General features: G+C 41.3%; 2 protein-coding genes across 3 annotated transcripts; both read left to right on the forward strand.

Annotated features, from left to right (window-relative positions):
- Window positions 1–1,588: 1,588 nt before the first annotated feature.
- LOC138809807 (leucine-rich repeat and guanylate kinase domain-containing protein-like) lies at window positions 1,589–91,354 on the forward strand. 2 transcript variants are annotated; one of them, XM_069996792.1, is made up of 20 exons: window positions 1,589–1,834; window positions 8,023–8,130; window positions 10,940–11,021; window positions 13,966–14,066; window positions 17,312–17,393; window positions 24,913–25,037; window positions 30,598–30,741; window positions 38,327–38,407; window positions 40,094–40,180; window positions 42,010–42,116; window positions 45,506–45,625; window positions 54,259–54,355; window positions 58,834–58,947; window positions 61,178–61,379; window positions 63,207–63,302; window positions 79,395–79,534; window positions 83,554–83,642; window positions 84,527–84,652; window positions 89,236–89,387; window positions 90,844–91,354. In XM_069996792.1, the coding sequence occupies exons 1-20, from the start codon at window positions 1,676–1,678 to the stop codon at window positions 90,972–90,974; spliced, it is 2,343 nt and encodes a 780-aa protein (XP_069852893.1). In that variant the 5' UTR covers window positions 1,589–1,675; the 3' UTR covers window positions 90,975–91,354. The 2 variants fall into 2 exon arrangements, with proteins under 2 accessions (XP_069852893.1, XP_069852894.1); XM_069996793.1 differs by lacking the exon at window positions 10,940–11,021 and having other exon boundaries at window positions 1,609–1,694.
- Window positions 67,645–69,886, forward strand: LOC138809997 (basic proline-rich protein-like). The gene is made up of 2 exons (XM_069997215.1): window positions 67,645–67,719; window positions 67,812–69,886. The coding sequence occupies exons 1-2, from the start codon at window positions 67,645–67,647 to the stop codon at window positions 69,261–69,263; spliced, it is 1,527 nt and encodes a 508-aa protein (XP_069853316.1). The 3' UTR covers window positions 69,264–69,886.
- Window positions 91,355–117,087: the final 25,733 nt, after the last annotated feature.

The following is a 117,087-nucleotide window of genomic DNA, read 5'->3' on the forward strand; positions in this document are numbered from 1 at the left end:
TAAGCAAAAAGAGATACTTTCATTTCGGTCTTTACATTTATGACTAGCAAGATAATGAAGGGAGGTAATTCTGAAAGCTTTATGTCTGTTTTACCGGTCCCTCAAGCACTGAGAAAGATAATAGTCAATGGATGGTGTCCATAAGGATTTTTTCTCCTTCTCCCCTGACAGCCATTGACAGGATCATTTTGTATTTGCAATTGCTGTCACTGAAGCGCGGAGAAAAGGCCCATGTAAGGCCAGAAGGATGAGGGGACTTTCCTGCAAGGATTTCTATTGTCATCACAATGGCAATAATAGTCACTGTAATTTCCATCCTGCTTTTCTATGGAGTGTCTACCTTGTGGAGCTTAAGGCTATGGGATTTGGGTCACATAAAATCAGACTAGCAGAAAATCATGCTTTGTAATCTTGCAAGAGTATTTTATAAAAAAACGGTAGAGAGAACCTTTGTAACAAGATGAGCATAATTAACACTGCAGGTCACTTGATGACTACAATTATTTATGGGATGCTAATAGATTTTTCAGAAGCTGTCAGATGCAATATCAATTTGACAGTCTTTCCCCCCCTCCCTCCTGTCTCTGGATTGTTAAACCACTGCTAGTTTTCTTTTGTTGTTGTTGTTGTTGTTTTCCCTACAGACCTGGTTTATTATTTCAGGGAAGTGGTTGCAAATTGCAAGTAAGATCTCAGACGTCTTCTGGTAGTTTTTCTTTATTATCGACAATTTAACCATAAAGACAAGAGCCATGTCTTCTAATTTCATTTACGTATATTCTCATCTCCTGGCACCCTGACCTGCACAGAGTTAAATTTCAGTGTTAACTGGCGTTCTGACACTAGAGACATCAAACCTTCCCCAAGTATGACTTTGTGGGAAGAGTCCTTTGTGAATATGAAAAATTTCTAAGAGTGGCTGAAGGTGGGGAGACAGAAGGTGAAGACAAGGAAAAGGGGCTGGAGAAGACGTGACCGGAAGACAAGAAAGACAAGCGAGAGAGAGAGAGAGAGAGAGAGAGAGAGAGAGAGAGAGAGAGAGAGAGAGAGAGAGAGAGAGAGAGGAAGGGAGGGAGAGAGAGAGAGAGAGGGAGAGAGAGAGAGGGAGGGAGGGAGGGAGGAAGGAAAAGAGAAGGAAGGAAGGAAAAGAGAAGGAAGGGAAAGAAAGAAGGCAGGCAGGGAGGGAGGGCGGGAGGAAAGAAGGAAGGAAGGAAGAAGGAAGGAAGGAAGGAAAAAGAAGGGAAAGAAAGAAGGCAGGAAGGAAGGCAGGAAAGAAGGAAGGGAGGGAGGGAGGGAAGAAAGAAGAAAGAGAAAGAAGGGAAAGTAAGAAGGAAGGCAGGAGGAAGGAAGGAAGGAAGGAAGGAAGGAAGGAAGGAAGGAAGGAAGGAAGGAAGGAAGGAAGGAAGGAAGGAAGGAAGGGAGAGCAATCCAGAGATTGAATGGGCGAGAAAAACAGAGTGAGCACGCGCACAGGGCAGAACTACAACTCCCAGAGTTCCTTGCGGCCCCACCTCCCCAGACGCCAGTTTCCTAAGCAACCCCATTAAACAAGATGGCAGCCCCCGAGAAAGGTCCCCAGAGATGGGGAGAGCCCCCCCTGGGGCAGAACAACCCACGAAGTGGGGCCCAGCCTCCGCACCCAGAAAAAGAGCGTCCGTCTCCGTCTGCTTTCCCCATGGGACGGAAGCCACCAGGTAACTTCACCAAAACCTCCTCCCACTTGCTCCACCAGCTGGTTCAGCGCTACCAGGATTCCGAAGCCGAAGAAGAGGACCTGGGCGAGGGCGACTGGGAGTCCGACGAGTCCTCCGAGTCCGAAATGCCGATTTTGGAGGTGTGCTCCCCCCCAGCCCCGGCCCCCCGGCCCCCCGACCCCTCGACACCCCAGCCCCGGCCCAGCCCCCCGGTCCCGGCCCCCCGCCCCCCGGTCCCGACCCCCCGGCTCCCCGGTCCCCCGGCCCCCGGCCCCCCCCCCCCGGTCCCCCCGACCCCGGCTCCGGCCCCAGCCCCCCGGCCCCCGGCCCCAGCCCACTCTTCTTCCCGATGGCTCCCAGGACCCTCTGACCCCTGATTTCCAGAGTCTGCTTCTTCCACCCCCTGCCTAGAACCCCTCCAGACGCCTCCCTCCCTCCTGTTCATTAACATGGTACACTTCCCAGGGGTGAGGTCGGGGAAAGCGTCTGTCCTGTGCATGGGAGTGAAGCCCGCGCGTTTCCAGAGTTACCTCTCCGCAAAATCGTGGCCTGGTTAATAAGCAGGGGCTGCCCTTGACACCTCCGGCACCTGTTTCTTACTTTCTTTAAAGAGGGAAACAAAATGTACTCCTTTGCATAGTCTAAGTGCTCCCTCAAAGACGGAATAACTCAAAGATTTCATGTATTGCTTAAGTCAGGGGTGTATGTACCAGTAAAACACATGCACCTCAGAAGGAAGAATGGAATGTCCAAAGACAGAGGCCGTGAAAGTATTTCAGAATGTGAGGAGTGACTCCAGCACACCCACCTGGAATAGGTGGGTGGTGGCTTCACTTTTCACATGAATAAATTCCCACTCTCCTATAATCGCTCCCCTAAGCACCACCAGTTTCACTTCCTTTCTTCCACTAAGCATCTTCCTGCTCCTTTCTTCAGTCCACCTTTCCTCTTCGCATCATACCACCTTCCTTTGGCTACTAAGAAATCAGTTGCCTTCTTTCAAGAGCTTACAGTGATTTGTTTTCATACAATACTTTATTAGGGCTTGTGGTTGTTGTTTTGGCTACTAGGAATCAGTGTTTTTCATAATGTCAGTAGTTTCTTTTATGGGAGGTTTTTCTTTCACTTTTCCTAGTTTTTGGAAGTGTAAAATTGCTTCAATTTTTTTTCCAAAGTAGATATAATAAAGGGAAACAATATTTCCTATATGTCACCATTCTGTGTGTTCTAACTTTCTTGTTTTATTTGGGTCTTTTCCTTGTCATTGTTTTTCGTTGAAACCAAACCTGTTATATTCTCCCTCTCCCTCTCCCCTCCGTGTGTGTGTGTGTGTGTGTGTGTGTGTGTGTGTGTGAGATGTTAGTATTGGGGCTTGAACTCAGGGTCTGAGCACTGAATTCAAGGCTAGTGTTTTACCACTTGAGCCACACCTCCACTTCCAGCTTTTTAGTGGTTAATTGGAGCTAAGAATTTCATGAACTTTTCTGTTTGGACTGATTTCAAACCTAGATCCTCAGATCTCATACTCCAGAGTAGATAGGATTGACGACCGGTGTGAGCCACTGGCACTCAGCTCTTGTTATGTTCTGTAATCCTGTTCCCTTCACAAGCACCTATTTGGCTTGTCTTATTTTTACCTTATTCTCCCCTCTAACTGGCAATGTCTTTTGTTACTCTTGAATGTCATCATTCTACATTATAACTGTTTACCTTCTTCCCTTACTTGGATTCCTCTTCTTTCATCCAGTCCTTTTGCTCACTTTGAACATTGAGCCCATTTTTTCTACCCTCATCCACCCACCCCTCCCATTTTGTCTTTCTTCTTCTACTTCCTTCTATGTGGATTGCTTAAAGCTTTATTCATCCTTTGTTGGTGTACTTTGCTCCCTTTCACAGTAACTATTGCAAAAACCGTAGCAGTGTTTTAGCAACTTTGAAATGTTTGTATGGTTTCCACCCGCTTCCACCCCAGAGGGATTCACAATGAACCACCAGTATACTTTATTATTCTAATTAACACTTGCTCCTTGCTATGGGGTTCATTAGTAGCATTGTTAATCTGTCTTCAGAATGCCATTAACAGAGTATAGAAGAGGTTGACTTGAATGAGTTATTATTCCTTTCTGGCTTGTAGGATGATTGTTAGAAAAAGTCCATCATTTCTTCTCCTTACACTCCCAATATTAATATCGATTTCATGTTCTTATGGTCTATTCTGGCTTTTCATAGCATTAAGTCTCAGTATGCTGAATAAACTCACAAGTTTAAAAAAGAAACATTGGGACATTCGTGTTCATTGGTTTGTATTACATATTCTTACCTTAGTTAAGGGTTGAAATGCTGTGATGATCATGAGTACCCACAATGCAATTAGTCCCGAACTTCAGAAGCCCTAATGAATTTAAGGGAGGCAATGCAGAACAGCCATTCAGAGCACGGCCTTTGGAATGAAAAAGATTTGTAGTTGAGGCTTGGTTTAGCCTTCTGTCAGTTGTAAGATCTTAGATGGTTTACTTAGCCTGTCTGTGTCTCATTCATAATGTGGAGATTATAATAATGTCCTAGGACATTTTTGAGGATTAAACGATATTTTATTTGTACAATGCATAGTGTAGTACATTGACATATTTTTCTAAACAAACAGTAACATATACATTTATCTTTTAACTACAGCTGTTTAGCGCATTTATTTTTTTTTCCAGTACTGGAGTTTGAGCCTTTCTGCTTTAGTTATTTTTTCATGTTTTTGATTGTGATTTTTATCAGCCAGCCTGTACCACCACTCTCCTATTTATGCCTTTTGATAGTTAGGGTCACAGGCACATACCACCATGCCTAGCTTATGGGTTGAGGTGGAGTCTTACTAACTTTTTGCATAGCCTGAACAGTGATTCCCCTGTTCTCTGACTCGTGTGTTGCCAGAATGACAGGTGTGAGCATCACACCCAGGTACCATTGAACAATTTTAATTAGGTATCATTGAAAAAACATTTACAGAATGAGTGCTGGACCTGGAGCAATCTTGCTTACATCTGGGCCCCAAGTTGATGCACAAACCCCACTAACCTAAAGTGGGTCACAATGCCTACTCATGGAATAGTTATGAACATTAAGTTTAATGAGAGGTTATACTGGTTTTATGCTTAATAGAGTTAGAGTGTCTGGTAAAGAGGAGACACTCAAGAATTTATAGATGTAATAAATAATAGCGATGCTGAGTAAGAACTTGATTGAGGATATGCATGGTCCGTGCTTTCAAAGGAGATCGGATCGGAACGGATCACAGCAACCAGCACCTGTGGTGGGCTATACAGAGAGATGCTATACTGAGAGATGTATGGGCGATGGCTCAGTTGGAAGTAGCTCTTGTCTAGGTGGGGCAGGCTGATGGTAACTTTTGCCATTCAGGAGTTACAGGTGAGACCACTCAAAGTAGCAGAGGCAGGGGCCAGATGATAGAAAGTTCTGGGCTGTAGTGGACATGAGCTTGAGACTACTCTTGAGCTGTGGAGAACTACCCTGATGGCTGGCAGGTACAGGGGAGGATAGATTAGAGAATAGTCATGACTATGAAAAGTTTCTAGAAACTTCTAGGAGGAGGGAGGAACAAGAAGAATCTGGATTGACAATGACAGTGGGAATGGGAGCCAAATAGAAAGCAATCATTTGATATTTAGATGGGTAGTTGCTAATTGAATATTAGAGATCTTGGGTTTGGATATGAGGATCATTGTCCACAGCAGGAACCAAGGACAGATGTTGCCATGCATGAAGGAATGTGGACATAGGAACGGGATGATGGGAAATCAGAGTGGAAACTGGAGCCTATGAAATCAGCCAGGAAAAACGAGAACCAGAGAGGCCAAGAGCCGGCTGACAAGCCGATGAAGATGAACCAAGGAAGGAAACTGGAAAGGACTGGCTAGAGATGCAGGAGAGGGAAACAGAGCCTATATGATGAGGGAGGCCAAGGCAAGAAAGAGTCCCAAGAACACCGCAAAAGCTAGGCTGCCAGGAGGTTCAATAGGGAGAAAAATTTCACATTCACTTTGCCTACTTGAGCAAGCCATGATATTGCCATACATATGGGCAGGGACCTCGGGGGGCAGAGGGGTCCCTGCCCCCCTGCGGAAGGGGGATGCCATGCAGAATCTTGCCTTGGGAGCTTGGAAAATGCCCACAGCTCCCTGTCAATGGCTATGGTGAAAACAACACTAGGCATCCCCTTTGAATGGAGTGTCTTCTCATTTCTGGGAAATAACATACAGTAGGATGGAGTTGGGTGAACTCCACCTCTATTCCCGCCGAGCCCTTGCATGAGACACTGAAATTTATTTAGGAAACAGGCTGATGGTATGAATGCGTGAGATATTTAGCCGTGGCATTTCCACCATCATTTGAACATAACGTCTGTCTTTTATCAGTAGCACTTGCTATGTTTTGGACACAGGCCTAGGTAAGAGCTCTGTAGACGTTATTTCTTACTCTCCCCCAAAACACTAAAAACAGGCGTAGGGGAGGAAAGATTCTAACTTTGTAACATTCACAGTTGGGGCTATGAAATAAACTGACAGCAGATTAACATGGAATTAGGCATACATATTTATTAAATATGACATACACAGGGACATCACAAGAAACAATAAAATATCGTTAGTAGGGGAAAGGGAGAAAGAATGCAGGCCACTTAAAGGAGAGTAAGTGCTTTTTAGAAGATGGGAGTTATCATAGTTGGTGACAAAGTTTGAGTGTGGCATCAACTTTTCTTCTCCTCTCCTGTGATAAGGGTTAATCTCTTCTGGTGGATGGAACTGCCCAGGGAGAGGATTTATGACAATTGCGTTCCTTTGGGAGGATCTGTCTTTCCGCAGATAAAAGAGCTCAGAGAAAGCCTCTCCTTGCATTTGCTGTTTTTTCAAGTGCCTTCAGCTCCAAACAATCAATATACCAAAGCAGCATATGTGTGAGTGGCATGTCCAGAACTCCTTCAAAAAAAAAAAATAACAGTTCCTATTTATAGATAAGGATATGAGACTCAGAGAAAACTATGCTTCCCCAAACTCACACATCTAAAAGGGGAGAGTTCAAAGTAGGCCTGTGTAAACCAAAGTCCACATGTTACCTACACACATGCAGTGTTTCAGGCTAGGGGAAATCTGGGGGAAAAGAAATCCTTAAACAGCACAAGCCTATATACTATAACTCAGACGCATTAATTATTGGCTTCTGGATTAGTAAAAAATGCCTGGAGAGAGGGCATCTTGCCATCATTGTCTGCCCATCAGAATTAGGCATGAGGGATGACTGATGTCATTACTAGATCCTCTGTCATCTCCTGATGTCAGTGTAATGTGCTGGACATAGGGAGTTGAGGGCAGCACAAACATGACACTGGCTCACCTTTACCTCTTCTCTCTGTCATTACTGGGGAAAGTGTGTTGGGTTACTATTGGTCCATGCAACACCCATAGTTCAAGAGCAGCCTCCTTGTGGAAATGATTATCATCCTTTCCATCTTGTAAGTTATAAGAGTTTTGTTTTCTGTTTGTTTGTTTGTTTTTGGTCTGGTTGGGGCCTGAACTCTGGGCCTGGGCGCTGTCCCTCAGCTCTTCAGCTCAAGGCTAGCACTCTACCACTGGAGCCACAGCGCCACTTCCAGCTTTTTTCTTTATGCTTATGTGGTGCTGAGGAATCAAACCCAGGGCCTCATGCATGCAAGGCAAGCACTCTACCACTGAGCCACCTTCCCAGCCCTTGTAAGCTATAAGAATCAAGCAAAATTAACCAATAGGAAACACACTGAAGACCTGTTTAGTTCCAGCAAGAATACCACTAATGGCTTTCTTTCGATGTAAACCTCCTGTGGGGTTAAGCAGTTGAGTGTGACGTGGCTCTAGGCTCAGGCAAACCTGACTTTTCATTCCAGCTCTGTCACATACAGATACACATGCAGCTTCAGGCAAGGTAGGCTCTAAACCTTAGTTTCTTCCACTGTATAGTGGAGACAGTAAGACTTACTTCCGAGCTGTCAGAGGGATTACACCAAGTTGACCCACCAAGAGCTCACACAAACCTAATGGCAGCAGTTGGTAAACGACTGGTGTTCCCATGGCGCCAGGTTCACTCAGCTTTGAATGCCTGGCATAGGTGGCTGCCTGAAGTATCAGTGACTTAAGAAAAACGAATCTGGCAGACATTTATTTAATTGCCTGTAGTGTTTGTGTGTCCTTATGCACTGCATTTTCTTTGGGGACTGGGTATGGCAGGGTGGATTGTTTCTTCTCTGATGGGAGTCCTTTCTTTACCGGTCTGGGTGTGTTTCTTGCAGGAGGAATTTGATGGGGTTCTGAGAGAAGAGACTGTGGCCGAGGCGCTCCACAATTTGGGGCGCTCGGGACCTGGGACAGGGCAGGTCTACCTCGATCTGAGTTTATCGGTGAGTATGACAAGCTCTCATTGGCTCCTACATCCTGACACTGGCCATACCGTGTAGTTTTTGTTTTTTCTTATCAAGGTGACATACAGAGGGGTTTCAGTTACGTAAGTAAGGTAACGAGTACATTTCTTGTCAAACTTATTACCCCTTCCCTCAATTTTCTCCTCCTTTCTCTTCCCTCCAACCCCCCTCCCAAGTGGTACAGATCATTTCCAACATATTGTCATGTGAGTGTCGCTGTTGCATTGGTTTCCCCCTTGTCCTTTGTCTCACCATTCTGTTGTTCCCCTTCCCTTCCCTAATTCCAATAAACATATATACAATACCAGGGTACCAAAATCAAATACAGAGGATATACCATAGGGGCAAGAACATACAAAAGACGAAGCAAAAAAAATCATATAGCACATTAACAACAACAACAACAAAGAAAAACCTCTTGTGTCCATGTCTTGGCATTCATCTCCCTTAGTGTCATCTTATTTGGTCATATATACATAGCTATGGAGCTCTTCTGCTCATCTTCTAAGCTTATCAAACAGGATTCATTTCAGGGATGGCTTTTCTTTGGTAGTCATTGTTCTTCTGGGGACAGTAAGTCTCAGGCCTTGCCTTGTGAAGGGGGTGGTGGAAGAGATGCATTATGGAAATATTAGACTTCAAAGAGCACTGGCCAACAGAGTCCTCGGCACCCAAATTCCTTGTTTTCAGTCCTTGCTTTGCACGTTCTTTTATCTTAATAGTCTACTCGATGGCAATCAATGCTTTCTTTCCAGAAGGTTGAATTTGATTCTGTAAAACCAATCAAAACCCCTTTAAGAATTTTCTCTCTGATCAGTGAAAGAAATACTGAAATTTATGTCTGAATCCAAAGGAATTAAGTATTTTGATATTGACTTTCCCCTTGAAGTATGTCAAGAAGTAAGTAGCTTTGAGCTATACTTTATTTTCCAAAAAATACCTGTCACTGAAGAAAAAAAAAACACAAAACTATTGTTATCCATCAGCTTTCAAGATTTCAGTCCTAGTCAGAAAGACAAAATCTTGGTCCCAGTTTTCTCCCAAGAGGCTGTAAGTATGCACTCTTCCCTTCTTTTGCTTCCTATATGGTCTCAGACAAGTAATTTAACTCTTTTTTTCCACTTCCTTATTATAAAGCACTAACATATCCCTTCAAGATTCACAGAGTAAATATAGCTACATGGGTGAGAAGAAAAACACACAGAAATTGTACTTACAGGTCCATGAACTAGCTCCTTCATGACGTGGCTTATTGGTTGCTAGAATATTCTGTCTTGGATTCGAATTGCTAAACTGCTTCAGGAATGCTGTGCTGTTGTTCACCTGTGTCTCTTGGCATATCCTTCCAGGTCAGCATGGTAGGGCTCTATGCTTTCCTTCTTGTTATTTTACTACTGAGATGGGAGATGTCTCACCCCGTCAGAGCACAGGGGACCTTACGCACGTATTGTGAGGTATATAATTCCTGCAGCTAGTGCAGGCCACACAAGTCCATTTCAGTCCATATTCCACTTACGTATGGAGTGCTATGCCTTAAGTTCATCTATTTAAAAAAAGCAATTCTTTAAATCTTATTTCAGCCAGGGGGAGTACAGCTGAACCTGTTTTGCCACTGACCTCCTTTCATGGGAGATATTCCACGTTGAATTGTTTGGTCTTAAAAACCCGTATTACCAAATACACTTTCTGCTTAGTAGTGCTTTTTTTCCCCCTCCTCATATTTTACTGATGTTACACATTATATTTTGTTCTATTATTTGCATACATATCTTCTCTTTGCCAAGATCACAAATTTGTTTATTTAGTTATTTGTTTATATTTCCTTAAGTAATTGAACAAAGTGATTGGGTTTCAACTGAGCATGTCAGATTGTGAGTATATTGCATTCTGATCAACGTTACCCTTTTATTATTCTCCCCCATCTCTCCCAGTTACAGCTCTAGCCCATCACTATCTTCATTACGCCAAGCATAACATTATACCTAGTAGGAAACAGGTATCAGTACTTATTTATGACCGTTAGCAGTCTTCATTTAGCAATCATCATTACACTGTATGAGAACTTGGCTCTTTCCTAACATGACATAAACCACAAGATCCAATTCTTTTATCACCCCACTTGAACTTCCCTCAAAGCAGAATTTCCTGGAATGAATTTTGGACAAGGATCCACGTGACTTGAATACTTTCTGTCTCTCACTTACTCGGTGACTTCTGGCTGCTGTACTTCATGTTCCTCATCTCTAAACTGGGAACAATCTGCTGTACAGATGTCTTAGTTTTGTTTGATCTGTTCAGATGATTGTAAAAGAGCTTTGAAAATGAGCTCTGGGAAGGTGTAGGAAGTATTGTTATTAATGATCTCCTGATTGAGTGTGAACTCTCTTTAAAACTTCATTTAAATTCTAGGCATTTGCTTTCTTACTTCTACTAGATAAAAGCTTTGTCTTTATTGCTATTATGTATTTTTTAAACAAAAAAATTCTGCTCTAAAGGTCTTCACGAACACTGCTTTAATTTGTCTTTTCATGTTGTATTCATTCTTGCTAACAACACTAATTTTCTTCAGAGAAATGCTTTTTTTTTTTTTTTTAATGGAGCCCACAGTCTGTTCTTGAAATCCCATTAGTAGTACATTTTAGATTCTGTTCTCTTCTATACTTTTGAAAGAAATCCTGGATTTCTTTCTGTCCACTGTTTATTTCTCCTCCCAGATGTTTACAAGAGGCTTGGTAGTAACTTGGTAAAGTCATGTTAAAGTCTTTTTTAAAATCTTTTATTTTCATAGGATTATGGTCTTGTTGACATTAGAATTCTGAGTAGATATGTTCACCTACAGAAGTTGGATCTTTCAGTGAATAAAATTGAAGGTATGTAAAATTAAATTCTATAGCATGTTATATACTAACCTTGATATAAGTGGTGTGTAGCTCAGTTTGCATATGAATCCTTTGTTTCCCATTCTCCCTCTCATTAAAAGAAGGAAAGAAAGAAGGAAGGAAGGGCCACTAGTGACTGTTAGTGAAGATCAAGGTCCAGGTCTGCAGTATTCTGATATGATTGAGATGTACTTCGTAAGGATGGAATGTTTGCTTTCTTTTTCTCTTTTATGAGAGTGTTCGTTATCTCTTAAGTATTTCCTGAATGTTTGATGATTCCTATTCTTTTCTTCTATTACTTAGTGTAGATGAATTAGTCTCTCTTTTTCTCACCGATGGATTCTTTTCTTTGTTTTACTTTTGCATTTTACATTTCAACCCAGACTAGTTCTATTATTATTTGAGCACCAAGAATGTCTCTCTGTCTCTGTCTCTGTCTCTCTCTGTCCTCTTCCCCGTCTCTGTGTTTAGTTGATTCTTTCAGTGTTACAATTTGTAGTTCTCTCTATATGTTTGTTAATGGCATCTTTTTCACATTTAATGAAATTAGTCCTATGATGGTCACATTTTCTTCACTTGATCTTTGTGTATGATTTTCTGATCTTATTTGATATTAGTAGCATGTATTTTTCTTGAGACTCTTGTATAAGTAAGCAAATCATAATTTCTGGCTTACTTTCTCTGCTGATGACCTTTCTGGTTGCTTTATTTATCTGCCTTTTAAAACTGACAAATGTTGCTGATATGGTCTCTTCGTTTCCCTTTTTATTTCCTCGTCATATGGCACTAATAATTAAAACATACTCCTTTTAATAGTTAAGATTTTATCCCTTTTTAATCCTTAAGATGTTACTGTTGTTGACTTTAAAATTCTTTTTTAGACACACACACACACACACACACACACACACACACACACACACACACACACACACACACACACACACACACACACACACACACACACACACACACACACACACACACACACACACACACACACACACACACCCAAAACAAAACAGCCTGCCTATAATTCTAGCTGTGTGGGAGGTTGAGATCTGAGGACCTTGGTTCAAAGCCAGCCCAAGCAGGAAAGTCCTTGAGACTCTTCTATCCAATTGATCACTAAAAAGCCCTAAGTAGAGCTGTGTAGAACACAAAAGCTCAGGGACAGTGCCCAGGTGCTGAGTTCAAGCGCCAGCGCTGGTGTGCACGGGCACACGTGCACACACACGCACACACATGCTGTTTTAAAAAATTACAAACAAGATCATAAATTGAGAGGAGATTGGGGTGAGTATTGAAATTCAATAGTCATCAGCCTTCTGTCAATCTGGTTCCATCTATCTCTCCCTGTCCACCAGCCCCAGGGTTATTTTAAAGCAAGTCCTCTATTATGGTAACGGTATCATCAGAAAGACTTTTTCCCCCTTTAGTTACGATCAGGGATGCTCTGCACCTCCTGCCCTGGCCCCGAATTCCCGGTGTTGATTTCCTTTGCTGCGTTGGGAGCTGCAGCCTAGGGGCAGGTCGGGTGCCGGGCAAGGCCTCACTCAGGTCCTTATCCCTGCTGCCTGAGCAGCGAGGCCGCAGCCGTGGCTAACGCTCTCCTGTCCACGTCCATTCATTCCTTCAGGGGTTTTCCGGCTGCGTTATGTCCCACACCGAGCATCTTTCTTTTTGTGATGCCAGCCGTACTGATGTTCAGATGTAGAACGTGTTTCAGCTGGACCCCATCCTCAGAGTTTCTGATCCCGAGTGGGGTTTGAGTATCTGCCCTTGGGTTACGTTGCTCTGTTTGCGTTTATGCTGCTGGTCCAGGACCTCACTTTGAGAAGCGCTGATGCAGACGCGAGGTGCTCCTGCCATCTGGTGGACAAAGTGGTCACTGCACGCAGTAGAGACCTCTCAGCAACCCAGGCCCGGGATTATTTCTGTCTCCATGATCCTGAAACACAGGCTGTCTTCCAAGCGTAAAATACACTCACCAGCTCTTTACTAGGACTAACACAATTGCTGCTTCTGCTTTCAGACAGATATCTATGGTAGTCACGATTACTACCAGCCTACAAATAGTTGTTGGGCTCCAAAAAGGATTTAGGGGCTCAGTGCAGGTTCATAGTTGAGACCATTCCTGCTAGACATGTTAGCTAAGTTCAAAAGAGATAAATACAAACAGAAAAGCCTTCAGTTTCTTCTTTGGCTTCCTCTCACAAGCTGTCTTCCTCAATTCAGTGATTATTAAGTTTGATCAAAATGTTAATGTCCCAATGTATGTAATTCCATTTGGAATCCCCCTGAGTGCATAGTCTTTTTAATGTGATATTCAAGTTTCAGGATATTTTCTTGGAATAAAATGCAAAACTCAGATGTTATTTTGAACCAATCCAGAGTGAAAGTACAGTAATAGCAACAATCTAAATCACTTCAAATAATTAATGAGATTTAGGATTAAGTCCAACTAAAACAAAATTGAATTTATAACAAAAGAGAGTTGACTAATTATGTCATTTTCAGTCTTCCAAAAAGACTTAATTCTGTTATTTAGGGGCTAATTATCGAGAGGATTATCTAAGGCTTTAGTTTTACATCTTTTCCTCTGAGGCTGGCAATTTTTGGAGCTGTTAGGTGCTCACAGATCATTGGAGAATAAGCAGGGGACACACTAAAGGCTTAGGCCATTGGTTACTTGGCTATCCTGGAAATAGGTAGGTAACATTAAGTTGTTACCTTTAAGAGAGTTTCCCACACAGTTTTTGGTGTGTTTTCTACCTTCTTGATTTTATTAATGTGACTCATCTGTAATATATAAGATGTGTTCAGGTCTGGCATATTAAAATATTGTAAAATAATATACCCTGCTTTTGAAAAAGTAATTATCTCTCGTTACTTAGTTGGCTTAACTATTCTGTATCTATTTTCTTTCTTCCAGATTTGTCTTGTGTGAGTTGCATGCCTTATCTTCTAGAACTTAATGCTTCTCAAAATAGGCTGACTACATTCTTCCATTTCAAGCCACCCAAAAATCTCAAGGTATACTTATCACTATTTTGATTTTCAAAATATAGTAAATAAGCAAAATAGTGCTAAAGTAGAGACATTAGAGAGAATAAAATGTAGGAGTATATAGTATACATGTCTGGATTGAAATTTTTAAAAGGAGTACTTACGCATCATTTGCTTTGGAGACGGGTGGTCATCTGTCAACAGCTATTATCTTTTTAGGAAGCTTTGCTGAAACTTAGTGTTCAAAGAATGACTTTTCTCTCTTCTTGCCCATCTTTAACTAGTCATTATTGTGTTTCTTTTGTGGTAACAGGGCAATTTTATCTGAAAAGCCTATAAAACTTGTTTACGGTCTCCGCTTTTGCCATCTTTATCTCACCTCTACTCTTTAAGAAAAAATAATGGGTTCAGATCCCCACTCTTGATTCTGTTTTTCTGAAGCAGGAACGAGCTCCGTGTGACTAGTTCACCATGCTGGAGTGACGTTCCTTCATTACACCGGAACCCAGGTCGCCTGTAGCTCTTAGGAAAATGAGATGGTCGCCTGGCAGTGTGGGAGGGGCCTGGGCTGTGATTCTAGTCCAGCCAGATGTCCTGGCTGCTGGCCCGTGGGCCAGACTTATGTGGACAGGTTGTGGTGCACTGGCTGCCAACTTGACTACACGTTGAAATCAACTGGGGGAATTTTAAGAACTACTGACGTTTGGAATCCATTGCCCATGACCCTGCCAGTAGCTGAGGGTAAAGCCTGACCTTTTGTCCTGTTAGTACCCCCGCCCCAACTGACTGTACCATACTGACAATTTTAGAGCCATTCAAATATTTAACAATTATTTTAAGGACTAGAGGAATAGCTTAGCAGTAGAGCACCTGCCCAGCATGTACTAGGCCCTTGTTCAAACCCCAGTAAACACACACACACACACACACACACACACACACACACACACACACACACACACACACATACACACAAACACACACACAGACACTCACACACACACAATCACACACAAAAGATATTTTAAGGACTGACCAATTATTACCCATTATTGTCTAATCCTTTTCTTAATAAACCAAGTTAGGTGAGATCTAAAATATTCTACTGAGGCTTACCCAAAGATGAAAAAGCATTTGAAACCAAGAATTCGATGTTCTCCATTGAAGCAACTTAATTTCTTCTTCTATTATTCCCTATCATTCCATCTTATCAGTCATGTGGTTTTTCCTCTGGGAGTTTCAGTTCCCCCCTGGGTGCCATGTGAGGTGCCATCGTCCTCAGTGTGAGCTGTGCTCTCTCAGGCTCCTCAAGAATGGTACTTGCAGCACTGATGAGATTCTCCTCTGCTGCCCTGGTCACCTGACTCTGAGCCAGGGAAACCAAGTCCCAGACCACCCAGGGGAGGCGTTAGGACCCCATGAGGATTCCGTGCTGTGTTGATTGAGGCCTCCCAGTGCTTTCAACCCACCATCTTATGTAATCTTCCCAGCAAGGCTGTGACCAGCTGGTACTGCCCCATTTCACAGATGGGAAACACTGAGGCCCACAAGGTAAAACATCTTCATCTTTGCAAGGAAGTAGAGATGGAACCAGTGGTTGAGACCCCCCTCCCACCCCCAAATCCCCATGTGTCCCCTGAAAATCAGGCTTGAGTTAGAACTATTTCCTACCCTCTTGAAAAGGTAGACTTGCTTCTTGCTTGGGGTCTGTGGTGCTCATGCCACTAACCAGAGGGAGCAGGCAGGGGTGGGGCCTGACCCTCCGTGTCTTTCTTCAAATCCTTCTGATATTCAAAGGAGAATAATGAGTTTGATTTGATGGGTTCTGAGTTCCAAGGGAGTCAGAACAATAACCCTTGTGAATTTCTCCACAAACCCTAACCTCATGAGCACCTAGGGGGTACAGCACTGGGCTTTAGCCCTGACAGAGGTGTAGGTAATGGACAGCCGTGCTATGGTACACGAATGAAACGTGTGAGGAAGAAATGTCAATTACAGGTAGGCCCACAGAATGGTAAGTTCATTCTAGTTTGTTATTAGATAGAAGGAAAGAAATGAATGTTAAATTCCATGTATACCATGCCAAGCTTACTAAGTTTTCTATGCTTCCTGTTGGTGCATGAACAAATTTCTTTCCGTTTTGTTTTCCTTAATGCATTTTGTTTGTACATTTCTATTTCTTCCTGTGAGTTTAGCCTCTGGGTTTTGCTGACTAGGTAACCCCACTGTGACATTTGTAATGGGCCTGACCAGGTTACTACTCTTGCCTTTGAATGGTTTCTAACTTGGTATTTCGTGTAGAAAAGTGTTCTCTTAGTAAATTGTTGGGACTAGAATCACCATTTGAAAGGCTATGAGAAGATAATACTAGTAAGACAAGTGCTTGCTATATTATTGTTCAGTGTATTTCCAGAATATGATTACTGTACTCTTGGGACGAGTCCTGGGGCTTGACCTCAGAGCCTCGATACTATTCTTGAGCATTTCTTCTCAAAGCTAGTGCTCTACCACTTGAGCCACAGCTTCACTTCTGGCTGTTTTTGGTGCTTAATTAGAGATAAGAGTCTCACAGTCTTTCCTGCCTGGGTTGGCTGTGAACTGAGATCCTCAGATCCCAACCTCCTGAGTAGCTAGAATTATAGACATGAACAACAGCACCAGCTCTTTTTTTAAAAAATAACTTTGTTTGTTTTTGTCTAGTAGATGAATTAAAGTTATTTCTTCTTTTTTAATCTTTTTTTTTTTAAACTAAAACCATCAGAGGTTGCTGTAAAGGTCTCTTCCTTAAAGTCAATTTTGAGAAATGATATCGAGTTGAACAGATGTGGCCTAAGGGACAAATAAATACTCTCCTGTTAGCTAGGGGTCCCAAGGGATCCTAGTGACATAGGAACAGAAAAGGTCAAGAAATGAAGAAATGAAGTGAGGTGGAAATGCAGCTGAGATGGACGGATCTGGAAGGCCAGGAAAATGTTACCGCTGTGCGGGAGGCGCGGCTGTGGGAGGGGAAGCCGGTGGCTGGGAAGGCAGCCCTGTGAGCGCAGGGAAGCCTGGCCTTAGTGCCCCTCAGCCTGGGCAGGCACGAGGGTATCTTATCTAGAAAATGGTTAGAGACAGAGGACTAGTTTGGCCTTACTATACATTCTATCAGTATACTAAGTAATGAATTCAAAGTCTGTGTTCACAAATCTTTCCTCTAGGTTCGAGTAATCGCTGGGGGTGAATCTGAATGAAAAACAACAACTAATCTCTTCTTCTCTTTTTCTCGCCAGAAGGTGGATTTTTCCTTCAACCATATTTCTCAAATGTCTGATCTGTCGGCATACCATGGTCTCACTAAACTCATTTTGGACAGTATCCTTTATATGACTAAAGGGGGAAATTGGGTTAATAACACCAGCAGAAAATATGTGTCAGATTACATGGAAATAGTACCTGAGAAGCAGTTCATTAGGAATATATCATTTCTAGTAAATCATCTAAATAATTAAGAATTGATAGTCACAAACAGGCGTGGTGGCATATCCCTGTAATCCCAGCCAGCCTTCAGGACACCGAGGCAGGAAGATCTCTACTTTGAGGCCTGTCAGGGCTACGTAGTGAAACCCTATCTCAAAAAAAAGTATAGGGGAAAAAAAAAGAAGGGAGGACGTATCTTATTCATTAAAGAATAAAACTATAGTCAAAGTTTGCCAACTAGAACCTTAGTCCTGAAAGCTGCCCCAGCCAGCCCTTCTTTAATAAATGTCAGCGGCTTCATAATTCTAGAGCCAGCGCAGTTGTTCTGATTTCATGAACATATTCCTTCAAATCTACCTCAACTTGTTCCCCTTTAATATGAATTCAGTCTTTGAAAATCCAGAGTTATCCTGAGGAAAATTAGGAGTAGTTTTTCACAAAAGAATGTATACGGGGGCTGGGAAGGTGGCTCAGTGGTAGAGCGCTTGCTTTGCATGCCTGAGGCCCTGGGTTTGACTCCTCAGCACCACATAAACAAAAAGCCGGAAGTGGCGCTGTGGCTCAAGTGGTAGAGCGCTAGCCCTGAGCTAAAGAGCTGAGGGACAGCGCCCAGGCCCAGAGTTCAGGCCCCACAACCGGACCCCCCCCCCCCAAAAAAAAGAATGTATACCATTTCCTTTAAATAAAGCACCATTTTCCTAGTTTGGTTAGTTTAGTTATTTGTGCTAGGTAGGGATCAAATTCAGTGAGGCAAATACTAGCCACTGAGCCTCTTAAGTTTATGGTTTGACTAAAGACAGACACACATTTTGATTGGTAGCCAACTTCAGGTACACATAATTCATGCTCCCACTAGTCAGCATCTTCTTGTAGGGCTGAAGGAGTTAACTGAGATCTGAGAGTTTAATGAGCTTTAGTCTCTTCACTCCAGGGACTGAGATCCCCTGGGTGATCAGAGAGCAGTGCCGCCGCTTTCTCACTAAGTATCTTTCTGCCCTCTTGACAATTTGCTGGGGCAGACTGGAATGTGACTTGGTTTCCCCTGTGTGCCTCATTCCAGAGTTTTTGCCATAGCTTGTGTAAGAAGGCTGGGATGGTAGAAGGTGCTTTTTTCTTGGAGACCTATTTCTGAAAAGAAACTCTTTATGAACATATATAAATTGCTAGGAGAAGATAGCAACACTCCCTTTAGGACCTGCACATGAAAATAAGCAGGGAGAAGACAGACAGTGCTCTTCAAATGAGCGTATTCTCCTCATCACAGCTCAGGAGAGAAATCAGACAATGATCTATAAATGGCAACTCCTTTGTACAGCTACTTAAAGATAATATGATTTTATTTTAAAGCAAACGATCTAAAGGAAGGGTTTGGATGACAGAGTAGAAATATGAGCATGGACAGCATGTTTCTGTGTGCCTTCGAGATATGTTTGACTGAATTTGCAGAGAGACAGCCCTGAAGCCATCAGGCTCAGAAATCCACCCATCTCCCATCACATAGAAAAGGGCTAGCTAGGCAACAGTGGCTCACGCCTGTAATCCTATCTACTCAGGAGGCTGAGATCTGAGGATTGCGGTTCAAAGCCAGCCCGGGGAGGAAAGTCTGTGAGACTCTTATCTCCATTAAACCACTAGAAAGCTGGAAGTGGCACTGTGGCTCAAGTGGTAAAGTCCTAGCCTTGAGCTGAAGAGCTGAGGGACAGCACCCGGGCCCAGAGTTCAAGCCCCACAGCCGACAAAAAAAAAAAAAAAAGGAAAAAGAAAAGAAAAGAAAAGGGCTTTGGAATCCCCTGGAACTTCTTAGAAATGCAGATTCCCAGGCTGCAGCCCAGACTACTTCAACTACAACCCTGCTCAGAAGCACTGGTCTAGAAATCAACTGTCCCCAAACTCCTGGCTGCTAGAAGGGACACAGCATCCAGACACCCTTCCTGACATTCAGGGTCCTCATAGATGGCCTCATGGAGTTTGATATGGAGAGTTCTGCCCAGTCTCCTCCTCCCCCACCCCCCCACACCAGCCCCTTACATGTTCTACATGCAGCCTGGGATTGCCAAAGAAAACAACTCTCCAGTAGACAGCCTAACACATTTCTATCATGAGTTTTAATTCCAAGATAAATTTAGCTTTCCATGTTGTAGCTTTGTAAAAATGTCAGATATCATGAAGAAAGGAATTAGGTTTTTTTTTTTTCCTTAAAGTTGACATTTGGTGTAGCAATTGAGTCTTATCAGTGAGGTATAAAGAGCTGCAATTATTGCATCAGAACTAATTGAGATGCAGAATGTAGGTATATAATTAGAGTGTAACATAGCACTATAACTCACCTGTGTCTGAGAAAAACGGGCTAATACAAGTAGCCAAAACAAATTACCCTTCATAGACTATTGATGAAATAAGCTTAGCTAGATCACAGTTTGAGAAGGTAGTTTCTAAATAATACTAAACATGCCTCTTTCTCTTTTTGTCCTGGTCAAGGATGTCATATTAACCATGGCGCAAATATTGAAGTTTTATATGTTTCTCTGGACAGCTAAAAGCAAAAAGAATACATAGAGGCTTATACATTAATCCTTTTGGAGAAAAACAAAAGAAGTCATCAATTGTATTTTTTATTGTTGGTGGTGGTGGTTGTGGGGCTTAAACTCTGGGCCTGGGCGCTGTTCCTGAGCTCTTCAGCTCAAAGTGAGTGCTCTACCACTTGAGCCACAGCTGGTTTTTCTGGTAGTTAATTGGAGATAAGAGTCTCACAGACTTTCCTGCCATGGCTGGCTTTGAACCATGATCCTCAGATCTCAGCTCCTGAGTAGCTAAGATTACAGGTCTAAGCCACTGGCACCCAGCTTGTATTATTTTAAAAAGACAAATGTCTAGAGATTAAAAATATAGGATCATATTTTAAATGAGTTTTGTGCTAGTGGATTTGAAAACAGAGGAAATGGACAAATTCCTAGAAAATTATCACACACCAAAACATTGATTTGGAAATAAAAACTCCAAGTTGTCCTTAATTATGAAAATAATTTGTTACAAATTACAGTGAAATGAAATTAAAATGAATAACCTGAAGATAAAATCACCATAAGGCCCAAACTTTCAAGGTGATGAATAGATACTTTTGAACATTAAAGGTAGAAATAATAATCACAATTCATTCTAATCAAGTTAAATTGATATCCACAGTAGGTGAGGAAATAGAAAAGAGGAGAGGACAGGTTTGTTCACTCCTGATATAGATGTAAAAACCCTAATACTAGCCACAGACTCTGACAATGGTGATAGGCAGATGAATATTATAGATATTATGATAGATGAATCTTATTACCAGATTGGGTTTGTTCAGGAATGTAAGGGTAATTTCATATTAGAAAATCTATGAATGTCATTAACTACATTAATACAGTCAGGAAAATAAACCTCGTGATCCTTAGATAGCAACATAGCAACATAGGTAATTTAATAGAATTTAGCAGCATCCAGCATGTATGCACAAAAACAGTGATCTAATATTTCTTTATCTAATATTCTTTGGGAATATTTATAAAAATGTTCAAAACAAGCTCTATCTGGATTATGGGCCTGTTGTAAGAATTCGTGAAGATGGAGATCAAGGCCAGGTGCAGCCATTGAACTTGTACTCCCCATGGTTTTGGAATTCTTTTCTCCACACTACATCAAGAGAAGTTAGAGGTAGAAAGTTAGGAAGGAGAAAGTACAAGTCGCTCTTTCCAAATGACATGTTTAGCAACAGAGAACATGAAAAGGAATCTACAATAAATGACTAGAAATAAATAGTTTTCAGAGTTCAGCAGGGTGCCTGGATAGGATTTCAATAAATAGAAATCAATTGTATTTCTCTCTAGCTGAAACAAGCAATCAGAGAATGCAATTTTAAAACAGAGGCACCGTTTACAAGAGCAACAAACCTGAGTTTGTTAAGATGAATGAGACCAGTGGGAGGAACATAACAAAACTGTGTTAAAGAGTAGTGAAAACTTCACTAAAGAGAAACATATCAGATATCCTCGGATAAGAAGGTGGGCATAGATGTGAATAACGGTTACAAACAATAAACCAGAAAGGGCAATAAACGAATGAAAGGAAGTCAGTCAAGTAACTGATGTTTTAATTTATCTCATTGGCCTCTTTTCCCTTCCTTATGTGAATCGCTGATAATTCATTGAGAATCACTCTAAATTGCAAAGTTGTAGATGTGGATCAGGCTAAGCATTTCAAGTAAATGCAATTTATTCCTTACCTATAAAGCATCAGCCAATTTTTAATTAGAATATATCTTAGTATTATAGAATCATAGCATTAAAAAATGAGATTCAGGCCAGGGGCCAGGGGCTCACACCTGTAATTCTAGCTACTCAGGAGGCTGAGATCTGAGGATCGAGGTTTGAAGCCAGCTTAGGAAAGTCCATGAGACTCTTTATCTCCAATTAATTCTAAAAATCCGGAATTAGAGTTATGGCTCAAGTGATAGAGCACTAACTTGGAGCACAAAAAGCTTAGGGATGGCACCCAGGCCCTGAGTTCAAGCCCCAGGACTAGCGTGCGCGCACGCGCGCGCGCACACACACACAGATTCATAGAATTTCACATGTAAGTCACAGCAGTTTTGAGATCCAACCCCTATTTTAAATATTGTATGGAAAGCGGAGTCTGAGACCCATGGTGGGTCAGCATCTTCCCTGAGATCATCTGATAAATAACTGACCTGAGATTGTTCTTCTGACTTCTGCTGTTTTTGCCCATGTCACAATTTATCAAGTACTTACTACTCTGATCAGAGAGCTGTTGAAACGGCATGCGTGCTTTACTTCTTGAGGGGTTCGCTTTCCTGGCGAAGGCTGTTTTTTCAGCAGGAGATGATGTAGTTCTTTCAGCACTGGTTTTGATTAAAGCCATCGTTGTGGCTCTTGCCACTAAGAGAACCAGGATGAATCTCCTATTTATTTCCTAGTAACTGTTTTCGATATACCAGAACCATATTTTATGATTGTAGACAAATGAAAAAGAGCAAATACAGGACTACTGAATAATTCATGACAAGCACTCATGAACTACGGTCGGTGTTGCCAAAATGTAAAAATATATTTTTCCCCTAATCGTAAAGTTATGCTAAAGTGCTACAAGGTTCCTTTACTCGGTTTACACAAGGCTGAGAAATTCCACTGCTGAAGATTTATCCACAGAATGGTGCAACTTGAGAGTTACAATGCAATATGATGATTCTGAGTTGCATGTGTCCCTCTCCTGATAGTCATCTTTTAAAATTATAATATCCCTAAGAGGATTAACCCAGGCAGCTAATTCATTGAAATACTTTTAGTGATTTATCAGATTATATTTCTTCTTATCAGTAACTCCTAAGACCTAAGAAGGAATATGAAAGAATAATGTTAGGATAAAGGACAAATAACATTTTGTGGAGGCTCTTACAAATAGGAAAACAGGAGATTGGAGTGATAATGGCATTTCTGAAAACAAACTCAACTCAGCTCTGTATATGATCATCATTATTGCTGGAGGTGACCCAGAATGGGCCCCTCAGATGCCATTATCTATGGATGCTCAAGTCTCTTCTGTGGAATGCGGCAGCAATTCCATATGACCTATGCATATCTGCTCACGAACTTCAGCTCTGGATTACTCATGCATACCTAATGCAATGGAGATGATGCTATGCAAATAGCTGTTAGGCTGTATCGCATAGATAATGGCGACAAGAAAAGAGTCTGTAGAAGTTCAGAAAAATATTCACTTTTTAAAATTGAACCCACGTAGATTGAAGGGCAAGTGGAACTCCTTACTCAAGAGCCTACCTAAGGTAGCCTCTCATGTGTGGGAAAATTACCATAGACCCAGTAGGAAAGGTTTCAGTTCCTTAGACGGCTCATTAGTGCCAGGATTCCTGTCTTCTAGTCTTCTGACCCTCAGCTCTCCACCAGCACCTTTGTACTCTGCCAGGATTCAGAGCATCTTCATCTTGGTTGGAATAGAGCCCAGGACATGGGTATCCCTGAAGTAGGGCTTCTGCACTCTTGTGGGGAGATGGTAGCTCAAGCCTGTAATCCTAGCTACTCAAGAGACTGAAAACTAATCATCGAGGTTCCAAGCCAGACTAGGCAGGAATGTCCATGAGACGTTCATCTCCAGTTAACCACCTGAGAGCCAGAAGTGAAAGTGTGGCTCAAGTGATAGAGTGCCAGCCTTGAGCAGAAAAGCCAAGGCAGAGCACGGGCCCTGATTCAAGCCCCTGTGCTACCACCAAACCCTACCTCTCTGTGACACATGAGGCAGATGGCAAGTGGTTTTTCACAGCTCAGTCTGTTGTTGAAGATGACTTGCTCCAAAGGGCTGTCTTTCATCTCATGATCTCCTTTCCTCAGCCTCCCAGTGCTAGGATTACAGGTGTGCATCACCTTGCCAAGCCTTTTCACTGTCCAAGTTTTTATTTCATCCATTCCTGTGTGAGATAGTGTAATATCTTGTTTGCTGTATTTCACATTCATATTTCACTACACTCCATCTGTACCTAGATCTGATCTTTAGTTTAGTTCCAGAATAATTATTTAAGCAGCCTCAAGGAGATAGAAGAAATGATAGTGTTTGTGGGCATAAATGCCCGTTTGTAGGGCTGTTCTGGCAGCAAGCTTTATGGGAGTAGGCTGGAGATACATATTGACTTTCCAGTTAAGTCCTAGAGGAGAGCAGAGCTTTGTTTCTCTCTAGCCATAGATTGAATCTGAAGTCAGTGAGAGAAACCTAAAATTCTCTAGTACATTTAGCACTCTATATTATCTAGTTTCCTTTCTCTGGAATAGTCTTCTTCTGGTTCAACACCAGTCTAGAATCTTCCATTTCCAGGCTACTGGCCAAGATAGGCAGAGGACATGATTGGCAGAGGACAGTGATCCTGTTACCTGTGGCCTCCCAGGTCGTTGGAACGCCACCACACCTGGCTTTTTTGGGGCGGATGGGTCTTTGTTTGCCTGGGCTGGCCTTGAACTAACTACAGGTATGAGCCATCATGCCTGGCCTCAGCCTCATTTATTGTAAAGACAAGAAGCCAATATACATAGATATCTAACTGAGAGAAAATGTAGAGGCAGCTTCAGATTCTGTAAATGAGCCATATATGTATGCAAATGCTACTGGGCACACTCAGAATTCATGCCTTTAGAATTTAATTTCTTGTAGAATATAGTATAATCAATATATATGTATACGTGTGTGTGTGTGTGTGTGTGTGTGTGTGTGTGTGTGTGTGTGTGTTATTCATGCCATATAGTGAGCACGATTCTTCTTTATCAAAACTAGTGTCTAGCTTTTCTAGTGATGATTTAGCACTGTTTTTTTAATGCTTTCAAATAACATTTTCCTTAAACATAGCCATGGTATATAGACAATGAAATAGAAGAAATCACTGGACTTGAGATGTGTAATAATCTGACTCACCTTAGTTTGGCCAACAACAAGATCTCAGTAATTAATGGCTTAAACACATTGCCAATTAAAATACTTTGTCTGGTGAGTCCAACAATAACATGTTTTTCTTTGTAGAAGTAGTGATGGCTACTTGGGATTTAGTTTGGTTGTTTGTGGGGCTTGAACTCTGGGCCTGGGCGTGAGCCACCAGTGCCTGGCTTGAGATTTATTTATTTATTTATTTATATTGTGAAAATACTGTACAGAGGGGTTACAATTACATGGGCAAGATAATGAATACATTTCTTGGCTTGAGATTTTTTTTTTTGTTTGTCAGTGTGGGGCTTGAACTGAGGGTCTGAGCCTCTTGGTGTTCAAGGTTAGCGCTCTACCACTTGAGCCACAGTGTCAGTTCTTGTTTTCTGGCTAATTGGAGGTAAAAGTGTTACAAATTTTCCTGCCTGGGCTGGCTTCGAACTGGGATCTTCAGATCTCAGCCTCCTGAGTAGCTAGGATTACAGGTGTGAGCCAGTGGTGCCCAGCTGTATTTGGGATTTTTCAAGTGTGTAGAGAGCAAAATCCTTCATGAAATGTATTCATTTTGTTCCTTTTTAGGTCTGTTTTGCATGAACGTGAATGTACATGATCATCATTCCATGATTTTGTGATTGGGTATCTAAGTTCAATTTATTAGAAGATTGACTTTTTACACAACAAAAGATAGGCATTCTTTTTAAACAAGGATTTAAATATATTTGACAGTATTTTTATTGGTTAAAAACCATTTGAACATATTTAAGCAGAATATTTATTGCTGTTCTTATTTTATTTCTTATTGTTCATTTTCTTTCAAATTATCTTCATGATGTTTCTAGGCACTGAAATTGGCCAGTCCTCCATTCATGCCAGTCTCACCTCCCCGGAAGTCTGAAAGTGTGCTGATAATAAATGAGTAATTAGCCGGGTGCTGGTGGCTCAGGCCTGTAATCCTAGCTACTGAGAAGGCTGAGATCTGAGGATCACGGTTCAAAGCCAGCCCGGGCAGGAAAGTCTGTGAGACTCCTATCTCCATTTAACCACTAGAAAACCACTAGAATTGGTGCTGTGGCTCAAGCGGTAGAGCTCTCACCTTGAGCTGAAGAGTGCAGGGATAGGGCCCAAGCCCAGAGTTCAAGCACCACGACTGACAAATACATACATACATGCATGCATGCATGCATGCATACATACGTACATACATACATACATACATACATACATACATAATTATAACCAGAAAGTTTAAACTTGATTGCTTTTCTACTGTGGAGACCTTTCTTTGTAAGCCCTGTGGCATGGCATTTACCCAACAAACAGCATCAGCAAGATGATATAATCAACATTAAATGTTAACTGTGGGTAGCACTCATATGGAGGGTTACCAATACTGTTTCTGGGCCATCAAGGATCCTTTCTTCTTTCTGTCTACCCTTAGATGGCTTTGCTGTTCTCTCTTAAGTCCATAAGAAGGTGGGTGGGAGGATCTCCAGGCACAGGGATGCTGCTTCTTCATTTAATGTGAACAGCCCACATTGGACCGTTAGCTGCAATGCCATCTTGTACTCTGAAGATTTCTGGTATATATGGCATACTAGTCTTGTCTTACTGAGCCATAGCTTACTGATGGTTGGCTATGAGGTGATTTTTCTTGCCCTGAACTTTGAGCTCCAACTGCTTTTTCCAGGCCCTTCTATCCTATTGGTGGAGTAGGTAAGGGTGCAGTACTGGTATTCAAATACCAAGCCTGGAACCAAGGATGGAAAGGTTTAATCATTTACTTCATGTTTCCTGGTATCAAAGCAGAAATGAAAGTGGGTTTGAGAAACTGGATTGAAACATTTTAAATGAGAAGAGGAAGTCACGTTTTAAAGTTAGGATAATCTGAAAGATTGTGGACAGCACTGTACACGTTTGTGCACTTTGTAGTTGGTTAGAAACTCATCCTGTTCTCCGCGTGGGTTGTCTGTGTTGACATTCCACTAGTTTTAAGTGAAGCAGGGTAAGTGGAAGGAGATATGGAGGTAAGCTGAAGGGAATGGAGACAGCGCGTCAAGAAGACTAACACATGGCACTTCCATCCTAAAAGTTTGCTTTATTAACTACTTAAGTGGTCCATGTTGACAGTTGTGTCTCAAGTATCTTTTAGAAAGAACAAAAGGTACTTAACATTTTTCACACATAGGTAGATTATCATCCAAGATAAACAGAAAATACAGAATGTACTATTATTCATTTTCCTTATGTTTTTCTGAGAACAGGAAAGGTCTTTCTCCAAATTTCAATAAAATTAATGACATAAAATGCTACACATTTGTTTCAATGATTTCTAATGCTTTTATTTCTAAGTAATGTGTCCAGTTGCTTAGTTACTCTGAAAGAATTCATTCTGCAGTTTTAGAGTCAGAAGAACAAACCAATCACTAGTTCTTGACCTTCAACTTAAATGAGAAATGTAAAGACTGAAAAGGAGGAATGTGGTTCACCCCCACTCTTAACAAGTAATGTATAGCGTGTTCCAAACTTCGAAGCTCCATTTTATCAGTTAGAGACTCTTGGATTTTCCCTCACAAATTGGTAGCTTAACAATATTTCTCATTTCATCTATTTAAGAAAATAGTTTCTCTCTAAAAGCTTTCTGCCTGCTAATTGTTGTAGAACAGGCAGGAAGAATTAATTGTGCAGAAATTGGATGTCCAGGCCTAGGCCAGACGCTTCAGCTTGAACAAAGCCTTAGACAAAGGCCTTAACTATTTAGAAATTCTGTGATTCTGATGTTTTATCAGTTCTGGTTTCTTTTATGACCATGGACTACCTAATGAAGCATTTCTATGCCTCATTCTGCTCAGGATCTACAATTTGAAAGCCTTCAGAGACTGAAAAAAAATTATAGTCTAACATTTCATAGTCCTTTGGGGAAAAAAGTATATTGCATGTAAATTTAATATATGGGCATTTAAAATGGGACATTTTTTTGGAAATATAATTTCAATGTATTAAATTGATAATGGATATAATGTTTAGTTTAGTGTAACTTCTTATCTTTCCCTTTGCTTAGGGCTTTCCTGCTCATGAGTAGTACTCTACAGTTGGGCCATGCCTCCAGTAGACTTTTCTGTCCAAGTTGGTTTTGAACTGCAATCCTCCCAGTTTTAGCTCTCTGAGTACCTATTGTTGCAGATGTGAACCTCTGGTGCCCACTATCTTTTTCTTTTCTGTTACACTTTTTTGGCAACTTTTTTTAAACTCTAAAAAAGAAGGACATTTGGACCCATTTTGGCAGTTGGAGTTATGAGTATTTTTTTTTTCATTTTCACTCTTTTTGTATTAAGTAGATTTATTTACTTGAACATGCTTCAGACAAAACACTAGTAATATGATCAATTTAATCAAAGCTGAGGATTTTTAAAGTATTTTATTGTAAGACTACATAGCTATTCCTTTTTAAATATTTTTCATTATCTTTAAGTATGTACAAAGACATTTCAATTCAACATTTTAATTTATTGGTACAATGCATCTTTTTAGTATAATTTTTAAAAATAATCTTTAGATTTACAAAGGAGTTTCAGTTTAACATACCAGTTTATGAATATAATATACCTCGATCAATGTCATCTCTTCCATATATTTTTATTATTATTATTTTTCAAACATAAAATAAAAATTATTGTTGGATGCTGGTGGCTTGTGCCTATAATCCTAGCTATTCAGGAGGTTGAGATCTGAGGATCACAGTTCAAAGACAGCCCAGGCAGGAATGTCTAAGACTCATCTCCAATTAAGCATCAAAAAAAAAAAGGAAAGAAAGAAAGAAAAGAAGGAAGGAAGAAATAAAGAAAAGTAGGAAGGAAGGGCCAGAGCTGGATATAAATGCTCAGGATCAGTGCCCAACTCAAGTTCCAGGACCAACACAATGAATAAATAAATAAAAATAAAGATAGTAAAATAAGCTCTCATGTGCTATAGTCCATCTCTGTAGATTATTAACCATCAATTTACATGTGTTAAAGTGCTATAGAATTATACTTAGTGAGCAAAAAATATGGCTCATTAGTGCCGTGGAATTTTATGAAAACTCAATGAAATGAGCTCTTGCTTTTAATATACCAGAAAATGTTCAAACGTGAAATATTGTAGGTGGAAGTAAATACTTTGATGTACATTTTCATTCCTTATGACATATATTAAAAGCTTTGAAAGAGGATAGATGACATTAGCCACAACCTCACAATGGCTCCTTATCATAATTTTCAACTCAAACTAAAAGTTTAATTTTTGCAGTGGCATTTTCCTATCCCTCAAGACTGAGGAAGCCCAGGAATGAAGAGTGTATTGGAGAACAAAAAGAAATGAAAATCATTATTTCTACTCTTGTTATGATGGGGATATGGAAGTTGAAAGGGGGGACAACCTTTGAACATAGGAAGTTTCTGCTCATTGTCTAAGAAAAGCATTTATGTGAATTATTGAAGAACTTAATTTGGTTATCTATCATTGGATAATAAGTTGGATAATAAGCCCCTACTGTAATTAGCTAACATTTCTGCAAGTTGAGCTGGCTTTGGGTGGGTGCTTTTTCACTAAGGCTTATTGCAGTTAGCAGGATCTGAGTAGGTGCATTACCCTGCTAGGATGACTTTTCCATTTAGTCACAAGAGCTTTTTAAATGTGATTTTCTCTTATTCTGGTGACCTCTACATGAGTTCTCTGCAGTAAGTTAGCTGGACTTCTTAACTTGACATCACAGGGTTCCTAAGCCCCCAACAGAAGCTTCATGGCCTTTCTAAGACTACTTGGAATTGGCATACTTCCGCCATGTTGTTTTTGTTAGGGGAACTTATACATCAGCTTAACCTTAAGAGAAATCGGCTGCACAAGAGCTTCAACTGCAATCATGATTCATTCATTGGAAGCCACCAAGGCCACAGACCACTGTAGGCCTTGTAATATGATATGATTATGGTTAAAATAAAGAAAATAAGTGTATAGGCGAATTAGTGTTCAAGTGGTTTGTTGTAACGTGATAGGAGAATTATATCAAATTCATGGTTATAGAGATGAAATGGAGGTAGGCTACCAAATGGTAGCCTAGGTTTTGGGTATAAGATGTTCAAGTTTATATTACCTAGTTAATATCACCAAGTTTCATCTTGAAAATAAAAAATATTAAACATTAAAACGCTAAATGAACCAGGTGCCAAGACTCATACCTGTAATCCTAGCTACTCAGGAGGCTGAGATCTGAGGATCACAGTTCAGAGCTAGCCTGGCAGGAAAGTCCATGAGACTCATCTCCAATTAACTACCAGAAAACCAGAAATTGTGCTGTGGCTCAAGTGGTAGAGTACTCACCTTGAGCTGAACAGCTCAAGGACAGCACCCATGTCCAGAGTTCAAGTCCCACAACTGACCAAAAAATATACTAAATGAAGATATTATATTCTGATCTTCCAATGGAAAGCCTAGGATTTCTTTTTGGTGTATGCTTTTAGATAAGTGAGTGATGGAAATGGGTAGGGGGATGTATGGCTTGTTGATTTGGGGCTGTATCCAAGATGAAGGCTTTCCATGACAACTTTTCCTACGAATGCTTCCAATCAAAGGTGTGTTTTAACCCTTTTAGAGCAATAATCAGATTGAGAAGATCACCGGTTTGGAGAATCTGAAAACCCTGCAGAACCTGGATCTGTCTCACAATCAGATAAGCAGCCTCCAGGGCTTAGAGAACCATGACCTTCTGGAAGTGATAGACCTGGAAGATAACAAGGTAACGGTTTTTGGTTTCCATGTTTGCATTAGAGGACATATTAACATTGGCACCAGTATTCCATTATTGGTTCTCAAGGGCTGTCTCATGAAATGTTAGTCTTTTTCATAAAATTGCCATTCAACACTGATTATTATTATTTTATAAAATATGCTACACATACCTTCCATATCTCATTTAATGCTCATTGTGACATTATTATTGCTGTTTTTTAAAATTATTTTTAAGTTATATTGAAGTAGTTGTACAAAGGGACTTCAATGCAACATATCCATTTATGTGTACAGTGTCACCCCTCCCTCCCATCATTCTATTATTGGCATTTACACAGAAAGAAAATGAGGCCTAGAGAAGCGAAGTAACTTTCCTGTAGCTACACAACTTTGTTACTTAGCAAAAACCAGAGCCAGGATTGAAATAGAGAATGATTTGCCTCCAGAGTCACATGAAACTACAGGAAAATAAAGTTCCACTGGCCCAGCCTTCAGAAATGGGTGTAGTAATGCTTGAGGATAGGACTTTCTTATAGAACTAGAACAAGGTATAAAATGAGAGCTATAAGCATTATTTACAATTCTCTGGTAGCTGCAATAAAAGGAGAAAGGAAACAGGTGAAATTACCTTTGGTCATATACTTAACACAATATATCCAAAATACATATTCAGCACAAAATCTACATAGAAATTATTGAGGTATTTTACCTTATATATTTCAGACTGAGTTTTTGACAGGGAGTATGCATTTTACACTTAGCGAACGTCTCGCTCCATTCATCTTAGCTCTGCTTCACGTGTGACGTAGGCCCATGTGGCTACTAACTGCCATTTTGGTGAGTGCAGACTAGAAACATCTCATGATTCTCTACCATGTCAAAAGGCTTTTCAGATAACATTTGAAAACAATGAAGAAAAGATATCTTCAAGTGACAACAGGAATAGGTAGTTTTTAGATGTTACAGAGACTCTGCTCCTTTTTTAAAAAATGGCGGTATGTCCCAAAGGTAATTCCTTTGGCAACTGTTGGGTCTGTGACAATAACATAAATCCCGGGCTCCCCCTGGGCAGGTTGAGGAGCAACCAGCAGTACTTGGAAATGCTCTTTGAGCCATCTCGAGTCCCTCAGGGATTTCTCTAGGACGACTGAGAATTCTGTGTATCGGGGATGGAAAATTTGTCATGCAAAAAAAAAAAATCCCCAGCATTGTTTCTACTTCTTACCTGACTAATTTGTGATACTACTTCTTATATGAATTCTTATATGACTTTTACTTCTCATATGACCAATTTGTATTACTGGTAGCACTTTCATTAATATTCTTTATCTGGATTTTGCTGTTCATGTGTTGTAACTATATGTGATCATTTGAATGTCTGTCATTGGCAAATGTTTAGCGCAGCTGCTAATTTGATGGTGATGGTGGAGGTCTCAATCGCCTTCTACTTCTCTGAGGCCCTGCTAATATTTTCAATCATGCCTAGCACTTAAAAATCAGTCAGAACTATTCTCTGTTATAACCTCCACCCTTTCTTCTAGCAGCTGGATATTGGTCTAGGGGTGACTTAGAGATGCAGGGTCTTGGTTCTTGTCCCAATACTGTCTCTAAGATCCTTATTGGCTCACACTTCATTTATGATCATGAACAAAAGATACTTTGAGCCAGGTGCTGGTGGCTCATGCCTGTAATCATAGCTACTCAGGAGGCTGAGATCTGAGGATCACAGTTCAAAGCCAGCCCAGGCAGGAAAGTCTGTGAGACTCTTACCTCCAATTAACCACCAGAAAACTAGAAGTGGCACTGTGGCTCAAGTGATAGAGCTCTGGCCTTGAGCTGAAGAGCAGAGCTCAGGGACAGTGCCCAGGCCCAGAATTCAAGCTCCATGACTGACCAAAAAAAAGAAAAAAAAAGATATTTTGAGGTAACAACACAATCCGAATCTAGAGGCCACTGGTGGAAGTTTATGGAGAGTGATGGAGTGTGATCAAGGTTCATCACATGCACATACAGACATCTCAAAATGAAACTAAAAAGAATATGGGGAAGAATAAAGTCAGCTTGATCTCTTCCTAGATTTACATTTGTTAGGCCTGAAAATAGAGGGATTGAAATAGATGATTGAGGTCCCTGAGGTTGACAGGGTCTGACAGCATTGGGACAAGGCACTCAGGGCTCGGGTGTAGGAGGTGCCATGAGGGTCAGATGGGCTACTGCTGGTCAGTCTCTGTTCCACCTGGACAAGGTACTGCTGCTGTGGGATTCAGATAGAATGGAGGCCTCTTTACCTCCAGAAGGGCTGGCCATGGTTGGATGGGTGCTATGTGGTTTCAGCATGCTATAATCTTGGATAATAAGCACTAATGACGAATCAGGCAGGATGGAGGGATAAAGAATACAATAGGTGGACTGAGCTAGGGCAGCTCTCCAGAATGGAAAGACAACATCGCTTCTCTTGGAAGCTAATCTTGTTACTGTGGCTTGAATTATGCCACCCAAAGATAGAAATGTCCAAGTACTCTCCTGGAACCTTTGAATATCCTCTTGTTTGGAGAAGGAGGAGTTTTTATAGACAAGTCAAGGATCTCAAGATGAGATCAACTTGGAATTAAGGAGGCCGTAAATCCAGTGTTCTTATAAGAGATAGAAAGGGAACAAAACAGACAGATACAGATGACAAGATGTGGAGACGTCTTCATTCATTTGAAGATAAACACAGACACTGGGGCTGTGTTGCTAGAAGGCAAGAAATGCCCAGTGCTTCCGGCTGCTGGAAGAGGCATGGAAGGATTCGCTTCTAGTCTTCAGAGAGAACGTGGGTGTTAGGAGTCCTTGATCTCAGGTTTAGTTTGTAGCACTGTAAAAGTAAGTTTCTAGTTTGTTGTAGTTTGTTATGGTAGCACTCAGAATCCCATACACTAGGTGATACAATGTGTCTGGAGAATGGAAAATGGCCTTTTATCATTTCTGCTTTCTTTATGTTTTATTTAGGAAAACTTCTCTAGCTTAAGACTAAATATTTTGTATATATTCTTACCCTTCCAAGTTTTGACTTTTTTTCCTATTTAGTCTTTTTCCAATTAAGATTTTTTTTTTGGCAAATAAGCCTCTAATTCCCATATGGGAAAAATTTGTCCCAACATATAAAACAATCTGGCTTAATAGTTTTAAGATATTCTATTAACTGGCTGTGAGGACTTATTGAGTAATTTATATATTGAAATTTGTTGCATTTATGACTTCCTGTTAATAATAATGTTGCAATGTATCTTTTTGTGCAAAAATGTTCACATGCATTTTTAACTATTTTATTAGAGTAGGTTATTGGATATATTGAGCATATCGGTATGGGCATTTTAAAGACTGTTGATGCATTTCTTGAAGGTTCATACTGATTATTAACTCCCCCTGCAGTTCATGAATTTAGAATACCTTATTGTTAGCACAACCCACTATACCTTTGTCAACCAATATTATTTTAAAATCGTATCAGTCTAGTAGAGAAATGGGACTTTGTATTCTATTTTATACAAATCTTATATTATCAGTGAAGTCAGACATTTTTTCCTGACTATTTGGTTTCATTTTATAAAATTACCTGTTCATGCCCTCAACTGTCATTTATTTTGTCGTGGTTCTTTTGCTTTTCATTGTGTTTAAAGTACTTTTGATACACATGTTAAGATAATTTAAATAACTCATAAAATAGCTCATACCTTTATTACTATTGTTATTATTGTTGTTGTTGTTGTTTGGTGGTGGTACTAGAGTTTGAACTCAGGGCCTCATGCTCTTGCTCAGTTTTTTTCCCACACATCATTGATGCTTTACTGCTTGAGCCATGTCTACACTTCCAACTTTTTTCTGGTTAATTAGACACAATAGTCTCTTGGATTTGTCTGCCTGGGTTAGCTCTGAACCTCAACTCTCAGATCTCAGTTCTCAGCCTCTTGAGTAGATGAGATTACTAGCATGAGTCACTAGTGCTCAGCTTATTTTAAGACTTTTTTATAAGCTGGGTGCTGGTGGCTCATGCCTGTAATCCTAGCTACTCAGGAGGCTGAGATCTGAGGATCACAGTTCAAATCCAGCCTGGGCAAGGAAAGTCCACGAGACTCTTATCTCCAATAAACCACTAGAAAACCGAAAGTGGCACTGTGGCTCAAGCAGTAGAGCACTCGCCTTGAGCTGAAGAGCTGAGGGACAGAGCCCAAGCCCAGAGTTCAATCCTCATGACCGACCAAAAAAAAAAAAAACCAAACTATTTTATAAAGCAATTTCCATTCTGAGTCTGATAGATGTTCACCTAAACTCTTCTTCTCTTAACCCATAATATATTTTGTGTAATAGTTGAAATAATGATTTAAATTGACTTTTACCCTAGTATCTAATAGTAATACGATGATACACAGCTACTATCTATTGAGTACTCATTATATCTCCAGCATTCTGTTAAATAATTCCCATTCATTGACTCATTTAAGCCAGTAGTCCTATTGAATGTTTTTCTTGCTGATTTGTGGCTTACTTTTTAAAAACACAATGTTTTATTGGTCCATCTGTTGATTCTTATTCCAGTAATGCATTGATCATTGTCATCATTATCATATCATCTAGTTGATAGAGCCTCACAGCTTGAGAATGTGGACAGATTTTAATATAATAAGTAGCAGTGGAAAACCATTCTAATAGTTGTACCCAATAGTTTCCATAGAAATATATGTATATATACACATATTTTTTATAGGCATATTAAATTGTTTTTAAAGTGAAGGTCCGAACGAGTCCCTTTATATCTGAATAATGACGATTGGAGAGCGTGTTCAGGAAGGAAATGGCAGAAGAGAAGCTAGCAAACTTCCGAGGTTGGAGAGCGGTGACCAGCGTTATTAGTTAGGAGTTGCCAGCAGGCCATTTGTGACTGCAGATGGCTGAAGTTCCTATAGGAATGTAATCTTTTGGGCAATATTTCACTTTCAGACACCTGGGGAGCCATTGTTCCTATGCAGTCTGTAAAAGTCTGTTGCACAGTCTGGAGTTTCTGGCCTGCAGAACAGAAGTCTGCTGAGGAATGAGGATGTGCGGGGGAGGGGGATACTTGAAGGACCGCCAGTATCTGTTACACTTTGCTAATTCAACAGAGAGAGCTGCCCTCTTGTCAACCTCATCCTACCTTTGGGAGGAAGAAGAGAGCTGGCTTTGTGATTGACTCTCAAGAACCCATTCATTTGAGTGGACATTTTAGTGGGCATGTAATTTTGTATAGCACATGATCACATTATAGTCATGGTATTTGTAACGTAGGAGATATTTGCATGTTAATCACCACAATCATCACTATCTTCCAAAATGAGTGCATGCTGTTATTACTTAGACAGGACCATGTTTGGGCTGATTTACCCAAATAATGATGGAGTTCTTTGTAAATTGGAAACTTTATTTTTTGCTTTTCTTAATAATGTGAGACTGGATTATTTATTTATTTATTTTTACCAGTCCTGGGACTTGAACTCAGGGCCTGGGCACTGTCCCTGAGCCTCTTTGTGCTCAAGGCTAACTCTCTACCACTTGAACCACAGTGCCACTTCTGGCTTTTTCTGAGTAGTTTATTGAAGATAAGAGACTCACGGATTTTCCTGCTCAGGCTGGCTTCAAACTGCAATCCTCAGGTCTCAGCCTTCTGAGTAGCTAAGATTACAAGGCATAAGCTACCAGCACCTGGCAAGAGACTGAATATTCTTAAATGTAAGTTTTGCCTGTCTGATGATTTGTTTAGTGTACCCCTCTTGATGTGGGATAATTAGCTCATATCTTATGCACATGCAACTCCTCTGATTGCCCTTTAGAAAGGATGTACCAATTTCCACTCTTGACAGTAATGTCTGTAGGTACATGTGACCAGACATGGTTGGTGAGACCTAATGAATGAGTTGTAAACTTCCCCTGGCTGGCTGCTAGATGGAAAAATCAATCCATTTATCAAAAGTTCTCATGGAAAAAACAGGAACCAAGTTCATTTTTCTCATTCCTGAATAACACGATTTAAAACAATTGATCTCTTCCTTGTAGATGAACCAGTGGCAGCCTAATTGACCATTTAGTCATCTTGTGGGAAAAGATGTATATAGTACTGTGACACTTTAGCCAGGTTAATGTGTGCCCATTGAGGGTTGCAACTCTCCGTGTTACATCTTTGAAAATGGAATCTTTGTACATGGTGCTCACATTTATCCCCCGACTTAGCTTTGGGACTAATTTGCAGTGTAGCTGTATTTTGTGGCTGGGTATTTCAGGAGTTACTGGTGATCCAGCTGTTGGAATGTATTTATTTACAAGCCTTGCAGTAATTATATGGGGGGAAAGTAGAAATGAAAAAGTTACCTTTTTAAAGTTACCTTATTGTGAACATCCAGTAGCTATGCCTGAAATAAAATTGTATTTTTGTCAGCTGTAGAAAATTTATTTTCTTTACTTACTTTATTATTATTTTGTTGTTGTTGTTGGTCGTGAGGCCTGAACTCTGGGCCTGGGTGCTGTCCCTCAGCTCTTCTGCTCAAAGATAGCACTCTACCACTTGAGCCACAGTACCACTTCTGGCTTTTTCTACTTATGTGGTGCTGAGGAATTGAACCCAGGGCTTCACGCATGCAAGGCAAACACTCTACCACTGAGCCACCTTCCCAACCCCAAGCTGTAGAAAATTTAAAACTATTGTTCCTTAGTTTGTTGAGGAGTGTAGCAGCCCTGTTGCAATCCAAGCCTTATCCTTAGCTAAATTAAGACAGCCTTGCCGCTCCCTTATTTTAAAAATCACAGCATAGAGCCTGTACAAAAAATGTTTGCACAACATAATTGTACAGTTTAGCAAAAACCAAATAATCAAATCTAACTTGGGCACCCATCAAGCAGAATTACAAGTTTTGATTTTCACCTTTCCTTAAAACAGTTCTCCCTTAGTGAAGGTAGGGGTGAGGTTGGAAGGGATGGGGGAGAATGATGATAGGGTGATGTTGATCAAGTTTTTTCCATAGTATTCATATACTACATTGTTGAATGGCAACTCCTTTGTACAACTACTTAAAGATAAGAATGATTAGAATAAAGATAATTGGTTTGGAAAAAATTCTCCCTTGTGGAAAAAGTAATAAAGCGCCATATGTCCTGCAGAAGGTGTTATATAGCCAGTCATCTATGAGCAGGGGAGAGTGGCTAGACTGGATAGGGAAATTGCAGGGCTGGGGGGAGGAGGAGGGGTGGGGACAGCCGTGGTTTTACTGTTTCTCTGATTTTATGTGCTATTTTATTTCTTCTTAAACATGGATGACAGGAGAAAGCTTACTATTCTCTAGCCCAAGAGGAGAAAAGAAAACATGACTGTATATGTTCACGTTTATTGAACGGAAATATAGTGAGTCCTGTGTTCTGCATAGCATTGTGGATGCCTCAATAAAGAGCTGGATATTCAGCCGAGCAGATTTTAAAGAAGTTGAATTGAAAGGCTCCAACAATACTGACTCCTATTATATATTGTGTTTCCTTTGTCTTTGTGTGTTGCTTTTGGGTCATTTTTATTTTTATTTTTGAATAAACAGGTTGCTCAACTGAGTGAAATAGAATACATTGAAAATCTTCCTATCCTTCGAGTTCTCAATCTTCTTAGAAATCCAATTCAGGTGAGAGGTTGTTTACATTACAGGAGGGGTTTCTCTTTACACTCTCTGTCTCTCTGTCTCTCTGTCTCTCTGTCTCTCTGTCTCTCTGTCTCTCTGTCTCTCTGTCTCTCTGTCTCTCTCTCTCTCTCTCTCTCTCTGAATGATTACAAGGAATAAGTAAAGCAGCAAGTTAACTTGTTGGTGTTGGTGTTTTCTAAATAAGATCTTTCGTGATTAATAAGCTGTTGCTCCACTGTCAGTACAGGTAAAGCCTGGAATCAAGTGTCATTTGCTTGCTCTGCGAGGTCATTCGTGATGCATCCTGGGCAGCAAGAAAGATGACAGGAGAGAACGTAGGAGATTGCAGAGGGGCCTTCCTCCATGGAGAATCCAAGGCTCCAAAAGTGTAGATAAAATATGCCTCCTATTTTAGAACAAGAGAGAATAGTTAAGCTTAGATCCTTAATTTGCCTGGATATAGCCATGAAACTAGCAGGGGAATAAAATAATTACTGAACAAAATAATGTATTTCCTAGGGTTTCTTAAGCTCTGGGGTTTAAAGATCAGGGAGAGTTTTTCAGGTTTCTCTCTCTCTCCCTCCCCCCATTGATAAATTCATTGTCTTGACTCTTTCCCTTCCCTCTTTGTCCATCTGTCCATTATGTTTCTTTCAAGGAAGTATATATCTCTGGGTGCCATTTCTGTGTATTTTAATGAATATGAATAGGTCTAGACAAGTGAATAAAGAAAATGAGAAAGTTTAAAAAAGAAAAACAGGTGTGGGAACAGTGACAGATAACTCAGAATCCTCTGTGAGAAAGTGGGGCTTCAAGTGGCCATTACATCCTAGTTTCCCTGGAAAGTGTGTATACATGCACACCGACAATGATCACAGACCTTTTCATGCATGCTGCTACATGTAAAAGGACATGGGAGAAACTTAAGTTTTTTAAATTGGCATAAGTGGACAAGGTAAGTGGTATAAGAGTTAATCAGTGGTATAAGATTATAAGATTTGTGGGGTACAGTGTGATAATTTTGTACATGGATACAAATCAGGGTAGTTAGCATGTCTAGCTCCCTGTATATATTGGGAATCTAAGTAAAAGATAATTCTGTGTGTTCATTTCATATACATCTTCATCCCTGAAAGGCGTCATCTACTAATACTTTGCCTTTCAGAAAGATGTAGTTTCTTGTGTGAAAAACTCAATTACAGAGAAAATCCATGTGCAGCAGATGGCAGGGAGTAATAATACATTTGTGAATGTTATTTTATTACTGTACAGCAAATTCCTAATGAATAACATAAATCAACACAAAGGAACACAAATAATAAGAACATAATAAGAACTGGTGAAAAAAATACATTTCCAGTAATGAAACTCTTTGGAGTTAGAAGATAGGGTCTCAAGAATCTTTGATGAGATATTTCACTCCTCTGAGGCTTGTTTTCTCTCTTTAGAAATTCAGATCATCCTACCAGCTCTGCTTTATCTCACAGGGAGATTAATAAGATCTCCGCATTTCAAGAGCTTTAGAAATTGTAAGGCACTGCCTGCCCCCGAGGGGCTAATACAGAAGGGCTGGCAGGTGGGAGCGTGGGAATGACAGTGGTTCACCACGGCCTGTTACAGTCAAATGTTGGCCCTTGCTGATTTGGGGAAATGATGGAAGTTAAGTATTCCTCCTATTCTTTTAAATAGGAAAAAACTGAATACTGGTTGTTCGTAATATTTATGCTACTGCAATTAACAGAATTAGATCAGAAGAAGATTCAAGTGGAAGAAAAGGTATGTAATGGTATTGCGTCATGTATTTAAGGGTTAATATACTCAGAGATATCTGCCTGTTGCAGAAGCCAGATAGTCACATCCTCCAGATGTATGCATTAGGTAAAAGGATTCTTTATTTGGGGGCTGTTTCCTTGTCCTTGGATATGTCAGATGAACCCTCTGCGAAGCTGAGCATCAACCACGTAGTGACAGGCGCGCCACTGGGACAGTAAAAGTGTGTTAGGGAGGGGCACATACACTCTTCTACCTAGCTATGCCACTAGTGCAACCTTGCGTTTTGCACTGTCAATGAAGACGGGATGTGAGCTCTCTCTGTGTTATTCTAAGATGTAGCAGTAAGAGAAAATCCAATGTCATCCCACATCATTGACAAATACTCAAAAAGTTACTACTCTGGAGTTCAAATTCCTTTTGTTTTGCTCTTCAAAATAAGAATTCATCTGGTCACACAATCCCAGAGAAACCAGCCTTTGAATGTTAGCACCTGCCTCTGTCTCTACCATAGCGGTGGTAGAATTCTCCACTAATGAGAGATTTCTGACACAGGATGCAAATTCACCGTGGGAAGGAAACCAGGTATATAAATAGGCAGAGAGACACATAGTCTTTCTCACAAATGCCTTTCTGCAGCCCAGACTAATAATAGTCACAGGAGCTCCCCTATTACTATTCTCACACTTGAAGACACTTAGTGGATTTTTTTCTTTGCCTTTAACATTTTGCAAGTAAAATTTAAAACCATGCATGCACTTAATGGTGTGGTCGGGAGGGGAGTGTATGTAGAAGGATGGACAAAATAGAAAAGTATACAAGTCAGTGGAAAACTTGGACTAAAAGAAGAAGAAGTTTTGGTAGGATGTGAGAACAGCTAAGAGGGCCTGAGGGGGGAAAATTGCCCGGTATCATCTACCTAGAATCCATCTAAAACCGTGAATTTTATTCCTTCTTCGCGTGCCAAAAGCTGAAGTGTTTATTATAGTAAAAGTAATAATAAACTTTAGAGGGTTTTCATTTATTTTGTTTTTTCTTTCACATAAACCAAGGAATATACAGAAGTACATCAAAGAACTCCACTTGATTTTTGTTTTGTTTTGTTTTTGTGCCAGTGCTGGGGCTTGAACTCAAAGCCTGGGTGCTGTCCCTGAGCTTTATTGCTCAAGGCTAGTGCTCTACCACTTCATTGTAGCTCCACTTCTGGCTTTTTTGGGTGGTTAATTGGAGTGGTTAATTGGAGCTAAGATTCTCATGGACTTTCTTGTCCAGGCTGGCTTCAAACTATGATCCTCAGGTCCTCCAGAGTAGCTAGGATTACAGGTGTGATATACTAGTACCCAGCATCCATATATTGATATTTAAAAAATAATTATCATTACTGAATTATGGGGTGGAGTTGATACAAAGACCAAATGCAAAGGTTCATGGGCACATGGTCAGTTATTTTTTAAATTTTTATTTATTTATATATTTATTTTGTCAGCTGTGGGGTGTGAACTCTGGGCATGAGTGCTGTCCCTGCACTCTTCAGCTCCAAGCGAGTGCTCTGCCTCTTGAGCCACAGCACCACTTCTGGGTATTCTGAATGGTTTATTGTAGATAAGAGTCTCATGGACTTTCCTGCCCCAACTGGCTTTGAACCATGATCCTCAGATCTCAGCCTCCTGAGTAGCTAGGATTACAGGCGTGAGCCACCGGCACACAGCATGTCAATTAATTTTTTATACCTGGTTGCAGGTCTAGAAAGTTTCACTAAAGAAAATGAAAGCCTTGTCTTTATTTTGGAAATAGAGCATTCCCCCCTTTTCCTCCTCTTTCTGCTTCTGGAAAAGGTTTCTGCAGTGAACAAATATGACCCTCCCCCTGAAGTGGTGGCAGCTCGCGATCACCTGACCAACGTTGTCAACAGTATGATGCAGCCACAGAGGATCTTCCACAGGTACTTATTAAGACTCCCCAGGGCAGAGCTCAGCAGGCCGGCAGAAGACTGCACCATATTCCTTAGCCCCGTGTTTTGTGACCCCTTCAATTCCCTGTAATTGTCACTTCCTCGGCTTCTCTGAGGGAGGATGGCCAGGTGTCAGCGATGGCCCGTTATCTCCCCCTAGAACGTCCTGCTACTGGATGTTCCCCCAAGCTCAGAGATGAGTTGTTTCCACTCTTTCATCTGGCCCTGGTCTGTTGGTTAGCCTGCGCCAGTGACAGCGAGATGGAAAGCAAAGTTTGTCAACTTTCCTGCCTTAGGATAGAAACACAAACCTTAATCTCATTAACAGGAAATTATGGTCATGTATATCCATTGTAAATCTTTCCTTAGCTGGGAGGGATTCTAAATACTCCTGCCAAAGTGCATCACACAAATCGACATTATTAGGGAGTCCCCGGAAGGAAGCGCAGCCTCCTTTGCACTGAGCTGCGATCAGCCCAGCAGGGAGAAATCGCCCAGCTTGGCTGCACACACCAATAGTCTCTCACCTCTAAATTTGAAGACAGATCTACCGTGGGCTCTCCATTTCTTCTTAAACAATCTGTTGGAGCAGATGGCCATTTACGCTATAAGTATAATGCAGAAATTCTATCAATACCCAAAGGCATTAAAAAAAAATCCCTGGAAAACTCACAGATAAAAATGGCTTCTCTCCTTCATGTGGTATTTGCTCCTCTACCTTTACGTGCTTTGCCTCCTATAGACAGCAACATGTTTTCTTTTGTGACCCAAGACATAAGTTTTGTTGGTTTGTTTGTTTTTTACAAATAATTGAATAATACAGACATCAACAGTTTTATGTTTATGGGAGCCCTTCAGTTGAAATGATTTATCATTTATTTGCATACATCTGGAAAAGTACATTTGATTTGAAAGAAGGTTGTGTATGTCCTCATTGTATTTCCTTCCTAGTTTATAATATTGTAAATTGTTCCATGCTGTATGAAAACATATACCAAAGGAATTTATAGCAGTGTGTTTGACAAACAACATTCCTCACTCAAGTTGGCTGAATTATGTATACCCTGACTGTCCCCTGGGCTGGCATGATTGAGGGGGAAGATTCCATATTCGAAAGCCACTTTGACTGGCCTGGCAGTCATCAGTAGCTTCCTATACTTCCTTATACTTCCCCAGGTTCATCTTGACGTAGTCATATCCCAAATCAGGAATTAGTCAATTCTCCAAGGTGCCCTAATCTTAGCAATAAATGTTATTTTCAAGTCTCGATCTAGGTAATACTTATTTCTATTGGATTGGTCCTGCTTTCTAGGTCTTTTAGTGGGAAAAGCCAGGAGTAGTCTTTCAAGGAGTGGTTGTTTGGCAATCAATGGAAGGACATCTGGGCTGATTCATTTCTGATTGACCCTACCAAAGTGGCTGTGAACATTGATGAGCAGGTGTTTGCACATGTACAGTTTCATCTTGTCGGCCTCTGGCAGGTGTCCAGTAGTTGTCTGTCCTCAGTTCTGTCAGATGCCTCCCCATTGGTCCCTTCCTCACCCTGCACAGACTCCAGTACCACACAGGCATGTGGGCTTGTCCACATGGAGATGAAGACAAATGTGAGCTGTTAAACATAGATAGTCTTCTGTTATAATGTTTTTCATGAACCTTTGCTCACAAGTGTTTTCTTGGTTTGCCACAGGCATTTACAGAGATCAAAAGAACATATTATTTCTTAGTATTTACTGCAGTTATACCTCAGCCATGTATGTAAAAATATTTTTATTTTATTCTACAACTCTGCAGTTGGTTTTATGAGCAGAGTTGAAAGCATATCAGCTCAGCATGTTATAGGCAATTTTCACTAATACATTTATTCTTGAAGTTGGGGATTTAGCTCAGTGGAAGAGTACTTGCCAGCAAGTCCAAGGCCTGAGTTTGGCCCTCAGCTCTGCCAAAAAAAAAAAAAAAGAATAAATACATACATACATACATACATACATACATACATACATACATACATACATACATTCTTTAGTTTGAACTTAGGGCCTAGAAACCAAACTTAGAATTACATATTAACTCTTCTCTTCCTAACTAACTGATTAGCTAATTAGCCCATCTATACTTCAGTTTCTTTTTTTTTTTTTTTCTTGTCTAACAGGGCTGTGGAGATGTGGGGCCATCAGCCTGGCCTGACACCCCTCCCGGGGGCTTGGCGCCCAGGGCCAGGGCCATGGCAGGGCCCTGTGGTGCCAGGGCTGGGCGTGGGTCTGGAGAGTATACTTCAGTTTCTTAAGATTCTTTAGCTTCATGTAAGAATAAGGGCATAAACATCAAACTTGTAGAACATGCTTGGTATGTGTTGATTGCTTAGAAAAATTTTTGTCACTCCATGAAGTTTGCTTTGGCTACTTGTGGTCTAACTCAGTAGGTATAACTGTTAAATTCAGAGTACAGTTACTTTTTTTTTTTGATGGTTCTGGGGCTTGAACTCAGGGCCTTGGACTTGCTGACAAGTACTCTTCCTATCCCTGAACTTCTTTGTGCTCAAGGCTAGAGCTCTACCACTTGAGCCACAGCACCACTTCCAGCTTTTTCTGAGTGAGATAAGAGTCTCACAGACTTTTCTCTCTGGGCTGGCTTTGAACTGCGATCCTCATATCTCAGCCCCCTGAGTAGGTAAGATTACAACTGTGAGCCACTGGTTCCTAGCTCAGTTACCCCTTCCTTCCTCCCTTCCTTCCTCCCTCCCTTCCTCCCTCCCTTCCTCCCTTCCTACCTCCCTTCCTACCTCCCTTCCTCCCTTCCTACCTCCCTTCCTCCCTTCCTCCCTTCCGTTCTTTAATTCTTTCGTTCTTTCTTTCTTTTTCTGTTGTGGGGCCTGAACTCTGGGCCTGGGCACTATCCCTCAGCTCTTCAGCTCAAGGCTAGTGCTCTACCACTTGAGCCACAGCCCCACTTTCAGCTTTTTTCTGCTTACGTGGTGCTGAGGAATCGAACCCAGTGCCTCATGCATGCGAGGCAAGCACTCTACCACTGAGCCACCTTCCTAGCCAAGTTGCCTCTTTCATTGTTGTTAAGTTCTGGGAGGAGTATGTTAGCAGGTAAAAACTAATGTATCTTACTATATTATTTTTCTTAGAAAAATCTTGGTAAAGTAAATTTACATAAATTTGTATTTTATCTTATTTGTTAGCCCTGTTTCAAATATTATTTTTAGTATCTTACAATCTCTTTGTTTTTGCAACATAGTGCCATCCTCTTACAGTGTCTATATTTGGCAGATGCTTGTTAATTACGATCATGACACAGAAACTACCGAGTGGCTTTAGTTAATACACTGCCTCTCTGACAGCCCCAGGACAGTAATTCCCTGTGGTCTTGTGTCGTAGCACTCTTCCCAGTCTGGATGCCCCTTACCCGATGTTGATACTAGCTGGACCCCAAGCCTGTGGGAAACGAGAGCTTGCCCACCGCCTCTGCCGACAATTTAATGCTTTCTTCAGATATGGGTAAGTGTGCTTATTGGCTGTGCGTTTCTTTACTTGCAATTGTTGCTGCATGTATCAATGGTTCTTGTCTACTAAATTTTCAGATATTGTTCATTTGGGGTGCTCCTTTTAAGCCAGCTTGTAAGTGGTCACAACAACTTAATCATGTTTTCTACAGCAAGGCCAGAGTGGTAAGTAAATTGAGTGTTCAATAGATCCGGGAAGTTCTGGCAAGGACAGGAGACCTCGGGAGTATTCGTCCTTGAAGGTAATTTATTGATAAAATTGGATCAATGTGATTACTGGGTTTGGGAATGGTTTTAAAATCTTGATTCTCATGCCATCCTAATTGATGAAGTAGAAATGATTGTTAAAAGATGCTCCTAGTGACAAAAGAGCTTAACAAGAGCAAGAAGAAACAAAAAAATGTTGTCTTTTATGAAATAATATTAAACAATTGGCAGTGAACACTCCCTGAAACAAGGTTTGGTGCACCTATGCCATTACACACCTTTTCTGCATAAGGCCTGTTATACTATAATATCCAGTGCATTTGTGTTATTATTGGTGGTGGTGGTGGTAGGCGTTGAACTCAGGGTCTGGGTGCTATCCCTGAACTCTTTTGCTTAAAGCTAGTGCTCTAACATTTTGAGCCACAGTGCCACTTCCAGTTTTCTGGTGGTTAATTTGAGATAAGAATCGCACCAACTTTGCTGCCTAGGCTGGCTTAGAACCTTGATCCTCAGATCTCAGCCTCCTGAGTAGCTAGGATAATAGGTGTGAGCCACCAGTGCCAGGCATGAATTTTATTTGTACTTTAAATCTCTATATGTTTAACTTAACCTAGTCTCCAGGATCTGAAAATGCTGAGCTTTTTAATTGAGTATACTGAAGCAGCATTAGAAGGTAGGATTCTCCCGTGAGCAGATGGTTTGGCAGTGTGGCACAAGTCATGGTGTTGACAAGTGACTCTCCTGGGATCTGCTTGGGCTACAGGCTGGCAGGACTTAAGCTTCTGAATCTCCAGGCAGGTCCTCCTCTTTCAAGGCCCATTTCAGCTGGAAGAAGAAAGGAGGGGCAGCAAAAGTATTTCTGGTTGTTTCTTAGAGGTTAGCACTCAATACACTCAGAGTTTCCTGAAGCGAGTATTTTTTGGCGTGTAACTTCATAATGGCCATTACAACAGAGAATTGCATCTGAAAAATTAGAACCATCCAAGAAAATCATCTTGGATTTATAGGTTACTTCAGAGGTGTTTTTTTTTTAGCTGATTTTCTTTCATTATGTATAGCAAAGGAATTAATTGTACATTAGAAGTGTCTGTCAATGAACTGAGGATGTGACTACCAAGATATGTCAGGCAGCAGGAAAATAAATGCCAGTTATTTTTCTAACATCATTACAGAAAAAGTACCTTCCTTTAAGCTATGAATGTTCAAACAGTGTAAATGTGGTCGGTCTTAAACAGGCCCACTTACTTAGGTATCTAAAATTGCAAGCCACATTTTGGACAACTCTGGGACACAGAGTTATTCCTGTAGAATAATTTGATTAATGTAGTTTAAATGCTGTGAAATAATGAACATAGTCAATACTAGAATTAAACAGTATAGTGGCATCATGCTCACATGAGGGGATTCAACCTGTTTTAAAAGATAAGCTGAGCACAGTGAATGGAAGGCCAAACGCAGGGGGCAAAGGAGAGTCGGTCACTATTGTGCTAGAGTGTAATTGTGGAGACAATGTGACTTCAGGAGCCAAGGCTTTCTCTGGTTTCTTTCACAACTCTCATACCAATTATGATGCTAACAGTTGGTCTCCTGGTCATTTTTATTTGTTGGTGAATGTTTCTGCTAAGGCATGGTTGGTTCTGTGTGTTCTTGGAGAGAGAGAGACAGACAAAGAGAGACAGAGAGAGGGGGAGAGGAAGAAGGAGGAGGAGGAAGAGGAAGAGGAGGGAGAGAGGAGAGAGGAGGGAGAGGGAGAAGGAGAGAGAGGTGGTAGGATGCTGGAGCTTGAACTCAGAGCTTTGTGTTTGCTATACAGATACTCTATTGTTTGAGCCATGTTTTCAGCCCATTTCGTTGTGGTAGATTTTGAGATAGGGTCTGGAGTTTTTGCCTGGTTTGGTCGGTTCTCCTCTCCTTCTATTTGTGCTTCCTGCCACAACTAGGATGACCAGTGCAAGCCACCATACCCAGCTTTTTCTTTTGAGATTGGGTCTTGTTTCCTGGGTTGTCCTGGAATCATGATCTTCCCAATCTCAGCCTCCTGCATAGCAGAGATGGCAGGCATGAGCCACCGTATCCAGGTATTGATTGAGAGGGACTCTCCCAAACTTTTTGCCCAAGCTGTCCTGGAACCACAAACCTCCTGATATCTGCTTCCTGAGTAGCTTGGACCACCAGTGTTCCACCGTCTTGCAGCTCTTTATTGACTTAAAATCGAGAGGCCGTCCAGTCTTTCCTGATATTCTTATCTGACTAAACTCCACTCATGTTCACCAAATCCTGTATTTCCTTTATCTATCCTTCCTTTCTCCTCCTCATATTTTAATTGGTTCATTCTATGTTTGTCTTTCCTGCTTGTCTATAAAACCAATGAAAACAGGAATCATGTCAACTTTTTTCACCAGTGAGTTCTCAGTGCCCAATACATGGCCAGGTGCTTAATGCATGTGTGGTAAATACTCCTCACATGACTTAACTTATTAATCAAGTGAGTGGACGATTGAATTAATGGTAATGTATGAACATTTGGTGGAAATGACTATGATTTTCCTGATGCATAGATGGAGAAATGGATGAATTAATCCATCCAACAATGGATGGATATCAATTCATCCTGTCATGTGGTAGTCCCTGAGGTTATGGTGGGAAGAGGACTATAGAGGTACTTTGCTTTCATGATAGTTGTAGCCCACGGCAAATTTTGATACAGATAATTAAGGCTGGGTAAAAGTTGTGTGTAAGCCTGAGATGAAGCAAAAAGTCCTAAAGTGAACCACATGTCTTAGACTGCTCGTGTTGTCACCGTGACTTTTTCCTTCTGGCTGGAATCAGTGGCAGATGGAACACTCATCTCCTACCAACTGCATCTTTACTCCCCTCACTTGGGCTTAGAAGCACTGACCAGCCATGCATGGTCATCTGAGCAGAGGGAGAGACCTGGGCTTTTACAGTCATAAATCATCTCGGAAGTCCATCAAGGCCTGAATCTAAATCCAGTCATTGGATTTTTTTTAAAAAAGGGGAATTAGATGGTGAGTAATTTCATCCATTGAGAAAGTAAGATAGTCCTACCATTATTATAGGCAGCATCTTTATTATTAAAAACTAAAGATAAAACCCCCCAAAAAATGTCTTCAGGGACAAGCCATGGCTCTTGGTTATATTTCCTTCTCCTTTATTCTTTATCCAACATGAGTTTCATTGATTTTTTTAATGAAATGAGAGCATGTACAAGTACAGTCTGATGGTGACACATAAAAGCATTTACAAAAGCACATTCCCTGCTGTCTCTGAGTCTTTTATCCCCCCCCCCCGCACACACTTCATATCATCTTTTCCTGACATTGTACTTCCCTGCACCCAAGATGAGATATTCTGTGCAATTTTCATGTGCTAATTTCCATGTCAAGACATATATGGGGTGTGGCACAAATAGAGTATGGCTAAAAGATTTTGCTCTGTTCTTAGGTGCTGATTTTGCTGGGTTTAGACATAGGTTGGCTGCTCTTTCTTTAATCCGTGTTGATTACAAATGGTCTAAAGATATAAATTTACTGCTGTCAAAGTCTGTTTATTTGTGCTTTATATTACCACACAAATCAATAATTTTGTGGACAAGTGCTGGATAATGAGGGAATTACAAAATAATACTAGCATGCCTCTTTACCTTTCAGATTTATGGCCATTCTAGTGATTTTAATAGACCCAAAAGAAAACCCTCATATATTCTCTCTCTCTCTCTCTCTCTCTCTCTCTCTCTCTCTCTCTCTCTCTCTCTCTCTCTCTCTCTCTCTCTCTCTCCCCCCCCCCTTCCCCTCCTTCTTCCTTCCCTCCCTGTCCTGGAGTTTGAACTCAAGGGCCTGAGCTCCTTTTGCTCAAGGTTAGTGTTCAACAACTTTGAGCCATAGCTCCACTGGGGAACTTTTGGGGCTTAACTGGAGATAAGAGTCTCATGGGGACTTTTCTGCCCAGGCTGACTTTCAACTGTGATCCTCAGATCTCAGCCTCTTAAATAGCTAGGAGTATGGGCCTGAGCCACCATCTCCTTGCCCCTTATTCTTTTTATACCTCTCTGTTTTATAGTGGTCTCTGTTGTCACAACCTTCTTATGACGTAGACCGCAAAATATATTTTGCACTTAGCATCATGGTAAAACAAGACCATAGCTGTTTACCTGCATGAGAAGGTATGAGCTCAAGCAGACTAAACCCAATGAATCCATTCATCTAATGAATCCATTTATCCCAATGTAACAAACTTGTAGAATGATTCATTTATTCACTCAGTGTTTAGCCTGGTCCACATGCTGGTAATGAACAGACACGGTCTTGTTCTCCTGGCAGGCTACAATCAAGCTACTATGAGATTATCCAACAAGATAACTTGGTGTGGGCTCTTATGAGGGAAGTAAAAAGCCTGTAATAGAGCCGGGCGCTGGTGGCTCACGCCTGTAATCCTAGCTACTCAGGAGGCTGAGATCTGAGGATCGCGGTTCAAAGCCAGCCCGGGCAGGAGAGACCGTGAGACTCCTATCTCCAATAAACCACCAGAAAATCGGAAGTGGCGCTGTAGCTCAAGTGGTAGAGCGCTCGCCTTGAGCTGAAGAGCTGAGGGACAGCGCCCAGGCCCAGAGTTCAAGCCCCACGACAAAAAAAAAAAAAAAAAAAAAAAGCCTGTAATAGAACTCAAAGCAAAGTGGAGGTGATCTAAGGGCCAAACTCTCCCTGCAGAGAGAACAGTAGGAAAGTTTCATTCAGTGCAAGTGTAAAAGTGCATTGCAGTATAAACTAGAGACTCAGTGTGTAGAAGGAGATGGGCAAAAGACAAGACTGGAAACATAGACAGGGGTTTGATCACAAACGGGTCATAAGAAGGAAATGAAGTGATTCCAGTTGTATGTTAGAAAACACACCTGGTGGTCAGTTTGGAACAGGGCTTGGGGAAGAAAGGCTGCCAGCAAGAAGACTAGTTTGAATATAGTGACAGGGGCGGGGGGGGGGGGGAGATGTATGGTCACTGGAACATGGGCAAAGTAGTGAATGCACCAGTTCCAACATTCTGACACACGGGGTGGTGCTGGAATCCCTTTTATTCATGATCCTTTAAATTGTACAATTATTGACATGTATTTTCCTTGAGTGATAAGAGCAATGTAATTTACCTGTCTAGTACTCTAGGAATACTTAGGCTTTGGTGGGTACCCATCGAAAGAGTTTACTTAACAACATAGCTTGCTGTAATATCCTTGAATTCAGATGTCCTCACAGCCAGTCTCCTGCCTGAATATTAACTCACGAGAAGTTCATGATTTCCTGAGTCAATCTGGTCCAGAATTGAGATTCTAAATCTGTGTGCTTTGGAGTTACAATTGTAGGGATGCACTTCTGCTCGCTCTTAGACATCCTTCTTCCTATTGCTTTTTTCTTGGATATTTAAGTATTCCGTTGTTTGTCCTGGCCTTCCAGATTCCTTTTCCTCCTGATTGTCTCCTGTCCATGGACTTGGTGAATTAGCGAACTTCCTCCCCCTTAGACTTTTATAACTAGTCTAGAGTTTGTGTCCAAGTTAATACTTTCATTTGTTAAGTGCAACTAACAGGCATGTTGATTATAATGATTTAGCTAGTTAATGGATTAGTAAACAATAAACTCATAGAAAAACTTCAGTAAAGAGAAGGATCTTGAAAGTGCTGGCCCAAGCAAAGTTGTTTGTATAATTTTGACAATTTTTTTTCTAAGTGTGGTGAAACATTACCTTAATTTTTTCTTTTTCTTTTTTTTTGTCATGGACTTGATCTCTGGGCTTGGGTGCTGTCCCTGGGCTCTTTAGCTCAAGGCTAGCACTCTACCTCTTGAGCCACAGCATCACTTCCACTTTTCTAGTGGTTTATTGGAGATAAGAGTCTTACGGACTTTCCTGTCAGGGCTAGCTTTGAACCATGATCCTCAGATCTCAACCTCCTGCATAGCTAGGATTATAGGCGTGAGCCACCGGTGCCAGCTTACCTTAATTATTATGAAATATTTCCTTTTTAAGATGGTCAAATTTCAGCAGCATACAGCTGACATTTTCACATGTAAAAATTGGATGACAGTTCAAAAACCCATAAGTCATCTTAAGTCCTTCCTATTAGAAAGTTCCCCAGCCATTGCAAGTGTTACCCTCATTCACTTCCACTCCTTCAGTACAGCCATCTCTATCTGCCTGTCCATATGCTTCACATTGCTTCTTTGTTTTGCCTTCTTTTTAGAAATTCTGAAAAAAAAAAAAAACCTCTGCCGCTCAGTCCCTTTGTTGGGAAGTGTTAATTCAGTGTAGCATGGAAAGACCCTTCTAAAGGTTTTCAATCAGGGTGCCAGGGCACCAGTTTATCTCTTGTGTCTGTCAAGGACACCAGTAGATAGGAGTCTGAGGTCTCTGCCAAGGCATGAGGAGAAATGCCGGTGAGTTCCAAAACAAATGTTGTGGTATCTTGATGTCTTCTCTTAGAAAGTATATTGAGTGGACAATTTCAATGTCATGTGAAGACCTTAAAATTACCCAGGACAGTTAATTCTTGATTACAGTAGAAAGGGAACACAACTAAAGACTTAAAAAAAAATAGAAAGGGAACAGCTGCATGAACTATAAATATTAATAGGCCTTGGCTCTGTAGTGAAGAGACTTTTGAGGTTGCAGCTTAATTCTTTTAGTTGAAAGGGCTGACACTGGATTCATCCAGATGTTGCTACTTCGTAACATACCTGGGTGCTGTAACTTAGTTTCATCATCTATAAAGTAGAAATAAGAAGTAATACCAGACTCATATTTTTTGTGTGGAATAATATGAAAGTTATTAGTCAAGCTTAGCTAGCCTCAAATTTTAAAACAATAGGATAATATCCAAAAGAATCAGTTAGCATTCCTAGAACTGGATACAGGAAGGTAGAATAATATAAAATCAAGAGTCCCAGGGAAAGCCAGCAGTTGATGACTCATAACTATAATTCTCGCTACTCAGGAGGCTGAAATCTATGGATTGAGGTTCAAAACCAGCCTAAGGAAGAAAGTCCACCAGACTCTTCTGTCCAGTTAACTTAACAAAAAGCCAGAAGTAGAGGCATGGCTCAAATGGTAAAACATCACACTTGACAAAAGTGCCAAGTGAGAATGCAGAGCCTTTAGGTCCTGGCATGCATGTGCATACACACTTGTATACACACATACACACACAAATACATACACAACTATGGGGTGTTGGAAACCCTATATTCTGGTTCTGGGATCTTGGACAAGTCCCTCTATGCAGCTGTTACCACTGTACTTTTCCTTGAATTTACAAATATTCAGTGAAGGCCCCTATGTGCCAGCCTTGGGAAAGCACAATGAGCAGGGCAGAGTCCTTCCCTCGTCCTTCCACGTTGCTGGGGAAGACGGGAGAAACCAGACGGCACTAGGAAGGTAGACAGGCGTCTGGTGGGTGAGGAGCGCGGGCGGTGTGGGTGGGGACGCCTCTTCAGACCTCTGCGGGCGAGTTGAGCTCTCCACTCTGCACGGGACCCCTGGATCCCCATGCGAGGTCCCTACACAATACTGGCATTGGCCTGCAGGCCCGGTGAATCACACGTCTCCTCCTCAAGAGGGGGATGAGATGGGACCCTGAGAAGAGAATTGGGACGCAGTTGTGCACGCCAAGGCTAGGAAAGTATAAAGAGGCACATCATTCCCCAAAGGAGGATAAGAAAAGCACTGGGGTGGGCAGCCAGGTGGAACAGAGGAGGCAGCCTACCAGAAGTGCTCATCAAGCACCAAAAACTGGAAAGCAGTTGGGTGAGTAATCAACAACATTATACTTCCTCGAGGACGATAATGTGATGGCAGAGGGGGTGGCTCAGAAGCAAATAGAAACGTGGCACTGATAAGCCAACGTGTGTGTGTGTGTGTGTGTGTGTGTGTGTGTGTGTGTGTGTGTGTGTGTGTGTGTGTGTGTGTGTGTGTGTGTGTGTGTGTGTGTGTGTGTGTGTGATCCTTATAGACTATGCTGATTAAATGTTTCCACAGCCAGGCGCTGGTGGCTCACGCCTGTCATCCTAGCTACTCAGGAGGCTGAGATCTGATTCAAAGATCTGAGATCTCGGTTCAAAGCCAGCCCAGGCAGGAAAGTCCATGAGACTCTTATCTCCAATAAACCACTAGAAAACTAGAAGTGGCGCTGTGGCTCAAGTGGTAGAGCGCTCGCCTTGAGCTGAAGAGCTCAGGGATAGCACCCAAGCCCAGAGTTCAAGCCCCAGGATCGACCAAAAAAAAAAAAAGTTTCCACAATTATGTAACGTTATGACCCCTGGATCATCTTCACTGGTTACACATTCTTTATCCTGAAAGCCTTTCCATTTTTGAATGTCAAGTTCGTAGAAATCAACAAGGTTGTCTGTTTTGTGATTTCAGGCCTTGTCATACCACACGACCTCCATATTTTGGAGAAGGGGATCGCGTTGATTATCATTTTATCTCTCAAGAGGTTTTTGATGAAATGCTAAACATGGTAAGAATGTTGTATTTTTACTGCATAAACAATACCTACTCTCTGTCAACAATATTAGGAAATAGTGGCCAGGTGTGGTGGCTCACAACTATAATCCCAGTTAACCAAGAGATGGAGATAAGGAAGTTCAAAGATCAAAGCCATACTGGGCAAAACGTTAGCAAGGTTGTACATTCCTATAATACTAACTCTGTAAGTAGGAAGATAATTGTCCAAGCCAGCCTGGGCATAAACATGAGACCCTATATAAAATAAAACAATTGCAAAAGAGGATAGAGTTACATCTCAAGTTCAGAGTACCTATGTAGCAAGCACAAAGCTTTGAGTTCAACCCCCATTACCACCTCCTGCAAAGGGAAAAATGAAAATTTTGTGTTCTAAAGATCCTTCAACTTGAATGCATTTTTAACTGAAACCCTGGTCATCTAGTCAGTGGTAGCACACAGATCCATTTTCACAAAACAATTTCTATGTTGCCTTTTGATTTTCATATGCTAACAGAATCCTGTCAGCCCTGTTGAAAGTTCATGCTGATGTCAATATACCCCATGCATGACCCTAGCTCAGAGAATCTCTTATCATCATTTACACTAATGAATTAGTGAAACTTTTGCTTTTTTCTTTACCATGAACTTCATTATCTTTGTTTATATTACTGCTCTTTTTATCAGCATACATTAATCATACAGGATAGAATTTCATTGTGACATTTCTCCGTGTGCCTACTATATATTCCAGTCAATCTAATTCCTTTGCCTTCTTTCTAAAACAATTTTAACAGGTTTGATTATTCTTTTTTCAACATGCAAACAATCTACTGTCACTGTACGCATCTTTCGTTCACTCCTGAATTTAGGGCCTGAGTACTATCTACCACTTGAACCACAGCTCTACTTCTGCTTTTTTTTGGTGGTTAATTGGAGATAAGAGTCTTATAAACTTTCCTGCCTGGGCTGGTTTTGAACCACAGTCCTCAGATCTCAGCCTCCTAAAGAGCTAGGATTACAGGTGTGAGTCACCAGCTTCTACCTCATTCATTTAATTTTGAATGATTAACTGTATAAATGGTGCATGTTTCAGGACTTATGCTCACAGAAAATCCCAAGTGAATATGTCTTCTACTTCCTTGGCAGCTTTCTCTCTAACCTCATCAAAAGAACAGCTTGGGCATTATAATTTTCTCTCCTAGGGCTGTATATTGGCAGTTCAACTTGATTTATTAAGAGTACTGTAGAATTTCATATTCCTAAAAGTCTTAATAGAGACTTGAGGAATTATCTTGATTTTACTAAGAAGCATGCTCTTGAGACTCTTTAGGTTCAAAGACAGCTAGTTCCCTTATACATTATTGATGAGAATGTCAATTAGTCCAGCCACTATGGAAATCAATATGGAGTTCCTCAAACAGCTTGGGTATAAACCCAATCAAATCTTAAGTCAGCATGCAATACCAAGTTCTGGGGTCAGTCTGGATTCCCATCCACAGATGAATAAAGAAAATGTGGCATAGATACACACAATGGGACTATAAGAGGAATGAAATCATGTCATATGAAAAAAAAGAAGAAGATGGAACTGGAGACCACCATATTAAGTGAAATAAGCCAGAATCTTGAAAAAAAACAAACATTGAATGTTTTCCCTTGCATGCACTCCCTTTCTTCTTCCAGGTTTTATGCTTTAAGACCTGGAAGAAGAAGGGGAGTTATTTGAGAAGAGCATGAGAAGCAGTGGGAAGTGCTATGAGAAAGAAGAATGGGGTGTAAATACAACAAAAGTACATTAGTTGCATGTATGAAAAATGTCATAATGAACCCATTATGTACAATGAATATATGCCAAGAAGACACCTCATTTCTGATGTTAATGTTAATTTCTTCTGGTCAGTTCACGTTCCCTCAGTGCATCCCACTGGCTTCCCTCACATTCCAGGCCTCAACTGGCTATAAGCAAGTTTGGTTCCATTTCAGGTCTAACACATCACTGTACTTCTGTGCTATATTAAACCTTAGAGTTTTACTCCTTCCACACAACTCCTTATGTGCCTGAGAAGTATTCACTTTTCCTCTTTTTGCTAACATATATTACTTCAATATCATGTAATCTCTTTATCTTGGATTTTGCCTCTGATCTTTTTTTCTTTAGTGTGTGAAACTGTCTCATGAGAGATCCATCTAGGGATTATAAATTCACGACACATTTAGTCATGATTGCCAGTCACTCCCACGTACTCAGCCATCTGCACATCGAACACCCTTCCATACATACAACGCCCACCCAGACAGCCCAGCTCCTCTGGCAGTCCCCTGGTACACCGTACCCCACCCACCCACTGTGGAAGTCACACCCACCTGCTCAATACACAGATCTGCAATCCCCCCACATCCACACGCCTCCTCCCAACTCACAGCTCCCCCCACACACACACGTGCTCTCAGACACACAACTCACAATCACTTGCCCATTGTAACTGTCCCTCTCTTGAGGAAATGAAATGGCTAGGATGGAGAGTTAAAGGAATATGACCAGATGTGTGTGTCTATCTAGAAAATAAAAGGTTTTTCCCAACCTTACATTCTTTCAGAAAATATGTTTAGGCCCCACAGAAGAAAATACTTGGACGCACAGTAACTAAACATACAATATATATTGCATGTGTTGTATCTGCAGTGTGGGTTGGGGCAGCCTAGAGGCCAAGGAGAGCTGATTGTGTAGATGGGGCCCAAAGGCTCACCTGCGTGTACTATGCAGGCACCTGATTGCATGAGGTCTGCCCACACGTGAAGGGCAGTTAGCTTCCTTGTACCAGAGTTTGAACTACGGACCCCAGGCTCTGGGTGGGCTTGCTTGCCCACAGCTGGTACTTTACTACAGAAGCCATACCTTCAGTACGGAATTTTGCCAATTATTGGAGATAGAGTCCCAAGCACTTTTTCTGCCTAGGCTTTGTGTGATTTCCCCATAGCTACTCAGCTTCCTGAGTAACTATAGGTGAGAGCCACTTACCAGCGCCCAGCTCTGATCACCAGTAAATGTTAATCTCACCCAGAACATCCTTCAAGTTAACAGATGAAATTAATCACCCCACAGCCACATAAACACACACACACACACACACACACACACACACACACACACACACACACACACACACACACACACACACATCTGAGAACCAGCTGTCTACTTACATAAATATCATAAAGATAGATGAATATGTAGAAAGAGTATGACAGTGCCAGAGTAAAGTTTTGGTATATTTCTTACAAGGTTGTTAACTCAGAAGCTTGTTCTGAGTAAGGGGGTGTGGGTTTTCCTCATCACCCTCAGCAGATGTATCCCCTGGAGACCCAGCCAACCTGCAGAGACATTCTGTGACTCCCGCCCAATCCCTCACCCCGGGCAGCGCGCACACATCCACATCTGGAGCCGTGAGGGCAGCAGCTGACCCTTTGTTCCCGCTGTTCTTAATGATGTGGCTGCCATTTGAAGGAAATCAAAGCAACCTTGAAGGTTTTTCACTTCATTATTTATTTCAGAGACAGGCATATGAGAAGTCACACTTACCAAGGTCATCTGCATTTTTGTTCCTTCTGCTTCTAGTTAGATGAGAGGTAATGGCTTAATAAATATAACATTATCAAAGGAAAAAGTCATGGAGAATTTGAGAGGTATGTTTTTACTTCCATTTCTGACAAGGGCGTACAGCTGTTGGAAAAACTGAGTTTCTAGAATACAGACTATAAATACAGGTATTTATAGTCCAAATGGCTATGCAGCAGGCAACAATTCTGTTACATAGCATTTGGGGCAGTTTCAATGAGAAGCCATCTGTATGAGGAAAAACAGGCTGGGTCAATTTTTCAAAGCTTTTAGGATGTCCCTGTAATTCAAAGTCTTTAGGAATTTCCCATAATTCATGGCTTATCTTGAAACGCAAGGTTTGGGGGAATGGGAGACTCTGGACTAGCTGGGCTGCTGGCTGAGCTGAAAGGGCTAAGGAAAAGAATAAGCCATTACCTTTGTTCCTTCAGTAATAGAGGTTTGTGGTGTAGATTTGGCAGGAAGCGGGTAAGAAAGCAAAATGATTCGTTCTACCATAAGCTTCAGTCTTGATCCCTCCTCTCACATTTTGTCAATAAATTATTTCTGAACACCGAATTTTTTTTTTGGTAAGTTGGTAATTCTGAACAAGTCTTTCTCCTTCTCTCTCTCTCTCTCTCTCTCTCTCTCTCTCTCTCTCTCTCTCTCTCTCTCTCTCTCTCTCTCTGTCTCTCTCTTTCTTTCTCTTTCTCTCTCTCTCTACTAGTTTGATGTTAAATTTCATAACCTTTTGTCATTTTGTGCTTCTTACATAGTGGCTACTATTTTTAAGTTTTATGGGATTGTTTAAAAATAAGACATCAACTGGTTTTACTCACTTAAATTCCATTAGGGTCACAGTTACATAAAATTCTTTGTGATTTTTCAAATTCCAGGGGAAATTCATTCTGACATTTAATTATGGTAATCACAGTTATGGATTAAACAGAGACACTGTGGAAGATATTGCAAGAGATGGGTTGGCAAGCTGTATTCATATGGAAATAGAAGTAAGTGTTTTTCATTTAATCAGAGGAGTGTGTGTGTGTGTGTGTGTGTGTGTGTGTGTGTGTGTGTGTGTGTTGTGGTCTGGGCTGCCTTGTGTGGTCAGAAAGAGACTTGTCTGAACTACCTGGTCATACTACTAGACACAAGAGAATTGCATAGTGAAGTGTGAGTTATTAAGTTTATAATTAGCATGGGGAAGGCCAGATGTGAAAAGTTAATTGGATTATAATCCAAGAAATTACATATACAGTATAAGTCAAACTGCAGTTCCAGCTTCATTTTCTTTTGTTTCCTCACTAATTAATCCTTTTTCTTTTTACAGCCTGGCCTCTGTTTTGTATGAGGTGGTGTTAGGTGAAGCTAGATCTGCTTCCGTGTCTCCTCAGGGTGTGGAAGGCTCTTTGTGCCTTGTTTCTTCTTTTCCTGGGAGATGTGTGGCCAGTAGTGTCACTGGACTCTAGTTGCTCCGTGGGAGCAATATTTTTATATTTCTGACAACTTAATAAATTTTCAGGAGATTTCCCTCTCTCTATCCTGGCAGCCCATCTTTCTTTCCTATTGACTATGAATCTCTTCTACATTTCCCTTGTAACTTCACAGAAAACTGAAATCTCTTTTGTGGCTCCTTGATTAGTATTGCGATTCCTTAGCTTCCACGAAGCTGACCACACCTCTCCCATCATTCCATCCTTAGCTTTCTGTAGTTGACTGGTTTGTGTATCTTTAAGAAGTATCTTCACTGGGCTCTGCTGGCTCACGCCTGAGATCTGAGGATTATGGTTCCAAACCAGCTCCAGCAGAGTCTAGGAGATTCTTATCTCCAAGTAACCAGCAAAAAGCTGGAAATCAAGCTGTGGGTCAAGTGTTAGAGTACCAGCCTTGAGCAGAAAAACTAAGAGATCAATTTGGCCCTGAGTTCAAGCCCTAGTACCAACACACACACACACACACACACACACACACACACACACACACACACACACACACACACACACACACACACACACACCTGAAGGAAAGTTTGGGAAAATTCTTCTGTTGGGGAGAACCAGGGGCATAAAACATCATTTACAGACTCAACCTCCTAGAAATGAGTAGGAATAAGCTCTTAAAGGAAAAAAAGGTAAAACAGGAGCCATCACTCAGCTAAGTGTGAGCTACAATAAGGTAGAAGCAAAAAAAAAAAATAGTGCATTCTGAATTCAAAAATATATTTATTTTTGTTTTTGCCTTGTCCAGGTCGAAATTTTTTTATCAAGTATTTTAACAAAGCAATTTGAACAGAAACAACAACAAAAAGATGCTTTTTTAGTTGCTCTGTTCCAGTACTGGGACTTGAATTCAGGGCTTTGCAATCTCACTTTGCTTTTTCACTCAAGGCTGGTGCCCTACCACTTGAGCCACTGCTGTACTTTCAGTGTTTTCCTGGTTAATTGGAAGTAAAAATCTCATGGCTTTACTGCCCAAGCTTGACTATCTCGGCCTCCTGATTAGTTAGGAGTACAGGCTTGAGCCTACTGGGACCCCACCCTATTGAATTTTTGAAAGGAAGATTTTTGGGTTTGAGTTGAACTGATGATAGAATTGAGATGGAGTGAACCTGAAAGGTTGTAATCATTCATTCTTTTACTTCCTCCTATGGGGAAAAGGATACCCAGAGAGCCTGGGTGATTTCTGCAGGGTCAATAGGAGTTGTAGAGCTGTGGTTATAATCAAGCTGGTTAGTAGATTACCATGAGTTTGGCCTTTCTGACTCCAGTCAGAGGCCACGAGATATCACTGGAACTAGCACACCCAGGCTGCTGGCTTAGGAACAGAAAGGGGTCAAGGGGTAAGGAAGGAACCTTTCTACCTGATAAGATTTCTGTATCCTGATGCTCCAAGAAAACCAACTGCAATAATGGAATTGAAATTGCTTTTCTGTAATAAAGTGGCAGTACTGCTGTGAATGTACCGATTTTTATATCTAGTAATTTTCTTTTTTAGCAGCCTTATTCATTAGAATGATTAATCAGGGAACAACCAGGTGGAATGAATTCTAATATTTCCAATGATACTTTAATATTTGATGACAAGAAAAAAGTAATCTAGTCTTGAAATATTCATTAGAAAATAGTTGCTAGTTCTACAGATAAATTTTTCAACAGTGATTATGATCTCTAAATCTCTGGTGATTATGATCTCTAAATCTTGTCTCTGTTCCATCTTATTATCATTTCTTTAAATGCCTAGGGTGTAAGAAGTTTGAAATATTCTTATTTTGAGCCACGATATATCTTGGTGGTGCCCATGAACAAGGAAAAATATGAGGGACACCTGCGGAGGAAAGGGTTATTCAGTCGTGCAGAAATTGAATTTGCCGTCTCCAGAGTGGACCTTTATATTAAAATTAATCACAAATTTCCAGGGTATTTTGATGCTGTCATCAATGCAGGTTAGTAACTCATCAGAGTTTTACTTTTTGCTATGTGAGATCACTGGATTAAAAATTTGTGTCATGGGGAAAAAATCCTTTGGGAAAAGTTTTATTGAGGTAATGAGTCACAAAATAAATAAAAGGTACAAAAGAATTCACAAGACCTGAGTTTCCACTATTTTAATCAGAGTATTATCCTCATTATTCTCTTAACATGATTTGGTGTGAAATGGCCCTAGAATAGGTTTCTTCTTTAGGGGACATTGTGAAAACAAAGTTATAAAATATGTAATTTCAAAGGTGCATTTTAAATTATATGAAACTCAGTTTCATCATAATCTACCTTTAGGTTAAAAACCCAGCTACTAAAATTATCATGATCATGAAAGTATCTGTCTAAAATGAACATTTTCAAAAATGATCTTAGAAATGGACAGTTACTTGGAACAGTAATTAGAGGAAGAATATCCTGAAATTTAGAAAATTCTGTGTATTTTTAAATTGCACTGTATTTTTTTAAAAAATCCATAAAAAGAAATGAGAAAACATACAACTCTATGTAAGTATGAGGAAAAATCTCTAAGTCATTCTGTTATTACAAAAAGCCAGATTTACAGCCATAGATGTAATATTATAGTTTACAGTTTTTAAGAGGAAGTGGCGCTGGGGTTCAAGTGGTAGAGCGCTAGCCTTGAGCTGAAGAGCTGAGGGACAGTGCCCAGGCCCAGAGTTCAAGGCCCATGACCAAAAAAAAAAAAAAAGTTATGTACTTACATTACCTCAAACTACAGAATTTCACCACTTATAGACATTAAAACTGAACCAAATGATAGTCAACTTTTTTTCTTTTTTTTTTTTTTTGCCTGTCCTGAGGCTTCAACTCAGGGCCTGGGCCCTGAGCCTCTTTGTGCTCAAGGCTAGTACTCTACCACTTGAGCCAAAACACCACTTCCAGTCTCACGGACTTCCTGCCCAGCCTGGCTTCAAACTGCAATCCTCAGATCTCAGCCTCCTGAATATAGGCATGAGCTACCACTGCCCAGATTGATATTCAACTTTTTTCACCTATGCAAACAATAATTGTATATGGTTCAACATAATAGTATTTGATCTCTGAAGCACGTTAACATAGTAACCCCATCATAGTGGTTTTCCACTATTGCATGGAAATGCTCACATTTAGCAGCTAAAAGCAATGCTCATTCATTAGGTCACAGTGCAACCATTGGTGGAGAGTCAGGTTGGGCATGGCTGGGTGCTTTGTACATGGTAGGAGGCTGAGAGTCCAGTGCCAGCTGGCTCTTCTGAAGGCTGGGGAAGGAAAACTCTACGCCCAAATTTATCTTGTCATCAGAATGCATATTCTTATAGTTTTAGGACTGATGTCCCTGTTTCCTTGTTGGCTGTTTGCCAAGGGTTGCTTCTGGAATTTTCTTTCAGGTCTTATCCACATGGCCCTCCACCATCTTCTTGCCAACAACAGCGCATTTGATCCTTTACATTCATTGAGTCTCTGACTTTCTCTTCTGTGCCAACAGGGGGAAAGCTCTTCTTTTGTGGAACTCATATGATTAAGTGGGCCCACTTAGATAATCCCCTTTTTGATATGCACAAACTCATTAGCAACCTTAATTCTATATTCCAAAAAATTCCCCTTTGCCATAGACGTACATAATCCCAGATGTGATCTCTGATGGCCCACACTGGGGGACCTCTTGGAATTCTGCCTCTCACAGTATTCATAATAGTAAATGTTGATGGAATCAGAACCCTCAGCAACTGAACACTGATTGAATTTGATAGGATCCTGTTACATTCATTAATGTGCTCTCTCCTTTACTGAAGATGATCTGGATGATGCCTACCAAAAGCTGAGTCAGCTCATTAGAGGATACTTGGGATTGACCGAGGAACCTGCCAAGACTTTGGCACCAACTTCAGGTACTATCCTAGGTCCTTTGTGCCGGTTTCTTGTTTGTTTATTTTTTAATGCAGTAAGAAAGATCTGTTATTATTTGGGTATTCATCTGCCAGGCCACAGCTGGCTCCTGACTCTCCAATGCCTGTCATTCGCCTGAAGTGATTGTTCATCCCTGAAACCTAATAGAATCCAGGAGTCTAGGCTTTGGGGGCCTTCTGGCCCTTGGAAGAAAGCAGTAGACAAGGGGTGGTCTAATGATTCAGATCCTAGCCTTCCAGAAGTTTAATTCTCTTAGGGGGTTGAGGTGTTGTTGTCCTCATGGGGTTTATATTTTGTCCAAGAATTTCAAGAGTTTTCTTTCCTTTTTCCTTCAAACTGCCCCAATCCTCAAAACATTGCATTGAAAAGCATAGCATAAAGAACCGTAGCCAGAGCATGTAAATCTGGTGCTGGCCCTGCTGCTATCCTCCTGCTACCCAGACCTCATGCTCTGCTTCTGTCTCATGGGTCATGAGCAGCAAGTTATGGAGGCTTTACAAGAGAGCTTCTCCGTGGAATCTAGGAATTCTAAAGCCCTGACTTAGAATTTTAGCACAGAACTGATTTTAGATGGATGTGAAAGGTTCCCCCGTGTACCTCAGACCCATTAGTGTAACTAGTATATAAGAAAAAATAAAATTATCAAAGCCAAGCACCGCTGCCTTGTGCCTGTAATGCCAGCTATTTAGGAGGCTGAGACCTGGATCTTGGCTTGAAACTAGCTGCTTTTTCCAATCAACTGGCAACAAAGTTGGACTAGGGATGTGGTTCAACTGGTAGAGCACCAGCCAGGAGCAAGAAAGCCAAAAGTGTTGAGCCCTTGATTCAAGCACTATTACCAGGACACACACACACACACACACACACACACACACACATACACACACACACACACACACACACACACACATACACACACACACACACACACACACACACAGTAAGGATGTGAGAAATGTGAAACTGTTAGGAATGTAAACTATCATAGCTGCTGTGGAAAATAGTATGTGAATTCCTAAAAAAAAATTAAAAGAGTTCCCATATTTAGATGCTTCTCAATATATACCACCAAAGAATTGAAAGCAATATCTTGAAGAGATCATTACACACTCAAGTTCATAGCTAGATTAGTTACATTAGCCAAAGGCTGAAGCAACCTAGTGGTGGTACGAATGTTAATGTACATACAGTGAAACATTACCCAGGCTTAAAAAGGAAGGAAATCCTCACACATGCTATAGCTTAGATAAACCTTAAAGACATGGTAAGCAAAATACGCTCATCACAAATAGCAGCCACTGTTCAATTGTATTTATGTGACATGCTTCACACAGTCAGATTTATAGAAACAGAAAGTAGAAGAGTGATGACCAGAGGCCAAGTGAAGGACGAATGGAGTGGTTACTGTTTCATGGGTACAGAGTTTGAGACAATGAAGAATTCTGGAAATGGATGGTGGTGATGTGAACGTGCGTAACACACTGAGTGGTACTCCTAAAGTGGTCAGAATGGTTAATGGAATACTATGTATAAGATGTGTTTTAACCATCTCTCAGGGGGCTGAACTCCATTCCTAGATTCCACATTTCCAAACCTTTACCCACGGTTCTTGCTGCTTTGTAGATGTGATGTGGCTTTGTGCTGTGGCGTTGGTGTCCCTTTGCCCAATTGTGATTCTGTTGGCCGTTGGTTGTATTCTGGCAGATGGAGAGAGGTTAGGTTGTAATTGTGCCAGAGTTCAAACCAATTGTGCCATTTGGAATAAAGTCAAAATGGTAGCTGACAACAGATAAAGTAAAAAGTAACCCTAAAACTCAGCTGATTATGACTAAGAATTTTCTTCTGGGTCTCATGGAAGAACACAGTTATCAAGGGTATGATCTACCAGCTAGACATTAAAGGTGACTTGACCTGTCAAACTGGCATCAGTGGAGTGCAGAGGGTTGCTCTCTACAAAGGAGGGTGGGCATTAAATTAGGAGCCAGGGTATCTAGCTAGTTCTGACCTGATCCTCCACAGCAGAGACTGGCTCTTTAGAAAGCCAGGATCATTGAGCAGTATAGTGTAGTCTACCTCACGAGGCTTCCAGAACTCCACAGGACTTTCTCTTGAGGAAATCTGGCTCTCTTTGTGTTAATTCTTTGCTATCCAGGCAACCTTTGGATCTTTAATTTGGTCCCCTGAGTGGACCTGCTCCTGTGGGAGGCGCTACCTTACGTGAGAACATCCCTCCCTGATCCCTGAGCAGGACCCATCTCCCATTGTAAATTAATAAATTGGTGTGCTGGCTTTTACACCAGCCTCTTGTGGGTTTGGAGAAACACACATCAGTCCCCTGAGTCTGACCAGTTCTGAGTAGATGAGAAACGTGCGATTCTGTATTGGAGCGTGGTAAAGACAGCCTCAGCAGCAAGTAGGCCCCACCGCGGGTCTGTAGCTGTCCTTATTCCACAGCAACCAGCAACTGCACTGCATTTGGCAAATTAATAGACCAGATAATGCGTGCATAGGAAAATGGACTCCTATTTTAACGGGTATGATAAACCTTTATTTATTTAGAATAATTAGGTTAGGCCTATCTGATTTAATGAAAGGCATGAATTACAGAATTTATAGAAACGTTCTCACTCTCAGATACACTTAATGACTAGAAGTTATTCAGTTATTGACTAATAGAATTCCAGTTTGAAAAAGTAGCTGGGACATAATTACATTTCATATATCATTATTAGTAGTCTCAACAGACCTTTGCTTTTCTGGCAGGTTTAGTATTTTGGAAAAGATTGTGTTCTCTTAAGCCAAACACTTTATCTTACTTATGCAGTTGATTTGCAGAGGAAGTTACTTTTTTTTTCCAGTTGATGCCTAATATAAATTTGCACACAGTGTGACATGGTAGAGGCAGAAATTATACAAGTGAACACTTAAAATTCGAAAGAGCACAGTCTTTACTAATAAGCTTTTATGGTATCTCTAATAACCCAAGAAGTCGAGCCAATGGTCTCTCTAAATTTTAGGACTATGAAGATTTTGCTAAGGAGCATGGACCAGGCATTTATAGGTTCAGTGCAGGAAGACAGAGCCCAATAATAATTGCCTAAATGAAACATCAAGACCTCCTGAGAAAGGGGCCCAGGCCCCGCAGAGCCAGTGTCCTGTGCTTGACTGGTTGGCTCCCTCACCTGTGTCTCTGTCACTCTGATGTTTAAGGTTTATGAATGATTGGGCTGAGCAGTGAGAAAACTGGACTGGAAATGTAAAACCTTACTTTTATGTTCTAAATCGAACCAATAATCTTTTTAACTTGGAATAGAGTCATTTTCTTTAATTTTCTGAAAGAAAGAAAGAGAGAGGAAGGAAGGAAGGAAGGAAGAAAGAAAGAAAGAGGAAGGAAGGAAGGAAGAAAGAAAAAGAAAGAAAGGAAAGAAGGAAAGAAAAGAAAGAAAGAAAGAACGGAAAGAAAGGAAGAAAGAAAGAAGCTAGCCAGGTCACTTCTGGTTTTCTAGTGGTTTTTATCAGAGATAAGAGTCTCACACTTTCCTGCCTGGGCGGGCTTTGAACCACGATCCTCAGATCTCAGCCTCCTGAGTAGCTAGGATTACAGGCGTGAGCCACAGGTGCCTGGCTTGTGACCAGATGCAAAGGAGGCTCAGTGTGAGCCTAGAGAGAGCGAGGAGGAAGGTGGCCAGGTATCTCATTTGTTTTGGAGCCTATGGATATCAAGTCTCCCTGGAAGTTTCTTCCAGGATGTTCCCTACTGGAGTGTCACCTCTGACCCCTCCGCATTCCAGTACCACGTCCTCAGGGCCAGGTTGAGAATTTGGCCACTAGATGAGATGAGTGTTCCATTCCAAGCAGGTGCCTGCTGGGGAGCAGAGTTACTCCATGAATGTGCTCCTGTGGTGACTGGAAGAAGCAATCCCTCTCTGCAGACTCAGCATTGCTGGGCACCTGACAGCCACTAGGAAGCCAGGGCAGACAGGGGAAGGAATCTGAGGCTCCGGGGTGGATAAGGGCAGCAGCTTCTCAGACTGCGTTGCCTGACCCTTTCCATGGACCCTTTCTTCCCTGCTTCTCCCATTCATCACTTGCTGAGCCCTGGCCATGTGGGTAAACAGACATGGCCCCTCACTGCCCTTGGAACTTAACGTCAGGGACTCTCCATTAAACAAGGACACAAGCCAGGGGGACCTGGTCAGTCTTGATGTCCGCCCCGTAGCTCCAAAGGATCTCATCACATGGAAAACATGTTCTCCACTCCCAAACTTGGCTCTGTGACTCCGCCTCTTTCGTGTGTATTCATTCGCGTTCGTGTTGGCAAACATGGTCCTCAGTTCTATTAAAGCGAATGGCAGACAGTCTTCCCAAGGAGGGCAAAGCCAGGTCTCCCCAGTTGGCGTAACTTGACTCTTCAAGGGTGTCCACGCATCACTAGAGGGAAAGAGGGTTTTGTTGTTCTTATTTCTAGACAGTGCAGACCATTTCTTTAGCTAACTTGTGTTTATATCAAAGCAGGGATATCCTCTAGCAAGAAGACCGCCTCTGGGGTGCCAGCTCACCTGGTCCCCTCCCCCAGGCGCCTGGCAAAACTGCAGGCCGCCGGCCAGGTGAGAGGCCGCCCCTCCGGAGCGCAGGTCCCCGCCGAAGTCCCCGGGAGCCAGGACGGCGCAGACCCTTCCCAGGACCCCGAGCCCGCGCCGGGGCCTTCCTCCCCCAGCCCGCCGGAACCCGAGCTTCCGCAGCCCCCTGGGCGGGTCTCAGGCTCGTCCCCGCACGGGGAGGCCGCGGATGCCCCGCCGCCTCTGCCGCCGCCAGCGCAGCAGCCTCCTCCCGAGCCAGCCACCGCGCAGCCAGACGCCCGGCCGGCCGAGGGGGACGCCGGCCAGGCGGGGCCACCCCCCGCGGCGCCCCCGGCCCCGCCCAGCCCGCAGCCAGGCCCGGAGGCCGGGGCGACTCCTTCCCTCGGCCCTCGGAAGATCCACGGTGAGGACGCCCGGCCCCCACCGCCTCGCCACCCGGACTCAAGGGAAACCCCCCGAGCGGACGCGGGCCGGGTCGGGACCCCCTACCCGGAACCGCCAGCTCCCCAGGACCGAGACCCACCGGCGCCCTCGCTGCCCCGGGGCCGGCTGGCCCCCACGCGGCTGCCCCGGCCTCAGACGCTGGCTCCGCTCCAGAGCCGGAGGCCCACGCCCAAGCTCCTGTCCCCCAGCCGCGAGGAGGCCCCGGGGCCGGGCTCCGACCCCGCCCCGACGGCCTCCCCCGCCGGCGGCGGCGCGGGCAGGCTGCCCCGCATCAGCCCGGCCCTCGCCGGGCCACCCCCGAAGCCGAGCCCCGAGGCCAAGGGCAGCGAGGTGAAGCTCCCTCCCATCAGCCCCCCGGCCCAGGACCAGGCCCCCAACCCACCCCGGGAGGACGGGGCTCCCCGGGTCCGCCTCCCGCGCATCGACGACCCCCCGGGCGCGGGAGGGCCTGCGGAGCAGAGGAAGGCGCCGGAGCCCGAGGGAGCTGGCGAGAAGCAGCGCCCGCCGCCCCCGGACCCCCAGGAGCGGCAGGGACCGCCGGCCCAGGTGCTAGAAACTTCTGAGCCTCTGCCGAGCGATCCCCAACCCCAGGGAGAGAGGAGGAGGAAAGCCCATCCGTCCAGAAAGAAGACCAGCCTCCCGCCCAAACGCCCAGCTCCGAAGAAGAACATTCGAGAAGGATCATCTCAGGAAGACCAAGCTCGTCCCGGTGGCAGCCAGCCCACCCAAGAGGCCAGTGAGGAGGCCCCGGAGGCCTCTCCAGAGCCGGGGAGCGCCAGCCACGGGGACGGCCGCCCGCCGCCTCCTTCCAGGCAGCCCGCCAAAGACAGACGGACCTCCCAGAATGGAGGCGCCTCCCAGGGGTCAGCCCGGGCGGGAAGAAGACGCGCCAGGGGCAGCCAGAGCACCGCGGTGTGAGTGCGAGGCCCTGGCCGGAGTGCGAGGCCCTGGCCACGCCGCCTCCCCCGCCCCGCCCCGCCCCGCCCCGGCCTCCGTCCTCGCCTCCCCGCGGTCTGCGCTCCGGAGCCGCTGGTTCCTGGAAGGGCCACGGCAAGTGACTGCCAGCCAGCCCGTGGGCCCGATGTCCTCTGCCCATCCAGGAGTTCTTCCACCGCCAGCTCCGGCCCGGACAGGGCCCGGCTGCCCTCGGCTTCCTCTCCTGTGGAGAACTGACTCGCTGTGGCGGGCATGTCCACGGGTCTTCTGTGGGAATCCCACGTAACTGGCCCAGGCCGTCCTACTCCAAACACACAAAACAACAGCAGCAAAGAACCATCTGCCTGCATCCCAAGAAGTAGTGGGAAGAAGATAGAGATGAACCAGGGCTTCATTTATGCCGTATTACGATGTTGCGTTGCTGGTGAAGGGCCCGTTTATGGCCTATTGGGGGTGGGAGAGCTAGCCAGAGGCCGGGGCCAGCGAGGCCAGGCCAGTGAGGCTGGGGCCAGCGAGGCCGGGGCCAGCGAGGCCAGGCCAGTGAGGCCGGGGCCAGCGAGGCCGGGGCCAGCGAGGCCGAGCCAGACGAGGCCGGGCCAGCGAGGCCGGGGCCAGCGAGGCCGGGGCCAGTGAGGCCGGGCCAGCGAGGCCGGGGCCAGTGAGGCCGGGCCAGCGAGGCCGGGCCAGCGAGGCCGGGCCAGCGAGGCCGGGGCCAGTGAGGCCGGGCCAGCGAGGCCGGGCCAGTGAGGCCGGGGCCAGCCGCGGGACTCTGCCACCGTCAGACTCACTTCATGTCTTGCATTTCTTTCTCCACATTGGCGTCATTCTTTGGACTACAAATGGCTGAATATCAGTTTCTCTGCCTGGCCACTGACAGCTCTGGTGTTACATCTGCTTTTATCTTTCTCAGCTCTTACTGCTAGAAAGGAATGAATATGAGCAATCTTTGATTCTATGATTTAAAAAAAAACATTCAGGGAAAAACGGATTGGTCTGCAGTGTGGACCAAGCATTTCTTTTTAAGCCTGTCTACTTTGGGGGGCGGGGGATGTTTGCCCTGGCTTAATTCAGATTGTAATCCTGCTACCTATTCCTTGAAAGTAGCTAGGATTACAGATGTCAGCTACTGTAGTAGCTTATTTCTTGACGTGGGGTCTCACTGACTTTTGTTTGAGCCGGTCTTGAACTGCAATCCTCCCAAGTAGCTGGGATTACAGTTATAAATCAGCATGCCTGGCCAATATGTTGTAACCGTTTAAGAACAGAATCGTGGGTTACTCTGTATACAGATAATGGGCTAAACCTGTGTTTAGTATTCTGTGTTTTAAATATATAACTGATGACTAAATGCATACAAAGGTATGTGTCCACAAAACTGCAAGAATGTCAACTGTAATCCAAGTGCAGTAGAAGAAATTGAAAAAATTTAAATCCAAGATATACGAATCCTCGTACAAAGCAAGAATCCACTCATAACTATGTAACATTAGTAATTATCCTCTGAACTATTTGGTTTGTCCAAGATGAAAGTTATAGGATGATTTTTAAAAACAAACAACACTATAATTTGTGATTATTAAGTCATTCACCCAACAAATGCTTATTAAGTATCTCCAATGTGTCAGACACTGCTAGCTACTGGGCATGATGAGGAAGACCCTTAAATATCAGGTGGACAGACAGGAAGGTTCATCACCACATTGTGGAATGGGGTCATGTAGGCGTCCCACAGCACGCTAAGCTTCTGTCGGCATCTTACAGACAAGAAAAGCCACCATTTCCTCTTTGGCTGTCACAAATACTGAGGAAAGGTTTTTCAGCCTAGGATATGACAACAGGACCAGGAAATACTCCCTGGAGAAGTTCCTTCTGCTGAGTCCTCAAGGTCACATGACTGTTCAGGAGCTTGATAGGGAGGAGAGCGGGCAGAGCGGATACTGCTTTTGTGGAGCTAGTGTCTCCTCAGGACGCGTGCAAGGCAGGCTGCAGGCCTGTGTAGATCCATGCCTGGCTACGCCACTTGGGAAGCCTCATCTTAAAACAACAGCAGACCCCTTGAATGGTTAAATTTGTACTTTCGAGGTATCTTTCTAGAAGGGAGACAGGGGATGGAGTTAAGATCATGGTACTGGAGGCAGGAAGAATGGCTGGCACACCAGTGGTGCTGGGATGGTCAGATCCACTGATAAGATGGGCAGTGGGAGAGAGGAGAGTAGAAAGAGATGAAGGAAATAGGGATAATGGCCCACTGTCTGTGAGCCAACTAGTGGGGCCAGTGTCTCACTTGGGTAAAGAGCTTTAGAGACAGATGCACTTCCTGTCCTGTTTGGCCACCATTTCTGAGGCATCTGGAATTGTGTTTTTCAGGAAAAGCACTAAGCAAATTTCTCTCTTGTGCAGGAAGTTCAGCCCTCCTGTGTTCTTTTTGTGTTGTTGTTGGTTGTGGGGCTTGAACTCTGGGTCTGGGTGCTGTCCCTCAGCTCTTCAGCCCAAGGCGAGCGCTCTACTGGTTGAGCCACAACGCCACTTCCGGTTTTCTGGTGGTTAATGGGAGATAAGAGTCTCACAGACGTTCCTGCCCAGGCTGGCTTTGAACGTGATCCTCAGATCTCAGCCTCCTGAGTAGCTAGGATTACAGGCGTGAGCACCCGGCTACCTCCTGTGTTTTTGTTCTGCTTTTATTTATTTGTGTCAGTATGAGGGCTTGAACTCAGGGCCTCACACTTGCTTTTGGCTTTTTCTGCTCAAGGCTGGCCATTTCAGCCACTCCTTCACTTCAAACTTTTTTTCAAACTTTTTTTTTTTTAAGTTTACATACAACTTAAGACATTAGCAGATATTTTTAGCTTTAGGAATTGAAGTTTTGTTTGGTGTTTCTTTAATCAATGGAATATTTGTTTCTTTATTCAAAGCTTAAAATTAGGCCAAAATGATTTTTTAATGTCTTTTATTGTAAAGATTCAAAATGATTTTTTTAAATATCGAGAGAATATGTATGGTTTCTATTTTCCAGGATGGCCTTAGTTCATGTCTGATAATTATAGATAGAACCATTGTGCTTATTTATTTATTTTGCTTTTTATTAAGTAGTTGTACAAAGTAGTATCAATTGAATATATTAATTTATGAATACAATGCATCTTAATCATTGTCACCATTTTCCCCCCTTGTTAATTGGAGAAAAGAGCCTCACAGACGGTTCTGCTTGAGCTGGCTTCAGACTGCAGTCCACCTCTCGGCCTCCTGAGCAGCTAGGATTACACACTGAGCCACCAGTGCCTGGCTGTGTTTGTTCCTGTTTTTAGTATAAGTTTCTAACATTTCAGATTCGGTGCAACATTTTGAACAACATTTTGCTTTCCTGTCAAGGAGAAGAAAAGATCAGCAACTTGTCTCTGGTGACAAATTTTAACTGTGGTTATTAATTGTCTTGATGTAAGGAAAAGTTCTGATTTTTTTTAATATACAAATGTTTTTTTTTAATGTCTGTATTTCGGTACTCTCCCTAAGCTTTGTCTGCTTCAAGACTATAGTGCCCTACCACTTGAGCCACACTTCTTGGGTCAGAGGTGGTTTGTGGAGAAACAAAACAAGCTTTCTCCAAAACTTAGATGCTCCATTATGGGAGTCTTATACATGCTGGATTATTTCCTGGAGTGGATGAAATTTAAGTTTCCCTTTATGATATATGATCCATTCATTACAATTGACTCTGTTTATTGGCTATGAAGAATCCAACTGTCTGTTTTATTAAATACAGTATGTAGCACTGGAATATTGCGTGCATTTAGTATTCATTAGATTACTGGCTGTAAAACATTTTTTGACTAAGATACATAGCTAGGAATACATTTTATACTACTGTGACCCAGTGAACACATACACACAGAGGAAATAAAGCATCATAAGATACTTGTACTATGGAGGGATACGGTATGATGTTTTCTCTTTCTTTCTTTCTTTTCTTCCTTCCTTCCTTCCTGTCTTTCTTTCTTCCTTTCTTGCTTTTTTATGTCTTTCTTTCTTGCTTGCTTGCTTGCTTTCTTCCTTTCTTGGTTTTTTTCTCTTTTTTGTTGTTGTTGGTGGTGGTTATGGGGCTTGAAATTAGGCCCTGGGGGGCTGTCCCTGAGGGTTTTTATTGCTCAAGGCTTAGCACTCTACCACTTTGAGCCACAGCTCTACTTCCAGTTTTCTGGTGGTTAATTAGAGATAGACTTTCATGGTTTTTCTTGTCTGGGCTGCCTCTGAACCACCATCCTCAGATCTCAGCCTCCTCAGTCGCTAGGATTACAGGGATGAGCCAGTGCCCAGCTAGTATGATGTTTTCTGTGGTGCTAATTTTTAGGCTTTCAAATGCAGGTTGCAACCCACTAAGTGGATTCCACAGTGTAGTTTTGAAAGCCCTACACTGAGCCCTGGTCTTGTCCTTGGAATCCTGTTTACCTGGCTTATTCGGATGAGGTTGGACGCACTTGCCTCAGTAATGCTGAGATGAGAATCTGGTAGACTGTGAGTAATGTCTTTTTGCTCATGTTGGAGCTCAGGATGAGATATTTCCAAACCCATATGCAAAGCAATGACTTTTTATGTAAATCTTACTAATAAATGATCTTGATCAATAATGTTTCTGTCACGAAATTATTACCTGGCTCTTACCTGGCCTTTTGTTCCATGATAACCCTGAAAATAATCTTTTTTTTTTTTTTTGTCAGTCCTGGGGCCTGAATTCTGGGCCTGGACACTGTCCCTCAGCTCTTCAGCTCAAAGCTAGCTCTCTACCACTTGAGCCACAGCACCGCTTCCAGCTTTTTGTGCTTATGTGGTGCTGAAGAATTGAACTCAGGGTCTCATGCATACAAGGCAAGCGCTCTACCACTGAGCCACCTTCCCAATAATCTTTTAATCATAAAAGATCCTCCAAATTCTACTTAAGATAACCACATTATTGAGGCAGTGTCCATAAATGAATTTAGTTGCTTAGTTCAATTGGAACTAAGTAATCTAAAATCACTCTTTGTATTGCCCAGCATTCAGAGAAGTGAGCAAAAACTCCCCCTTTTTGTGTTAATAAGTAAATAGTGATAGAAGAGTTAACATCTAATCTTAAAGCTGATTTGGGAAGGACAATCATGAATAGCCAAAGCTGAGGATCTTCCAATTAAAGATTGGTTGTAAATCACAATGAAAGTCAAAATAATCTTTGGAAACCCCAGCTTCACTACAATCTAAATGTGTGAACTTGGGAAAGTTACAAAGTTCTTACCTATAAAATGGAGATAATTAGTAATACTACATACCTCAGGGGTTCTATGAGAATTAAATGTATTGCAAAGCATCTAAGCAATGTTCCTTTGATGAATGTTCATTCTTATGAACAGGTAACCAGCAAAATATATTTTATTGTGTGTTGCTATAGGATAGTATGTGTTCATATTAGGTGGAAATGTTTGTTAAATGAGATAGTTTTCTTTGAAAATACTTTAATAGCCTTTGACAGCCTTGATTGATTAAGGAACTTGAACACAATAAGAATGGTACGAGGTTTCCCTTACTTGTAATAATTAGTATACATCTAGGGTAATCTTAGCAGATGAGCAGAATAGCTCAATAGCTAGGTACATATGACCATATAAGATGATGCTAAGCCAAATGAACTCTTAAGACATGATACAAGAGGTTTTTCTTTGTTGTTGTTGTTCCCAATGTACTACATGATTTCTTTTTTCTTTTGTGTTTTCCCCCTATGGTTTATCCCCTGTTGTCTCTATATTCAATTTTGGTACCCTGGGTATTGTATACATTTATTTAAACTAGGGAAGGGAAGGGGAACAACAAAATGGTGAGACAAAGGACAAAGGGGGAACCTATGCAACAGTGATACTCAAAAGACAATATGTTGGAAATGATCTGTACAACTTGGGGGGGGGTGATGGGAGAGGGAAGAGGGAACAAGTTAGACAAGAAATGTAATTACTACCTTCTATAACTGTAACCTCTCTGTACATTACCTTGACAATAACATTTTTTTAAAAAGGTACCGGCAAGAAGGGGAAATTTCTGAGATGGAGGGACCTTCAGGAGCTGATGACAAGCAGCCCTGTAGTTTTGGAAAAGAGAGCAGGGAAACATGACCAGCGAAGTGACTGAATTTCTTTGTGATACTGAATCAAACCCTTAGGATGATCTCTGGCACATAGTACATGCACAGTAAATGCTATATATTGTTTTCACTGGTATCATCATCCTTTGTAAAATCAGGATCAGATCTATTCTGGATTTCTCATTGGTTAGAGGGGAAGTACTATCAATTTACTTGTCCACATAGTAGACATGTTAGTTTCCTCTTGCTGTCAGTTAAGACCAGCATAGGCTTCTATAACTCTGATCAGCAGATCCTCAGTCTCCAAGCACAAAACTAGGAAAGCAAAATGAATTTTTTAAAAATGGAGAAAGCAACTGATGAAATGGCGTCTTTCAGTCACTTTGCAAGGATAAGTCCTAGCCAGGCCTGGCAAAGGGCATCTGTAGTCCCAGCTGCTTGGAATGCCACACTTAGCACGACTGGCTTAGAGAAATGTACTTGTTCCTATATAATGGGCAAGAGGAAAGTAAACGTACTGAAGTTTCCCTTTCCTGCCAATCGTTGCTATCATTTCCTTTCCTTAATTTTCTATATAGCATTGATCTTATATATCATATAACCACTCTTGAAATGTATCTGTTCTGGCCTATCTCTTTCAAGTACAAACTACTTCATGATAAACTCATTCGTTTAAAAAAATGTTGCATTCTAGATGCATCAGCAAAACATTGGACCATAGGTTCAGCTCTAGCGAAGACATTACAAAGGAAGAGGTCTAGGAGAAAGAAATGTTTCTGTACCTCATTTTCACTGTGTGTGAATAGATGCTCATATCCTTTCCTTTTATCTTGTTGGTGGATGTTGTCTCTGTTTACATAGCTGATTATCTTTCTTCAAATGGATGGATGTTGAAGAATATAGCACTTCACTGTCAGAATAATTTAATAAATGTATTCATTTGCCATATAAACATAATCATTATTACTTTGTCTTCTTGGACTTAATATGACAGTGTTCTACTGCAAAAGCTTATTTCAGTTTGGAAAGTTAGCATGGATTCTGTGTAAAAATACTATTTTTCTAGCACAAGTGGAAAAGACTTTTAAGATGCATTTCTGTCTTAGAAAAATAGCTTCCATTTTGTGATAGCACTTCCTACTGGACTAATTTTTCCCTTTAATGTTCCACCACAAATTGTGTAACTGTTCTAATAAAAATAAACATTTTATACTCTATAAAGGTGATTGTGTTTAAATTTGTTTTAAGCCCTTTTCCTGGTTACATATTTTAGGATAGAGACTATTTTTATAGGAATTGACATTTTATATACAACTTACTGTACACGAATACACACACATTTACTAATCATGGGTTTAAATTACTTTATTGGTTCAGTCACTGAATATGTGTCAAAGCTGAGGAGAAAAATCAATGATTCAGAAAACATCTTGGGACATCTTGGGAATTTCCTCTGAAAATAATATCCTGTTTTTCAAGGATCCGTTTCCAAGTGCTTTCAGAGAAACAGTTTTTGCCAGGTTTTATTTATTTAAATATGTTGAAGTTTTATATTGGAAGGTGATCACTTCCAAGTTTTTGGACAGGAAAATGGCTATGCTGATCTGCTGTATGAGTGGTGCTCTGCATATGAAAAATATTGGTCATTAAAATAGAGATTTGGGTTATTCAAAGCATTTGCAATCTGACCTCCAAATGGCAATTTTATTGCCAGCAATTGACCTGGATATAAGCCTCTAATGCTAGACCATCAACACCTTTTATTTTTTCTTTTCCTTTATGCAGTAAATGGCCTTATTAGGCTGTGAGATTATATGATATCAATTACACATGCTCATGTTTTGTTCTTAGATATATTACCTCTACTGCACTTGCTACTTAGCTTGAATTCTATACTTAGCCTTTTAAAATGTCTCCCACAAATAGTATTTAACTCACCTAATTTCAAAAGAATGGAAGTCTTAAGGAAAGGTCTCAGCTTTTTAGAATTAGTTTGAGATGCATTCCCATTTTTTTCCCAGATACTTTGCTGATAGTTTCCTGCACTTGGTAATGATACTGAGCCATAAAAAATAACTTTAAAATTTGCCATGCATCATTTAAATTCACTTATGCTTCTTCATTGTAGTTATTTAAATAAACTTGCCTATATATTGAAGAGCTTGCTTCTTTTCTTTTGTTCACATATAAGTATGTACATATGTATGCATGTATGTATGTTGCCTCACGGTTAACTTTCACTTAGATGCTTTAAATAAGAACAAACTAAGAAATTTTTGTCAAGGGATTATGACATTGCTATTCTGTTTTATTTTAAAATTAGGAAAAGAGGATCTTCTGTCCATTGATGTATTAAGACATTGGAAAATATTTTCAGAATTTTATGAAATGGATAGGAGTTAAAATTATTGAGATGGTGGTATTATAAGGCAATCGAACAGTCGTGCAAACACATTACCTTCACCCAAAAGTTTTGTTGCTGAGAACCACTAAGAGATAACTTGGAATTATAGCTGCAGGGCCTCATCAGATTGAATGAACCTGATTCCCATACACGGAGTACAGGGGGCTTAGAGAAAGCTAGAAAAATAAACACTAACTGAGAAACTGTGTTTTGAAAAATCTTATATACTTCTACACACATATATGTATCCTTTTTTATGATCCTTATGATCTCTTCTATGGAAATTGTTAACATGAGTTTATCAATCAAAAGCTTGTTTCACTTTGTTCAGCATCATCTGGTCTTGGTCCTAATATTCTGTTCAGTAGGACAGAAAAGAAAAATTGGTACAGCATCTACCCCTTCTCTATCCATCCTCCTTCCCTTTTCCCACAGCTTTAGTGAATTCTGGTCCGTGATGCAGTCACGATAAGCATGCTTGCGGTTCCTCAGAAAAACCACTTTCATGGCCAGGTGTTTATTTCCTGCCAGATAGTGAGTGATTTCCTCTTTTCCATCTTGTATTTCCATTCAGATATCCCCGCCTCACAGAGTATTTCTTTTAACTTCCACTTTCCTTCTCACTCTGTCTCCTTATCCTGTTTCACCACACTTCTCATTGTCTGACTCTTTTAATATGTTATTTGTCTGTTTCCCACATTAGAATTGTAATCCATACAAGTCAAGGAGGTTTGTTCATCATTAGGTCCACAGCATCCAGCACATAATATAGTAAGCATGGGTCAAATGACGTTATAATGATGTCATCGTTAAATTCTTCCCATCAAATCAGATGGTAATATCAAACAACAGAACATAAGGTGTTGGTGATCCTCTATGTCTAAAGGTATATTTAGACCTTCAATAGAGAAGTAATAACAGAAATTTACATTTTTATGTTCTAGGTCTCTGGGCTTCTAATACTTTAAAGGATATGTGCCAAGCATGATGTAATCCTATAATCCCAGCACTTGGGAGGCAGAGGTGGGAGGATTGTGAGTTTGAGGCCAATCCTGAGCCAGAACAGCCTAGGCTACCCAGCAAGATTCCATCCCAATAAAAGGAGTATTGGACATCGTTGATGAATAAATTGTGCTAAACAACTGCCTCATAAATCTATTGTATTCAAAGTTTCTTCTTAGTATTGCATGTTTTATTTTCCTTCTAGCATTTAAGAGAACTTATTAATTGGAAAGAAATTATAAGGTGACTTTTCCCTGAAGTGTTTGGATGCTATGGTTTCTCACACATTTTACTTCATTGTGTAAACCTATATTGATTGAATATTAGATATATTTCCAGAGTATGTGTCCTCAAGGTATTATGGGCTGACTTTAGAATCAATAGCATTATTTGATATTTAGCTGTTATTTATTCAACTCTTTAATGAAAATGTTAATATATTTGTTTTGTTGTATTTTTAGTTCTTTTCAAGTTAGAATGGGAAGACTAAGTGTAGTTTCTTGTATTTAGACAAACAAGTATCAAAAATATTTCTATCACTTTGCAGAGTGCTCTCATTCTATTTCATGCCTTTAGTTTTAAGAGTTATTTGTTTTCTCTCTACCAGAGGTTCTGGCGTCTCCTATGCTAGTTGAAGAGCCTCCCGAGAAGCCTGCTTCTGTGGACATGAGTGATTTCCTGGATTCCACAAGCAGAAACTACTTTGCTAAATTGTGGGCCAAACTTTCAACCAAAAAAACACCAGTGGTAAGAGCAGGGTAGAAGGGGTGAAGTGTCAGCAGGAACACAGATATTGGCAGGCAAAAAGAGGCTTTCATATGGGGTGCTAATAAGTGTTCCCCAAACTGTTCTTTCTCTGATATGAACTGAAGATGGTTATTCTCTCTTTTATGCTCTGTCTGTCGGTCTGTCGGTCTGTCTGTCTGTCTGTCTGTCTCTCTCTCTCTCTCTCTCTCTGTCTCTCTCTCTCTTTCTCTCTCTCTCTCTCTCTCTCTCTCTCTCTCTCTCTCTCTCTCTCTCTCTCTCTCTCTCTCTCTCTCTCACACACACACACACACACACACACACACACACACACACACCTCTCCTTCTTTAAGAATAAATACTGGTCCTAAAACTAGAGTTTGGATGGAAGATTTTTTTTGTATTCAGATTTCCTTAATTTTTCTTTTTTAATACGTTTTTATTGTAAAAACATGGTACAGAGGGGGTACATGAGCAAGGTAATGAGTACATTTCTTATCAAGCATTGTTACCTCCTCCTTTGTTTTTCCCCTACCATCCCTTCCCTCCCACCTCCACAACTATACTCCGCCCCCCCCCACCTAAATTGTAAAGTTAATTTTTAACATAGTGTCTTGTACATCTCATTGTTACAATGGGTCAACCTGTATCCCTATTTAAGCATTTGGTTTTTCCCTTCCCCTCCCCAAATTAGAGAAGTGTATATACAAGTGCAGAGCACGGACATCACAGACAGTGAAAACAGGAGTTATACCGTGGGGGAGGAACATACAAAGAAACAAAAAATTCCCATGGTACATTATAAATACGTTAGAAATAGTAGCAAGAAAGAAGAAAACACTTGTGTCCCTATCTTGGGGTTCATTTCGCTTAACATCATCTAGGATGTAAGATTTTTTGAGTACCTTTTCCTTGGGCTCCCAGTCAAAACTCTGACACCAACTCTTCAACTTGGCAAATACAAAAAAAATACTACAATAAATCAGTGCATTAGAGTATGCATCTGAAGGAAAATGTGTTCTATAGCTGGGATGTAATTCTGAGTATTTGGGGGCTGAGCCTTCAAAGTGTGTCCATTGAAGGAGTCCATACTTGATAACACAGCTTGGGTTAAGTCAGTCATGTGACTTGGTCCCAATTCATTTCTTTGGAAACTTCAAGCAATGAGCATGTGTGGTGTTGAATGCAAAGAGGGCTTTGCATTTAGATTAGGTTATGCTTACTTGCAATCATTTTTACATAATGATGTAGGAATACAAAGCTACTTAAATAATTACAATTGCAGAATTGATAGATTTTTTTTTCAGTTATTAACTCTATTGTTCTATTTCCTTAAAACTTGCCTGTTCTGAGTGAGGATCACAGTGAGTAGTCAAAAGTTTCAGGCTGGTTCCTTTTGAGAAAGACATCACAATATGGCACAAGCTGACCTGTCTGTGCATTTGACTCTAAGTCTTAATAGTTGTTGGGTGTGCTAGGGGCAAGAAACAAATGTGTCTGCTTCCGGTTTCCTGTGTGTTCTGTGGTATCAGCTCTGTGTTGGAGAGTTTCTTCTATTGGCTCTCCTTCTCCCCTCCCATTACCTCAAGCCCGATTCTCTGTGGCTCTTACGTTATTGTTCCCCAGAACTTCCCTATGCCTCTTGGATTCATACTGCTGTGGGCAAGAGAATCTCAGCAGCCCATTGCGGCTCTCCCAGCCATGCCACCTGGCCCTGCCTCACTGCTCATGCCATCCCTGCCGCAGGGAAGAAGGCTGGGCTGGCTGGTGCTGACTATGGTTCCTAGAAACAGCAGTGGGTGCTCTCCAGGCATCTGTAAATACCACCATCTGGAGTGCAGGAACGTCAGACTTATTTATACAAAAGAGATTAAATGTAAAAGAAATTAAAATATTCCCATCTACCAGGATTCGTAGAGGATCAACTATCAGTCATTAGAAATGGGGATCACTCTCCATATTTGGATTAAGTTTCAAAATTCTAAGTTTTACCAACATCCTGGGAAATTGTATTAGAGCCTGGGATCTCTAAACTACCACAGTTACTTAGAGATGTCCCCCTTGCAAGATCCTGGTAGATGAATTCAGGAGACATAGGGAAGTATATACGTGGTAAGGGCTGGAAAGGGATCTTATGGAAGGACCAGCAGCCATCCTCTCTGTGGTGGTTTACTAGTCCACGAATTCACTATGTCCTTGCTAATTTAGCCAACACACAAAGGGCCTTTGCCGTCACAGCCACCCTCTTTATATTCTCAAGGCTTTTTCTCCCTCCATCCCCACCCCTCTCTTTTTCTCTCCTTCTCCCTCTTCCCTTCTTTGCTTCCTTTCCTCCTTACTCTCATGTTTTCATGTGCTCACTCACGCTTGCCCTCCCATTCCTGCCATGTTCATGGGCATGGACTGGCCTTCTCAATACAGAGTGGAGTCTCCTCCAGATATGAGAACAAAACACACCTGATCCTTGCACTTCTGGAACGAATTCTCTGGTAGTAGTCTATAACCTTTGTGGAATGACATCAGCACATCTCTAGCGCTTCTTCTCCTTGCCTTCTTCCTTTGTTGTAATTAGGTTACTAGACCCTGAAGATCCTCGGTATTACCAACTCCAAAGGTTCTGACACCTGGGTGTTTTTTTTCCCCCTTATCATTGGGGACATTGGGGTTTATTCTAGAACCTAAATTACTTGCCTTGTGTGGGGAAAAAAAAAGGTCTGGGGGAAAAAAATCTGACATCAGGCTTGTTGGTGGTAACTGCCATCATTATATCAGTCTGAATGCTTTCTGTGAATGCGACCGTAGGTGGATATGAATTTAGAAAATTTAATAAATGAAGTGTTCCATTTCCTCATTTCCTGATTCTTTAGTTACGTGGCCTTTAGTGGTCTCATTTCATTCCTCTTCCTACCTCATCTGAATGGCTCCCTGGACACATTGTTTTAGTCATCTCTAAAAGGTTTTGGGGGAACTGTAAACATAATTTCAATCAGCTGTTTGCCAGTTTTCTTTTTAGATCAAGTGAAAGAGGACCATAGCTCTTTTCTTAACTGTTGGACAAACACTGTCCAGCCAGAGATTTTTATTTATGAAACACAAAATGCCAACTATTGGTTCCAGAAGTCCCAGTCCGAGTATGACATTGTCCGCTGTGACTTGAGTTCCTGCTTCTGTGGGAACACAGCCCTCTTTGCTTGGTTAACTAACTTCCTGGAAAGCACACTGAATCCTATGCTGACGTAGTGAAGACCTTTCATTCCAGAATTGCTGATATGGCTGAGTCTTAGCCTTTAAAAGTTGGTTTTCTGCACATCAGTTGTATCTATTTTTTCAACCTGCTCTTCCCAATTCCAAGAGAATATCCTTACTCCTACAGTTTGCCAAATCTCTGAATGGTGTGTGTGTGTGTGTGTGTGTGTTTGAACTGGTCCAGGGACTTGAACTCAGGGCCTGCTTGGTGTCTCTGAACTTTTTGTGCCCAAAGCTAGTGCTCTACCACTGGAACTATAGTTCCACTTCTGGCTTTTTGGCGGTTAATTGGAGATTTGAGTCTGGCTGGCTTCAAATTGTGATGCTCAGATCTCAGCCTTCTGAGCAGCTAGGATTACAGGTGTGAGCCACTAGCACTTAACTTCAGATGATCTTTTCCTTCTTTGATGATCAGTAGTACTAATTTACAGGCAAGAGTAACAGTAAAGCCTAAATTTATTATTGTGTTTATTTAGTGAAGTGGTCACTGCTTGTGCTAAGATTTAAGAATTTGTAGCCCCAAAAAGTTTTCCATCTCATTAGAAAGACTAAAAATGCACGCATGAAATGTGAAGTCCATCACATTCTTATTTAGGTATCAAATAAAAGTGATACATTAAATTACAGTTGTATAAAAATATTTTGGTTTTATTTATAATTCTCTGTATGAGTGTCTTTTTCCCCTTTTTGCTTTCTAGCAGAGAATGAATAGCTATTTCAATGATTTGACATACTTTCAACATGAATATAATTTTCTTATCTTGTGTCTTGCCTAGGAAAGATACTCTCTGCACAGACAGCATGAGGCAGCCCGGCAAGCCCTTATGGGAAATATACCTCGTGATCAGACACTCCTGTTTCAAAGGTAGCAATGTATGACATTTGTTGGTACTTGCACAACTTTAGATTTTCTGTGGCCAGATCTACCTAACACATCTGAAATTATCAACAGGAACTGAAATCTCCACACTAAAGTAGACTCAGTCGTTTAGTAGCAAACCTATTTCTTGATGTGTGTTTTCTTGTCATTTTCATATTGCTTAACTGGCACAGTAAGCTTACAGCTACTAGAAACTTGATTTTTTTTTTGCAGTCCGCAAAGAGTAATATTTCTAGTGGTGTTTGGATATAAAGATCAGCCTTCACAAAGGCTACTCATGACTGAAAGTCAATTATCCCCCGTTGAGTTCCTGTACTTGCCTGTCATGACTCTCTAAACAATAGTGATTATTTGAGAGGTCATTTTTTTGTGCCTACTTTGCATATTAGACTGTAAATTCCAGGAAGGTAGAGAGCTTTGTTAACCATGGATTCTTGGTTCTTGGTGTAGATTGCCTACCATGAAGCCAGGACTTCATAGGTACTAGTAGCTATTAATAGTTACTGCACAATTAATTGTTATATAGGAAGAGGATTTAGGCCAGGTATGGTTAGGCACTGCTTTCATATTATTGTCTTATTAATATTATGTGTATCACAGCTCTGAATTCTTCTTTTGTGATGTTTTAGAATATTTAAATGTTAAATGAAAAAGTTCCTGTTTTCAGAAATTTGCCAAGAGCACTGATATCTCTTCCTACCTTCATTCTTCTTCATGCTGCTATTCTTCCTTCTTTCCTTTCCTTTTCCCCCCTCCCTCCCTCTCTTCTTTCCTTCCTTCCTTCCATCCTTCCATTCTTCACTCCTTCCATGCATGTGTAATTGATATCACTATGAAATCCTTTGGGCTAAAAAAATTTCTGATTTCAGGGGTCCAGTATCAGCACCTATAATCAGTAATCAACAGTATTTTTCAAGTTTAGAAGAGCTACGAAAAAGTTTGGAACTGTCTGAAGAATATTTTAGACCTTCCTTTGGAGTATATCCGGAAATGAAGTGAGTTGACGTTTGCTTGATGGACTTGGTCATTGTCTGCTGGTTAGTGGAAAATCATAGCACTCAGGGGTTGGGGATTTAGGGCAGTGAAAGAGCACAAGCCTGATGCGAGGCAGGACCCTAAAAAAAAATATCATCGTAATCATCTCTAGGCTTCAGAGAAATCTTTAAAAAAAAATGTAAGAGTAGGGCTTCACCTCCCAGCATGGAACTTGAAAGTATTAGACCAGGCCCTTCAGAGGGCACATGGGTATATATAGTTTAGTTTGCCATGGCTGGAAGCTTTGGGTCTTTATGTAGCAGAGGCAATTGGAGATACTCAGGTTTTCAATGGCAGAAGAAACAAGAATCCATCACAATCCTAGGTGTCCCTTTGTGTGCAGTACTAGTCTCTGTTTTGAATTTTGATACAGCTGTTTCATGACTCATGCCCGAGCTTTGTTCCTATACAGTTTGTGAGGTTGGTTCTAGTTAGTATTATAGTCCAGTGGTCTTCCAATAACCCCTTGATTCATAGTTACTAATAAAATGTAATTTCTGAGTCCTAACATTTTAATGCCAAAACATAGTTCAAAATCTATATATTGTAGACATTAAAATGTTAATGGAAAGTTTTTGGAGACACAAGAAAAATTACAGAAGGAAAGAGGAATGAGTGTATTTTTATTATGTATCAGCAATGTGAGTTTCTCTAAGTATAAAGAAAATTTTAGATCTATACCTCAGTGGCAAAGCACCTGCCTAGCAAGTGCAATGTCCTGGGTTCATTCCCCAGTGTTGGGTCTTTGTCCATCTTTGGACGGATGGGGTCAGAGGAGAGGTAAGTGCGGCTGCTGGCCCATTCCCCAGCCTCCCTTAGCCCAGGAGACAATCAGACGCAGCAGGGAGTCAAGTCAAGCAGGAGCATCCCCTTTTTAAAGCAAAAGACTGCGTGGGAGGGGAGGAAATGGAACCAACCAATCACTGAAAGGCCACACCTTATCACGCACCTAAGCTTCCATGAGTTGTTTACACACTGAACCTAAACAAATCCAGCTCTGCCCACTCAACTTCCTCTCAGGGCCATCTTTGCTACTTGTGTTCCCCACAGATTTCCCCACACCCCAGTACAAAAAAGAAAATAGAAAATAAAAAAGAAAGAAAATTTAAATGAGAAAACAACAAGGTATATAAGGTACAACAATACTTGATAGGAAATATACTCATGACCTTACTCATGTAACTGTAACCCCTCTGTACAGCATTTTCACAATACAAAAACTTATTTAAAAATAATAAAGTATGACAGATGGCAACCATTCAGTGTATAAAGAGTTCACATAAATTGGTTTGGAAAACACTAAGGACAGTCTTCAACAGATGAAGGAACAAAAGATACAAACAGTTCAAAAGAGAAGTGAGACAGGAGCTAATTGATATAAATATTAACATAATAAAAACAGTGTCTAATTTTACTTGCCATGAGAAATAAATTTCAAACAATATACCACTTTTTGCAGGCTAAATTACCAAATCTGTTTATTATTGTGTATTTATCTATCTATTTATGATGTTGGAAAACTTTTACAAATTAATGACTTTTAAAATGATACAAAGAGAAAGGCTGTGTTAGCAGGCCCAGATTTTACTGGAGATGGGGGAGAATTTCATCATCTTTTAAAAACTCATGTCCAATGCCTAAAATGTATATTTACTATCAACCCAGTTGTCCCAGTTCTGACACATGATTATTGTCTTGGTCCATGCAAGCTGCTATAACCAAATGCCATAGACCCAGTAGTTCATAACAATGTAGATTTATTTCTCACGACTCTGGATGCTATCAAGACGTATCTTCTAAGAGGCTGCTTGTCGCATAGATGGCACCTTCTTTTCTTGCTGGATCCTTACACCATGTGGTGTGTGGAGCTCGAGGAAGTTCTCCAGGTCATTAGGGCAACAATCTGATTGGTGACGGCACCATCCCGATCACCTCTGCTCCGCTCTGACAACTCACCGCTTCACCCATCACCTTGGGGGCTGTGATTTTAACACATGAGTTGGGGAGAGAGTAATGCATTCAGATAGTCAACAATACTAATAAAATAATGCACGTTGTGGGAAATCATTATATGTAAAGATATTCATGAGGGCAGAAAACCCTGCAAAGAACCCGAATGTTCAGAATTAAAAGGATGGCTGAATGAAATATGGAGCAAATAATTAATGGACTGTTATATGCTACTGATACCAGGTTTCAGAGACTAGTTATAAAATTGATTCCCCCCAAATGTGCACCATTGCATAAAACAAAAAAGTTAAACCACATAGAAAAATAAGAGCCAAAGCATAATAATGATCTTTTTCAGCGCATGACTTTTCTTTCTTCCTTCTTGTTTTCAAATTGTCTACACTGGAGGTGTATTACTTTTAGAAAAAACAATGAATATGCTTTATTTTATAGAAATAAAAAATAGGTAACGTTAAAACAGCCCCAAGCTATTGAACTAAAAAATAGTGTGAATGTGTATGGGTTATAAGAAGCAAAATTACAAGCAAGGACAGTAGATCTTGTGTCACACTTGTTCCTGCCCTGGAAGTGTGACATACGTTATCTCTACGTAGAGATCCATGCGAAACCAGAGGCTGTTGTCCCTGTTTGACAGATGGGACAACCGAGACACCAGCTAGTGATGCTCGGGGACTTAGCCGAGGGTGTGTGGCTAAGAAATCTAGAGCAGAGGTTTGAATCCAGGCCAAGAGTCTTCAGAGCTTCTGTGGCTCTGCTGTCTGCAAGGCTTAAAACCTAGCAGAGGAGGTAACCACACAAGCCCCACTAAGCTTTTTTAAATGTGGGGGTACCATGTTCACATTTCAGCTCTAGATCTGGAGGATTTCTCAGCATTGATATTTGGCCTTTTGGACATTGCTGTTAGCTGGAAATCTTCCTCTTTATGTATGTGTATGGTATGGGGTGGTAGGGAGGGGTAATGTTGTCTTTATTTTTTTTTTGCCTGGCATCAGCATGATCTTTCTCCAGGTTCTTCCTAGCAATTAAGGGCACCCTAATTAACAAGATATTTGGTGAAGTTCAGCCACTATCCAGTCCTGATGTTGTCAAAAACATGGTTGGGACAGGACTCCTGTGGGCCAGCTCAGGAGACATGCACTTAACTTTGGTACAGCACCCTTTCCCCCAGGCCAGAAGACTCATCCTTTCCCCATCCTGACCTTTCATTAGTCAAACTACCCAATTCCCAACCCCCTCCCCTCTCCTTAAAGTATCTCCTCCTGCCTTCTTCCTGTTAGTCTCCTAGCTAACTTCTTTCTATCATTCCTGAAATTGACCTTGTCCAATAAATAACCCAGAAGCATTAAGCTGCAGAAGGAAACCCTGGCCCCAGCTAGGATCCTCAGACACAGTGCTCAGGAACATTCTTTCTACCTTCCAAGTCCAGCCTCTATCTCTGCCTCCCCTCTTTTGCTGGTGATCTGTCCTTCAGGAGCTCTGCCTGGCATTGCTGATGTGTGATCCATAATCACCTGAGCTGTCTGCAAGTCTTCATTGCTGTCTGACACAGTGTTCTCAGTGCTGTGCTTGTGAATGATTCTATGAATGAGTGACAGAAAGGGGGCAAAGCCATGAACTTTGAGGGCCCAAGAGAATGGATATGAAACTGTATGAGTAGAGATGATTACTTTTTGGTCAGGATGAAGGTTATCCTTTATGAGGGGCATTTGGTGAGGAAACTTTAGGAAATAAATCTTTCCCATTTTCCCAATAATGACTGAGCATTTGCCACAAGAGTTGTATTCATTTCTTGAAAGTCAATATTCTTCCTGAAAGTAATGGCTCAAGTGTCGCCACAAAGTAAAGTTTCAAGTACAAAGAGTGTGATCACTTTCAGATTCTTTGGCAGCCAAGTTAGTGGGAATGAGGTCCAACTTAAGGAGTGAAGAATCCAGAACCGTGAGGCCAAAGTTCATCAACTTCATAGGCCTTGCAGTGGGGCTTCCTGGTAGAGACATTTTCCTCATGAAGAATGCCAGGACACTGATCAATAAGAAGAACATTAACCCATACACAGAAACGCTAGGCACCAGATTGTACCCCAATCTCATCCTGAAAGTGGAGAAAAATCATAATCCACCTCCAAATAGCATAGGATATAACAAACATGGTATCTGGATCAGGCCACCTAATGTTTCATTTTCTCTAAAGTTGAAATAGTGGAACTGCTATATATAAATTGCACTTGGCTCTAAAGTCCTAGAGACTGGCGTTTGTGTCTTATGCATCATGTTTCCTACTCTTCACCCACTGCAATGCCTTACCCTAAGCGGGTATTGAGCTGGGCTTTTGTATACTGGACGAGGAGTCTCTAAGAGCATGTACAGTGCTTGATGTACAGTCTGCCAGGTCACCTGCTACATGGAACCTGCTATAGACACCACTTAAAACCAGCCAACACAGGCATGTTTGTACACTGATGACCTAACACCACACAGGTAACCCAGTGCAGTCACGTATAAGGCTCTTAGTAAGTTCCCATCTCAAAAAGATTTTTCATATTCCATTTTTCTTTCTTTCTTTTTTTTTTTAGAAACAAGGATCCCCATGTTAGCATGAAATATTCTACACTGCTTTACTCCTATCCATGGCCAAGAGACTTTTCTTTGCAGTTTCCAGAGGGAACTATTGTTTCATGGCCAGAATCAGAAGGAGGTGATCATGAGGCAGATCAAGACAGAGAAGGTATGCTTTGTTCTACATATGGATTTTATGTCTATATAAGCTATGAGATATGTTTCATTATATATTATATATAATATGTAATGTTATATTATTAATATAGTATATAATACATACTATTATATATTAATATAACATATAATATTAATAACATTATGCATAACATATAATCAATATTATTCTAATAATATATATTGTATGTTCCAGGAGCTCTGAAACACAAAGCACAAAGGCTCACTGCATTCTGGCTCCCCAGAGGACAGTGTTTCCAGACCTCCTCCATTTCTTATTTTTCTCTCATTAAATGAGAGTTTCTTAAAGAAACATTCTAGAGTCTGGCCAGAGCAAAGTGGACTGTTAGCTGTGGCGTGGTATAGTATGAGGGAACTTTAGGACTCACAAGACGTGGCCTTGAGTTTCCATTTACAGAAACACCTGGTTACATAATGTTGGGCAAATAAGTTAACATTTGAACCTTGGGAATGATAGTATCAGCCTCATAACACACACTATTATTTCACTATATATTTGTATAGCAATTATTTTATAGTGTAATACATAATATAAACACACAAAATGAAATATGATCTAAGTAAGAAGTACTGGATGCATGCTAACTATGTGACTGTACACTTTTCTCCATGCAGATTAAGATTGTAGAACTTTTTGTCAGAAACAGTCTCCATCCATTTATTTTATTGCTTTGAATGAACCGTCAATGTCCACATCTTCTTATCTGTTAGTTATTTTTTCATCTCTTTTCTTAAAAAGTGCCTGTTATAAACAACTTAAAGGAGGAAACATGCATACTGGCATATGGTTTCAGACCATCATCATTGGACTGTATTGCTTTAGGGCCCTGGGAGAGGCCGGTGGAGAGTGACAGGGGACACCATGGCGGGGAGCAAAGCCACTCCATTCACGGTGAACAGGAAGCAGGGAGAGGGAACAGGAAGGGGCCATCCCAAATCTTTTGTTGAAAATTAGGCCACTACTCTTCTAATTCATAGAGGGGAACGAGGCACCTGGCTGCACGTTGCCCAAATCACACTGTGGTGCTCTGCGGCAGACAGTGGGACCAAGGTGAATAAAGCGACAGAGAATTCGCAGCTTTGCCTGCATTCCCCTGGGTGCATGTATAATAATTATGATAGAGAGTTACATGGGACATTGCCTCAGAGGTGTGAGCATGATAGAAGTGTAGAGACTGTGATTCACTGTAAAAACTTTCAGATCAAATCTACATTTGTCCAGCCTGTGATCTCATCCCGTTTTTCTTGCTTGGATGTCATTTATTCCTTAGAGGTGGTCATGAATACATTCCCAAGCTTAATCTGATGCTTATTCCCCTTGGCACTTCCTTTGTGTGGCCTAAGAAGGATTAACAATGTGTATCGTGTCTTTATTATGTGTACTATATCTAAACTACGTGTACTATATTTTTCTTAATGTTTTACAGCACTACAGGGACAATTGTCTGCAGGAGAAAAATCATCTGCTCAACACAAAAAACACTCGATTTCAGTCATAAGTCGCCCCGGTTCCAACACCAAGCCCACCCTCCCTCCAATCCCAAAGGGTCGCAAATAGACCAGCACTTGACATCTGACTTTGAACATGGAAAATGTGCTCTGCAATGTCCAGTCCCTCTGTCTTCCCTGGCCATGGATCTCAGCAGGTTCTCACTCAGCCAACTAGCTTCAAAAGAATGTTTAGCTGCCTCAATTCTCTCAATTAATTTCTAGTTTTGATTTTGTGTATAGTGTCCTTATTTTGTCTTTCGTTTTTCTTCTTGTTTTTAAGTAGGCATTATTCTTGACTTTGAAAAATGTCATTTAATTTTGCCCATAGCTACACATGCTGTCTCCAGCTGCTTCCTCCTTTGAAACATCAGATAGCAATTTCTGCTTTGCTATAGATGCAGAAATATTTGTACATATCCAACTGGAACTATTCATGTAAAATCTCAATGTGCCCATTTGTATGTTAGTATACATATATATATATATATATATATATATAGAGAGAGAGAGAGAGAGAGAGAGAGAGAGAGAGAGAGAGAGGGGGCTGAATTATTTTTGTCTAATTATGAAAGGTTTGCAGAGTCCCATTGAGCTTGGGTTCACCACCATCTCCTCAACTACATCTCTCAAAGGGAATTAATTCATGTAATTTCAGGAAGTTCTTGACTTGGTTAATAATAAGAAAGAATGAAGAGTATCAGATAGGTCTTTTATTTATCCTTTCCAGGCTATGTATTGTTTGTCATTAGAAATATTTTTAAGCAACTTTAATCATCTTTGCAATTTCACTCCCTGCCATTTGCAGAAAGAAAACTCATTGATAATTTATAGATAAAACATTCAGATAATATGTACCAGTAAGTCTGTCGTGGTTGTTCAAACTTTATAACCGATCCCTTGGAGTTGATGAAGCGTCTTTTCTGTAGGCATTTATGACTAGTGAGAACAAGACCCTAAACACAGTGCTGTAGCAATTGTTAAATATTTTAATTAACAGAATCCTCTAAAGACTTTCTGTTTTAAAATATTAACTCCCCCTTAATAATCATCTTCTTCATAACTGAAATTTGGATGTAACAGGATTTGTTACTGGCTCATTGCTTCCACTCTTGTTCTCAAACAGGAGCTGAAGTTTGTGTCAGTCAGCTTTCTGCTGCTGTGACAAAATAACCCAAGGAAAACAAAGTAGGAATGATTCGTTGTGGCTCATAGTTTAAGAGGTAGTCCTTGGTCAGGTGGAGCCTGAACTAGGACTGAAGCTAGGCGGAATGCCACAGTGTCAGGAGACTGTGATGGAGGAAGCCAGTCAGCAAAGAAGGAAGGAAACATGGGCAAGATAATCCTTCTAGGTCCTACCCCCTAACTCTCTATCACCTCTCAATGGATTAATTCATTAGGTCACAGCTCTCAGGATCCAATCACTTGCCAAAGGCCACTTTGGGATTGATGGGAGATGAACACATGCTCACAGATGGGGGAGGTGTAGATCCCTATGCCCAAGAATTATCAAAAATAATATACTTTTCACAAACATCTTTTTTTCAAAATTATTACGAAATACTTCAGATACACTTAAAGATATAAAAAAAATAATGAATCTCAGCATGGAACAGTTACTTTTTCCCATCACTTCCACTAAATACAGTTTAAAACCTTAGACACTATTATGAAATAAACATGAAAGGACATTGAGACATGGAAAGAGGAACGCACGCCAGGTGCATCACACCTCCAACACCATGTGGCAGCCGCTGCTTGGGTTTCCTTTTCACCTCATATACTGCTCAGGGAGTGCTGGAGAAACTGCAGTCCCAAATGCTAATGAGCATGCCAACAAATCCCTAAAGGATCTTGCTTCATCTAGTGCAATGCAGGGAAGGGACAGTTTTGTAAGACAGACAATGTTTAGACAATGACTTTCCTGCCACAATCAAACACGACGGATCAAACCATGACCCTACCATCACTTCCTTTCCAAATCTGTCAGCCAAGCTTTTACCTTCTTCTGTCTATATCAAAGTTCTCCTCTTTCTCCTTCCTGCTGGGATAGAGTCAGAGGTGTTATGAAGAGCCAGGAATCACTATCCAATTTTATTTGTGTGTGTGTGCTGGTCCTAGGGCTAGAACTCCGGACTTGGGTGCTATTCCTGAGCTTTTGTGTTCAAGGCTAGCCCTATAACACTTGAACTACAGTTCCTCTTCTGACATTTTTGGTAGCTTATTGGAATTAAGGGTTTCATAGACTTTCCTTCTCCGGCTGGCCCTGAACTTCCTGAGATTTCAGCCTCCTTAGTAGCTAGGAGTGCAGGCCTGAGCCACCAGCGCCCATACTACCCAATATTAAGAACATTCCCCTGCTATCTTCAAAGGCCCCTGGTGATGCTTAAACTACCACTGTCCTGCCTGTCTGGTAGTAAGGAGAAACATCTTTCCCTTTCTTCCCCTAGAGGGTATGGGAGGTCTGTGGAGAGCGAGGACTTTCACTGACTTTTCTCTATACAGTACAAGTGGAGGTAATACAGAAGCAGTAATGAGGCACCACTGAAGGTCTCTGCAGGCACTTTAAACTTCCTACCTGGTATTAGTGAGATATCACTTCCCTCCTTTTTATCCAAGCATCTTCAGAGGCCCCAAAGACAACCTGGCAATAATGAGTCGGTGCTTCCTTCTCCCATTAGCATTGTAACAGAGAATAAGATAATGTTTAGATATGATCTGGATTCTCTGGACACACTGTCCAAAATGTACAAGGTAAAAATAAGACACACACACACACACACACACACACACACACACACACACACACACACACACACAACTTCATCAAGGAATCAGATAACTTCAACTTGAATGAGAAGAATCAATCAACATGCCAATACCAGATGACACAGATGTTCAAATTATCTGACAAGAATTTTAAAGCAGCAGTCATAAAAAGGAAATAAGAGTTGTAAACTGACTGAAACAAAAGCCAGCAAAGACATAGAAAGTTATAGCACTGAAACAGAAGGTGTAAAGAAGAACCTAAAGGAAATTTTGGAACTGAACAAAACAACGAAAATTAAAAACTGGCTGGCTGGGAATAGCAATGAAATGGAGAAAATAGTTTAAAAAACAAGCAGTGGAGTTGAAGGCATCTATTGATTACCTATCTGAACAGAGATAAAGAATAAAATGAGCCTTGAAAGCCAGGTACCCGGTGGCTCACACCTATAATCCTAGCTACTCAGGAGGCTGAGACCTGAGGATTGTGGTTCAAAGCAGCCCAGGCAGGAAAGTCTGTGAGATTCTTATCTCTAATAAACCACTCAGGAAACTGGAAGTTGCACTGTGGCTCAAGTGGTAGAGCACTAGCCTTGAACTGAAGAGCTGAGGGACAGTGCCCCAGGCCCAGAGTTCAAGCCCCATGAACAACCAAAAAAAAAAAAAAAGTGAGCCTTGAGGGTGGTGTAGGAGTCTATGAACACAAAGGTTAAATGTTTATGTTATTGGAGTTCCTGGAGCTAAAAGATATTTGAAGAAATAATTTGCAATTTTTCCCCCAATTTGGCAAAAGTCAAAAATCTAGAAATTGAGTAGAAACCCCAACAGGATAAATACAATTATAATCATAATAAGATCCACAATAAGACACATCGTAACCAAACTTCTAAATCTTAAAGGAAAAAAAAAAACATCCTAGTGAGATGGGGAGATTAATGGGTCTGGCCAGCGCCATCTTGGCCACATGGTGGATGGTAAAATGTGATAGAGCTCCCTGGTTTGACTTGACAAAATGAGACTCCATCTTAAGGATTGGGAAAAAATCCACCTGTGAGGCTATTTTAATATATATATTTCAATAATAGAGTACCCACTGTCCCATTTATGTTCCTAGTAATGGTCATGCTGCCCTTGCTCAACACTGTGTTTGGCTTCTGCTAACTTCCTGCTTGGCTTGCACCTGCAGGAAAAAACCATTGGGGACTTTCCATCCCTTAGAGAAAAAGGATGTGGGTTTTTGGTATAAAAGGAGTCCTGAGAAAAGGCTCGGCACTCCACTTGGGGACCTGCTGATCCAGTGTAGTCGCCAGCCAGCTAATAAAGACTTTCTGTTGGCTGTACTGTATGTGTGTGTGGTCTCTCCTGGTGGGTCACCTCATAACAATAGGAATAAAGCAAGTCACATGATGGTGAATTTCCTATCAGAAACCTGGGAAGCCATAGTTTATCATGTTAAAATAACAGGTAATCTAGAATTCTACTAAGTAGATTCTTTAGGAATAAGGGGAAACCAAGACATTCTCAGATGAATGAGAACTAAAAATCTCTTGCCAGCAAATCTATCTTACAGAATGACTAACAGGAAACAGAACAATAAGAGAAAGATACTTGGAAAACCAGTAGGAAGGGAAAGCAATGGCCAGAGTAAGCACATGGATAAACACAATTAGAAGTTGCCTCTCACCTTGAGTTTTCTAAATTATATTTGGTTCTCAGCAAAAATGATACCACTTTCTGATTTTCTACTTGTGTCTTTTGTGTGTTAAAAAGTTGGCAAAAATTAAAAGTAGCAGGGTATAAAATTAACCTTCAAAAATCAATGGCTTTTCTATATGCCAATAATGAGAAAAGTGTGGCTGAAATCAGGAAAGCAACTCCTTTGTAATAGCGCCATAAAAAATAAAATACCTAGAAATTAACAACCAAAGAAGTAAAGGACCTCTATGATGAAAACTTTAAAAATCTGAAAAAGGAAATCAAAACAGAACTTAGAAAGTAGAAAAACCTCCCATGCTCCTGGATTGGAAGGATCAACAGCGTGAAAATGGCAATACTTCCCAAGGCTATCTACAAATTCATTTCAATACCTATCAATATTCCAACTTCATTCTTCAAGGAAATAGAAGAGGCAATCCAAAAATTCATATGTAACAATAAAAGACCCCGAATAGAAAAAAAAATCCTTAACAGAAAGAACAGTGCAGGAAGAATATCAATACCAGATTTCAAACTCTAATACAAAGCCATAGTAATCAAAACAGCTTGGTACTGGCACAAGAACAGACCTCAGGACCAATGGAATAGAATTGAAAACTCAGAAATTAACCCACAGACCTATAGCCATCAAATCTTCGATAAGGGAGCTAAAAAAATAGAATGGAAGAAAGACAGCCTCTTCAGTAAATGGTGCTGGCAAAATTGGTAATCACTTGTAGAAAACTAAAGCTAGATACTTATATATAACCCTGTACCAGAATCAACTCCAAATGGATCAAAGACCTTGGAGTCAAAGCAAACACTCTGAAAACATTACAGGATGGAATAGGAGAAACACTAGGTCTCCTTGGCACAGGCCAAAATTTTCTTAATAGAGATCCAGAAACACAACAAATCAAAGAAAGGTTGGACAAATGGGATTGCATGAAATTGCAGAGCTTCTGCATGACAAAGGACATAGCTAGCAAGATCAATAGAAAGCCCATGGATTGGGAGAAGATCTTCACACTAGCCATACAATAGACAAGGGTCTCATATCTAAAATATACCTGGAACTCAAAAAATTAAATCCCCCAACAACAAATCCTCAAAGAAACAACTGCCCAATAAATAAGTGGGCTAAAGACTTAAAGAGAAACTTCTCTGAAGAGGAAAGAAGGATGGCCAATAGACACATGAAGAAATGCTCAACCTCCCTAGCCATAAAAGAAATGCAAATTAAAACAACATTGAGATACCACCTCACCCCAGTTAGAATGGCTATAATCAAGAACTCTAATAACAACAGATGCTGGAGGGGATGTGGACAGAAGGGAACCTTACTGCATTGTTGGTGGGAGTGTAAACCTGTTTAACCACTTTGGAAAGTAGTATGGAGGTTCCTCAAAAGACTCCACATAGAGCTCCCCTATGACCCAGCAATCCCACTTTTGGGCATTTACCCAAATGGTCACAAACAAGGTCATACTAAAGCTACCAGCACAACTATGTTTATTGCAGCATTATTCACTATAGCTAAGATATAGAACCAACCCATATGCCCCTCAGTAGATGAATGGATCAAGAAAATGTGGTATATATACACAATGGAATTCTATGCCTCCATCAGAAAGAATGACATTGCCCCATTTGTTAGGAAATGGAAAGACTTGGAAAAAATTATATTAAGTGAAGTAAGCCAGGCCCCAAGAAACATAGGTCCCATGGTTTCCCTTATTTGAAATTACTGGTATATATCTGAGACAAGCAGAAATGGTCAGATAAGTTGATGATAGGTGAAAAGAACCCCAAGATAAGGATTCAAATGTTTTTTTCTTTCTTGCAATTGTTTCTAACATATTTATAAGACGATTTCTTTGTTGCTTTGTATGTCCCTCCCTCATGGTATAACCCCTGTTTTCACTGTATTTGATGTTGGTATAATTTGTGGAGGGGAAGGGTAAAAACAAATTGTTTAAATAGGGATACAGGTGGACCCATTGCAACAATGAGATGTATAAGTCGTTATGTCAAAAACGAATTTTACAATTTTGGTGGGGGGTGGGGGAAGGATCAGGTGGGGGGGAGGAGTATGGGAAAGGATGGGAAGGAGAAACAAAGGAGGAGGCAACAATGCTTGATAAGGAATGTACTCATTACCTTGCCCATGTAATTGTAACCTCTCTCTCTGTACAGTATTTTCACAAAAAAAAGTGGGCAAAAATTAAACTAATTCTATGTTGAAAATGAACCAAACCACTTGTGGTTGTGGATAGGTGGGAAAAACTGAAAGAGTGTGAGGGAAGGTTTGACATTGTGCAAAACCAAATGTACTCTTCACCTGATTTATGTAACTATAACCTCTCTGGACATCACCTTTATGATAACAATTTTAAATTGTTAAAAAAAATCAGTTAATTATAGATGAGCTAAAGAAAGCAAAGCTACCATATTTAACTTTCAATGGTGAAATGCCTACACCAGCAGATCACAGTAAGTTATTTATAAATAATATAATTGTAACATGTAACATGTAAAATCAGAAATGGAACAAAATATTGATTATTAAAAATGGGGCCAAATATTAAAGGCAGGCTCCCTCTGTAGAGAAAAACTCCAGGTCAAATGGCCAGTAGTCAGCCTAAGCCTTTTCCATCCTTGCTAAAAAGCAGAAGAACATCTCTCCTTCACTCAAGTTTCCCAAGCTGGCAGCTTTGCAGTTTACCATAAACTTTGCTGAAGTCCCTTGACAATCTTGAAGCTTATCACCAGCTGTACTATGGCTGTATTAGTTAGGAGCTTATAATAAAAGTCATTTCTGCAAAATAGGCTACCCCTACCCAAGGTTATGTTTTGACTTTTGTAATCAAATATCAATAGTATCAATACTATTGATCATGCTGACCAGCTCAAGACTATGTTTTGCTTCTACTTCTTCAACTCAAGGCTATGTTTTGCTTCTGTAAATCTGCTTACTTGCCTTGACAAACACCCCACCCCCACCCCCACCCCTGCTTCCTATGTGGTTTTTCCTTTAAAAGACCCTCATGGGAAAAAGACCTCACTGTATCCCACTACCCAATTAGTGGGGTAGAGTCACTGAGTGGCTAATAAATACTCCTTGCCCTATTTAACTGAGTTGGTAGCCTTATTTCCAGATTTAGGATTCTTCAGGACAACCACTGAAAATGCTATGAACTTTCATCTCAATTGTGCAAGGAATTTAAAACTGCTCTTTAAAAAGAAAAGCCAGTTTGTTGTGGTGGTGCATGCTTGTAATCCCAGCACATGGAAGGCTAAAACTGGATTGGGTTGGATGTTTGAGAGTCACTTTCTGAGGGGTAAGGCATTCTAGAAGGATTTTCTTATGTGTTAAAACAAACTTTTCTGCCTTTAGCAGTTATGAGTAAAAGTTTCACGTGTTACACCCTCATTACCATAACACATAAGGTAGTTGGAAATGTATTGTTTTATGGACTAGGTGTACTCTTTTTCATATACTTTCTTTTATTAGCATTTCTTTTTTAGCTGAACAATTGGTTCACATCTTTATTACATTTTTATTCTGAGATGTTCTTGTTTGTGCTTGTATTGATTTTAGAGCAGGTCTATTTAATATTAAATATTTGGGCCCATTTGTTACAAATATCTACCTCAATTGTTACTGGGCTGTATTTAAGTAGAGAAGATTTTAACTCTATTTTCTTATGCAATGATTGTATGTTTGTGAATTATTTCTTCTGAATCATTCACCATCTAGCTTTCTGTGATGTTCGAGGCTGCAATTATCATGGTTTTTATTCTTTTAAGCTACATCATTTTCAGGATTTTTTTTTCATTTAAGTCCTAGTTCTACTGAATAATAATGAAGAAATGAAAAAACATATTTTATAAACTTTATTAATATTACTCATGCCAGCCTGGGAATGTGACTTAGTGGTGGGGTGCTTGCCTAGCATGCATGAAGCCCTGGGTTTGATTCCTTAGTACCAAGTAAGCAAAAAAAGCCAGAAGTGGTGCTGTGGCTCAAGTGGTAGAGTGCTAGTCTTGAGCAAAAGAAGCTCAGGGACAGTACCTAGTCCCTGAGTTCAAGCCCCAGAACTGGCAAATACACACACACACACACACACACACACACACACACACACACACATAATAGATATTACTCATGTCTTGTGTTCAATTAAAAAATCATTCATAGAATTGAAAATCCATGATACAAAATTTTGCTACATCTACTAATGAAGTATTACTAATTATGATGTTAACTTCCTAGATACTGCCTCTTGTCTTTATCAGTTTTTTTCCCAAGTATAAATGATGCATTTTTGCATTTCACTACACCAATATATATTGTGTTTCTATTTCTTCTTACATATCAAATAGCGTTTTGTTATATAAATTTTGATGTTTGTTATGCCAATAAGCTTACAAATGTTTAGAATTGTTGTTATAAATTCATAGCTGCATTCTTGTTTCAATATAAAAGAGTGCTTTCTATTGTTTCACAGAATGGTTTTGCTTTGAACTTCTCTTTGATGGCATCGAGCTCTTTCTCATGCCTCACATACCTCTGTATAATTTAGTCTGACTGTTATTATTTAGTTTATTCTAAGTCTACTTGTTACTTCAGTTGCAGAGTGATACTATTTTTATTTATTTTTAAAACTTGATAAGGTCAACTCTATATCATTTTGTTTTAAAATATTCTGACGTTTGACACTTTTTGTCTTTTGTTCTTCTAATTTATGAGAGGTATATTTTCCCCTGTTCTGATGTGTAATTTAAAATATTTTTATTTCTTTTTGTCTTTCCCATTCCTACATTTAGACATTTAATTTTTTTTTTTTTTTGGGTCTGGTCGTGGGGCTTGAACTCTGGGCCTGGGCACTGTCCCTCAGCTCTTCAGCTCAAGGCTAGCACTCTACCACTTGAGCCACAGCGCTATTTCCGGCTTTTTTCTTTTTGCTTATGTGGTGCTGAGGAATCGAACCCAGGGCCTCAGGCATGCAAGGCAAGCGCTCTACCACTGAGCCACCTTCCCAGCCCTAGACATTTAATTTGTTGAACCTCACCTTTTTTTCTCAGTCTTTATGAGCTATTTTGGCTTTATAGTCAATATTGTGTTATTTTACTCCTCTCTGCATTTCTCAGTAATTTTAGGTTTTACGAGCAATTGTTTTACCTAACTTTCTCATTTGTAATTTAAAATGAGAAGAGAAAGCAAGAGGGGGCTTCAGAATATAGCCCTATGAGAAATCCATTTTAATCTTCTGAGATTCCAGCCAGAAAGATGGAAGTCAGGTGGTTAAGTGTTTGTCCTTCTATTCCCAGAATATATTTTCTTTCTGACAGGAATGTTATGTTCAGTGGAAATACCAATACTTACTTCAGAAGACATCGAATGGGAACGTAGGATAGGGAGCTGATAATATGCTGCTATGTTAAACTAGACACATGTGTTCTAATTTCTACAAAACACTGGTTTTACAAAAGGCCAGAATGACCTATGTATGCATATACATATTTGTATGAAATCCTGTTCTAAAAAGAGCTAATGACACTTAGAGTGGTAAATTCAACTCACTCACATGAAATAGGAACAGAAAGGATACTAGGAGAAAGAGATAAAATGATCCTTAATGTATCAAATGCAAATCTTCCATGAAAGAGGTGGTTGATCACAATAAAGAAGAAAGCATAATCCTTCTGGCAGTTTTTACATTTGCAGTGACTTTAAGGTAACATTAGAAAGAACTTGTGCAGAAGCAGCACTGCTAGTTTTTTTTTGCAGGGGGGAGGGTGAGACAGGCAGTACTGGGATTTGAACTCAGGGCCTTTTGCTCTGGCTTGGTTCTTTTACTCAAGGCTGGTACTTTGCCACTTGGACCACAACTTCACTTCTGGCTTTTTGATGGTTAATTGGAGATAATGGTCTGAGGGATTTTCTCCTGGGTTGGCTTGGAACTGTGATACTCAGACCTCAGCTTTATATGTGGCTGAGATTACAGATGTGAGCTACTAGCAACTGTTCTCATGATGTCAGGACATGTCCTTCCCTGTCCTCTCACAAGGGACAGTGTGTGAACACATGGACCACATGTTCAGTGTTTACAAGCATTAAATATGAAGCCATTTCTTATCATGTCCTCCAAGGTAGTTTATAAGTACAAAATTATAATTCTCCTCCCACCCTAACCAAAGCAATGATTGGGAAAGCTCTGAATAAAGCCACTGTGAAACAATGCTTTACTGTGGGAGACTGCTATCAGAATTCTTACTTCCAGGCCTGGGTTGGCCATTTCCTAGGAATCAGACTTAAGAGAATTTACTGGGCTCTGCTAGGCTCAGTCATGGTGGCTGTGATGGAGATGCCATTTCATAGAACTGGAGGTGTGGGAAGGATGGGGAGATGTAATGAATCAGGTTGAACCATAGCAGGCAAGCAAGCCTGTAGCCCCAAGTCCCTAACCTCTGTGCCTGGGTCTTAGAGAAGAATTAATCAAGTAGTGGAAAATGGAAGGGGAGATTCTAAGACACATTTTTCACATTTTAATATCTGTAAAACTCAGCGTACCTTTTTTTTAATGGATGGCATGCCACAGTTGAATTGGCAGTATTGTTTTTCTTTCTTTGTGGAATAGAAGACGGTGGTGTATGTTATAATAGATTTGATCAAATATAGTAGCAATAATTATCCTAAGGAGCTCTGCAGAGGTAGCCAAAGTCTTTTAGGGGAGGAAGAATGGGTCCCTTGAGAGCTCTGGCAATCTCTGAGGGCCCGGGTTGTCTAATGAGGGTTCTGTCAGATGAGAGAGCCTTCCGAGAGAACCCTGTGCCAGGGGCCAGTGGCTCACGCCACTAATCCTAGCTACTGAGGAGGCTGAGATCCGAGGGTTGAGGTTCAAAGCCAACTCATGGAAACAGTACATATATCTGTGTCTGATGTTTATGTTTATAGATGTTACATAATTGTATATACATAACATTATCACCTGAGCAAAACATACATAAAACAAAAAAGAAAAACTGAAGGAGAAATAGGGAAGTTGGAAAATTGCCCTAAGTCATCAAATAGCAATAGCTTGTAGTATTCTGTGGTCAAATGACATCACAATAGAGACTCCAAGCAGAGGCCGAGGAAAGGACAGGGAAAAGCCAGAGAATTACTTTACCTTCTCCCTCTTAGTCACAATAAACCTTGCATAGCAGTCACGGTGAGACCCTACATGCATAAATTGTATACGTGCTACCCAGATTTCAAAACGCATCAGCACTCGATCTTCTTGTTTTCATGAGTTCTTGAGAAGTGGTCATTTGTTAAAAAAAAAAAACTCTTTCCTAAGAATTCAGCTAACTAAACCAGCTCCGTTCCGGGCCACACGGAAGCATAGGGTATTGTTTAGAAAGATGATGAAATCAACACTTGAAGAATAACCAGCTTCTCCATGTTACCGTCAGTCTGGCACCAGCCAGAATCTATCATATCACAGTTTTTAAAAAGCATATGCAAAAGAACCCCAAAAAACAAAAAGCATAGGCAGCAAGTGTTGTTGAGCTTGCAACCATAACAAACGAGAGCAATTTGATCCACTAATTAGAATGCCTTCATCAAATCACACTGGCTCCACTGAGGTCATTCTTAAAGTGCCTGCATTTTAAGAAGGAGAAAAGTCTGGAATTTTATGTTTTCTCTTATTTATTAACATTCAGAACCCTTCAGAGGCTGGTTATTTTTTTCTTGTTTTTCCTTTTTTTTTTTTTTTTAATCAACCAAGGTTGTTGTTGGCATGAGAGATTAGTTAAGCAATTTGATGAGGTGAATTCCACAACATGCTAAATTAGAATCCCAGCCATGTAAGCCCCAAATCTGATTTATCTCCTAGTTCATAAGATTCTCTTGAAAATTCTATTATCCTAATGAATGTCTCTCTGCTCCAACTCTTACAAGAAATAGTACTTCCTACCAATGGTAAACCCAAAAATATTCTCAATCGCCACTGTGGAACAGTCCAAATTTATAGTTACCGGATCATTGAGCTTAGGTACGGTGAGCTAATCTATTTTCCCTGAAATTGCAATACTTATAAGTTGTAGCGCAATCCCTGATCTAACTATGAGTTTTGCACAGGAAAGTTTTTTTTTTTCTTAAGCCACTAAGTTTAGCTAAAGAATAACTATACTAGCTTGTTCTTGGCTCAGGTCCTTAAAGAGCCAATCAATACTATTATTGTGATCCTGGAAAGTCAAGTGAAGGAAAACAGGAACAGACAATTGATGTCAGGTGAAGGTTGGGCTTGTTCTGTTGCACATATGCTTATAAATTGGTCTGCACTTACGACGTGAGAATAAATGCACTTCCTGTACTCTCCCAGGAGCTCTTCGCCCAAATAACCACAGGGCTGAACTCCCTCTCCTCTTCCCCCACAGACCTGACGGACCATCTTGCCTAAAATTTCTCTGTCTGGGAATCTCACCTGTATCCGCATGAGGCCCTTCTTCAGCACCATTTGCCTTCAGGCCACTTTTTTCCCCCCACCAACTATTTATTTCAACTATTTTGTTTACTGTACTTCTCCTTTATTAAAATGTAAACCCAGAAAGGTAGAGATAACAATTCTGAATTTCCAGATTGTCATGACCTTGTGTCTACTTTAATAGGATATATTGCTTACTGTTGCAAATTGTCAAGCTGTTTCGATGAAATCACTATTTGTTGACTTCTGGGACTGGATTATTATTTTTTATTATTTATTTAGTTATTTTGGTGCTAATCCTGGGGTTCAGGGCTGGGCACTGTCCCTAAGCTTCTTTTGCTCAAGGATAGTGCTCTACCACTCAAGCTACAGCTCCACTTTTGGTTTTCGGGTAGTTAATTAGAGATAAGAGTCTCATGGACTTTCTTGCTTGGCTAGCTTTGAACCACGGTCCTTAGATCTCAATCTCCTGAGCTGCTAGGATTACAAGTGTGAGCCACCAGAGCCCAGTTTTGGAGCTTTCTTTAAGGAATGAAAACATTTACCTTTTAACCAGAAACTCCACCCCTAACAATAGAGATACTTACACGTGTGCCCTGCTGGATACCTATAAGACCATTAAAACAACTGCTTGCATAATCACACACTAGTGGCTCACACCTGTAATCCTAGCTACTCAGGAGACTTGGATCTGGGGATCACAATTCAAAGCCAGCCTAGCAAGAAAATCCTTAACCACCAAAAAGTCGTAAGTGCAACTGTGGCTCAAGTAGTAGAGCACTATCCTTGAGCAGAAAACTTTAGGTACAGCGCTCAGGCCCTAAGTTCAAGGCCAGCACACACATGACCATCAGATTATTTTTCATCTTGGTATGACCAGTTTGCAGCACTATATGAATGCTCTTGTTGTAAAAGCTCATCTGCATTTGCTACTGTCTGAATTTTTAATTTTAGCTAGTGTGTTGAAAATAATGTGATAAATTACTCTAGATTTAAGATGCATCTTCCTAAATGTGGGATATATATATAGATATATGTATGTATGTATTTATATGTATACACACATACACACAATGGAATTCTATGCTTCCATCAGAAAGAAGGACACTGCCCCATTTGTTAGGAAATTGAAAGACTTGGAAAAAAAAAACCATATTAAGTGAAGTTACCCAGTCCCAAAGAAATTTAGGTCCCATGGTTTCCCTTATTTGCAATAATTAGTAGACAGAGAGGATAATCTTATCAGATGAGCTGAAAAGCTCAAAAACCATGTACAAATGACCATATAAGATGATGCTAAGTGAAATGAACCCCAAGATATGGACATAAGAGGTCTCTATATATTGTTATTGTTTTAAATGTACCATGTAATTTTATTTTTTGTTGTTGTTGTTTCCTTTGTATGTTCTTTCCCCTATACACATCCCCTGTTGTCACTGTACTTGATTTTGGTACCTGCATCTTGTATATACATTTGTCTAATCTGGGGACGGGAAGGGGACTAACAAAACACTGAAACAAGGACACAGGATGACCCATTGCAACAAGGATACCCACAGGACAGTATATTGGAAATGAACTTTACAACTTCGGGTTGGGAAGGGGAGCAGGGAAGGGGATAGAGAATGGAGGAGTGGGGTTGGAGAGAAGGCAGCGGGACAACAACAAGGAAGGGGTAGCAATGATCGACAAGTAATGTACTCATGTAACTGTAACTCCTCTGTACAGCATCTTAACAATAAAATAAAAATATAAAAAAAGATGCATGGCTGGGAAGGTAGCTCAGTGGTAGAGCGCTTGCCTTGCATGCCTGAGGCCCTGGGTTTAATTCCTCAGCACCATATAAGCAGAAAAACCTGGAAGTGGCACTGTGGCTCAAGTGGTAGAGTGCTAGCCTTGAGCTAAAGAGCTGAGGGACAGCGCCAAGGCCCAGAGTTCAGGCCCCACTTAATGGCCATTGAGTGTTTGTTATTTTGTGGAATACTTAGTCTTGTGAAATACTTTTCATGTCCTTCTTGCCTGTTCTTTTTTCAATTGTTTCCTTACTGATTTCAAAGGTTCTGTGTAAATACTGGATAGTAATGATTTATTAATCAAACGTATATAAATACATTCTGTTTGCTTGGTCCCTTATCTTCCTCCTTTCTTCTCTTCCCTGTTATACTTTCTCCCAGTCGATCTATGGACCAGGAACAAGAGGGGAACCATCCATGTGAGCTCAGTCAACCTTCATTATATAGAAATTCCTAGTAGATTGTTTCCTTCTTTTAAATTTCTCCATTCCTAGAATTTTGGCAGTTTTTCCCTCTGATAGCTTTGTGGAAAATAATAAATGGACAACCCCTTTGTCATGTGAATTATTCCTTTTCATTTTTAAACTGGGAAGTAAAATAATTATTTTTATTTCTCCCTGTGTGTACCATTTGGAGTTAAACCAATTTCTAATATGTCTCCATGCCTCCACAACCTTAACTAACTGAACATAATGCATAATTTATGGGTACTTTGACAGCTGCTCTAATGCTTAGCAAATTTTAATACCATTTGTTTGTTGGAATTATTTGCATAAATGGTATTCTGAGAGTGAGGGCTTTCTTTTTGTTCTGACTCTTTGCTTACCCCGAGTTCTTAATTCTGCATGAAATTTAACTCCAAATCTTCAAAGATTCTTGTCTTGATAAGTTCTGAAAGAACGTGGACCCTGTTGATTTTGCTTATCAAAACATTGCTACTAAGTAGTTTAGGTATTTAAATATATATATATATATATATATATATATATATATATATAAAATCATCCAGATAACCATAGAGTTAAGCTCTCTCTCTCCTTTTCAGAACTCTCCATATGTGAACTGTGAACCAATCTATTTCTGGGATATATTTTAAGAAAGAAATGGACTAAATGCAGATAGATTTATATAATTGATTTTCATGTGATCCTTATGTATAGTAAAGTTTGCAAATATTAAATATTAAATTCAAATCATTATTAAATATTAACATTTAATAATAGCAAGATAATAAATATTAAATTAAGTTAAACAGTAATGAATTTGTTTTAAGGAACCTTGAAACATGAAACAAACTACCACCATGAGGTCATTAAAACTCATAATTTCAAAGACTATAAGTGCATAGAAACTATTGTTAATGAAAGAGAGCATAGAACTGTATATTTAACAAAGGAGGAGGCTGCAATGCTTGGTAAGAAATGTATGCATTATCCTGCCCATGTAATTGTAACCCCTCTGTACAGTATATTCTCAAAAAAAAAAAAAAGAACTGTATATTTAATAGGATCTTAATTTTGGCATATGGTATATATATAAGCCTAGAGTAAAGCCAGAAAGAACTATCCTGTTTCTCAGTGGTTGTCTCAGAGTGTGATACCAGTAAGAGTAATTATCACAGTAGATGAGAAGTGACTTGAAATTAGTACCAATTGTCTTCAGCTTTGTATTTCTGTAACTTAGAGGAGTGTATGTGAATTGCAGTAGTCATCAATTAACACAAATACCACCCTCTTTATAGAGTAAGAATTCTTAATTTTTCATAGCCCATTATCAATAGTTTGTCATTGACCATACATTCCGAAACTTGATTTTTCATCATATACTCTTGTTTATAAACCAGGAATCTGGCTTCATCTCCCAAAGCATTCTGAGCAGCAGAATGGCAGAGGCATATTCCTGACTTCCTACCAGATTTTGATGCCCTCTGGCCTGTCCCAAGGCAGTATGTTTGTAGAGTTGATGCCTCAGCTGTCTGAATGGGACTCAACATTCACTATCAGCAACACAGTGTGGCAGTTTTGCTTGTTTTGCAATAGACACATTTTTTCCCCACTCTTAGTGGGAGATTGTCAAACACAAGGCACTAACTATACTGAGCGCAGTGATTTGTCTTCCATAAATCTGCTACTGTGGTTAGATTTAGGCTCTTGATGATGATTTGGGAGCTGGGGGGGGAGGGGAGTGTACGGAGCTGCGAGAGGCCGCACCTGGAAGATGGCGCTGGCTTCCGCCCTCCGCCTTCCCGATGGCGAGTGCTCTCGTGGTAAACAACTCCTTATATGGCTAAGGCAAAGAATCTGGCTTGCTTCCGCGCACCTGAACCTATTGGTGGTTCCCACGTGGCGTATCAGGGTTGGCTACCCAGCGGGTACTTAAGGCTGTGGGGAATTCTCCCCGGGGTTGGGGTCAGAAGATTACTCAAAGGTCCTGAATAAACTGCAGAGAGAAGAGTTTGGTGTCGCGTCTTCCTTGCTGGTCGAGGCGGTAGCGACATGTGGTGGCCCGTATGGGGACTCAGCCATAACCCCAACGAGGACTCAGAACTCTCTGCGGTCAGGGTGGTGCACAGGTAAGTTCCCAGGTAAAAGGGGAATCCGCAACAAGAGCGGGGATAAGTCCCCAGGTAAAAGGGGAATCCGCGACAAAAGCGGGGGTAAGTCCCCAGGTAAAAGGGGAATCCGCCACAAGAGCGGGGAGTAAGTTCCCAGGTAAAAGGGGAATCCGCGACAAGAGTGGGGGGCTTTTTGCTCTTCTCGGTAGATAAAGAGAGAGTGAGAACCCAGGGCTAGTCAGTAGAGTAGCCGAAAGTAAAAGTTTGTTTACCAGCTTTAAATGTTTAAAACATGGGCGCTTCTTCTTCGCACCCAATTTTTTTGGCTCTCAATGAGCTACTGCACTCAAAAAAGTTAAAAATAAAAAAGAGTACTTTAGAGAGATTTTTGAATGAATGTGACATCGTTGCCCCGTGGTTCGCTGTCTCTGGAAGCCTCACGGTGGCCTCTTGGGAGAAACTAGGGAGGGACCTAGATTTTGCCTCTGAACAAGGAACGCTTAAGAGTGGAGTGAGACCAATATGGAAACTGATAAGAGGCTGTCTCGAGGACCAGCGTTGCAGTGAGGCGGTAGAGAATGGTCAGGCCGCCTTAGAAATGCTGCAGGAAGAAAGATCAGAAAGGGCAGACAGCGAAAAGGAGGAGAGCAGGGGGGGTTATACCCCGATTCTGCCGAACTAGAGACCTCTGAGTCTACAGACTCAGAGGAACTACAATCACTCATAGAACAAATAGAAAAAACAAAGATAAGAAAGAGGAGGAAAGGGAAGGAGAGAGAGGACCCAGATAAAGACGAATGCATGCCCTCCGTGCACCACCCCACACCTTCGGCCCCTCCGCTCTATGCGGAGGACCCCGGAAGTGGCAGCCCCGGCTGTTCTTTCAGCCCAGGCGTGTGGAAAGCGGTCAGAACCGAGTTACATCTAGCCTGTCCAATATTTCAGGATCCACAGGGACAGCGGTATCATGAACCCTTAGATTTTAAGGTGATAAAATCTTTAGCTGAGTCTGTGCGGACATACAGAATCACGGCCTCCTTTACTGTAGCCCAGGTGGAGGCCCTAAACAGACACTGCATGACACCCGGTGATTGGAGTGGGCTTGCACGAGCTTGTTTGAGCCCAGGTCAGTATTTAGATTGGAAGGCCTTTTTGATTGAATTTGCTAGTGAAGAGGCTGCGGCCAATCAGGCTGCGGGAAACCCAGCTTGGGACAGAGATATGCTGCTTGGACAGGGGAGATTCGCCAATCAGCAGATAGGCTACCTGGTTCAAGTTTATGAACAAATCAATAAAATTGGCATAAAGGCATGGAAGGCCTTACCAAATAAAGGCAAGGTGAGTGGCAATCTCGCCAAAATCCTGCAGGGCTCTACAGAGCCGTTTTCGGACTTTGTTGCTCGTATGGTCGAGGCTGCTGGCAGAATTTTTGGTGACCCAGACGCAGCCATGCCATTAATTAAACAGCTTGTTTACGAGCAGTGCACTAAGGAATGCAGAGCCGCCATAACCCCATATAAGAATAGGGGACTAGAAGCATGGATGAAAGTTTGCAGAGAGCTGGGCGGACCACTAACTAATGCTGGATTAGCTGCTGCTGTGGTGCAATTAACCCAGGAGAATGGGGCTGGGAAGGTGGCTCAGTGGTAGAGCACTTCCCCTGCATTCATGAGGCCCTGGGTTCGATTCCTCAGCACCATATAAGCAAAGAGAAAAAAGCCAGAAGTGGCGCTGTGGCTCAAGTGGTAGAGCGCTGGCCTTGAGCTGAAGAGCTGAGGGACAGCGTTCAGGCCCAGGAAAAAATCTATTCAAAAAATGCTGCAAGTTTGTCTAAACAGTTGTCTAGTTATCTTTTAGGTAATTGAACTGGGGAGTTCGACAGCCTGATGGAACAGGTCAGGGTTGCCATCGCCATGGTGAACTCGACCCGAGTGGATGCCGGATTGGCGGAGGGGTTATCTTCATGGATCTCCGCTGCTATGAATCATCTCAAGGAGGGGGTGGGTTTGGGAGCCCTGACAGGCCTCCTGGTGTTAGCCTCCTTGGTATGTCTGTGGTGCATTTGCCAAATTAGAGGTTCTCAGCGTCGCAGTGCAGCCATGATTATCCAAGCCTTTACAGTCATTGGAGCAGGTCAGTCCCCCTAAGCGTGGCTTGCCACCCTAAAACAATGAACACAGATTGCAAAGCCAAAGTACTGCAGTCGAGAGGCATGAGTTTTGCCCTCGAGGAGAGCATGTTTGATTGCACACGGGTTCGATTCGCCTTTTCCCGTCCTTGTGAAAAACGAATCAATGGACAGGCTGAGTCATCCCTAGAGAAGGTACCCTCTGGGAGAAGGCTTGTATGCAGTCCTTGCATTGTACAACAGGGTTCAGACCTCTGTTCTCATCTGTGTTCTTTAAACAAAAAAGGGGGAACTGTAGGGAGCTGCGAGAGGCCGCACCTGGAAGATGGCGCTGGCTTCCGCCCTCCGCCTTCCCGATAGCGAGTGCTCTCTGTGGTAAACAACTCCTTATATGGCTAAGGCAAAGAATCTGGCTTGCTTTCGCACACCTGAACCTATTGGTGGTTCCCACGTGGTGTATCAGGGTTGGCTACCCAGCGGGTATTTAAGGCTGTGGGGAATTCTCCCCGGGGTTGGGGTCAGAAGATTACTCAAAGGTCCTGAATAAACTGCAGAGAGAAGAGTTCAGTGTCGCGTCTTCCTTGCTGGTCGAGGCGGTAGCGACAGGGGAGCACTAATTATTTCATTAGGCAATATTCTTATTATTCTGCATTATTATGTTTGCCCTCAGTGGTGGCTACTGTGGGTTTCTCATGTGGCATCATGTGGGGCTGGGATATTCACCCAGAGAAGTCAGAAGTCCTCTTGTCATAAGGACTTGAAGCAACTTCCATTTATTTCCCTTGAATGGCTTCCTAGAGGTGCAGATATCACAAGGATTTTAGGAAACTGGGAATGGGCTTCCACATTCCTCAACAGTGCAAAGAAGTGTGACTGTTCTTCATTAAGATCTTCTAAGATCAGCTGAAAGGTCTATGGCCACCCAGGAGGAGAAATTCTCCCTCAGGTCTTCAGTCAAGGAGCGGGTATGGAAGCAAGCAAGGAGCGGGCAGACCACATGGGGCCCAATTGTACCAGGTCATGCAATCTTCCCGAAATATAGAGAAAGCTCTGAACCAAGGGCCCATTTCTTCCGCTACCCCAAACTCTACTCACCAGTGATCCATCGAGTGTGACTCCACCTCTGCCTTCCTATCCTATGTATGCTTTGGAAGTACTTTGCCTGACTTTCATAGGTCCCTTGTGCTTCTTGCTTTGAGGTAAACCAGGGGTTTGGACCCAGGGAAAACTAAGGGCTCCCAGGAAAAGCAAGAGAATGTTTCCAATGGCAATGTTTGCAGGGGCAGCTGACTCCAGGGACCCCAATAACCAAGAATGGGTAGAAATTCAGAACCTCTCATTCACTTTCTAAACTTTACATAAGCCAGGAGACTTGTGGCAGAGCTGGGAAGTGAGGGCATCACCAGCTGCGAGCTAGGAAGTCATTTCCTTGGTACCACTTATGTGTGTCATTTCTGTCACAATCCAGATTGTGGTCCAAAATTCATAGCCATTACACTTGCATTCTGGGATGTATGGAGTGCGATTTTTTTTTTTGAGTACTGATAACGCAGTTTGGCTTCTTTGGGTACAAATTTCACATGATATCAATAAATATTTGATTTCCCATAAAGGGAAGAAGGAGATGACAGCTAAGTGATAATCTGAGAAATGGTGAAATTCTTCCTGTCACTGTCAGCTGCCTTGGTTTTCTGTTGGCCCCCCAAAAGCCACTCACAGTTGCAACTTCTATCAAGTGTGATTCGCTACATAATAATCCACTGTCTTGCAGAGAGTAATGGCTGAGGAGAAAACCCTCCAAGGTGGTGATCTTAATTCATCACGTGTGTCCTATAGAAAGACACATGCTTCTGTGCCAAATGCAGACATGACAAGATGGGGGAATTTATACTTGGCCTTTCTAGAATAATTTACTAGCAAATTTGGGTGTCTGTTATTGTAAACTGCTGCCTGGTGTGTGATTACAAGATTAAGAAAGGAGTGAATTGCTAATCTTGTCAGTCCAACTGTTTTCTTCTTTGATAACATTTACGTTATTACACTTAGGGCGATGAAAGACTATGTAATTGGTTGTTGACATTGATTGAAGGAAGGAGATGTGGATTTTTTTTTTCATAAAGAGAATTAATTAGGTTGGTGAGGGAGGTAACACAATTCAAACTGAAGGTTCTCTCACAAGTGATCTGTCAGAGGATTTCAGTCTCTTCTCCACCTGTGTTTCTCCTTTTGATAACATCTTTTCCTAGATTTAACACATTTAAAATGGTTCTCACCAAAGAAAGAGGGAGGCTGTGGAGTCTACAAAAGGAAAAGAAAAAAATATATATATAGCATTCAGGATTGGTAGTAGAACCACTGCAAATACATGTGTGTTGCATTGTTGTGGATGTGGTAGGGCAGAGTTTAAGGAAGTGGTCATAGACAAATTAAGCCAGGTCAAATCTTGATGCCATTCAAATTCTATTAGGCCAGTAAGGAATATCTGAGACCTCATGGCTTTTGGGGCAGCCAGAGCAAAGGATTCAGCTAAGTTGGTTTGCCTGGCTCGTCAATGAAGGCAGACTACAAGGTCAATGAATACATGCATCCTACAAGGCTCAGTGTAGGTATATGCTGAGTACCTTGTCACACACAGCAGGGAAATGTGGGACTAAGAATGAAAGGATAAGAAGGCAAGGAACTTCTATTACCCTTAACAACACCCATGGGGATTTTCAGTTTCTTTTCTCCACAACTTGAAGTGTTGTCTGGAACTTTTCATTTGTAAGAGGAGAGCAGTCACCACAGATGGCGGTAGGGGTTCATTGAGGAGGGAAGGGAGACACCTGGGAACAGCGACCCTCCCGGCAAAGAGGAAACAACAAGCAAAGAAGAGGACAGCTATGACGGCTGAAGTAGAGCCTCACTACTGAGGGGACAACAAGGGCCTGTCACAAGGATCCAGCCAGGTAGAAGAGCTCACAGGAGACAGGAAGTGAGGGTCAAGAGCCAGGCTTACTCGGCTCCCACAATGACCAGACAACCTCCTACTACGTGTGTTAGTCATATGTCAGAAGACCTGAGAGAATGAGCTTATTTTGGCTCATGGTTCCAGAGGATTCAGTCCATGGTGGCTAGGCTCCATGCTTTGGGTTAGATACCATGGAGAGAAGTGCATGGTGGAGCAAAGGAAGACAAGAAAGGAGGAAAGAGAAGGAGAGGGAGAGAACGGAAGGATGGGGGGTGGGGAAGGGAGGATAAAATAAGTATCCCTCAAAGGCACATCACCTTTCTTTTTCCATCTTCTAGTTGGTACCACTTCCCATCATGCCATCAAATGATACATCTGTCCATTGATGAGGTCAGAGCCCTCAACATCTGCCTCTGAATGTTGCCCTGGGGATCAGCATTCACGATCTGAGCCCTTTCATTTCCAAACCATACCATACCACTTCATCATTGCCATACTGGGGACCAGAATTTCAGCCACGGAATCTTTGGGTGACATGCTCAAGCCACAGCATCTTATAAAGCAGAAGCACACAGTGAGCTCTATTTCTTTAAGTCTGGCAGGGAAATGTGATTGTTCATCAGTCCCCTGGGGGCAAACTGTATCTTCTATTTCCATATCTAACCTTTCCCTGTATGCAAGCAGTTGGGAATCTTGTAACCTATATTTGCCATAATCTGTGGCTGCAGCATTCTAGGATGGATGTCTAATGACAAGTACTCATCAGATTTGGGAAACAGAATGGCAGAAGCAATGGCTGCCTCTCTGGCATTCACAGGCATCCATGTGGCCTGCTCAGAGCAGCTTCCACTTATTTTCCTTGACAACTTCCTACACTGGCTGAACCAGCCCCAATCCGCCCCTCTCCTGTGAAGAATTAACTATTAGGTTAAGTGACTAAGCTTGGGTTTCAATTACACGCAGTTAAACAGAATCTTGAAAAAAAATTTGTATGAAAGGGATGACAGTTTTCATTTGCTCACAAAATTACATATGCAAACACATCTGCAGAGACAAATGTTTTCTAGAACTAAAATTGGAGCAACACTATAACACTGATTGGTGTGTGAATGGAGGATATTAGGCAATCTAGTGGGTAATGGATAATGCATTAACCTGCAGCGATGCCAAAGATACTGAATCACCGACACTGAAAACTCTTGTAATGATCCTTGTATAATAGTTGAAGGTGTGTTATCAAAGGATAATGGGATGGCATTCATCCAGGTACATAACATAATTTAAACGCTTCCTGGGGACAAACTTGGGGAAATGAAAAGAACAGTTAACATATACATTAAACATTATGTAAACTGCAGGTACTTAAATCATTGGGAAAGGCTTTGTGGTTTAATTAGCTGTTTCTCTACTGTATATTTGATATTGTTGATTAGCCTGAAAGATATATATGCTTTCAGATATGTGCGTTTTAATGGGGACATTTAAGAATGAGAATGTTTGAATCCTGTTTTGCTGTAAGCTTTCTGGATTTTATTTTATTTTTCATGCTTATACTACAGAACAGATCATAAACTCTGCTAGAGAGGAAATAGGACTTCATGGTGAAAAGACTGGATGAAGACATCTTGATGAAATTTAGCACAGAGAGACCTACATCAAGCAACAGGGTAAAAGATGTGAAGTCTCATTACTGAGATTTCAGAGGCAGTGCTGGACAGGGATTATTCTTCCAGGGTTCATGTCTCCACTCAAACACATGACTGAGGAAAGTTAGAGAGCAACTGTGTGTCTCTGTTTCCTTATCTGTAAAACACGGGTAATTCCTTTACAACAAAATGGCTCATATGTGGCAAACATAAACTTACTATTACACCTGTCATTCCATTTAATTGCTGGAGTGAAACTATGTTAACAATGTTAAGAAATTCTGGGTATCAGATAGGATGTATGGCCTTGATGAAGGGAACATATTTGTGTAATAAACTTCAAAGTTATTATAAATTCCAGCAATTGTAATCACAAGCTTACTTATCTTCAGAATGCCTTTGTGTTTCATGGAGTCATATGTAATAATGGAACCATATGCTAGATCTTTGAAATGCTGATTAAGAAACAATCAGACATAAAAATAGCTCAATTTTAATGATGAGATGACTTTATTAATGTGCAGATAAACACTGTAAAGCTCTATTAAGACATACATGCACAGCCAGATGTGCCTGTCTTTCCTTGTAAAGAGAATTTTGACCTGTACCCATCCACCCATAGTTCCTTGAGCTGCACTCATTTTTTTCCCCCATGCCGGTCCTGAGGCTTGAACTCAGGGTCTAGAGCTGATTGAGCATTTATGCTCAATGCTAGTACTCTAGTACTTGAGTCACAGCTCCATTTCTGGCTTTTTCGTGGTCTTGTGGACTTTCCTTCCCAGGTTGGCTTTGAACCAGTCCTTAGATCTCAATCTTCTGAATAGCTACAATTACAGGTATGAGCCACGGGCATCCAGCTGTACTCACTTCTGGTAGCTGCTGAATGTTAAGGAGAATCTAGAAACCTGATCTAAGCAAGGTATCTGACCTATTTAGGGTACCATGGACAGAGATGCCATCACTTTATCTGCAGTATGGCAGGTACCAGGATCATGAGGTACTGTGCAGAAAACTACTCCTAGTGAGATTATACAAATAATTTTAAATATGCTTTATTTAGTGTACCACCTTTCATTTAATTTTCTAGCTGCTAATAGATGGAGTGTGCATTCTGAGTTATGCTTCCTGTCTGAGCAGCACGCTGACAGAGGGAGCTGGTGACTGCAGCATGATTAAAGTTAAAAGTCAAGTGTAACTTCCGTCAAGGTTAAGTGGGTTGGAGAGATTTGTAATGGAACCTTACTGCCACAGAACTCCAGAACTTTCCAAAGTAGTCTGATCTTTAAATTTCAGAAGCAGAAATAGACCCGTAGCCTGAGAAGTAGTCTCTCACAGATTCAGATGTGAGAAACCCAGATGTCTGGTGAAGTTTCAAAAGGTAAAAAGAATGACTGTAAGAAATGACAAAACAGCACCTTCATTCTGGCAAAACATTTTATTCAGGAAAATCTCCTTTCCTCCTTGGCTCTGCTCAAATAGCTCAGAAGATGGAAGCTGATGTTTGATGTTTGCAAAGCTCAGAGTCTGAATACTCACTATTGTCTTTTGGCTGCTCTACATATTCAGTTTCTACCTCCCTTTCCACTCCCTCACCTTCATTCTTCTAATGTAATACTCAATGAAGAGCTCAGATCCCGGATGAAATCCCTGCCACCCTGTAAAGTGTTAAAGCAGCACACTTTCACAACCATCTCCATTTTTGGAGGATGAGGCCATTCTCTGGAAGGAAATTAATGACACAGGACTTAGCTGTGATAATGAGCAACACATTTTTATGGGGCCAGGGAATAACCACTGCCACCTCTTTAGTTCAGAGAAATCTTCTCAAAGGATGAAAATAATCCCATGTGCTAAAGCACCCATCACAATTTTTTTTAATTTTCTATTTCTATCTCAGGACCCCTCGTAGCTTGCCTTTCGGTAGGACAGGCAGCCATTTCGGTAGGTAAAGCTAAAGGAAAGTGTGTCTCAGTGACCCCCGACAAACCACGTCCCCCCAGGCAGCAGTCCCCTCACGCTAACTGGGGAAGACCGGGGAGAAAGCTGATCATCCCAAGGCAGCTTCAGAATCATGGAAGAATCTTTAATGACCGGACAGCAATCTCCTTCGGCTTTCTCCCTGGGTAAGGGGCTAAATGTATATAGGGATGCCTCACCTGTCACAGGATCTCTGG

Source organism: Dipodomys merriami, unplaced genomic scaffold (assembly GCF_024711535.1).
Source record: "Dipodomys merriami isolate MVZ:Mamm:240054 unplaced genomic scaffold, mDipMer1.0.p SCAF_5, whole genome shotgun sequence".
Lineage (NCBI taxonomy): Eukaryota > Metazoa > Chordata > Mammalia > Rodentia > Heteromyidae > Dipodomys > Dipodomys merriami.

Bases quoted from the DNA above. Each gene is read 5' to 3' on its own strand.
- LOC138809997 (XM_069997215.1), top strand. From the start codon at position 67,645: ATGGTCCTCAGTTCTATTAAAGCGAATGGCAGACAGTCTTCCCAAGGA. The intron at 67,720-67,811 runs GTAACTTGACTC...CCATTTCTTTAG, and splicing joins GCCAGGTCTCCCCAGTTGGC to CTAACTTGTGTTTATATCAA.
- LOC138809807 (XM_069996792.1), top strand. From the start codon at position 1,676: ATGGGACGGAAGCCACCAGGTAACTTCACCAAAACCTCCTCCCACTTG. The intron at 1,835-8,022 runs GTGTGCTCCCCC...TGTTTCTTGCAG, and splicing joins CCGAAATGCCGATTTTGGAG to GAGGAATTTGATGGGGTTCT. The intron at 58,948-61,177 runs GTAAGTGTTTTT...TTAAATGCCTAG, and splicing joins GTATTCATATGGAAATAGAA to GGTGTAAGAAGTTTGAAATA.